This window comes from Spermophilus citellus, assembly GCF_964194105.1.
Source record: "Spermophilus citellus genome assembly, contig: SCAFFOLD_264, whole genome shotgun sequence".
Lineage (NCBI taxonomy): Eukaryota > Metazoa > Chordata > Mammalia > Rodentia > Sciuridae > Spermophilus > Spermophilus citellus.
This window is the reverse complement of record NW_027673160.1, coordinates 1-144,179: the sequence shown is the minus strand read 5'-3', so window position 1 is coordinate 144,179 and position 144,179 is coordinate 1. Positions and strand designations below refer to the sequence as shown.

General features: G+C 36.8%; 1 protein-coding gene and 1 pseudogene across 2 annotated transcripts; both read left to right on the top strand.

Annotated features, from left to right (window-relative positions):
- The first annotated feature begins 35,989 nt into the window (after positions 1-35,989).
- Positions 35,990-37,639, top strand: LOC308640051 (prostaglandin E synthase 3). The gene has a single exon (XM_081312112.1). It carries the CDS (start codon positions 36,269-36,271, stop codon positions 36,749-36,751), a length of 483 nt encoding a protein of 160 aa, XP_081168238.1. The 5' UTR covers positions 35,990-36,268; the 3' UTR covers positions 36,752-37,639.
- Positions 37,640-89,677: 52,038 nt separating this feature from the next.
- On the top strand, positions 89,678-139,351 carry LOC308640046 (mitochondrial 10-formyltetrahydrofolate dehydrogenase-like; annotated as a pseudogene). The gene is made up of 23 exons: positions 89,678-89,691; positions 98,178-98,323; positions 101,804-102,038; positions 103,808-103,977; positions 106,290-106,387; positions 106,569-106,658; positions 107,923-108,057; positions 109,320-109,445; positions 110,107-110,198; positions 112,638-112,785; positions 115,218-115,330; positions 116,013-116,140; positions 118,105-118,255; positions 120,965-121,035; positions 121,116-121,221; positions 123,523-123,610; positions 124,339-124,432; positions 126,045-126,144; positions 128,577-128,675; positions 130,934-131,099; positions 133,407-133,512; positions 136,969-137,168; positions 139,296-139,351. The product of its transcript is annotated as a mitochondrial 10-formyltetrahydrofolate dehydrogenase-like (transcript).
- The last annotated feature ends 4,828 nt before the right edge of the window (positions 139,352-144,179 follow it).

Genomic DNA, 144,179 nt, shown 5'->3' with positions numbered 1-144,179 from the left:
ACCCCGATGGGCCTGGATTCCTGTGACCTTTCGCCACTCCTTGAAAAGCCTTGCCTACATGCGATCTCCAGAGCTTTTACTGAAAGGAGATTCCTCAACACTTAATCGCTCCTGAATGAATCAAAACCCACAGTGCCAACTTCTTCATTCTTGAAATATGGCTAGGCCAATACCATGAAGGTTTTGAGAATCCCATGTGCTGGCTCGGATTCCCCCTGGCCCCCGGGGCTTGGTACCGGCCCTGGTTTCTTGTGTGCACGCCAAAGAGGCCAGCTCCCAAGGCCTTGAAAGATTTGTGGTGTCTGCTTTCATATTCAGCCTATAACAGTCATGTGGGAACGTCCTGACCTGCTTGGGTCCGATAAGGTTCCTGGTTGAGGGCTTAGTATGAGTCGACAAGAACCACTGTTCCCCCTCCGTTCTTGCCCCCACCTACCAGTAACTTTCCATTCTATCTGCAAGAAATATATAACCATGAGCTGAGATAATAAAGTCAGTCTCTCCTGGATGAAGAACCTTGGACTCCTGTGTCTTTTTTAATCCCGACGTCTCCCGCCGGACTCGGTCCATTTTTGCCGGACGCGGCACCATGACCAGAAATCCCTGGAGAATCTTTAGATTTCCTGTTGCTCATCGTGACTGAACCAGCCAGTGCCATTTTTGACTGAGTGGAATTCATGACCATGGTGAAGAACAGAGATGCCAGTGAGTAGGAGCCAGCAGGGAACTGGGCCTGGAGCAATGGAGTGCAGTTGTGTGATCAAACATCTGTGGTGGGCCCCTTTGGTTCTGTCATTGGATTCCAAATGTCATGTGACTGACAAGGTGCAGCCAGCAGACCCTAAAATATAAAGGCATGTTGTTGTGGGAAGAGGATTTGGTGCGATGCTCAGAATCAAGTTGCTACGCTCAAGTGGGAAAGATATATGGGATTGCAGCCCAGTTTGTGTTATTTCCTTCAGACCCTGACTCACCCACGTGACAGAGCTCCCTCCAGCAATGTGTCCCAGTTGAACTTTTTGTATTTCAAAAACAAACACCAATTTTCCAGGGAAGCTGCAAGAAATGCCATTAAAACTGGAGGGTGAGCCTAAGGCTTCACAATCCACCCAGGGAGACATTCATACCGCAATGGCCACAGTTACCTACAAAGAGAGGATTCAGCTCTGCTGCCTCCTGTTTGTATTGGAAAGTATGAAACCGTGTCCTCTTGTTCACATAGACTGAGACCAAGCTTTCATGGTCTCACTGCAAAGGAAGCTAAAGCACAAAGTTATATTTCTAGTGCACAAATGTCAGAGGCAGATAGTCAAGAAGTCATTAGGCAAGCACAGCTCTATGCTTGTGGAATGTTTACCCTGTCCCCTACTTTTGGGATCTCTTCTGCCACACCCAAGTTTGTGAGCTCCTCAGAATTTCCCAATCCAGATATGTATTCAAAGATTATTTTCCTCTTCTCCTCTCATTGTGTCTTATTTGGGGTAATAGTAATGTAAAGGCATTGTGGTGGATGACAGTGGAAGATTTTTATGTGGCACATGTTTGCATACATATTAGACTCATTTTCCGTTTTGCCATTTGAAATATTGAATCTCTGACACTAACCCATAACCTATTAGACTCTACTTATCCTAACATGCATAAAAATAATCCTAAAATAATAAAAGTACAGGCATTTCATAGGATGCATGGTGGATACTTGGACTTGCCATTTGCTTCATCAGGAATACGTATTATAAAACCTTTCACACATTTTTCTCGCATTAATTCTCCATGAATTTTCAAATTTAACAAATATGTAACTTCCTGACTCCCTGTCTCTATCGCCTGGGTCACAATATATATTTTTATATACATATATAGAATCCTACTGCCATCAGAGGTATAATCGTGAGAGTACTCTGACTTTGGAAATTACAAATTTCATGAAGAGATCACTCCCCCCATCCACTGAGGGAACTGAAAATTCAACCTATAGTGAGCTTTATACTTCAACAAGTTTATACATGAAACACTGTAGAGGAAAATGAATCTTTTGAGTACATATGTGAAGGATATATATCCCCTTATAAATTTTGATTGGCATATGTACTATTACATCTTAATGTATTAAATATATATATATATATACACACACACACACACACACACACACACACACACACACACACATTGTTGGACCTGGATGCACGAAAAGACCACTGACTCCAATTAAACTCAAATTAAAGCAAGCTTATTATTTCGACCAGCTGGGCTGCCTTTTCCTCCCAAGATGGCAGGATCAAGACACCACCCCAGCTTTCCTGCAGCCCAGCTTTATCCAAGAAAGTTACACAAAGTGGGGTTACAGATAACAGAAATCTGACAAGCATCACACTAATGGTATTTTACATTTTTTGCTGGCCCAAACATCAGAATTTATGAGGACCCTTAGAGCCTCAGAGAGGGTCGTTGTCTGGCCAGGGAAGGCCAATATTTATGAGGTGTCACTAAAGTTTCAGAGAGGGCTGCTATCTGGTCAGAGAGCCAGGCATGGGTGAGTTCAAGTCACAGGCAGGCATTCCAAGCAGATTCAGAATTTGAAGTAATTTATAGTAAAGCCGAAATTATCTTTTTCATGGCTTTGTGGCGAGATTGCTCACCATTTTAAGAAAAGATCAGGTTGGGTCTATCATTCTCCCCTTTTCTTTTGTGCACTATTTGAAACAAAGGCTTCTCCTTCATTTTCTCCTAAGATATATACTATTAATATGGAATATGAAAAAAACATAAAAAAGATAAACAAACTGTATTATTTTATTAGGTAAAAATACCATTTTCTTCTGAAGTTTGTCTTGATATTTCAGCTAACACCATAATTTTCTTCTGCAACTTCACTTTCCTTTTCTAGCACAAGATCTAGCCCAAGAACTTTACCATTGGTGTCTTGGCCCTAATACATCTAGGGATGCTGATAATTATGGGGTTCATAGTTACAGATGTTTTTGTCTCAGAATTGTGGAGATGACATCAAATAAAAATTAATAATATACTTTCACAAGTTTTTTGGGGGTGCTTCTCCATTTGTACCACCTGCCCACTGAGTGTTCTCTATGACATCACCTTCAGCCCCAGAAGCTCCTGCTTGGCAAAGTTCAACCATCAATTATCACAGCAGAGCCTGTGATTCCTTGTTCCTTGTGGGTATTCTACATGTTCTTTAATGCTTGATTCTTATTCTCTTCTACTTCCATCATCAATGTGACCTAACATGATCTTATATTTATTACTGTATGCTGAACAATTGTACCAATGTGTTAATTTCTAAGACATTTATTTTCAGTATTGGGGATGTTCAAGGAAGTCTTTTTTCTAAGGCTCATGTCCTCAGGTCTTCATAAAAGTCAATAAATAGATAAAACTCTAACTAAAAAATAAATGATGTTATCACTGTTAATAAATGAACATTAAAATAAATAAACAATATTTAAAACTCTCAACCTATAGGTATAAGGACTTAGATTACATATAATAATTTGTTGGAAGACACAAACTACAAAAATGTATTGTATCCTTGGTGATTTTTTTTACTGGGAAGAAATTATTGGTTTCAGCATTGGACTCTCACCAAGCCATGGGTTTATTAGAGTAGGACACTGCTGTTTTCTTCTGTAACCATGACATGGTATCAATCATACACAAAAATAAAAAAAATAGGAAATGGTTCTCTCAGCCAAAAAAAAAATGAAATTACAAGCACATTGTGATGGTGCACAGAATATCCAAAATGTGGCCTCTGTATACGGGGCATCTACAGAAAGCATGAACTCATATACCTGCTGGGAGAAATAAAAATTTTGCAACCCTCCAGCGAATTGGGCCTTATTATTTGAAAGTACAAAAAAAGCCATTGATAAAGCAATAATTCTTGCAGGACTGAACATTGAATGTACATTTGCAATAATATAAAATAGATTCCCAGAGCTATTCAATACAGAAATATTGTTAAAAAATGAAATTCAGAAATAGCCCAAATGTCCATCATTTGTTTAGTTCCAACTTTGGTCTATCAATACCATGGAAAATTAAGATTATTTCATATGTGGAAGGTTTTCCAGGTTGTTTAACTGAGTGAAAAATAAGGGGCAGACAGGATATACAGGAGTGCTCCCTTTTGGATAAGAAAGAAATTTACATAATAACATATTATTGTTATTGCCTCCTACCAGAACAAGAAACTGTAAGAATATATATTAGAAACAATTAAATCAGTTGTTAATGAGGGCCAATGGTTAAAGATTAGTGAGGACAGAATATAGGTGAGTCTTCAGTGTATTTTAACATGGGTTTATATTTGAGCCACATAAACAAAAACAATGTTCAAAACATAGAGTTAAATCAAAGGACAAAAATGAAGCCCAACGCACAGTTAAGAGTCTGACAACACAAAAATTAACCATACTATTCTGTGACTAATTAATTTCTTAAGCTTGCATGATTTCCAGGATCTTTTCTTCAACATGAGCACAATGTTTACCTAAAGTAGCAATGCTTGCTGTGATGTAACATTTACTGATCAGTAATTGGCAATAAAGGATCACAGGATTCATATGCAATGTTTAGTGTCACACAGCAAGGGACAACATGGGTTTTATGCTTTCTCCATTAGACTGGAGTTTACAAGGGCAGGGGCCACTTCTTATCTAGTGTGAGAAGCCTGGTGAATACACAGATATGACTATTAATATACACTGAAGAATTCTTTGAAAGTTTAATGCCAAGAACACAGAGAGGACTTGACAGTTACTTTCAGGTCCAGGTTTCAGAAGCTTGGTTATACACACTTGGGGAAAACTGACCAGTCCTAGACCCTGTGTGAGTATGTATTTTAATTTTGTGGTAGTTTTTCATGAGCCTAGGCAGACAAAGGTGGGGTCTTGCAGGTTATTAAGTCATGGAATAGGATTATTGTCATTTATTTAAAAAAAGCTGCAAAGAAACTTCTAAATTTATCCTGTGAGGACAAAGATGGTGTACTTCCTTACTCTCATCAAGCTGCTATAATAATCTATGGCAGACTGGATGGTTTATAAGCCACAGACACTCATTTTTCACAGTGTGTAAGATCAAGGCACAAGACAATTCAATGTTTGGAAAGGACATTTCTAATGGGTAGAAGCTTCTGGCTGTGTCATCATGTGGTGAAAGAAGCCAGCTAGCCTGTAGCACTGTTCATTAGAGCATTAATTCCACTGATGAAATCTTCAGCCTCAGGACCTCAACACCTCCCCAAAGACTCACCTTCTAATACCATCACCTTAATGGAGAGGAGTTCAACCAAGGTACCGAAGGGGACACAAACCTTTAAATTAGAGCTGTCTATGAAAAAGCAAGTTCTCAATAGTCAATAAACCTGTTGGAAACTTGATCTTGGACATCTAAGCATTCAGAAATCCACAATTGATTTTTTTTTGTTGTTGTTGCTTATAAGGTATATGTTTCTAGTACTCCCTTAGAGCAGTCCAAACAGACTAAAACAGATTTAAAGTGATAATTCTGTCTTTTCAATTTTTCCTTCAATATGAACTCTTCCCTGAATTTTACACAGGTTATCAACTCTCTGGACATCCCTCTATGTATGTGTCTATGTACATGCACATACAACAGCAAGGAGCTTGGGGCTTTCCACCAAGACCAATCCTCATATTCTGCATTTCTACATGTCAAATTTGGGAACCACCCACTTGGCCCCATCCCTGCAAGGCAGGTGCAGGCCTCCTGTGGTGTTACTCTCTGAGCTACCTCTTTAAGATAGGAGTGAAGCCTCCTTCTACCCTGCACTCCGGACTCTGCTCTCACCTCCTCAGGGGCCCTGTCTGTATCCTGGTTAGAGCCAGGCCTTCCATTGCACCTTTACAACATTTTTCTGCTCTATGATCTGATCATTATGTGACAACACTTTACCATGCTCATCTGTGCATTTTTTTCCTCTGTTCCCACACCAACAATGAAGCTGCCATTTGCTAGCTGTGTCACCTTAAGCAAGTTAACTCGACACAGCTGAGCAATCCTGTGCAACATGGGTGTAAACATGGCTTCAACGCATGGAGTTCTTATTGCCAGTGAAGAGGTCAGGGATAAAATTCTCAAAAACAATAGTCCAGTACATGGTCATCAATTGCTCCTGATGTCAGTAAGTTTCACCCATACTAGCTGTCAATCCTACTTCACAACATGGGAAAAATTAATCCTTGAATAGTAAAAAATAAAATAATTAAGTTCATGTGGCCAGTGGGCCCAAGTATGCTCTGACTCTAGATTCCCTACCCCCAACCAGAGCTCAGGGCCGAATGAATACAAAGGTGCCACATGAGGAGAGGACTAATGTAAAGCAGATAAAGGCAGTTTCATGAATTGACAAAAGGGAAATAATTGAGGGAAGGAGACAAATCCTACATCTGACACTTGGAGAATCAGGAGATTTTACCTTCACATTGACTCTCTCCTCTTGAGAACAAAACTGTACTGAAAACAGACCACTGAGACAGGTTAGTCATCAATGCAGACAATAAAGGACACTCTGGAAGTTACCAGGTTGGTTGGTGCATGTACAAGTAGTCAGAGCCACAGATTGGAAGACCTCAAATGGTTCACATGAGACCTTTTGCTTCCTGAATCTTCATTCCCTGGTTCACACAATGTCAGGCTGAGCTTGGACACTGAAGGTCCTGTGTGCTGGCAGGTGACATCACCAGAAAAAAGCATCCACACATATTTTCACAAGTTTACTCATTTTACTCAGCCATAAACAAGAATGGAATTATATCATTTGTGGGAAATGAATGAATCTGGAGAACATAAAATTAAATGAAATAAATCAAATGCAGAAGTCAATTTCAAGTCTTGTCTCTCATATGTGAAAGGTAAAAGATAAATGGAGTTGAAAAAAGAAGTGGATCTCAAAAAAATTAGAGAAAGAATAGTTGAGTTTAGACTGATGGAAGAGAGGGTAAGAGAGATGATTCAGGCACTGAGAAATGAGACTGGTCAATGATGTTATGCCCATATATGTATAGGTCACAAATGAACATACCAATAAAATAATTACAATGTCCTAAATTAAATGACATTTTTGGTACCAGTGACTGAAATTCAGCATTCTTCACCATAGAGCAACATCCCCATCACCAGTCCTATTTTTGTATTTTTTTAAACGGGGTTTTGCTAAGTTTTTCAAGGCTTTGCCAAAAGAGCTAAAGCTGGGTGCCCACAAAGCAAATATACAAAGGCCTGTCATCCCCCTAGCTTATGGAGCACTCACTAGGCACTAAGTGCTAACTATCTATGACTTAATTTAATTCTCACTATAGTCTTGGGAAGCAAGTGGCATTATCCCCATCTTGAAGATAAATAAATAGAAGAGAAATTAAAGATCTATTCAAGCTGAGTGAGGTGGCACATGTCTGCCATCCCAGCAGATTGGGAGCCTAAGGCAGAAGGATTGTGAGTTCAAAATCAACCTCAGCAAAATTGAGGTGCTAAGCAACTCACTGAGACACTGTCTATAAAGAAAATACAAAATAGGATTGGGGATATGACTCAATGGTTATGTGCCCCTGAGTTCAATCCCAACTACCAAAGAAAAAAAGAAACTATTCAAGCCTCTATAAATCTATAAAAGCCAGAATACAAATGTATGATATATACTCAAGACCTTGCTCCATTAACATTTATTTTATACTAGTCATAACATCTAGGAACCACCCTGCAAGCTTTATAAATCTAATGCTTGAGAGTAATCCCCAGAGAGTTTGTTTCACTGACTGGAGCTAAAGTTCAGGTATCAGGGTTATTGACACTAATGCTCACAATTAGGGATGCAATAATATTTCTATTAAAAATCATGGAAACTTAGACAAAGAGATTGGATTCACCTGCTCAATGTTGTGTGTCACGTCCACAGGAAAACCAGGTATGTGTCTGTACTTCTGTAGTTCTCCAAAGGGCTCTCTGTGGCTCCAAACAAAAGAGGACTCCATGAAGCTGGGGGGACACAACCCAACCCCTCTGCCACAACTCACCCCACAATACTCCCAGGGAATAAGTGTACATAGAGGAGAAAATTCCAGGTGGTACTTTGGTGATCAATGGACAATGCCATGCAAGGTAATAGGGCACAACCCACTTCAGCAAAGGCAGAGGAGTGGGTGGGCCAGGATGGGGACTGGCCTAGAGGATAAACTTTTCCATGGCACATGAAGCCCGGGGCTTCCTCCTCCCCAAATGAGCCTTGCCTTATCACACATATGCTTGTTCAACTATTTATGCCCTTCTCCTATTTTATATTTCTCTTGCATATGGCTTTGGAGGTCTCATGCTTTGGAATTTCTTAATTCAACCATGTGGAAAATTGCCTGTAGATGTTACAGTTTTTATTTTATTTTATTGCCATTTAATTCAAGTTTCCAAATCTCTCTCAAAACACCTTTTTTTCATTTTTATGATATTTTTATTAACTCTTCACAAATTGACAATGATTGTGGTAAAGCAGTATTTTCTTATTCCAACACTGGAATTTCAGTGACCTGCTTGAAATGACTATACTTTCTTTTGATTCTACATCACAAGTCTCCATTTTATTTTTTATGCTTTATATAACTTTATATATAGTACAGACAAGACTAAGCTAATATTACATGGTTTGGCTCAGAAAAATGGCAGGCCTCCTTAGAGTTGCCTTTCAGCATGGGTTCTGACTCAGCTCCATGTTCAAACTTCCTGTGATCTCCTCAGCCTGTGGCCTTCAGTTCTTCTCCTTCTCCTTCTCCTTCTCCTTCTCCTTCTCCTTCTCCTTCTCCTTTTCCTTCTCTTCTCCTTCCCCTTCTCCTTCTCCTGCAAAGAACTTCTGGAAAACAGAAAGTCTGGAAGTAGATGAAGGATGCATTTGAGTTCTAATTAGGGATTCCCAGGAGGTGGATTAAGACCATGACTAGGCATTTTGGAAGTCCATAAGTTAGTGTGCTTCAGATCAGCACAATGGAAATAAAGGGAAGGAAGCACATCTGGGCACACAGAATCTGGGGTTGCAGTCTAATCTCAAAGGAGGCTTCTGCTTACTCAAAGTGAAATTATGGATCTTTCTTGCACTCTCATATTTTTCCTACTTGAGACATGGAGTGTGATTTACATGAATCTCAAACAGTCTTGAGTTTAGGAAGCCTTAAATGGTAATAGCCAGAAAAACGATCTTCTACTAATGAAAATATTTTGAAAAGACCACTTTCAGCAATTATCTGGGAAATGAATCCTTCATTTCTAATGGTGCCATGAAGCATAGTTCCCTATAGTGACACCACAAAAACTCACTTTTCAGTCTAAGTTCTGTACTTAGTTTATGGTACTGGTGAGACTCTATTCCTGAAGAAAACTTATAAGAATGGAAAACAGTGCAATTAATTATAGTTTTGACAGCTGTGTAGACTGAATGTCAAATTAATAGACATCTTATGTCTCTTCTGCTGTTCATTATAGATCCACTAAACATACTTTTTTTGGTCTCTATACTCATTCCCAAATCATTTGAGGCTCCTCACTATAATTGTCTCAAGACACAACTAATGCACTGATCCTTTTACAATTCCTGTATGGACAGTGAATACTAAAAAGTAGAGAATTGGATCATCTGTTTTCAAATTGAATCATCTGATTTTTATCTTCAAATAAAAAATAGACTTTTATATTTGGATACAGAGGATACCATGGTCATAGACAAGTAGTAATATTTTTATTTTTGTTAAGTGTGGTCTGATTCCATTTTAGGCATTATGTATTGGCACTTTATTAGTGACACTTGCTTAGCATTGCAACATGGAATCAATGTCCTTCTGGTGAGGAGAGTGAATTGACCTAGCTAGGATTGTAATTTCTCCTCTTGCTTTGTGTTTTCTTAGTACATGGAATTTAGAGTCCTCAGGTGCAGTTTAAATTTTAGTTGGAATTTTGTTAGACATCCTGTTGGAAAAGTGTCCTCTTAAATAATTAGGATTTCTAAAAGTGGAGGATGCAGAGGCATGGAGTAAGAAAATATAATTGCCAAGTGCATTAATAGGAGTGATGGTGAGTTAAGACACTCTGGCACTCTGGTTCCTGGGTCTATGTAGTGTGTCTCTTGGTAGCACATCCTGATATAAAAATGTGAAATTTAAGAAGTGTTAGCAACACCATCATCTGTTCCAGAATTCTGCCAAGCCAGCAGCTTTTTGTTTCTATTTTTAGATGATAATACAGTGGATACCATGGTCATAGACCAATAGTAATATCTTTATTTTGTTAAGTGTGGTCAGATTCAATTTTAGCCATGATATATGGACACTTTATTAGTGGTACTTGCTTAGCATTTATTGTCTGTAAAAGCAAAATTAACAAAAAATGTTTGGGTTTTTCTGGTTAAAATTATTTATGGGTTAAAAGACATCCACTTGTTAATTTATTATGAGAGAATAATGAAAAGAATGATGCTGTAACAAGAACCTAGAGATAGACCTCTCCTCCTAGCTGGCTAGATATTTGGAAGAAGCATTTGACAGATAAAATACAGTGACTGGAAACCACTATGGTACTCAGTCCTCATTTATCCTGTGCAGAATCAGAGGCTTGATAAAAACAACTAGCCAAGTCCAGTTGTCAACTTGGTTGTTTTGTACAATGTCCATGATGTGTGTGTTTTGGTATGTGATAGCATGAAATCCCATTATATTTACACAGCATTGTCTCTCTCAGAGATCCATACTTATTACTGTACCCCCCAAATTTTATAGTCTTCAAAAGTTCTTCTAAATCCTTGACCAATCTTGATTTCTTCCTATTATTTTATGTACCTTCTTATGTACCTTCTTACCTAAGGTAACTTCTTTTTCCACATGAAATTAAGGATAAAGTGTGCTGCTAAGTATTCTGCTCTTTAGAAAGAGTTTTTTCATTTTTTATTTTTCAAGGGTAATCCTTAAAGATACTGTACAATGGTGTTATTTTATTTCACTTTACTTCTAAATGAAGATAACTAATATTTATTTCTAGTAATTTTTTGATAGAGGTTGGCTGATTTCCTCTTCTATCTGATTCCAAAAAGGTACCTTTTCTTAAAGAAGGACATGAATAAAAAAGGGAGCAGAGTTTTTGGACAGAAACTGCCGCAGTCTTGGCTGGGCACAGAATCACGAGCCACCACACAGCTTTGTAGATTCAAACAGCAAATCTTTATTCCCGAACTCACACCGGCCTCCACACACGTTCTGGGGCAATCCCAGTTCTCCTGCCACCCAAATCACCTACTCCATGAGGCTCTCTTTCCCAAAATCCCTCTGAATCTCACGAGAACTCAATGAGAGCTCAGGCAGCAGGAACGCCCTAATTCCAGCAGCAATAATCCTCAACATCGAACTTCCCTAAAATCCAAGGTCTTAAACTGGGAACACCCTTAATCCAAGGACGGGGATACTTCCTCAAACCTGATCAGCTCTAAACCCGGATCCGCCCAGCTCTAAACCCGGATCCGCCTTGGTCTTTGAGCAAGGTCACCTTACATGCAATGTCAACAGCGAAATCATTAACATGGGGTACGCTAGCAAGGAAATTTTGATGCGTCATTTCTACTTGGTAATGGCCCTCAGCAGAAACAGTGGTTTTAACTGCAGAGTTCAAGAAAGTTATGCTGATTTTGCAGTAGACCTTCAAAACAGTTTCGTTAGCATACCTCAGTCCTACCTTTAAAATGATCATTTAATACAAATATTAGCTAGTGAAGAGTCAAGTGATTGAATGTAGCAAAAGTAATCTATTTTTCTCACCACAAAAAAATGAATATTAGAAAATACAGGAAAAACAAAGTGATTAAAAAAGAAAGTAAAAACGCACTAAACACAAATAATGGAAAGCCAAGTTTTGCATATGAAACACAGTAAAATGTGCACTTTTTGTAAAATTTAATGTGATAGAAGAAAGTAGTATTGATTGTTCTTGATGGTAAGAACATCCCTCCATGAGCAGCATTCATGTCCTGATATTGGATGTCAGAAAGGCTTATAAATTAGAGAAAGAAATCATTCTCATTTTTGGTGTTTGTTTTGTGATGAAATGTATCTTAAAGTCAAATTTGTGAAAATGCTTATGGGTTTTTAACTTTCATAAATTTTCTGTAGACAAAGAATGCAACACATAATTTTTTTAAAGAGAATAACTAACTGAGGAAGCATGAACACAGGGACTTGTAACTATGAAAAATAGAGTGGGGTATGGTGGCCTGTACAGATGCTGATACTCAGAAATAATAAAGTGTCCAATGTAGATTAAGCAAGAAATCACAGAACACATACCATAAATGATAATCAATTAAATGCTAAATCCTTTTAATATTTGATTGATTAGGCCTGAAGAAAAAGAAGTGGCCCCATAAGTTAAATTGGTTTTCCTCCCTCTCATTGCATTTAGAAAAAATAATGGGAACACCTAAAACATTGTGTAGGGTCTTCTATTTATATTTCAAAATTATGGTCAATATAATCAGACAACTAGTAGTAGGTGTGGCTAAATTTAGTTTCCTTTTAGAACTTTACATAGTTACAGATATACTGGAGGCTGCTGATTTGGGTGTAAATTTTGGAAACTACTGTTTTATATAGTCCTGGGGATTGAACCCAGGGGTGCTTTATCATTTATCTGTATTCACAATTCTTTGATATTTTATTCTTAGACCTGGTCTAAGTTACCAAGGTGGCCTTGAAGTTGTGATCCTTCTGCTCATACTCTATGATTTTTGAGGTTACAGGTATGTACCAACACATCAGGCCTGGATACTACCTTTTAATTTTTTTACATGAATCTAATAATCAAAACTATTTTAAATATTGCTTCCTTTTCTTTGAAATAAAATATTCAATACCACTTTTCCAAATTTGTTTTCACCATCACATTCATTTTTTCAAAAGGCCAGTCTTCATGTTGTGTAGTTATACATTTTTGGCCATCAAAAAATATACTCAATAGATTTTATTTTGAGTTAGCAAGTCAATTTTATATATGTTTTAGTAAAACAAATTTCCATAATTTTTTCTGGTCATGCTCTTAATAGAAGTACCTTCCTCTTAGTCATCATCAAAAGAAAATAGGAGGAAATTTAGAAAAGTCAAAAGCTAAGATCCAACAGTTGGCTAGTTGATTCAACCAGATGTTTATAATTTTATTGTTTTCTTTTAAATTTCTTATTCTGATTGCTCTGATGGCTTTTCCTATGATACTTAATAGTCAGCTCAATTTAAAAGCACTAGTTTATGTGAAAAGTGGATACTAAGGGAAATAAATATCTGGAACAAATTCATAGTACTCAATATGTTTCTCATGATTATATACAGTTTCCTCCCACCATCCTGGGATTGCAATTTATAGAGCTTTAAATGACTTCCATTCCTCACTATATTTCACTATCAGCACATGCAGAAATAATTTTTCAACAAATTTATATTAAATAAGTAGCAATTTAGAGAAAACCAGATATAATTTACACCTGTGAAATTAAAACAATATATGTGGAAGTTTGCCAAAGAATACTTGGCATATTCAAAGAATAAAATGAAAAAAATTACAAGAATTTTTGCTTTCCTTTATGTGATAGGGCACAGTTTATTTACATGTTTTTTCAAAAAGACATTAATATTTTCCTTATGAAAAAAGTTTTATTATTTAACATAAATTTTACTTCATTTTTTTAAAAATTTTACCCATTTATCTTGCACACTGAGAAGGTATTTGCTGGGGAAAAATACAGTGAGATACTGATTAATCAATTGTATTTTCAACTAATGTTGTAAAATGCATCTCTGACACATTTGCTTGTTTTCATTTTATATAATAGCATCATGCACAATCAGCATGAGAAGAGTTTGCTCATTAATTGTGGTATCAATAGTGGGTTAGGTATATTGAAAAGATGTTGAGAAAATTACATCTATAATGGTGGAATCTCCCAATTCTTTGTTTTCATCTTTCCTGTGGTGCTTCTGCTCTTGATATTAGTATGTTAACTTTAATTTGCTTTGTCCATACAGTTTCTTAAAACATAAGACACTTAGAATTGAGGAGATCACACATAGTAAGTTTATTTCATAAAATGATATAAGACTCAATGAAAGACTTCAGCATTATTAATGTACATGTGATCAAAATTCCATTATATCACAATGGTACATACAGTATTAAAATTTTATATAGCTAAAGGTTTTTTAACAATGAATGATAGGCACCCTAAGCAAGTATATAGTTCCAATTATTCATTTACTGAGCTTCATTCATTCATAATATAATAGTTGACAAAAAACACACATCAGAGTGTTTTTGAAAAAAAAAATTGTTTGGTGAATTACTAACAATGCAGCATGAAATTTTTATTTATTATTGGTTCATCATACCCACATCTTACTCACATAGTAAGATTGTTATAATATTCAATAAGTTGTAGCTAAAATCATGAAATACCACATACCATATTGTACAGATTATATAAATGCTCTTATTATCTCTTCATTCTTTTTCACAAATATTTATCAGGCAGTTACTATATGCTAATTAGAAACAAGTTCAGATATTTAAAAAAAATGCAATACCTCATTTGAAAAGAGCAATATAGATTTCAGAAGTAACTACTTCTTCTCCAGTGAATAATGTGTATAGAAATCTGCTAAGGTCTTGGGGTATGCAAATATATTTGAGATGCATCAGAGAGTACATATGAAAAAAACAGTACTATTTATTATGTTATTTATTTATTTATTTTTAAAGAGAGAGTGAGAGAGGAGAGAGAGAGAGAGAGAGAGAGAGAGAGAGAGAGAATTTTTAATATTTATTTTTTTTTTAGTTCTCGGCGGACACAACATCTTTGTTGGTATATGGTGCTGAGGATCGAACCCGGGCCGCACGTATACCAGGCGAGCACGCTACCGCTTGAGCCACATCCCCAGCCCTTATTATGTTATTTAAATAAAGTGAAATATCATAACAAAGGTTAAAAATATTAACATTTGGGAAAAAAAGCAAAAGGGTGCACTAGTATTTGAAATAAGGAAATAATAATTTTTACTGTAATTAGTTGTTTCTGAGTCTCATTTCACTCTTTACTTTAATTATCTATCCATTGTCTTAAGAACCCCCATAGGTGTTAAAACTATATAAGGTATATGTATTGTGGTGTGAGGTGTTATTGGAAAATATTAGCATTTAGTGACTAATGCCATCAATTTTCTGTTTTGCATTATTAAAGAACTATTTGAGATTTATTGCAATGGATAGTTTTGTTTATAGGTAACAGTAATTTTTCAATGTAGAAATTACTAAGAAAAATTTAGGTGTTCTCCAAAAATCTGTAACAACCATATTTGATAAACTTTGTGTCATAATGTATAAGAAAAGTTGCTTCCCTACCCCAAACCAAACATCATTGGAATAACCTTGTGTAGTATCAGCACATACAAGTTTAGATGTGGACTTTTGCTTCTTTTCCCCTTTTACTTACCACCTACAACATGGCTTATTTTTTATAAGCAAATTTCTATGCTTGCTCAACCTCTCACACATCTCAGAATTCACTAGGAGGGATCCCTGACAATCTAGAAACAAACATACCTGAGATAGTGTATAGATTAATATATGAAAAAGTTCAAGAAAATATTGATCTGGCCATGAGATGGTGTGGTAACTATATAGAAAGCTAAAAATTGAAATTGAAAGAAATATAATTCTGCTGAGAATTATTGTGAATCATGTAGTCTTTGAAAGCAGATATTTTAATTAGGAAGCTCTTGAGACTGATGTCCACTGCACGTTTTATATGAATATTTGCTCTGGTTTTGAGGGCCACCAGATTTTTCCAGTAAACATTTGGCTTGATATAGCATAATCAGAAAGCCCAGCATTCTGTTTTTATACCTAGGCATGGTTTATTAAACATTCATTGGGTTTTTGCACAGACTTTTCCCTTATTTTAATATACCTAGCCCATTAGTCTTGTCACATTCAAATTCATTCATTCTTCAAAAAATAAGTTAAATTCCCCATTGTCTTAAAAAAGTATCAACCTAAAATAATTTCTATACTCTAAAGCATTTTATTATAGTATCTACAATCTTTATAACTACTAAGAAATGACATTTTTAAAGAGATTTTTAACATTGTCTCTCTCATATTACTTTCATTATTATTTATGTCCCCCAAATGCTCATGTGTTTGGAACTTAGTTTCAAAGGGAGAGAGTTGGAAAATAGTGGAATGTTTAAGAAGTGAGATCTAGTAAATTGTGGTTAGATCATAGCGGGAGATGTTCTTGGAGAGGGTTAATGTAACTTTCATGGGGCACAACATAGTTTTTATTAAAGCTGGGTGTTACAAAAGAGCAAGTCTTTTTTCTGAATTTCTCTGACTTACTGTCTCATCATTCTCTCTACCTCTCAAATGAGCCCTCACCATAATGCCACCTCATGTGTAATGCATGTGAAGGAGGTGTCACAGGAGCTGAGAAGATTCTAGTACAGTGCACTTAAATCTTCAGAACTATGTAATCAAAAATATTTTTATTTTTTATAAGTTGTAGTTGGACACAATACATTTATTTTATTTATTTATTCATTTTTATGTGATGCTGAGAATTGAACCCAGCTTCTTGCATGTGACAGGTGAGCACTCTACCACTGAGCCACAACCCCAACCTCTCAGAAAATATTTTTATGCATTTATATCTCTTTTTATACATTAGCCTGTTTCTGAAGACAGGTGAGACTTTGCAATGTATTATCAAAAAATTCTGTAAAAGCTTTAGAATAAGAACTGTTATGCATTAACTGAGTGACCTTTAGTGAGTGATTATATATCTTTGAGTCTAAGGCATCTTACTATTACGGTGAGTAGAACATCTAAAATTACATTTTAAAAGTTCTGGTGCAGTTTAGATGGTAATGGCTTAGCATTTCTGATTCTTATTTGTTTTTATATTTCAAAGGTGATATCTTGCATTTCTTATATTCCTCATGGTCCTTAGGTTAATGTATTGCCATTTACTTTGGGACTCAAATATGTGGAATTTATTTTGTTTAGTAAAGCAAAAGCAAGAGTGGTTCCTTAGAATATAGTAAACACTATGAGAATTTTTTTTATTTTTAATGGGAAGAATTGTCTCATTGCTAATGATTATAGAGGGAATTACATCTTGATGATACCCATTAATCAGATATGGTCTGAACTGACTAGATCAAAACCATTAGAAAACCATGAATAAAGAAGAAGATTTAAAAAATCAGTTTGACTAGCACCAGTTTGAGTCTCCTATTAGAGTACAAATATATATATATATATTACCAGTGAAAGGACTCAAATACATGTAGTTGCATTTTAAGCCTCCTGTAATCACACAAGTCACCATCAATCATAATACCATTGGAGGAAGAGAAATGTAGTTTGTCACAGGCAGAAAAATCAAATACAAAACGTGCAATTTGCCTTATGCAAAAAAAGACCTCATTATTTATTTCATTCTGTTTGTTAGCTCCCAGGTTCCATATCTTTGAGCTCAAGATATTCAAACAGAAGAAAGTGGATTTGTTTTGTGCTAGATGAGTTAAGAACTGACATAATTAGAATGTAGAGTAAACATATTTTGAATTGGGGTTCAGTTGTTTCAAGTATAATGGCTTGCCCAGGAAAAAAATGCAGGAGATTTTGTCCTCCACTTCACCCAAATTGTATGGAAAAATTATTATATTTTTTTAAATTAAAAGTGGAAGCCACAGGCAATCTACAGCAGGTATTGAAATGTCATGATGAGACATCAAACTGCAGTTGTTTTTCTCATATTTTTGTATCATTGATTGCTGTGGAATTTGAATATTTGAAATATAAAAACTATATTTAAAATGAACATTAATATTCTTTTGTATTTTAAGGTAATTTTAAGGCTCATAGCCTAAGGTCATAATACACAGTATAAACCTCATATTTTTCTAATGTAATCCCAAGAAAAAGGAGTTGGGATATATTTTTCATGAAATAAATTATTTTTTTAAGTAAAATTATGTTGTTCCATGTATCACACTTTTCTATGCAGTACATGTTTGGCCTTAAAACTAATAGAAGTGAATGCCTTAATGGGACTGCCAAAAGGGTTATATTATCTTGTCCTGGTGAATATTGTGGCAGAATATATGGAGGATGAAACAGAAGATTACTGAAATTGTGTATTTTTGTGGCTGGAAACTGTTGAAAGGTACATCATTGTTATTAATGAAAAAAAATGACTAAAAACAGCAATTTTCTTTAAACATATATACGTGAACAAATTCTTTGTTAAGCAAAAATGCCCTGTGCAGCCATGGATGGCTGAAATACATTATACTTAGACTTTAGTAATCTCATTTCTTTTTTTTTAAACTCTAACTAGTGAATTTTTCTATCTCAATAAATCTCTCTCTATTCCTTTTCTTGATTTTAAAACCAGAGGAGCAATACTTGTCGTTCTTAACTTTCTGGATTGTTTCCCAATTTGACTTCAATAAAATATGCAAAAAACTTTTGGAAAATATTACAAAGCATACAAATGGAAGTGAATATCTTTGCTTACTTTGTGACTCTTTTTCTTTCAAATGCTGTTGTAGCTCAAGGTGGGTATCTTATCTTTCTTCAATTATCTTTAACTGATTATATGTCAATTTTTCCCCTAGCATTTGGAAACCACACTTCATCCACTATTGGTATCATGCTTAAGTCTTTACAAGTTTTTATTTCTATATTGTTTTGTGTTGATCCAATTGATTTTTCTTCTCATTTAGTGTAGTTTCATGTATAATTAAATTGGTATAAATATGCCTATATTGGAGAGTGTACAATGTCCCCAGACCTTGTTCTTAGGCATATGTTGCTGTAAACTCAGGTCTTCATGAATTATATGTAATGTTAATAAAATTATGAATGATATTCAATATGATTTTTTATGGATTCTGTGTATAAGAAGCTTTTACTCTATTGTACCTGAAAAGCCAACATTTTATGATAAGAAACTTAATCTTTACATACAACATTCTCAGTTTACCTCTTACTACTTGGTCCTCAGAAAATGAGAATATAAAACATAGCTCATTGATTATTTTTTCATAAGTAGAAGGCCTCACTCAACCTTGACTCCTCATCCATTTCTCCAATTCCTTCCCTGAAATAACACTACCTATAGAATAACAAGGATGTCAGAATTTACTAATGTATATGAAAACACTGATCATTGACCTCATTCACAGAAAAATGAAATGTCTCCAATGATGATGAAAACTAGAAGGCCATTATGCACACAAGATAAAGTTCTTCTCTCCTGTAAGAGCTGCCCTTAAGATTTATAAATCAAGATATGAAAACCTGTGGTATATATATCTATATATATATATATATCCTTCTTATAACTTTTAATTTCACCATAAACACAAACAAAAAAGTAATCATCTGACTTATGCAAATTGTATTCCACATTATGTTTGATTAAAATATGTAAAAGTACTAACAGATGCTAGAGTATTATTCACTCAACAGTATGTTTTACTGTTACATAGAACATTTATTCAAGTGGAACACTATGATGTCTGTCATTTAACAACTGGGTGAAATACATGAGTGATAACATATAATCAGATATTCAGTTATAAAGACATATTGCATACATAAGGTAAATATAGGTTAAAAAACGCACTGTAAACCTGACATGATGGTCCATGCTTGTAATCCAAGCAATTTGGTGTAATCCAAGCAATTTGGGAAGCTGAGTAATTTCAGAAGTTTAAATTCAGCCTCAGAAACACAGTGTGGTTTCAAGCAACTTAGCAAGACAGTCTCAAAATTTGAAAAATTGGAGAGAGGGCTTAGGAATGTGGCTCAGTATATAAAAATACCAAAACTTAAACTGAAATACAAATAAAATAAAGTTTAAAATATTACACTTCAGTGTTAAACATCAAAAATAGATTTCATATAATTATTTTCTCAGTATTCAAAAGGGAAAATAGTAATTTTTGATTTTTTTTTCTTTTTTTTATTGGTTGTTCACAACATTACAAAGCTCTTGACATATCATATTTCATGCATTAGATTGAAGTGGGTTATGAACCCCCAATTTTACCCCAAATGCAGATTGCAGAATCACGTCGGTTACACATCCACAGTTTTACATAATGCCCTATTAGTAGTTGTTGTATTCTGCTACCTTTCTTATCCCCTACTATCCCCACTCCCCTCCCCTCCCATCTTCTCTCTCTACCCCATCTACTGTAATTCATTTCTCTCCTTGTTTATTTTCAAATTCCCCTCACAACCTCTTATATGTAATTTTGTATAGCAATGAGGGTCTCCCTTCATTTCCATGCAATTTCCCTTTTCACTCCCTTGCCATCCCATCTCATGTTTCTGTTTAATGTTACTCTTTTCTTCCTACCCTTCCTCCCTGCTCTGTTCATAGTTGCTCTCATTATATCAAAGAAGACATTTGGTATTTGTTTTTTTAGGGATTGGCTAGCTTCACTCAGCATAATCTGCTCTAATGCCATCCATTTCCCTGCAAATTCTATGATTTTGTCATTTTTTATTGCTGCATAGTACTCCATTGTGTATAGATGCCACATTTTTTTATCCATTCATCTATTGAAGGGCATCTGGGTTGGTTCCACAGTCTAGCTATTGTGAATTGTGCTGCTATGAACATCGATGTGGCAGTATCCCTGTAGTACGCTGTTTTAAGGTCTTCAGGGAATAGTCCGAGAAGGGCAATAGCTGGGTCAAATGGTGGTTCCATTCCCAGCTTTCCCAGGAATCTCCAAACTGCTTTCCAAATTGGCCACAACAATTTGCAGTCCCACCAGCAATGTACAAGTGTACCCTTTTCTCCACATCCTCGCCAGCACTTATTGTTGTTTGACTTCATAGTGGCTGCCAATCTTACTGGAGTGAGATGGTATCTTAGGGTGGTTTTGATTTGCATTTCTCTGGCTGCTAGAGATGGTGAGCATTTTTTCATCTACTTGTTGATTGATTGTATATCCTCCTCTGAGAAGTGTCTGTTCAGGTCCTTGGCCCATTTGTTGATTGGGTTATTTGTTATCTTATTGTCTAATTTTTTGAGTTCTTTGTATACTCTGGATATTAGGGCTCTATCTGAAGTGTGAGGAGTAAAAATTTGTTCCCAGGATGTAGGCTCCCTATTTACCTCTCTTATTGTTTCTCTTGCTGAGAAAAAACTTTTAAGTTTAATTAAGTCCCATTTGTTGATTCTTGTTATTAACTCTTGTGCTATGGGTGTCCTATTAAGGAATTTGGAGCCCGACCCCACGATCTGTAGATCGGAGCCAACTTTTTCTTCTATCAGACGCAGAGTCTCTGATTTGATATCAAGCTCCTTGATCCATTTTGAGTTAACTTTTGTGCATGGCTAGAGAAAGGGATTCAGTTTCATTTTGTTGCATATGGATTTCCAGTTTTTCCAACACCATTTGTTGAAGATGCTGTCTTTCCTCCATTGCATGCTTTTAGCCCCTTTATCAAATATAAGATAGTTGTAACTTTATGGATTATTCTCCGTGTCCTCTATTCTATACCATTGGTCCACCCGCCTGTTTTGGTACCAGTACCATGCTGTTTTTGTCACTATTGCTCTGTAATATAGTTTGAAATCTGGTATCGCTATAACGCCTGATTCACACTTCCTGCTTAGAATTGCTTTTGCTATTCTGGGTCTTTTATTTTTCCATATGAATTTCATGATTGCTTTATCTATTTCTACAAGAAATGCTGTTGGGATTTTGATTGGCATTGCATTAAACCTATAGAGAACTTTTGGTAATATCACCATTTTGATGATGTTAGTTCTGCCTATCCATGAACAGGGTATATTTTTCCATCTTCTAAGATCTTCTTCTACTTCTCTCTTTAGGGTTCTGTAGTTTTCATTGTATAAATCTTTCACCTCTTTTGTTAGGTTGATTCCCAAGTATTTTTTTTTTTTGAGGATATTGTGAATGGAGTGTTTTTCCTCATTTCCTTTTCAGAAGTTTTGTCTCTGATATACAGAAATGCCTTTGATTTATGCGTGTTGATTTTATATCCTGCCACTTTGCTGAGCGGGCGAGTCTCCAATCCTGAGTGTCTAGGGCCTCCTCTTGTGTCTAGTCACTTCCCACTTTTCCTCTAGCCAGGACCCTCTCACCATAATACTGGCTACACGCCAGGTCTGCTGCTCCCGGGAGCCCTGTTTTCATGAACGACTGGGCACACTCTTCCAGTTTGCCATTCCCTCAGACCCTAAGTTTGTAGAGCTTGGGGCTGAGAATCCTCAGTGGATTTTACTTGCCCTCCGGTAGCCACTCCCCCGTAGCTGGTGCAAGAGACCTCAGCAGTCAGCCCTGGTGGGAGCGGTAGTCCAGCGCCGCGGGTCCCGCACCAACTCTGATTCCCTCGGGCTGGCTGTAGCACTCACGGGAGAGCTGGGAGGGGCCCTTACGGGAGAGCTGGGAGGGGCCCTTAAGGTTTCCCCAATATGTGGAGATGGAAGACTAGGGGATCACACTCCTGTAGCTGCAGGTTTCAATGAAGTTATCTCCTCCGCCGCAGTCTGATGACGTCAGTTCTCTGCCATAGTGGTATCTCTTGCAAATGGCGACAGTTCGTTTCCCTTTGCCGGGTGACCAATGCAACGGGTGGGTCCTTACTGTCTCTCCCAAGCCCCGTTTCAAACCTGTGGCCACTACTTATGAAGGCTCGGTAGGCATTTACCTCCATAGGATGAGAAGGGCTGACCAGTTGTTTCAGCCAGATGGATTAATGCTGAGTCATAGCTGTTTGTCTGCGGGAAGCAGGTGAACAGGAGCTTGAATTCCGCCGATCAGAGCTCAGTGTGTGTTCTCGGATCACTTAGATTTTAAATTGTCACTCATCAGCTGTTTCATTTAACTTGGCAGCTCACTCACGCCGTGAAGAGTCTGCTCTATGGTGCTCCGCGGGAGGCAGCGGCGGCGGCCTTCCGGACCCCCGGGGAGGGGGTGTGGGCTGAGGAGTAATTTTTGATTTAGAAAAACAATTATATTCTTTCAAAGATGAGGTGTCTTCACTATCCATGTATGATATTTATGACTGATATTTCTATAAAATAACTTGATAATGCTTAATGAATTTAAGCAAAAGTTAAAGACAACTACTTATATTCTAAACTTAAATGAGTTCTGTATTTTACTGATCCTCATATACATCAAGGTGTAAAATATAGGTAATAACATTACTATACTCTCACATTTATTATAAATGTTTCATTGTTATATAAGGCATACATTTTGGACAAAATCTGTTCAATGTTCACTACTTGTATGAGTTTTCAGATATTCAATGAATTTAAAATTTAAATATATTTTGGAAATATTATTTAACTTTTTAAGAGTTTCTTGGCACAATGAATTCTCCCAAACTAAGCAGTGTTTAAGAAACATGTAGCTACAATTTTTTTTCCATTTGTATTTTCTCTAACCAGTATGTATCCACAGGTGCTGAGTATTGGCGAATAAATTTTGGAGGCATTGTTACATTGTCAATTTTCACATTTCAAAACTTTCTCTATGCTATGGTTATTGTGGTGAGGATTAAATGTTGTCCCTTTCTTAGAGTAATTGTACAATGGTCTCATTTGTAGAGCTTCTCTCCAGTGTGTTTTCTCTGATATCTAGTAATACATGATGTATAATTTAAAATGTTTATACATTCTCTACATTTAGATGTCTTCTTTCCAGAATAAGTAGCCTAGTGGTGAAAAGAATTGATTTCTTATTAAAAGCTTTGCTGCATTGTTTCAAATTGTAGGGGTTCTTTTCTTTATAAATTCTGTTATTAATAAGGTTTAGTCTTTCTTTTTTAATGTTTATTTTTTAATTGTAGTTGGACATAATACCTTTATTTCATTTATTTATGTGGTGCTGAGGATAGAACCCAGGATCTCACACATGCGAGGCTAGCACTTTACCACTGAACCACAACCCCAGCCCCAAGGTTTAGTCTTTCTTTAAAAGTATTATCACTTTATTCACATTTTACATTCACCAGGATGTCTTCTGCTGTGGTGAATAAAGTTTTATTTTTTATTAAAATCTTTTCCACATTATTCACATTTGTAGGGCTATTCTCCAGTGTGAGTTCTGTTGTGGTGAATAAGGCCTGTTGTATTGCTAAAAGCTTTGGCACATTCCTTATATTTGTAAGGCTTCTCTCCAGTGTAAATTCTTCTGTGGCAAATAAGGGGTAAAATTTGAGTAAAAAACTTTGTCAAGTTCTTTGCATTTGTGAGGCTTCTCTCCAGTGTGAGTTCTGTTGTGGCAAATAAGGTGTGATTTTTGACTGAACAGTTTGCCAAATTCTTTACATTCAAAAGGCTTCTCTCTCGTGTGAGTTCTTCTGTGGGAAATAAAGCCTATTTTTTTTAGTAAAAGCTTTGCCACATTCCTTACATTTCTAGGGCTTCTCTCCAGTGAGTTCTGCTGTGGTGAATAAGGTCTATTATTTGACCAAAAGCTTTGCCACATTCTTTATATTTGTAGGGCTTCTCTCCACTGTGATTTGTGTTGTGGCGAATAAGGTTTGATTTGTGACCAAAAGCTTTGCCACATTGTGTACATTTGAAGGGCTTCTCTCCAGTGTGAGTTCCTCTGGGGCAAATAAGGACTGATTTTTGACCAAAAGCTTTGCCACAATCTTTACATTTGTAGGGCTTCTCTCCAGTGTGAGTTCTGATGTGGCGAATAAGGTCTGATTTTTTACCAAAAGCTTTGCCACATTCTGTACATTTGTAGGGCTTCTCTCCAGTGTGAGTTCTTCTGTGGTAAATAAGGTATGATTTGCGACCAAAAGCTTTGCCACAATCTTTACATTTGTAGGGCTTCTCTGCAGTGTGAGTTCTGATGTGGTGAATAAGGTTTGATTTTTGACCAAAAGCTTTGCCACATTCTTTACATTTGTAGGGCTTCTTTCCAGTGTGATTTCTGCTATGGTACATAAGGTGTGATTTTTGACAAAAAGCTTTGCCACAATCATTACATTTGTAGGGCTTCTCTCCAGTGTGTGTTCTGATGTGTTGAATAAGGTATGATTTTTGACTGAAAGATTTGCCACATTCTGTACAATTGTAGGGCTTCTCTCCAGTGTGAGTTCTGATGTGGCTAATAAGGTATGATTTGCGACCAAAAGCTTTGTCACAATCTTTACATTTGTAGGGCTTCTCTCCAGTGTGAGTTCTGATGTGGCGAATAAGGTTTGATTTTTTACCAAAAGCTTTGCCACATTCTTTACATTTGTAGGGCTTCTCTCCAGTGTGTGTTCTGATGTGTCGAATAAGGTATGATTTTTGACTGAAAGATTTGCCACATTCTGTACATTTGTAGGGCTTCTCTCCAGTGTGTGTTCTGATGTGTCGAATAAGGTCTGATTTTCGACCAAAAGCTTTGTCACAATCTTTACATTTGTAGGGCTTCTCTCCAGTGTGAGTTCTACTGTGGTAAACAAGGTGTGATTTTTTACCAAAAGCTTTGTCACAATCTTTACATTTGTAGGGATTCCCTCCATTGTGGGTTCCTCTGTGGTAAATAAGACCTTTTTTTTTACTAAAAGCTTTGCAACATTCTTTATATTTGTAGGGCTTCTCTCCAGTATAAATTCTCTGGTGATGAACAAGGCCTGATTTTTTATATATTTTCTGGTGTTCACTCTCACTTGTAGTTTTCCATATTTTCTTTTGTGGTAAATAGTCAAGATCACAACTTGTATATTTTGCACTTATCACTTCATAAAATATGTGTTTTAGGCCATTTTCTGGTGAATATTCTTGGATATGATTAGGAGTCATGGCTGAAATAAACAAAAATTAAAAAAGCAATACCTATTAGACTGGGATAAATATATTTTGCATACATAACATGAAATTAAGGTAAAATAAGTACATCAGGAGTGCAGCAGATTAGTAAGTCCAAAGTCACCATAAATCAAAAATATATATATTAGTTCAAAAAAAAGGAAAGAAAAAATTACCTTAAGAATATTATTCAAATTCTTGTAGAGACCACAGTATCCAAGAGGAGGACATCATTAAGAAGAGTAATGTAATAAAGTGTAGAAAAGCATCATTAACAGCCTTTTATTCTTCATAAGATAGTAATGTGTATTTAGGAAATACCTACCAGCTACCTTCACTGTCAGTAGAATAAGAGAAATGTAAAACATATACAAACATTTCTGGCTTTTCCAAAGAGTGTCCAAAAATGGTCTTTGTCTACCATTACATAGAAACATGAAAATAACTAGTAGATTTTGGGTGATAATACCATAAATATTCAACAAAGTTAAAGAGGCAATGGACTCTTAAAAAGAAATATGAACAAAAAATTTACTAAAAAATATACACATATATGGGCCATAATATTTGGATGAATTCAACACATGGCAATCAAGTAAAATAAATTGATTTTTATATTTTTACATTCCTGTGATATGAGAATTTCCTTTATTGACAAATACAACTTTGTTTATTTGTAAATATCTCATGGTATTTTATACTATATATACAAGGTAAAATGACTAAATAGAATGAATTAACAAAATAATTATTTCATATAATTTTCAATTTTGTTCTTACACGGTATTGTATTCCTTCTACTAATATTTATGAAGAACATAATACACTCACTATGTGGTAAAATAAAACTCTTGACCCTATTATGCTCAATAAAATAAAAATATGGAGACTTTTACTATAATATCAACCCTACACAAAACACAGTACCCGGTGAGAAAAAATTTGCTCACTAAATTTCTGCCTTCCACACGTGAATCAAATGCTCCTACAACTTAATATCTTCCTGCCACCTTTCACTTAATTCAAAGACCCGAATATATTTCTTATAACACTTTAAGAGACAAAATATTTTATAACTAAATAATAATAGTATATAATTACATATTTTTAAACATTTGACATTGATGGGCACACACATTGAGTCCCTAGCTTTAATACTGAGAAAAAGGTTGGCACTAAACAAAAAAGCAGAGGTAAATCTTCAATTTTCTGATTTAATTGTTCATGGATACATATTTAGTACTGGCAATTCTGGATCTTTAGGTCATCCAACTTTTAATGTTTCATGTATAATGCTTGAGATTACCCCCAAAATTCTATATCACGAACTACAACACAAGTCTTTTTAAAATTGATTGAGCCATGCTGTTTCTAAATTTATGTGACTTCTCTGAAACATGAAGTACTTTTGCATGGCCTCCCAATTAGCAAATATTACAAGGATGCAGCACTGTTCTTGCCTATTTTTATTTATTTAAATGTTTTTTTTTTATCTTTTTCCCAAAAATGGACTATATAATCTACTGATGGCTCCTTTAATGAACAAATAAAAAATAGTACAGCAAATATAAACAAAGAGAAGCATGGCTAAATCCAAGTGACAAAAAAGAAAAATAAAACATTAAGAATTTAACATTAGGATACTGACAGTTATGAATTACTCAAAGAACACTAAATAACTATTTTAAAAAGTTTAGAGACTGAAATTGAAAAATATTAACATCAATGAGCACAATGTTTATGTGAATAATTCTTTATGAAAAAAATGAGAGGGGCATTCCTAGTGTGCAAATCTGAAATTCTATAAATATTGGAGAGGCTTATCAAGCAGTTCCAAGTTTAAGACAAGTCTAAGCAACTTGTGAAATACTGTAAAAATTAAAAATCTATAGGATATATAAAGAGAAGTTGGATATATATACACATATACACACACACACACACTGTGTTTTGTGTAGGGTTGATATTATAGTCAAAGACATGCCACAATAAAAAAACAATGATCCAGAAATTAAATCACTAATCAAAATTTAAAAAAAAATTAAAAATATAAAAAATTACAAAGTAGAAGTATAATGATTTATTCACTTCAAAATATTTATGATTACTAATGCATTATGGCGAAACACAAAACAAAAGAAAAAAATTACTAACAGATTTGAATCTAAAAAAGAAAATGTCAAGTCAGTTCCAGCAGAGAGCATGGAAAGAAACCAAGCATGATCTGCTCCTAGAGGCCCTATTTGTTTAAAGATGGATTATGCTCCTGCCTTTACATCTCATTCTTTTGCACAATTTTTAATCAATTATATATAGTTTTAAATCACGAAATTTCTTATAATTCTTTTGGATTAGCTTTTGTTAAGTGATCAAATTGTATCCTAACACTTGCCTTTTAAAACAGAAACAAAGATCTAGCCTCTATTATGTTAAATGCATTAAATATTGTTTTATTTACAGTTAATGTGCTCAATATACAACATAAATTTAATACTCAAAATTGGTCATCTGCATTGAATAGACATTTTATTCTCAAACAGCTATTACCAAAAAATTATGTAATATATGAGGTTCCACCTGACCAGCATGACAAGATCCTATGCCTTAGATCATGTGGGGAAAAGCATAGACTGCTACACTTATGCCAACATGTCCTGTTTGGACTCTAGCTTCATGCATGAAAAATAGCAATTATAAATGTACATCAGGAACTTCACAAGCTGATTTCTAAGTTTCATTTAACCTTGGAAGATAAGAGTTCATCCAAACAAGAGAATAATCATTCTCCTCAAAAGAGGAGAAGCATTAAAAGAGGATCCCAAGGTACTTTAATTCTAGTTACTTGGGGGGATATAAAACCATTAGCAGCCTCAGCTCAACAGTATTGGCTAAAATGAGGTTAGAATGTACTCTAGATAACTTTGTTACTGCTTTGATTGCTAAACTCACATAAAACTCTGTAAATGCTTTGGTCTTAATAACAATTTTGCTCTGTTTTTGTACACCAGCTCTGGGAAATTCAGTCCTGTCAGATCCTGGATTTCTAGAAACCATTTCAGTATCTTGACTCACTTGCATAAAATTGTTATATACCTGCAAAAATGTCTCATGGTATTCATTGTTGTCTTAGCAGAATAATGTGTCCTTACCATCCACATAGTATTTAATAGGTCACCATCCTGTGCAATTTATTCATAAAAGATATATTCCTCTTGATAAAAACTGTGATGATTCAGTGAAGCTTCTCTCTAAGGCAGAAATTAACGCTTTGACATTCTCCTTGGTGGGTTTACCTGGAATAGCTCTACCGGCTTATAAAACTACTAAGAAACTCGCCTATGCTATCATAAACAGTATTAGTCATGCCTCCATGGATGTAAATATGCTTAATGAAGAACAAAAACAACATTGTCAAGCCATACTTGACAATCATGCTGCAACTAATTGCCTGTTATTGTTGCATCATAAAGAATATCAGAAGTTTAATACCATATGTTCCTTCAATTTAAGTTATAATAGTAATTTTATTTCAGAAGACTTAGATTACCTTAAAGATATCATTAATAAGGTTCAACAAGATGATGTATTTTGGACTTGTTGGATTGGTTAACTTCACGTATACTCAATTTCATCTGGGTAAAAAATATTCATAGGTGGATGTTTACTGATGTTGGAACTTGCTGTTGTCTATGCCTGCCCTATTTTTCCCCCACCAGCATTAAGGAGATAAGTAATATTATTTATTCAAAAGGCCTTAAAAAAGAGGAGAGGTATTAGGTATTCTGACCTTAGAATAGACAGGAAGGTGTGGGGGTTATTGTAACTGGCACCCTGAGTCACACAATTGTAATGCCCAGCAGTTTCTCCCTGAAGCTATTAAGACAACTCTACAGGTGCACTATCTAGTTTCTGTGGTAATGTCCTTGGGGAGAAGGGGCTCTGTATTTGTATTAACTGTACCTTTTCTTGGTTATCTAGCACTTGGGGTTAAAGAAACACTGGGTTAGAATATAGTCATGGTATTAGAAGCTATGTAATTTTGGGGTATTATATGTGCAGGTGTCAAGAGGGGTGGCCAGTTTTTTTTTCCTTTTTTCCTTTTCACTGTGTGTGTGTCTCTCTCTTCTGTTTGCTCCTTTAAAGTTTTCCTCACAAGAAGATTTGAAACAGATCATGCTGGCCCTCAAAACAAAAGGTAAGTTTTGATGGTTAATCTGAATAAACTGGGACATCACTAAAGAAGAAAACAGAGAACAACAAGGAATTTGAAAATGTGATAAATATAGGGCAGTATGTGTTCAATGATTACAATCAAAATAAATAAACCTAAGCTTCTGAAAATTTCTTCTACTGGATAAATACTCTTTCAACATTTTTTTAGTTTGGTTTTCTCCTTGACATTTGAATGACTGAACTTTGTAGTCTACAATAGTTTACATCACTAAATTATACTAGGTACTTACTTATGTAAAGTGAAGGATGTGCAATACACAAAGAAAGAGACAGATTAAGGAGTAAAATTATATATATATATATATATATATATATATATATATATATATATAGAGAGAGAGAGAGAGAGAGAGAGAGTAAAATAGCTGTACTAAAAATTCCCTTTTTCTTTGAAACTTAAATCTGAAACTCATTTTTATAGAGAAGTTCCCAGAAGATACTCTGCAACAGAAGTAAATTAAATAATAATTAGTAATTAATAATTTTAAAGGGAAATTAAACTTACCCAGGAAGGCAAAGTTTCTATAGTTCTCTAGCATCACATTTCTATATAAATTTTTCTGAGCAGGCTGAAGGCATTCCCACTCCTCTTCAGTAAAATCAATGGCTATATCCATAAATGTTAACAATTCCTAAAATAAGAATAGGTAAATAAATAACACATTGACCACATGAATATTTGCACAGTCTGTAATGTAATTACAGTTGAAATTAGAGTTAGTAGACTATCATATAGGTGGTGTTTTGGAACAGAATGATACTATTATCTACTTCTGCAAAAAAAGTGATTTAAGTTCAAAAAAGTATACATACTCCACATTTATGAAACATAATATAAAACTCAGGCATTATCACAAAAATATATATTTTGTAATTTTTTATATCTTGATCTAAATTATACATATTTTTCAGATGAGAAAATCATGGTAATTAAGAAAGGGAATCCTCAAATTTTAATTGTACAACCACTAATCAGAGATTTACTAATGTGTAGAATCTTATTTGTTATTTCTCTGATTTCTCTGATAGAGCTGGCTATTCTAAATGTGTAGTGAGATCTCTAGTAATTGCAATATCAATGGTATAAGAGAAATTTTGAAATTTAACAGGGTAGACAGACCACTTAATGGAAATATTGAATAGTTTATTTAAGTTCAAATATTTTATGGTTTTTATGCATGTTATTAATATAAAAAAGCAACAACAATCCTGTTTAAATTTTCTTTTTTATAATTTTAACATTTTTTAACATTCAAATATATATATATATATATATATATATATATTCAAATATATATATATATATGTATATATATATATATATATATACACACATACATATATACAAACTTTGATCGGTGTTTATATTGTATGATATTTATAATAGAATATACATATAGCTCTTCAAACAAATATAATTTTTTTTTTATTTTGTTGGTTATTTCTAGTTCTACTTGACAGTAAAATTGATTTTATGGTATTATGCAAGCATGGGATATATCTTATCCTAATTAAAATCCTGTTCTTTTTGGTGGATATGATGGTAGGATTCACTTACAGATATATATCTTTTATATTTCTATCCTCATATTATTTATTTATTTATTTTTGTTTACCATTGTGCAATGTACTGATCTTCTTTTCTTACCCTTCCCCACTTTATCAGCTTTAGATTTCACATATGAACATTAACTTTCAACTTTTGGTTTTAAAGAAATGGTTTGTTTTACTTAGCATAAAATCTCCAGATTCATCCATTTCATGGCAAATGTCAAAAAGTAATTCTTCTTTATGGCCAATTCATAGTTTATTGTGTACATAAGCAACAGTTTTTTATCCTGTCATCATTGAATGGACCCATTCATCATTGAATGGTTGGTTTTATAGCTTAGCTATTGTGAATTGTGCTGCTATAAACATTAATGTGGCTGTGTCAATGTAGTATGCTGATTTTATGTCCTTTGGGCATATACAGTGCAGTAAAAAAACTGGGTAAAATTGTGGTTCCATTTCTTTAACAATATCCATAGAAGTTATTATGTTTCACTTAGCCCTCCATACGGCTGGAAAAATTGGAATTCATCTATACCTGAGGTGAAAATAAAACACTCCAAAAAAATTAGTAAGCAATAAAATGACTAGAATTTATTATCAAATCATCCATCCAATTAAAAGTAAAATTTAAAAACTAAAAGTAAAGAAAGTCTTAAGCAAAAGAGCAAAATTAGAAGCTATTAAAGATAAACATAACACAGAGTTAACAGTATCAATGTTGGTGCTTTTAAAAAGCAAATAAGCCCAGTATAGTGATGGACAACTTTAGTTCCAGTGACTGAGGAGGATAAGAAAAAAGGATCATAAATTCTAAGACAATATTATACATAATATTGTCATATTGAGCAACTTAGTGAGGCACTTAGCAACTCAACAATACTCTGTCTCTAAATAAAATATAAAAAAGGACTGAGGATGTGGCTTTATTGTTAAGCACCCCTGGGTTCAATCTTCAGTACAAATTTTTAAAAAGCAGATACCATTAAAAAAGCACTAGCAAATTTGAAAATTCAACAAATAAAAATTGTATCAATTATACAGTATATAATTTCAAATATATGCATATATAATGATTTCTCACTTTATGGAAATACACTCTTGAAAATTTATCCTAAGAATCTTCTGCAATTTTCCAATTCTCTGAGTGCAATGACAGAATCTAGACAGTATAGACTAGTACATGGCTAAGATATTTGCTAGATCCATGGTTGTACATAAAGTCTACTGCTGACCAAAATACCATGATGCCACATGATTGATGTTATGAAGTAAAATCAATCATAGTAAACCTCATAATAAAATAAATGGTGGAACTACAGAAAACACCAACAACAAAACTCTTAAAACATGCTAGGATATTGGGAAAAGAGTGTGATAATAAAATGCTATTTTATCCCTTCACTCATAAAACATAACAGCATATTTTGACACATTAAATGCTGAATATAAGTTATTAATAAATAATACTGAAATATATAAGAAAGTACAAAGCTCAAAAGTTTACATACAAAAGATAGGGTTCATGTGGTGGTGCACAACTGAAATATCTACTATTCTGGAGTCTAAGGCATGAAGTTCAAAACTTAAGGCCAACTGAAGAAATTGAGCAAGCCCCATCTGGAAATAAAATTTAAAACAGAGCTGTTAATATGCTCAGCATTAAGACACTTTGGTTGAATACCTAATATCACAAAAAATAGGGTTTTCTTTTGTTTTCAAAATTATACAATATAATAGACTTAAACTAAAGAATTACAAAATATTAATACAAAAAAATCTATTCATCAAATGATTACATTAAAAGCTGCTAAACTGACAAGGTTAAAAAAAAACCCTAATTTCCTCACATATAATCAAACACTTATAAGAAGAAGAAATACAACAGAATGCAAAAGAAAAACAAAGAATTCTTGAAGAGTCACTTTAAAAATATATCTAAGTGTTCAATAATCATAAAAACTCAAAATCTTTAGAAATTAAGTAACATTGAATAAAATCACATCATATAGATGAATTAAATAGTATTGATGAATATGTGGAATAAATGCATTCAAAAAAAGGAAAATAATAATTTAAGTTTTTATTATCCATTTGTAGAAACTGTTTTGTAATCATATGTATATGATACACCCATACAGGAAACAGAGACTAAAATTACAGCAACTGTACATGAGAATACAGCCACATTTTTCCAGAGTTGAAACCAAGGGGCATGGCTAAAGAGGAAAAAAAATTACTAAATTTTGTAAAATGTAAATTCTAGGAGCTAGAATTTTTGTTAATGTATTATATCCAGTTTGACATATACTATAAAATACCATGTATGTCTTATGCTGATGTCTCATGAATGTTGCATTTCATATGCAAGTATATTTATGAAAGGAATATGCATTATTTGAGAAAATAAAAATACAGAAAAGAACATAAAAGACTCAAATATTCAACAGATTTTCAAAGGATAAACTATTATAAAACTGATCATTTTTCCCAAGGTACCCTTTAATAATAACTGGCCATAATTTTACCATTCTTTACTTTTTGTTAAAGAAGAAATAAAGGAAAAATTTCTAAAATTTTCCTGGAGGGGCTGGGGATGTGGCTGAAGCGGTAGCGCGCCCGTCTGGCATGCAGCGCGGCCCGGGTTCGATCCTCAGCACCACATACAAACAAAGATGTTGTGTCCGCCGATAACTAAAAAATAAATATTAAAATTCTCTCTCTCCCCTCACTAAATAAATAAATAAATAAATAAATAAATAAATAAATAAATAAAATTTCCTGGAAAGTTGAATGTATATAAAATTAGACAAGAAGTCTCTCATATATAAGAGCAAATGTACTAGTGATCATTACCTGACACTAATGCATGTTATAATATTACAACAGTGTAGTAATTTTAGATAAATAAATCACAATACAGAAAACTACTTAGGGCAATTCATATGTACACAAATAATTTTATTGTTAATTATTATAAATATATAAATCAAAACATATCAATAAAATATTTAATGTGAGTGAATGCTGCAATCCAAACTCAAGGTAGATGTTAGAATAAAAGGCATAGATTACAAAAGCAACTTGTGTGCAGAATGTGTGTGACACTGGAATTATACACAAGCATCCACCAAAGAGCAGATATAAAGAGAGTTAATTTTAAAAAATAAAATAAAAATAAATAAAAGCAGAATATAAGCCTCCCTCCATTTATGGATACACCAAATAAATATATACTCCTGTTTTGTGTCCTTCTAAAAACTGTAAAGGAATTAGATGCACACAAGTTAGAAAACTGAAAAACAAATTAATCGATTAAGAGATAAGTAGAATGCACTTGAAGATTTTTCTGATTTGAGCAATATGCAAAATTACCGGAACAAAATGCCCAAATCCAGTGTTAATATAAATAAAAGAAGATTGATTTGGGTTTGAAATATATTATTTAACTCTAAATTTCCTGTAGTTTAAATGCTAATTTATCTGTACACACAGAAGAGGGAACAAGATATACATGAGTATTTACTCCAGGGGGAAAAATAAGTGGTTTTCTATGGCCATGCAAGATCCATGGGCTTTATCCCATTAGACCAGAGTGAAAGAGGTGTTAAACATTAAGGTAACCCTTTAATCCCTTAGAAGGATTTGCCAACATTCTCTAAGAATGCAAATAGCTGTTGCTGACAGTTGAACCTTTATCTAGACAGTACTAAAAAATTAACAGGGAATTACAGACCACCACTGAAAGCCAAAGTGGCAGTTTAGTACTTCCTGAGCTTTCTCACCCAGTTTACTTTACTAATAACACCAGACCTAATTAATTCTTTCTGAAAGTAATTTGTCCTGATATTAACATTTCCATTCAATGGACTACATCAGAAACCTCAAAGCATTGAAAGCACTAGTAACTTTGCAGGTGCAAATCTCCCTAGAACAAAAAGTAGTGTTTTCACATTGGTGTGCAAACATTTTAATAGGCTAAAATCTCGAATATTAGTGAAGAAAAATGGTTACAATCACAGAACCCTCCTTATTTCTAAAATAGATGCACATCAATTTTTTTTCCAGTGAGCATAAGGCACCCTGGAATTTAAAAAGCTTGCATCAGAATTTTAGTGGACCATCCAACTATAAGATCTTCTACATGAGCACAGCTGTTAGAATGGCTACTCTCATAAAGTGGAATAGTAAGTAGTACTCCAATTATATGAATATGGAAGAAAGAAAACTGTGCTAGAGTATAAAATTAGTGAAGACATTTAAAAAAATGGAAGTTGAGGCCTCACCACCCCTCGCTCGCATGCACGCACGTTCATTCTCCGTCCTCGCGCCCCTTTTCCTACACTTTCCTCTTCTCCCCGGTCGAAGAGCCGCTCTCTTCGCGCGGTGCATTCTGGGGATCTAGGTCGAGCCCGCTGCCGCCGTCGCCTAAGGAGAGCGACTAGAGGCCGCGATTGGGGAGAAAACGCCGGAGTCGCCATCGGAGAGGAGCCGATTCCCCAGCCGCCGCCGCCAGAGAGGCCCGCCCACCCGTTCGCCCGTCCCCCTGCCCCGTTCACAATGCAGCCTGCTTCTGCAAAGTGGTACGATCGAAGGGACTATGTCTTCATTGAATTTTGTGTTGAAGACAGTAAAGATGTTAATGTAAATTTTGAAAAATCCAAACTTACTTTCAGTTGTCTTGGAGGAAGTGATAATTTTAAACATTTAAATGAAATTGATCTTTTTCACTGTATTGATCCAAATGATTCCAAGCATAAAAGAACGGACAGATCAATTTTATGTTGTTTACGAAAAGGAGAGTCTGGCCAATCATGGCCTAGGTTAACAAAAGAAAGGGCAAAGCTTAATTGGCTTAGTGTGGACCTCAATAATTGGAAAGATTGGGAAGATGATTCAGATGAAGACATGTCTAATTTTGATCGTTTCTCTGAGATGATGAACAACATGGGTGGTGATGAGGATGTAGATTTACCAGAAGTAGATGGAGCAGATGATGATTCACAAGACAGTGATGATGAAAAAATGCCAGATCTGGAGTAAGGAATATTGTCGTCGCCTGGATTTTGAGAAAGAAAATTACTTCTTCACAAGATTTCATAATTGAGAAAATTCCTGAGTTATAGCTCTAAAGGCAGATGCTGTATTTGCCTCCTTTAACCCATTTTTCAACCTGTTTTTCCCCCCTTTTTTAAAGGCTTCACTAAGGGTTGATAATGTACCATTGTATGGGGCAAATTTAAGTCAGCTAAGGCACTATCCTTATGCATGAACATTTCCCAGACTTCCATGAAGCTGTTGAGGTCCTAGGCAATTGATAACAGCAGTTGTGATAAGTAAAAACATTTCACCTGTCTCCTTTACTTTATAATATAATTACTGACATGATAGGAAGCTCTCAGCTTAGGGAAAGATAACTAAATTTTAGGTTTTAGGATATGGACTCAAGAGTGGCTGAAACAAATTGGCTGACATCTTAAACTGATAACCTGCCTTTTCTCTGGTGTACCCTACAGGATTGTTACACTAAAGTTTATTTTTCAGAAAATTTACTGCATATTATTGTATGTAAGTGATTACTTGTCAGTGTTCCAGATGTATCTTAGCTAAAACTAGTGAATGCCCTTAACTTAGATGGTTTTTGAAGCCTATACATTTGGTATTGTTTGGCCCTTAAGCTTTTACATCTCTTAGCATGGAGGACGAAGAAAGCTGTACATTGTTGCTTGAGAGTCTGTACATTTAGACCAGATTTGTATTTGCACTGTCAGTATGGCAAATGAGTGAAAAAATGTTAATACACTATTGGATTTTTTTTATTTCTTTTTTTTTTTAAATTCAGCTTATCTGGCTGAAAACCTCGATTTATGTTCATGACAGTGGGGATTTTTTTAAATGTCTACATTCTTTCTAATAAACTGTTGGAAGACTTCAAAAAAAAATGGAAGTTGAGTGTTCTCTCAGTTATTTCTTTGAGAAACTAAGCTCTCTGCATTTATACTGCTCTTGAAGAAGAAAAGCCCCAAGTACTGGTCTGGACTTATGAGAGGCATTAGATGTGCCAGCTGTGGGATCCTTATATTACATAGTTCTGAAACACAGTTAGAGGAAAATACCAGAGTAGGGAATGAGAATGCTCTCATATACATTCCACAAAAGGAAATCTGAGCATAAAGACAATCTGACAGGTTGTCTGCCTTTGGAGACACAAAGGAAGAATAGAAACACATGATTTTTCCAAGATCAAGTGATTCTTCTTTACTTTTCAATCATGTAAAATGCTTATAAACAACAAGAACAAAAATTTTGCTTTTGATTTTTTTCTATGGTACTGGGGATTTGAAACAGCAGCATGTTAATTCTGGGCTACATAACCAGCCATGTTTTAAAATTTTGAGACAGGTTTTTCTAATTGTCTAATTAGTCTACCTAAGTTCCTGATGTTTACCTTGAAATTGCAATCTTACTGACTTATCCACTTGAGTCTCTGGAATTAATATGCATATATCATTGCACCCGGAGAGAAAAAAAATACTTTAAAGTCTCATCCAGTTTTTGGTATAACAATTGAAAATACCATGTTCATTTGAAATATACTATGAGTAAAGTAACTGATAATACTGCAAAAATGTAACTGATAATACTGGGAAAGCAGGAAGTTGTCAATGAACAGGAAGCTAAAATTTTATATATAAATACAACTCACAATACTGGGGCATAAATTTAAAATCACACTCAGCAACTGTTTGAAGATAAAAAAATTTAAAAGTACCAGGTATGTAGCTAAGTGGTACAGTACCTCTGGCCCAATCCACAATACCACAATCTCCAAAAAGAAGGAGAATGAATTCAGGAGGAAAGAAAAACTGAGATACCTATAGAGTATCTTACCCCACTCCTGGAGGAAAAAATACATGGAGTTGTGATTGGGATGATCTCCTCCCTCCAGAATCCACAACACAATCTGAGAAGATTTGGAAATATTGCCAAAAATGTTCTCACATAGAATTTAAGGTAGGGGCTGAAGATATTCTATAGGATACTATAAGACTTCCAGTGTCTACTGTTAATATATGGTCCAGTTGACTGGCCAGTGGAAATTCATGACTGACCTTTCTCAGAAGAAGACACAGGACTGCAGAAACCAAGGATTATACCAGGGATTCTAGCCAACCATTGCCAGTTCCCACCATAGTCAGTACAGCCAGTTTCAACCAGACTCACCATCCAGTCTCAGGATTTCACTGCACACTCATCATTTACTGTATTTTTAGGAACCACATGTCCTCTCTATAAATCACAAAGTATCTATACAGGAGAAAAAATCAGGTTCATTGAACATAAGTAAGGAAGCCTAGAAATGGATACCCACTCTGGCAGACTTCACAGCAGATGGTCAAAACTTCTCTTTACTGAATATGTGAAGATTGGACAATGCTTATATAAGGGGTCCTGATTATACACAACTTATGTCTTCATATGCTCAATCTGAGCCTAGTTAGTTTTTTGACAGTAAGGAGATAACCTCAAATCCAGAAATAAATGATGTCACAATTGTAGAGTCTTGTCTGTACATTTATTTATTTATTTATTCATTTTTCTATTGAGGCTCTGGGAATTGAAATCCAGATCCTCAGACACAGCGAATTTAAGGCAAGGTATCCTTGGAGAAGTAAAATCCAGCCAACCCAGAAAAGCATTTGCATTTAAACTTGCATATGAGGCCTTTTGAATTTGTAGATTATATATGTAAACATAATATTAATTGATGGAAATAATACAGTGACAATCCTGTATAATTTCAGTTAACTTCCCTTGTATGGAAACAGATTAAACATTAAAATTATATGAGGTGGAAAGATAATTATTTTTTTAGAATTTATATAAAATAGTAAAAATTGAATTTTATAGTACAATGCATAATTTCAACTATGTGAAAATTACCATTATGATTTTTTTTAATATTACTAATAAAGTATATGTATTTTTGGAACAGCACCCTCAAAATTATGTCAAGACTCTAGAAAATTTCAGTTCACAGAACGATATTTGAGAGTTATGTTTGTCCTGAGTTCAGGAAGATGAAGGACATGATCACTTCTTTTTATGCTACAGGTGAAAGATACATTTTTTACCAATATTTTTCCTTAGATATAAAAAAAAATTGAGAGAAACTGCCCTGAGTGAGGGCAAGGAGATTTAACCAGAAAGTGTATGGTGTGTGTGTGTGTGTGTGTGTGTGTGTGTGTGTGTGTGTATGTTTTTCCCCAGATCCAAAGATTTGAGTCTATTATTTAATTGATTAATGGTATATTCCTTATTTTATGCCATGGCTTTAGATCCAATGGCCTGTCTAAAACATTTTATTTCCTTCCTAGGATGAAAGCCCAATAAGTATGTGGACTTGAAATGAAGATAAATTGTGTTGCTATCATAATGTCATACACCTGTAATCCCAGGTAGGGGATTTGAAATTTTGCTTCTTTAAGAATATTACTAAAGCACAAGAAATAGAAACAAGAGTCACTAGATGGGATGAATTCAAACTGAAAAGATTCTTCTCAGCAAAAGAACCAATCAGTGAGGTGAAAAGTGATACCAGAGAATAGGAGCAAATTTTTACCACATGCACATCAAATAGAAACCTAATTTCCAGGATATATAAAGAACTTAAAAAACTTAATACCAAAAAACAAATTTCCCAATCATTAAATGAAATGGGCTAAGGAACTGAAGAGACAGACTTCTTAGAAGATAAACAATCAATCAATCAATAAAAAAATGTTCAACATCTCCAGCAATTAAAGAATTGCCAATCAAAACTACTCCAAAATTTAATCTTACTCCAATCAGAATGGCAATTATTAAGAATACAAGCAAAAATATAAGTTGGTGAGGATGTGAGGAGAAAGGCCCACTGGTACACTGTTGTTAAGACTCTAAATTGGTGAAACCAATCTGGAAAAGAATAAGGAGATTTCTTAGAAAACTTGGAAAGAAACCAAAATTTACCCAGCTATCCCTCTCCTCAGTTTAGACCAACAAGAGCTAAAAACAGCATAATAAAGAGGCATATCCCCATTAATGTTCATACCAAAACAATTCACAATAGGTAAACTATAGAACCAATCTATATGCTCTTCAATAGATGAATGGAAAAAGAAAATATAGTCTGTTTACACAGTGGAATATTACTGAGCATTAAAAGAGAATAAAATTATGGAATTGGGAAGTAAATGGATGGAGTTGGAAAATATCATGTTAAGGCAAGTAAGCCAATCCTCCTAAACCAAAGACCTAATGTTTACTCTGCTAAGTGGATGGTGATCCACAACAAGGAAAGTGGGAGGTACCATGGAAGAAATGAAGAAATTTTGAATACACAAAGTGGAGGGAGGTGATGGGAGATGGTATAGAGGTAGGTTAAATGGTGGAATGAGATGAAAATCTTGTTGTACACAAAGTAGAGTTACATGGGTTTCATAACTATACTTTCTGTACAACAAGAGAAGTAAAATTTTGTGCTCCATTTGTGTGCTATGAAGTAAAATGCATTCTGCTCTATTACCAAGTTAGAACAATTTAACAAATTAATTGGGACCGATCTACATATTGTGGGGTCGGGCTCCAAATTCCTTAATAGGACACCCATAGCACAAGAGTTAATAACAAGAATCAACAAATGGGACTTACTTAAACTAAAAAGTTTTTTCTCAGCAATAAAAAAACAATAAGAGAGGTAAATAGGGAGCCTACATCATGGGAACGAATTTTTACTTCTCACACTTCAGATAGAGCCCTAATATCTAGAGTATATAAAGAACACAAACAATTAAACAATAAGAAAACAAATAACCCAATCAACAAATGGGCCAAGGACCTGAACAGACACTTCTCAGAGGAGGACATACAATCAATCAACAAGTAGATGAAAAAATGCTCACCATCTCTAGCAGTCAGAGAAATGCAAATCAAAACCACCCTAAGATACTATCTCACTCCAGTAAGATTGGCAGCCATTCTGAAGTCACAACAAGTGCTGGCAAGGATGTGGGGAAAAGGGTACTCTTGTACATTGCTGGTGAGACTGCAAATTGGTGCAGCCAATTTGGAAAGCAGTATGGAGATTCCTGGGAAAGCTGGGAATGGAACCACCATTTGACCCAGCTATTGCCCTTCTCAAACTATTCCCTGAAGACCTTAAAACAGCGTACTACAGGGATACTGCCACATAGATGTCCATAGCAGCACAATTCACAATAGCTAGACTGTGGAACCAATCCAGATGCCCTTCAATAGATGAATGGATAAAAAAAAATATGTGGCATTGATACACAATGGAGTACTACACAGCACTAAAAATGACAAAATCATGGAATTTGCAGGGAAATGGATGGCATTAGAGCAGATTATGCTGAGTGAAGCTAGCCAATTCTTAAAAAACTAATGCCAAATATCTTCTTTGATATAATGAGAGCAACTAAGAACAGAGCAGGGAGGAAGAGCAGGAGGAAAAGATTAACATTAAACAGAGAGACATGAGGTGGGAGGGAAAGGGATAGAAAAGGGAAATTGCATGGAAATGGAAGGAGACCCTCATTGTAATACAAAATTACATATAAGGGGTTGTGAGGGGAATGGAAAAAAAAAACAAGGAGAGAAATGAATTACAGTAGATGGGGTAGAGATAGAAGATGTTTTAAGGGATGGGAGGGGAGATAGTAGAGGATAGGAAATGTAGCAGAATACAACAGTTACTAATATGACATTATGTAAAAATGTGGATGTGTAACCAATGTGATTCTGCAATCTGTATTTGTGGTAAAAATCAGAGTTCATAACCCACTTGAATCTAATGTATGAAATATGATATGTCAAGAGCTTTGTAATGTTTTGACCAACCAATTAAAAAGAAGAAAAATAAATAAAATAAAATTATTCCCATAGTACAGATGAAAAATTATGGGAATCTGGATAGTAAATGGCAATTCAGCAGCCCACAGAAAACTACCCAGAGACAGAACTGTATGAAATTTCTTCAAAGACCATTAATGTATTGTTAGCTCCTGACACAGGGATGTCAGTCTGGGGAAACATTATTTTTTCTCCATTTTAAACAGAATGCATTGAGAATACATTTTAGAGGAAACATAAATACTTTTTATTTCTTTCATGATAAGAAACTCTTCAGAAACAGAGCTCACAAGACAGATTTCTTAGAAGGGTAAATACCTGGAGATTACAAAAACAAAACAACAAAAACAACAACAACAAAAAATCAGTGGCCCTGAGTGACTCAGTAAGGAAATAAATCTAAAAGGCTTATTAGAAACTGAAAAGCCAAAAAGTAACTTTTTCTAAAACTCAATATGTTCATTAGTTGCTATCTCCACAACATGTCATTAAGTAAACAACAAATTATATATGAATATTTCTAGGATTGGCCAAATTTTATTCCATATCATTTTATATTAAATCCCCAAATCCAGATAATAGAATTCATGATTCACTGCCAAAAATTTACAGAAATTTTTTTTAAGGAGTGGATGTTTAGTAAGTATGTCATTTAACAATTTTATTACCATATGATTTTAAAGAAATTTATTAATTTTCCTGCAGCCATTGTGTAGAGAAATTTCTTATTTCTTTTTCCTGTAGTAATTAACAAAGATAAGCCCTAAAATCCACTTTAAATAACCTACCCTTACAATCATACAAGAAGCCTATAATAAATGATGAGAAAAGAAAAAAGTCAATTTAAAAAAAAATAATTTAAACCTTTTTTTTTTTTGAAATCAATCTCTAGCTGCATTTTTGGATCCTTTTTTCATCTTTTCAGCCAAAAGTATATAAAAGCCAGAAGTTTCAACTTCAAATTTATACATGAGATATGTTTATTAACAATAAAAATTCAAAATCTTTAGAAATTTAAGAAACAGAAAACAAAAACCCATCATGGGAAAAATTAAGTAATATTGATGAACATTTAAAACAAATTAATAATCATTAACTCAAAAGGTGTTTAAATTAGTATCTATTTGTGGAAACTATTTTGCTATTGAATATACATGATACTCCCCATCACAGAGACTTACTGAAATTAGAGCATAGGTGGTCATGATAACATGTAAGTATGCAATGGTACTCATCCAAACACTTGAAGCCCAAGGGCTGGCTTAATACAATATACATCTTGGAAGAGATAAATAATAGTCTGTAGGAAAAAATGGTCACTGGAGCCAGTCACATTTCATAATATATCCAGTTTAAAAAAGAGCATAAAACATTATGTATAAATTTTACATAGGTGCCTTATGCAAGTGGTATTTCATATGTGTACATTTTTAGAAACAAAATATGTAGATCTTATGAGAAAATAAAAGTCACAAAAAGCACATAAAAGACTGAATTATACATCCCATGTAAATAATAAAACTCATCATTACAAAGGTGATAATTTTCCCCCAAATTAACCAACAATGTATCTCACCAAAACTGCTATGTACAAATATGACTATATCACAATGAAGTCTACGTTTATGTGTATTCTATAAAGCAATAATTTAAAAAAGCTATAAATAAATATACGATAGAAGAAAGTAGGAGAATAGGGAAAGGGGAACTACTGGATACTGAAGGGGAGCAAAGTATATTTCATGTTTTATGGTTATGTCAAAATAAACCTGACTATTAAATACAACAATAATGCAATAATAAAAAAATCATCAAGCTTTACTTTAAATGAATTAAGAAACCAAAGCATAATTTTTTAATATTCATCTACAAAGTTATATTTAACTTTAGCCCCAAACCTTTTCAATTATAAAAGCAAAAGAAGAACTTATCATTGCATATTATTCATATATATTGTGAAAATATAATATTACAATAATAAAGAATCACAATATAAATAAGATCCCCATATGAATACATATGTATGTAAAAACAGTATGCTTTACTGCAATAGCAAATTATAGATAAATCAAACCACAACAAAAATAATCTCATCAACTTAGCTAAGGCCTTTCTCAAAATAAATTTAAACCTGTTAGGGCTGTTTACTGGTGAAGATTCCTTGCTTCCACAATGCTGAAGTATAACACCAGAAAAGTGCGCCAAGGCAAGTTTAGAGTGGAAAGTAGAAGCTTTATTAAATGACAGTAGAAAAGACTTCTCCCCAGAAGAAAAAGGGGACCAAAGAGGTAGAATCCATGAAAGGGATTTTTTTTAAACTAAGGTCTTTTTAGATTTTTTTATAGCTAAGGTCTTCCTTCAGCTATCCCACATTCCTGTCACATTGCTGTTCTTTGTTCTGTTATCTTGCAGTGTTGGAATATAGGTGGGAAGACCCAAATTGTGGAGGACAGGTGGACTGAAGGAGTATTCTGGGCAAGAAGGGCTTTTGGATTAGCATCTCCAAGTTTGCTGTGAGCTGCTTCATTAAAATTTCCTTGGGATGGGCTCAGGGCCTTGGGGACATTTTCAATTCCCCTTATCCTGGACTCCATCATCAATATGGTGTTAATTCTTGATTTTACTGGATATTAGACCCAATTTACCTAACTACACTAACTACCTGTCTGTAAATCTGGCTCCACTACCAAGGATATGGCTAAGTAGTATAGTATCCCTGAGTTCACCTAACTTTAACAAAATAATAATAATGAAGAAAGTAAAAATAAAAGAATGTCAAAATGTAAATTAGCTAGCTAAAAAGGAAATTAGGTACCCCAAAATGACAACTCCTTTCCTGCAGGAAAATGGACCTTGGAGATTTGATTTTGATAATTATTCCACCTGTCAGTCTCCAGCATCTGGTAAGACACTGTGCTGCAGGAACACACCTGCCACATAGTATTTTATGCAGATTCTGAGGATGCCCTTTGAGCATAAGGAAGGCAGCAAAGAGTCTCTGCCACTGACAGGTTCCCCACCTGGTTGGCCAGTAGGACTGAGGACATAGTGTCCCAGTGGAAGAGTTAAGCCTGCAGACTCCAGAGATTGCCCACAGTTCCAATCTGCTAGCTCCTGTTTTAAACACAGCCAGTCTTGTGGTCCCAATAGTCTTCCTCCCCAGCCTCCCTTGCTAGGCCAATGCACACTCACCATTTCCTGGTTCTTAGGATTAGGGCTACTTGGGATCCTCAGTTCCTGCACAGAAGAACACCTGTAACTGTGAAGTGTGAGACTACAGATGGCAAAAATGGAGGACTCAGGAGATAAAAAGTGAAAGCCTCATGGTCTAAGGCAATCTGTTCAAATTAATCCTATTCTTGTACTAACCAATCAAGCTTACCCAACTTGTTCCCACCGTTTTAGAGTTGTTTATGATTTTCCCAAGGTGTGTGATGATTTGCTCAGAGATGCTATGATATATGTGGGGTTCCTGCCTTCCCCAAAGAGTTATAAAACTGCTCCAAACCCCGGGATCAGGGCCTCTAAGCCACCAGTTTCTGTGTGTGTGTAGGACTGAGCTAGCTTGCAATAAATACCTCTTTGGTGCTTACATCGATATTGATCTATGGTGGTCTTTTGGGGGTCCCGCATTTGAGCATAACAGTCTCTCCTGAAACCCATGGGAAAAGAATTCAGCACGCCACTTCTCTAGGACTGTAGATTTATAGCACAAAAAGTTACAAAAGTGGGGTGACTTGAGAACTTACACGAATAACAGGATTTTCACAAGCATAATACAAAGACATGTAGTAGGTTAATGGTCTAAATTGTTTGGCACTTAGGGAGTAAATTTAGATCACAACATCAGAATTTATGATGCACCACTAAAGTTTCAGAGTGAGTTGTTATTTGGTCAGGGAAAGCCAGAATTTATGAGTCATCACTAAAATTTCAGGGAGGGTTGTTATCTCATCAGGGAAACGAAGATATGGGTGAGTTCAAGGCACTGGTAGGCATTTCAAGCAAGTTTACAAATCACAGTAATTTTTAATGAAGCAGAAATTAACTTTTCATGTCTTTGTGATGAGATGGCTCCAAATCTTAAAAGGAAATTTGGCTAGATTTTTCACTTGCTATAGCCATAGCTTTTAAAGTATATTTCATACTTTAACAAGTATGAGAATTAAATTATTAATATTAATGACTACTAATTTTTAAAAGACTGAATAAAATAGGAAATTAGATATTTGTTATTAAATGCATAAAAATTTTGATTACTATATTGATAATATGAACGTGGAAAATTTTGACAATGATAAAAAGACATTTAATATAAGGGATTCAATATTATAAGTCCCTCATATTCAGTAGGTCAGTCCTTCAATGATTTTTTTCTTTTCTTTTCTTTTCTTTTTTTTTTTTTTTTTGTTTAGGTCATTTTGAATTACACTTCTGCAAATCTTTGTTAAGTATACAAATTTAAGATTTTGTATTTTGTAAAGTAGAAAAATGGCAGATTTGAGCTCCTTTCAGGATTTTAAAACTTATAAGCCATGTGGGGCAACTTAGCACTTTTTTTACATATTTGCACACAGTCCAATTCTAGAGAAGAATGAGTTGGACATATATTCTAATGTTCTCAGCAAAAGAGAAATTGCCTCAGGTTATTTCTAAAGCTTTCAACTTTTCTAACTTTTCAGAATTTTTGGTGATTTGAAAAAAATATTCATTTTAAGAAATGAATTGTTTGAAATTAATTATTTATCTTTCCTGCATTATTTTTCACTTTCATTGTTTTTTGTAAAAGAGCTAACAGAACCGAATTCCAAAAGTGTTCCATGTAAATTTAAAGGTATGTTTCTAATAATCAAGATAGAAACCAGAAGCAAAACATCATCTGGTTTGGTGGTTCTGCCTCAAAATAAAGAAATACTTATTTATTTCTGCTATTATTCACTAGGTTCTTGAGGTTGCCGAAATCACCAACCAACAAAGAGAAAAGTCTTTTTAGTCTGTTTCTCACAACCAATTCAAGCTAAAATACACTAGTATCACTGTAGTTTCAGACCAAAGGGTGTTTCTAAATAGTACAAATATGTATGCATAAATATATAAATAAATATAAAATAAAATATAATATTAGATAGTTTTATTTCCAGGATAATCATTTTGTAGATATTTCCCTTTAGACACAGTTCTGGGAACAAAGTGTCACAAATAAGACATAAATCCTACATTGCTACACAGAGAAATTAAGGCACATACTAAGAGCTTGGTATAAAACTTGGCATAGAGACATAAATAACTAGAGAACACCATAAAAATTATACCTAAGTGCTAAGTAGCAAATTCATAGTCTTTAAGTACATGAAGAGACAAGTTACCATAGCAAATTAAATAACTCAGTTGCTGCTAATATACAGAGATACAGATATTTATTAAGAGATGGTTTTATGCTGATTTTTGGTTTTAAAAGGGAAATATCAAATGATGGAGGTGATTTAAACATGAGCAATAATATTTTTCTGCATTCAGTACCTTTTTCGAAGATATATGAATTATAATTAATTCCAACCAGTAAAATGCAGAAATTGTGTAAAGATTATTCACTAGGAGTAAAACTACTTAAAAAGAAAACCAAAACTTCCATTCCTGTCAAAATGTTTATTCCTGACAAAAAGACTGCTTCTTTTGAACCATTTCTGTATATATGATTTTTTTTTGTAATAAATATTTTGGTGATTTTTTTTGCATATTACTTAATATATTTATGCTTCACATTTTCTCTTTTGTCCTATTTTACTACCTATATTCTGAAAGAAAAAAATTTCTAACTCCTAAACTCCCTTGATATTTAAGATATATTTTAATTTTTAAGCTTATATCATTTCTATAATGAATACCGTGCTTTCAGTAAAGAATGAATATTTTTATGCACCTGGATCATTTTCAGGAGTTTTGTTGTGTTCTTTGTTTTATTTACAGTAAACTTTAAAAAAAAGGTTAATGTTAAACCAAAACACAAAGAAAAGACCACCAACTCAAATTTTAAATCAAGATTGCATTGTGTATACAAAAGCTAGCCAGGACTGTCTCTTAGAAGATTACATGCTAGAGATCATCCCTCTGATATTAAGGAAAAAATTTTTACAGAAGAAAGAGTTACAAAGGAGGTGAGTGTCTAAGGTACTTACAGCTATCAAGATTTTGACAATCATAATACAAAGGCAAATAGCAGGTTAAGGATCTACATGGCTAACATTTCAAGGTAGAAAATAAACTCAGCTCCAGACATTATAATTAATGAGCTGCCACTGAGATTTAGAGAGAATTGGTATTTGGTCAACAGGAGCCAGAATTTATGAGGCACAAGTAAGGTTTTAGAGAGGGTTGTTATCTGGTAAGGGATAGCCAGGCATAGGTGATTTCAAAACACATGTAGAAATTATAAGCAAGTTTAAAACATTAAAATATTGTCAGGCCAAAAAGAAATTTTAGTTTACTTACACAAAACAGAAATAAACTTTTACCGCTAAAACCTCTAAGAGAAGATATCATTTATTTAATTTTTGTATTTTCTCATATCTAATGGCTTCTTTCATTCCTTTGTTTGTGACCATAAATGCTTCTCTTCTGTGTTTATGGGGCTTCCAAAACAAATGTGTATATATATATGCCCTTCTCATAGGGAATATTTTTCAAACATAGCAAGTAACTACCCTTTAGTTATGAAAGACCCTCCAATATGCTTGTTCCTCCAACCATTGTTTGCAAAGATTGACAAAAGTCAATTCATTGCACAGAATGAGTGAGGTGAGTCTCTTCTCTGCAGTCCAGAACAGGAGGTAAAAGAGCCCCCAAAGTGAGTTTAAGACAGGGCGTTGGCCAGCAAATCCAGACCAGAGGAGGAAGCCCGGTGCCAGCCAAGCCAGACCAGAGGAGGAAGCATGGCGCCATCCAGACTAGAGGAGGAAGCCCGGCCCCGCCCCGTGTGCTAGTCCAGAGGAAGCCCATCAACCCTTAAAACCCATCAAAGGGGGTGTGGCTACCAGCACGGTTCTTCAGCTGATCCAGGTACCTGGTTTTGAACTTCCCCACCCTTAGCTGCGATAACTCAAAATATTTCCCACAAGCTTTTGGGGGTTGTAGCTATCAACGCAAAACAACAAGTATACAGGCACCTGGTTTCTACCTCAGAGACTAGAGTAGGGAAGATACAGGTGGAAGCTCATTTACTTTCACACTGGCTAAACCCACCACCCTGAATACACAGGCTCAAGCTAGGAATAGACAACGACACCTACTGGAAGCAAGAAAAATAGTGTTCTGAGATACTTTTTTTTCTCTTTCTTTCTCTTTTCTTCTCTCTCTTCTGCAACTTCAACATATGTGAAACCAAAAACTGTGCATGAACAACCAAATTACCAAAGTAATGTAATATAGAGGAATTGCATATACCCCACCTAACCCCCATATTTTTTCTTTATTTCTGTCTTACTTTCCTTTTCCTTCTCTCTTATTTTTCTTTTCTTTCTTGTTATTTTTTTTTCTTTTTTTCATTCGTATTCCCTCTATCCCACTTTCAATCTCCTAACTTTTGCTATCTATACATAGGGTAACTATCTAAATACAGATAGGAGGTTGAGTCTATACATTCTTCCATAAATTACCAGTCTATTGGTTAGAGTTCTCCAAAGGTGCTAAGTTAGTTTAACCTCATACCCTCACTCCTTTCCCTCTAAGAATAACAACCTTCGTCTGAAATTAAGTTTTCTATATGACACCAGATATGGTATGCCTTTTATGAAACTAATGACTATATTCTTAAGTAATAATTAAAACCAATATCTATAGACTTAGAATCTAACTATAAATTTATTAATAATGAAAATTTGTGCATAGATGATGTACTATTGATATTGGGAACTGTTAACACTGTCTTTCTCCGCAAAAGAGGGATTTTGGAGCAATACAAGAACAATACAAATATATAAGGGGAAAAACATTAACACAACAGTTTCACAAAGCTAGAAAGAATCATGAGCAGTATGAAAAGACAAGGAAAGAAAGGACCACAAACAATACAGGTCAATTCAACATTAGATGCGGTAATATCCACAGCTGATGGAATGTCAGACAAAGAGTTCAGGATATATATGCTTCAGATAATCTGGAGACTCAAGGAAAACATTATAAAGCAAATTCAGAAAATGAAAGATAACTTTGACAATGAATTACATAAACAAATCCAAGAAGCAAAAGATCAAATCTATAAGGAGATGGAGGATATAAAAAGAAACAAATAGAAATCCTCGAAATGCAGGAAACAATAAATCAAATTAAAAACTCAAATGAGAGTATTACCAGCAGAATAGAACACTTAGAAGATAGAACTTCAGACAATGAAGACAAAGTTTTTCAACTTGAAAAGAACATAGACAGCTCAGCAAGAATGTTAAGAAATCATGAGCAGAACATCCGAGAATCATGGGATAACATAAAGAAACCAAACCTAAGAGTTATTGGGATACAAGAGGGTATAGACGTGCAAATCAAGGGAATGAGCAATATATTCAATGACATAATACTAGAAAACTTACCAGACTTAAAGAATGAAAAAGAAATCCAAATACTCAAAGGCTACAGGACACCAAATGTACAAAATCATAAGAGATCCACACCAAGACAAATAATAATGAAGATGCCCAACATACAGAATAAGGAGAGAATCTTAAAAGCCACAAGAGAGAGGAAGCAGATTACATTTAGGGGTAAACCAATCGGGATAACTGCTGATCTTTCAGCACAGACTCTGAAAGCTAGAAGATCTTGGAACAACATATTTCAAATCTTCCACGATAAACAAAAGTTTAAAAAAAATTGCAGCTAGAAAACCAGCTCTTCAAAACATCCTTGGCAAAACATTACAGGAAGAGGAAATGAAAAATAACAATGAAAACCAACAGTGGGATGTAGTACAGTAAAGGAAAAACTAATCATAGAAAAAAAACAAATCATGTCAAGTAACATATATAATCAAATATGACTGGAAATACAAACCATATCTCAATAGTAACCCTAAATGTTAATGGCTTCAATGCATCAATCAAAAGATATAGGCTAGTAGAATGGATTAAAAAAAAAGATCCAACAATATGCTGCCTACTGGAGACTCAACTGATAGCAGACTGAAGGTGAAAGGTTGGGAAAAATCATATCACTAATATGGACCCCAGAACAAGCAGGGGTGTCCTTACTTGTATCAAATAAAATAGACTTCAAGCAAATGTAAATCAAAAGGAATAAACAAGGACACTACATACTGCTCAAGGGAACCATACACCAACAAAGACTTGATGATCATTAATATATATGCTGCAAACAATGGTGCAGCTATGTTCATCAAACAAATTCTTCTCAAGTTCAAGAGTCAAATAGACCACAACACAATAATCATGGGAGATTTTAAAACACCTCTCTCACCACTGTACAGATGTTCCAAACAGAAGTTGAATAAAGAAACCATAGAGCTCAATAATACAATTAATAATTTAGACTTAATTGATATATACAGAATACACCACCCAACATCAAGCGGATACACTTTCTTCTCAGCAGCACATGGATCCTTCTCAAAAATAGACCATATATTATGTCACAGGGCAAATCTTAGCAATTACAAAGGAGTAGAGATACTACCATGCATTTTATCTGATCATAATGGAATGAAATTGGAAATAAATAATAAAATGAGAAAGGAAAAATCCTACATCACATGAAGATTAAACAATATGCTACTGAATGAGTTACAGAAGACATCAAAGAGAAAATTAAAAAATTTATAGAGGTAAATGAAAACTCACACACAACATATCGAAATCTCTGGGACACTATGAATGCAGTACTAAGAGGAAAATTCATTTCATGGAGTTAATTCCTTAAAAGAAGGAAAAGCCAACAAATAAATGACCTCACACTACACCTGGAAGCCTTAGAAAAAGAAGAACACATTAGCAGCAAATGCAGTAGAAGGCAAAAAATAATTAAAATTAGAGCTGAAATCAATGAAATCAAAACAAAAGAAACAATTGATAAAATTGAAAAAACTAAAAGTTGGTTCTTTGAAAAAATAAATAAGATTTATAGACCACTAGCAATGCTAACAAAGAGAAGAAAAGAGAGAACCCAAATTACTAGCTTATGGGATGAAAAAGGCAACATCACAGCAGACAACTCAGAAATACAGAAAATAATTAGAAATTATTTTGAAACCCTATACTCTAATAAAATAGAAGATAGTGAAGGCATCGATAAATTCCTTAAGACATATGAACTACCCAGATTGAGTCAGGAAGATATAAACAACCTAAACAGACCAATATCAAGTGAGGAAATAGAAGAAGACATCAAAAGACTACCAACCAAGAAAAGCCCATGACTGGATGAATATACAGCAGAGTTTTACAAAAACTTTGAAGAAAAACTAATACCAATACTCCACAATCTATTTCAGTAAATAGAAAGAGGGAGAACAAATTCATTCTATGAGGCCAATATCACCCTGATTCCCAAACCAGATAAAGACACCTCAAAGAAAGAAAACTACAGACCAATATCCCTAATGAATTTAGATGCAAAAAATCCTCCATAAAATTCTGGCAAATCGGATACAAAATCATATCAAAAATATCGTGCACCATGATCAAGTAGGATTCATCCCTGGGATGCATGGCTGGTTCAATATATGGAAATCAATAAACGTTATTCACCACATCAATAGACTTAAGGATAAGAACCATATGATCATCTCAATAGAAGCAGAAAAAGAATTCGACAAAGTATAGCATTCCTTTATGTTCAAAACACTAGAAAAACTAGGGATAACAGGAACGTACCTCAACATTGTAAAAGCTATATATGCTAAGCCTCAGGCTAGCATCATTCTATATGGGGAAAAACTGAAGGCATTCCCTCTAAAGTCTGGAACAAGACAGGGTTGCCCTCTCTCAACACTTCTATTCAATATAGTTCTCAAAATACTGGCCAGAGCAATTAGACAGACAAAAGAAATTAAAGGCATTAAGAAAGGAAAAAGAAGAACTTAAATTGTCACTCTTTGCAGATGATAGAATCCTATAACTAGAAGAGAGAAAAGGGTCTACAAAGAAACTACTAGAGCAAATAAATAAATTCAGAAAAGTGGCAGGATATACAATCAACACACATAAATCAAAGTCATTCCTGTATATCAGCGACAAATCTTCTGAAATGGAAATGAGAAAAACCACCCCATTCTCAATATCCTGAAAAAAATAAAATACTTGGGAATCAACCTAACAAAAGAGGTTAAAGATTTATGCAATAAAAACTACAGAACCATAAAGAGAGAAATAGAAGAAGATCTTAGAGAATGGAAAAATATACCCTGTTCATGAATAGGCAGAACTAACATCATCAAAATGGAGATATTACCAAAAGTTCTCTATAGGATCAATGCAATGCCAATCAAAATACCAATGGCATTTCTTGTAGAAATGCATAATGCAACCATGAAATTCATATGGAAAAATAAAAGACCCAGAATAGCAAAAGCAATTCTAAGCAGGAAGTGTGCATCAGGAGATATAGCAATACCAGACTTCAAACTATACTACAGAGCAATAGTAACAAAAAAAACATAGTACTGGTACTAAAACAGGCAGGAGGACCAATGGTACAGAATAGAGGACACAGAAACCAATCAACAAAATTACAACTATCTTATATTCAATAAAGGGGCTAAAAGCATGCAATGGAGGAAGGATAGCATCTTCAACAAATGGTGCTGGAAAAACTGGATATCCATATGCAACAAAATGAAACTGAATCCCTTTCTCTCACCATGCACAAAAATTAACTCAAAATGGATCAAGGAGTTGATATCAGAGACTCTGCATCTGATAGAAGAAAAAGTTGGTTCTGATCTACATATTGTGGGGTTTTGCTCCAAATTCCTTAATAGGACACCCATAGCACAAGAGTTAAAAACAAGAATCAACAAATGGGACTTACTCAAACTAAAAAGTTTTTTCTCAGCAAGAGAAACAATAAGAGAGGTAAATAGGGACTCTACATCCTGGGAACAAATTTTTACTCCTCACACTTGAGATAGAGCCCTAATATCCAGAGTATACAAAGAACTCAAAAAATTAAACAATAAGAAAACAAATAACCCAATCAACAAATGGGCCAAGGACTTGAACAGACACTTCTCAGAGGAGGAGATACAATCAATTAACAAGTACATGAAAAAATGATCATCATCTCTAGCAGTCAGAGAAATGCAAATCAAAACCACCCTAAGATACTATCTCACTCCAGTAAGAACAGCAGCCATTATGAAATGAAACAACAACAAGTGCTGGTGAGGATGTGGGGAAAAGGGTACACTTGTACATTGCTGGTGGGACTGCAAATTGGTGCGGCCAATTTGGAAAGCAGTATGGAGATTCCTGAGAAAGCTGGGAATGAAACCACCATTTGACCCAGCTATTGCCCTTCTCGGATTATTTTCTGAAGAACTTAATAGAGCATACTATAGGGATACTGCTACATTGATGTTCATAGCAGCACAATTCACAATAGCTAGACTGTGGAACCAACTTAGATGACCTTCAATAGATGAATGGATTAAAAATGTGGCATTTATACACAATGGAGTACTACGCAGCACTAAAAATGACAAAATCATGGAATTTGCAGGGAAATGGATGGCATTAGAGCAGATTATGCTGAGTGAAGCTAGCCAATCCTTAAAAAACAAATGCCAAATGTCTTCTTTGATATAATGAGAGCAACTAAGAACAGAGCAGGGAGGAAGAGCAGGAGGAAAAGATTAACATTAAACAGAGAGACTTGAGGTGGGAGGGAAACAGATAGAAAAGGGAAATTGCATGGAAATGGAAGGAGACCCTTATTGATATACAAAATTACATGTAAGAGGATGTGAGGGGAAAGGGGAAAATACAAAAAACAAGGGAGAGAAATGAATTACAGTAGATGGGGTAGAGAGAGAAGATGTGAGGTGAGAGGAGGGGGGATAGTAGAGGATAGGAAAGATAGCAGAATATAACAGTCACTAGTATGGCATTAGGTAAAACGTGGATGTGTAACCGATGTGATTCTGCAGTCTGTATATTGGTAAAAGTGGGAGTTCATAACACACTTGAATCAAATGTATGGAATATGATATGTCAAGAGCTTTGTAATGTTTTGAACAACCAATAAAATAAAGACAGGGCTTTACATGACATAGCTGACAAAATCCTAAAAACAAAAGAAAACATAAATTCATAGAGAACCATACCCACATAATCTCATTTGACAGAAGCAAATTCATAAGAGGAACAGAGGATAGAGGTAAATCTAAAGGAATTTAACTATATTTTCTTTTTCTAAATTGCTATTAATGTCTCCCAGGATTATAGTTCTGCATCTCCTCAGTTACTGCTTTATCATTACCTTCAACCTACAATGCATGAGGCACACTGAATTTATCCTCATATCATGTACTTATCACTTAGGTTTTTCTACAGAAATGCATATGTATATATGAATATATTGTCCCACATTTCCAATATTCTACCCTGAAAATTTCTGTGATATCACTTCCCTGAAATGCATTTTCATTATTTCATGTCAGTTCATCTAAGTATTCCATATCATGTGTTAGAAAAGTTGAGACAACTCTAAGGCACTTATTTGACTATTTATAAACTATAATTCAAGGTCAACCTCAGTACCTCCAAATAACTTAAGTCTCATTCACCATTCTCATTCAAGGTGATTTATTTTTTTAAGTAGGTAGCAGAAATTTTATTTTGAAGAAGAGTAAGTGATTTAAAGCCATTCAGTGTACTTTAGAGGATCCCAAAAACCTATGGTTGTGGTTTTTAAACAACCTTACCACTGAAAGATCTGGATTACACTCCAGGTTGGACATTGATACTATGCTTCCATGGAAAATGGTTTGTTGGTTATGAATATTGTCTTTCCCTTTCCCCTATAGTCTTGGAAATGTGTGGATTGTGTGAAGTTTTAGAATCACTATTTTCAACACAGTTATCATGGACTCATTTGATAATAGAAGACATCTATATTCGGAAAAAAAAAGCCCCTTCACCAAGCCCTAAAGAAGTGATAAAATAATATCTAGAAAAAATAACAGTCTTCCATTAGATTATTCTTTAAAAATACTAAGAATAAGTTTAGTTAGTAATACATTACTGTACTAGGAAAAGTGATATAAATGCAATTTTAAATTTTAAAGTTGTTTCTGATTACTACAAAGAGAGTATAAAAAGCTGGGTACATGGGCTGGAGTTGTGTCTCAGTTGTAGACTACTTTGCTAGAATGTGCAAAGCACTGAGTTTGATTCTCAGCAATACATACGAAGGTTTTTGTTTCTTTGTTTTATTTTTAAAACACATGACACTGGAATGCATCGCAATTCTTATTACACATATAGAACATTTTTTCATACCTCTGTTTGTATATAAAGAATGTTCACATCTATTCCTGTCTTCATATATGTACTTTATTTTTGAGAGAGAGAGAGAGAGAGAGAGAGAGAGAGAGAGAGAGAATTTTAATACTTTTATTTTTTAGTGTTCGGCAGACACAACATCTTTGTTTGTATGTGGTGCTGAGGATCAAACCCCAGCCACATGCATGCCAGGTGAGCGTATTACCACTTGAGCCACATCCCCAGCCCAATATATGTACTTTAGATAATAATGTCTATCACATTCCACAATCCTTGCTAATCTTTACACGACACTCCTACACTGGCTACTTCACATAAACTTACCTCAGAGATTTAATGCTTTAATCAAATAGATTTTATTCAGCCTATTCAGTGCTGTTGGAATGGCTATTATAAAAATCTAAATTGTCATTTGTGGTGGCATATGCCTGAAATTCTACAAGCTATGGAAAATGACACAGGAGAAGTTTTAGTACAAAGACAGCCTCAGTAACATAACAAGGCTACAATCAACTTAATGAGAGCCTGTCTCAAAATATAACATAAAAAAGAATGTGGATGTATCTCAGTGGTATGCACCTCTGGGTTCAAGACTCAGCACCAAACCATACAAAAGCAAGCAAATATCTCATAATTAATAGGGATTCAAGGGTACACAAATTTGTAAAAATGTTGGTGACAATATAAATTTAAAAAATATATTTTTATAAAATTGTTAAGGTTCTTTAAAAGCCAAAAATAAAAATGCCACATAATCCACTAGTAATAATTTGGGGTAGCAGTGCAAAACCGTACATGCCTGTACTCCCAGTGGCTTAGAAAAATAAGAGGTAGAAAACTAGGGATTTATTCTCAAGTTAAAGACCAGCCTCAAGAATTTGGCAAGGTCCTAAGAAACTCAGTAAAACCCTCTCTCAAAAATAAGTAAATAAATAAAAATGTTGGAGACTGGGTATGTAGCACACTGGTAAAGTGCCCTCGGGTTAATCTCCATTATTTAAATACATTTTAAAAATATAAATAATAATTCTCGCTAAAAAAATGCCATACAATCCAGTAATAATATCTCTGGGTATATATGTAAAAAAATTTGGAATCCTTTCGCTAAATATATTGCCACACATCTATTTTTATTGTACCTTTATTCACAGTATCTAATAAAAGGAAACAAATGAAGTACCTTTTAGATAGAAACTATATCAGAAAATGCCTTCCAGCTGCAAAGCATCCAATTAGTCCATCCCTTCAGAAGCTACACACTTAAAATTCAAACTGGTCCCTAGAAGACAAGACTCAGAGAGTGTGTTTTCTAAATACTCCAAAAAAATTGAATCTCTGGGAACCTTGTTTCAGATATTCTAAAACTCAGAATTAGGTCATATGGGAGGTCAGAATGAGAACACAAGACAGTAAATTATTTAATGGGGAATCTTAACTCAGACACTGACATAAACAAAAGCAGTGTTGGAGATAAAAATAGATTCTGTTTCACTGATTTCTGGGTTATGGATTCAAATCAAATATATATTAGAACAAAAGTTAAGGCTACTGGCTAAATCTACGTAAAACAGGTATTAAAAATGTACCAGGGGCTGGGTGTGTTGGTTCAAGCCTGTAATCCCAGTTGCTGAAGAGGCTGAGGAAGAATTGTCAAAATTTCAAAGCCAGCCTTAGCAGAAGCAAGGTGCTAAGAAACTCAGTGATATCCTGTCTCTAAATAAAGTAAAAAAAAATCCTGGAGATTTGTCTTAGTAGTCAAGTGTTCATGAGTTCAATTTCCAATATCCCCCATAAAAAATGTACCAGGGGGCTGGGGCTGGGGCTCAGTAGAGCTCACTTGTCTGGCACATGTGAGGCACTGGAATATAAGGTCTATCAACAACTTTATATATATAGTACCAATATATTTACATGGACTTTGATCTAATTTACGTCTACTTTACCCCTTAAGATTGAAGTTGGTTGGGGCTGGGGATGTGGATCAAGCGGTGATGCACTCACCTGGCATGCATGCAGCCTGGGTTCCATCCTGAGCACCACATACAAACAAAGATGTTGTATCTGCCCAAAACTGAAAAATAAATATTAAAAAAAAAATCTCTCTCTCTCTCTCTCACACACTCTCTCTTTAAAAAAAAAAAAAAGATCGAAGTTGGCCAGGCATGGTGGTGCATGCCTCTAATATCAGCTGTTTACAAGACTGAGACAGAAGGATCATGAATTCAAAACCAGTCTCATCAATGGTGAGGCACTAAGCAACTCAGTGAAACCCTGTCTCTAAGTAAAATACAAAATAGGGGTAGGGATGTGGCTCAGTGGTAGAGTGCCCCTGACTTCAATTCCTGGTCTCCCCTCCAAAAAAATGAGGCTGAGTAAATAGCTCAGCTTGTAAGATTGTAGAGTGCTTGCCTTCTAAGCATGAGGCCCTTCGGGGTCAATCCCCAGTAGAGAGAGAAAGAGAGAGAGAGAGAGAGAGAGAGAGAGAGAGAGAGAGAGAGATTGAAATTGCATGTAATTTAAATTCAAGTTAGTCCCACTTTTATTTTTTCCTGCCATACCAGAATACAAGAGTTTTCTGAAATATTTGGAATGTTTCTGTGGGTTATTTATTTATTTATTTTTAAATGTACTTATTTTTATGTGGTGCTGAGGATCGAACCCGGAACCTTGCAAGTGCTAGGTGACTGCTCTATCACTGAGCCACAACCCTAGATTGTCTGACCATAAATAAATAAACAAACAAACAAATTAATAAATAAATAAACCCTCAATTGATGACCCATTACAGTTTTTAAAAATCCTTAATTAGGACACATATCTCATTTAGGAGAGATTCACTGTTTTTAATGTCACCTAATTTTATTCTGCTTTCTTCTCATGTGAAAATCTCATAATGATAAATTAAAATGTTTTAAAAGTTCTTGAAGAAAAACATTATAAATGATGCATACATTTGAAATAAAACATGGAAAAATGATTAATAATGCTGAAAGTGGAGTTTTGAGATGAACCAAAATTTCTCAGTTTGCAAATTGAATCTGGGAGCTTGTCTCATAAATTTTGAAGAAAAAAAATCTACTTCAGCAAGAAGAAATAGAATGCCCACCATGTGGTATGAGGAATGATACCAGAAAAAAAAAAAAAAACTCATTTTTGTGTGCCATCTTAGAAGTTTCCTTGTGGTTTTGGGCAGAACACAAAGCATAATGCATTTAGTATAGGCTTTGGAAAAGGCATCCTGACTACTATATGGGTTCACTTTCATTCTTTCTGTTACCCATCCTTTTTTCTTCAAATTCAATCAGGAATCACCCCTGGGACAAAGGACTTTGTTGAAGGTGTTCCCACAAGTTGGCTTCAAGGTCTTTTACATTTGAAATAGGCCTTAATGGTGCTAATTAACATATTTCAGTTAGCCACCAGGTGTGTTTCAGTGAGGCCCATAATCTGCATTACATGGTCATTATACTATCTATTCTATTTTATACTTATTCTCTGTGAACAGATAACCCTAGTTTTGGATATGTAAACAGAGAGCTAGAAAACTGGGGGTTTATTCTGAGACCTATGGAGAGCTAAACTGAAGTTCTAAATTTCAGATTTTTGTTTCAGATTTGAGATACTACTTCTGCTACATTTAAAAATCTCAGGACTCATGAAGAGAATAAGTTAAAAGCCAGCATCATCAAATTTCTGAGGCCCTAAGAAATTCAAAGGGACCCTGTCTCTAACTAAAAATATTAAAAAAGGGTGGGAATGTGAATCAGTGGATGAACACCTCAGGGTTGAATTTCTGGTACCAAAAAGAAAACAACACACAGACACACAAATAATAAATAAATAAATAAACAAACAAACAAACCCTCATGAGTAACAAGCCCTAAAATTAACAATTAACGCCTCTCTCATGCATGAATACAATAAATGGATTTGGAGTTCTCTCCTGGTAGTTATCTCAGTCTTCACTATGCAATCTGGAGACATGCTGGACTCATGGCACATGGAAGCCCACAAAGGGCTTTAGAAAGAAGCTGAAAACACCATATAATTATGGAACAAAATGCCCAAGTTTTCAACTGCTGATCTAAGCCTCACTAGACTAGTCAGAGGGAGGTGAAGGCTAAGATACCACAGAGAGACCCTCTGGCCACAAGACTCTGGAGAGGACCACGAGGAGTCTCTATCCATGACTGCCAGTTTCCACCATTTCCACTCCTGTCAGCTTTAAGCCACCTTCCTATGCAGTCTCAATATAACAAGGCACACTTACCATTTCTTGGCTCTCAGGGTTCTCAGCTTTCTCCCTGTGGTTTGTTTTCAGATTCTGCATAGCACAGACACCTGGGCTCCGGATCCAGGACAGAAGCCTACAAAAAGATTGAAAAAATGGCGGGCTCCAGATGCCAAGGGAACAGAAGGTTGTGGAAGCCCTCCCCCTCATCACTGGCTGCATAAGGATTGGACAGTTCTCACCTAAGAGACTGATTGGTCAAGGCTTCAGGCACTGCCTCCAACCTGAGCCAAGTAGGCACAGAATCAAAGTCGAGTGACAGGCTGCTCCATTATCATTGGTAAACGACTACAGATCAGGGCTGAAAATATAGCTGAGTCAGTAGAGTGCTTGTGTTGCTGATATAAGGCCATGGATTCAATCCCTGCTCTACATGAACACACTTCCCCCGCCCCCCCTCAAAAAAAGATTCAGTAAAGGACTTTGGGGCGTAGGGTTATGGATAAGTGGTAGAGAACATCCCTAGCATGCATGAGGTACTGGGTTGAACACCCAGCACCGCATTAAAAAGCCACCCAAGGGGGGATGTTGCGCACTCGCCTGGAATGCGGGTGGCCCAGGTTTGATCCTCAGCACCACATACAAACAAAGATGTTGTGTCCACCAAAAACTAAAAATAAATATTAAAAAAAGTTAACAAACAAACTACTAATGGTACTGTGTCCATCTACAACAAAAAAAAATCCAAGAAAAAAAAGACTGTGTATTGGACTTGTGCACCCTCACTACTGAACTCATAAATACTTTTTATAAATAATATATACATATATGTCTTCAGACAGTGTATAAAATTCTACTGTAATGTCTTTTCAAGTAACTTGTATTACAGGTATTCTTCACAACACTGAAATCCTCCCCACCTCACTTATTATTATTATTATTATTATTATTATTATTATTATTATTATTATTATTATTTGAGGCCTGTTAATAACATTAAATGCCTCTATATAGGGTTATTTTAAGGCAAAGTTTTCTTTCAATAATAGGACCTAGCCCAGAGAGAAATGTATTGACACTTATAACTGTTTATAAGTTTAAAACAATTTGTGAAAAAAAAATTATATATATATATATATATATATATATATATATATATATATATATAATGAAAATGATATCACAATTACTTTAATATATTTTTAAAATTTTTCTATTGTCTCATAAAAAAGCAGTTTGAGCTTTAAACTCATTAGCAATGTCCTTATATCCCTTCCCCCAAAAAAGTGAATCACAAGTAAGTATAATTCAAATTATTGAGACTCATAAATTTTTGATCCCCTATTTTAACTAGTGAAGTCTAAAGATTTTCTATTTTTACCTTTAAATGAAGCCCACTTTTTATAGCTTTCTTGTTGTGCAACTGACCCTTAATATTCTGCAAATTTTACCCCCATTCTGATCACTTTGGACTATAGATGTTTTGATGGAGGGGCTCTCAAAGTGGTCATGTACAAGGTAGGTAATGGATATAGTAAGATATAAGACTGGTGATTGCTGAGTATGTAGATTTTGCTATACAAAATAAGTATTGGTGGATGATATGGGGGTAGGGAGAAAAAGAGCAATGAAAAAAAAAAGAAAAACTTGAACAGTACAGGGGTTCACATGCTACAAGTCTACAATGATAGCGTGAATATAGAGGGTAGTGTTCTTGGAAGCAGCAATAAAATTTGAGGGAAAGAAAAAGGTAATTTTTTCACAGTTCCCAAGTGAGAGAGCCAGGTGAATGGATTCTGTGTTCAACTCTTCCCACCTAGGAGTGGAATTGATAGTTCATAGGGTATGTCTCAGTAAGTAGTAAAACACCATTTCTGTGTACCTTTACACTTCTTCATGACTACAAGCTGACTTTGACAATTCCAGTCACATTACATCTTTGCACTTGTTAGCTACTCATTAATTACTTAATTCAGTACATTATTTATTTGTTTTTTATTAATTCACTTTTTCTTTAGTTGTCATTGTTTTTACATTACTGGTGATTACATAATTGCATAAATATTCTGAATGTTGACTTTTGGTTAAATATTGTTTTATGTGTTTATTCATACATTTAATTTTCATTGAATTGTTTTTCCTTTGCCAGGCCTGATTTATATTAGACCTCAATCTTCATTTATGAAGACTAGATAAAATCACATTATTCCAAATAACTCAAGGATTTATCATCTTTGCAGAACCCTAATCACCCGCTAAAATTGACCCAGTCTGGGTCAACTAAAAGCTGTGTCAAAAGTCCTCTTTTTTCTTATATAGACTTTAATAAAGAATTCCTCTCTCACTTTTATATTTTGGAGAGTAGACTAATTTCCCAAGCAGTAGTTAATAACCTAGATGAATTTTCCAACTAGCTCACTATTACTTTTAAATTATTTACATCCTTGAAACTAAGAGTGTCACTGCTTACTTTTTTTATTTTTTCAAGAGCTCTCTCTCTCTCTCTCTCTCTCTCTCTCTCTCTCTCTCTCTCATATGACAAATTGAAATCAGATATGCTTTTTTACTAAGAAACACTCTCAGCCTTTAATAAAATATTCTATAAAGAAAAAGGGTTTTACTGCTTTTCTTAGAGCCTCACTAAGGTGCTGAGGCTGGCTGACTTTAATCTAATGTTATAGAAGTATGCATTATTTATATATATATATATATATATATATATATATATATATATATATATATATATATATATATATATATATAATATATATGCATCATATATATACCGTGAATATAGAGGGTAGTGTTCATTTGATTCTTTCTCTTGGGGACTGTGCCAGAGTTACTTTCTTCTTTCACTTCTACCTTATTTCTGCCTCCAAAGAAACTACCCTTTACCCTCATACTACCATTGATCCACCATTAGACTTTTTAAATCTGAACTCTTGAGCTGATCATTCTTTCCCTCTTTCCTTCACAGAACTTTTTTCTCTACCCATACCTATTCTACCAATACTTTTTCAATAATACTCACTACTACATACTCAGTATCCACCAATCTCACATCCTGACCCATCCCTGCTCTGCCTTTTCCATGGATCACTTTGAGATCCCCTCCACCCAGATATCAATAATCCAGAGTAAGGTCAAGTAAGGGTGTTATATATGCAGGTTTTTAAAAGTTATTTACATAACAATAAGCCTATTAAAATTTGGATGTATTTTGTCTTAGGTTAAAAAAGAAAATCTACAGACTGCACTGTTAAACTAAATTGTTTAAAATTCATTAATTTCAATAATTTGGAAAAAGAAATTCTATGAAAATTAGAATAAAGAAAAGAACATAATACATAAAATTGACAAGTTTGAAGACACACCAAGTGTACATATCAAAGAGTGTCATATATTGGTGCTTTCAAAAGACAAATTAATTTGAAATAAATGTACTTAATGTGAGATGTAGTAATCACTTATTAATTATATATAATGGTAGTATACATGTATATGTACAAAATGCATCTCATATAATTATGAGTATACATTGCAAAAAATGAACTCTACAGTATTTTTTTTAATTTTGCTGATAACACTATAAATACCTACATCAAAGTTTATGTATTACCAAATATTCAGGATACATTATGTACTTTATAAACTTTAAAACTGACCAACAGACCTTTTTCTTTTCAATTTTGTAAAGGAGCAGTATATTTTCAGTTAGAACATAATGCCATCATTTATCTTTAATTTTTAAATATTTTTTAATTATATATGACAAGAGAATGCATTACAATTCTTATTACACATATAGAGCACAATTTTACATTTCTCTTGTTTTATACAAATTATATTTACATGAATTCACTTCTTTATACATGTGCTTTATATAACAATATACATCGTATTCCACCATCATTTCTAACCCCATGATCCCTCCTCTCACCTCCCAACCCCCAAAAGCTAATTTTGATACACAATTATGTATGCTATGAAGTTATAGAAAAGAGTATATACCTTATAATAATATGAACAGATAAAGTTCTGTAACTAATACATAGCATAATAATAATAATAATAATAATAATAATAATAATAAACTTGCCATTTAGACATTAATAAATTATACATTTAGAACTACTGACATCTTTTCCAAAAAAACTGACATCTTTTCCAAAAAAGAGGGGGTTATTTGTGGGGGAAAATGGTATTCTATGCTTTCTTAATATCAAGAATAAATTATTTTCAGAAGTAATATATATTCAATATAAAATAAAATAGAACCAGGTTCCATGGCACACACCTCTAATCCCATTGGATTGTAAGGCTAAGGCAAGATAATACTGGGTTTAAAGCCAGACTCAGAAACTTATCAAGGCCCTAAGCAACTATGTGTGACCCAGTCTCTTTGTGCCCCTGATTTAAATTTCCAGTAAGAAAAAACAACATCAAAAAGAATACAAAGTATTTATGAAGACACAGAACAAATCCTCATTAATTAAAGATGGAGTAGAAATTGCTGTTATTTCATCATGAAAACTGTTTATATATATATATAAGTTTTCATGATGAAATACTCCTCACCAAGCAGCTTAGACCTGTAGAAATTATAGTATGTGTGTACCATGACAGTGTACAAGTATGTGATAGCATAAGACTAGAGCTATACTTATCAATACAGTAGAAATCTGCAGCCTAGGAGAAAGAGGAGGTTATTCTAAAAAATAAAAATAATAAAGTTTGAGAAAAAATGGTTTCTGGAGCCCAGAAAGATTTTTTGGTTTAATTAGAGTATAAAATACCACATAAGTAATATACTGAAGTTACATTTGTTAAATACATCACATGTATAATGGATTCCAAGGAAAATACGTGGAACTTATCACAAACTAAATAAAAATTTACAAAATCACATAAAATAGCATGTGCATAAATAAAACTAATCATTACAAAGACAACTATTTTAACTCAATTTAATATATAATATTTTCCTATCAAAATTTTAGCATGTTTTTCTTTAAATACAAGAAGAGAGCTGGACTTGTTGGTGTACAATTGTAATCCCAGTACTATGGGAGGCTGAGACAGGTGTATTGTGAGCTCAAAGCCAGCATCAGCAAAAGTGAGGTCCTAAGCAACTCAGTGAGACACTGTCTCTAAATGTCATACAAAATAGGTTTGGGGATGTGGCTCAATTCCTCTGAATTTAATTACAAGTACCAAATAAAAGAAAAGAAGGGACCAAAAAAATTATCTTAGAAATAAAATATATGTAAAACACCCCAAAATCTTTAATAAAAAAAACAAATAATATAGTTATTGTTATGAGACACATTTAATGTATATTATGAAACTATATTGCAATAATACAGACCAATATATCATAATATGAATCAAATCTGAAACCATATGTAGATCAATAGTATTGTTAAGAGCAATAGAAAGGCATATGTAAAACTGACCATAAGAAAAATAACATTAGACTTGAATGAATGAATCTATCCAACCTAAAGTTAGAATTGGGACGTTGTGGCAAAGTTCACTGTTAGAGTGTGTGTGCAAAATGTGCCAGATAGTCAGTTCCAACATTACCAACACTATAAAAAACAAATATTAAATGAGACACTCTCCCTCCATCTATAGATACATTTAAGAGAAAAACTACTGTGAGTGTCTCTTTGGCAAAATCATGAATGAGTAGAGAGATTTAAATACACTGGATATTAGTCCAGTATTAAGAAATGTACCACATTTGGGACAAAATCCCCAATTACCATCATCACCTCTAGTGAACAGAAATGTGAGAGAGGGGCTGAGGATGTAGCTCAGTTTTTAGAGTGCTTGCCTTGTATTCACAAGGCCCTGGGTTTAATCTCTAGCACCATAAAAAAAGAAAGAAAGAAATATGAAAGAAATCCTTCACAAGTGTTTCATCAGCTGTGACCAAGACACAAAAATACCCAAATATCAAAGCTGTCAATTAATCTCAAAAAAAATCTGCCAGCATATTTTCCCAATTGCTGTTGCTAACAGATGAAGTTCACTCAAGCTTGTATTATAGTTGAAATAGGGAGGAATTCAATAAACTACTTTTAGCTTGAGTGAGATTTTAGCACTTCCTGAATCCTGCCCCAACCCTGATACACTAGTAATAAGGCCAGAACTACCAATTCCTCCTAGAAAAAGTTTTTGGTTTTTTATGTGGGTGTGTGTATGTGTGTATTGAATGTTTCAAATTTAACATATTTTGTTTATGTTACTATGTCCCTGATACACTAGTAATAATGCCAGAACTACCAATTGCTCCTAGAAAGGTTGTTTTTTTTTGGTGTGTGTGTGTGTGTGTGTGTGTGTGTGTGTGTGGATATGTGTGTCCATGTGTGTACAGAATATCTCAACTTTAACATATTTTATTTATGTTACTATTCCTGAAGTTCCAAACTCTAGAACAAAAGATGATTGAGTTTATGTAAATCTCTGTAGATTTCAAACAAATGAATTTACATTCTTTTCCCAGCACTTTTATGAACTATGATACTAAACAACAGTTCAGAAAGGAGGTTAAAAAACAATGATCCCTGTTTATTCCAACAAATCTTTACAGAATAGTCCTACATTGGCTACTTCATATAAACTTTCTACAGGGATAAAATGCATCAGTCAAAGAGATTTTCTGTAGCCTGGGCAGTGTTGTTGAAAAGGTTATTATAATAATCTGAAAGAGCTAGGTGTGGTGGCAAATATACTAGAGGCTGGAGAGGCGAGTCAGGAGGATTGTGATTTGAAAGGCAGCCTTAACAACATAGCGAGGCTATAAGCAACTTATTGAGATATTAGTGATATATCAACTGTCCCCCCCCAAAAAAAAGGACTGGGGACATAACTCAGTGGTAAGTACCCCCGGAGTTCAATTCCTAGCACCAAACCGCACAAAACCAAACAAATATCTGAAAGATAGTAGGGACTCCAGAGTATAGGTGTATATGTATAGATAAAAAATTTGGTTAAAATATAAAGTTAATAAAGATACTTTTGAAAAAAATCCATGGTTCTTTTTTTAATATAGAGAGAGAGGGGTTGGGGATGTGGCTCAAGCGGTAGCACGCTCGCCTGGCATGCGTGCGGCCCGGGTTCGATCCTCAGCACCACATACCAGCAAAGATGTTGTGTCTGCCGAGAACTAAAAAATAAATATTAAAAATTCTCTCTCTAGAGAGGGAGAATTTTAATATTTATTTATTCATTTTAGTTTTTGGCAGACACAACATCTTTATTTGTACATGGTGCTGAGGATAAAACCCAGCACCACACACATGCCAGGCAAGCGCACTACCGCTTGAGCCACATTCCAAGCCCCTATCATGGTTCTTAAGAGCTCAAAATAAAAATGCCATATAATCCACTAATAATAACTTTTGTGAAGAAGGATATTATTGTGAATGTCTGTACTCTCAGTGGATCGGGAGGATGAAACAGGAGGAACTTAAATGCAAGACCAGCCTCAGAAACTTGGCAATGGCTTAAGTGACTCAGTGATATCCTGTCTTATTAAAAAAATAGGGATGTAACACAGTGGTAAAGTGCCTAAATAAATAAAAATAAATAGAAATTCTTGGTTTAAAAAATGCCCTATAACCCAGCAATTATAATTCTGGATAAATATCTAGAGAAATTGGAACAGTTTTGTTAAGGAAATTACTTCACTTCCATTTTCATTGTAGGTTTATTCACAGTATCTAATAAAAGGAATCAAATGAAATGCCTTTTAGATGCAAGGTATTAATGAAAACATTCCTTCCAGTTGCAGATCATCCATCTACTTGCCTTAAAGTCTGCATACTTATAATTCAAACTGCTCCCAAAAAGGCAAGACTCAGATATGGATTTTTCTGAGTACTCTAAGAGATTTTGGTACTTCTGGACAAATTGTGTAAGACTTTTCTAAAACTAAGGAATAGGTAAATTTTGGAGTTTGGAATGTGGACAACATACAGTAAATTCCTCAAGGTGTAATCTTAATTCAGACACTGTAATAAGGTGTCTGAGTCTGGGGAAGAAAGAGGAACTAAAATCAGAGTTTGATATAAAACTAGACTTTGCTTCACTGATTTCTAGGTTATTGATTTAATTTAAACAGATATTGGAAAATGGTTAAAGCTACTAATTAAAATTTATGTAAAGCAGATATGTAAAAACTACCAGGAAAGAGCTGAAGGTGTGGCTCAGTGGTTCAGTGCTTGCCTAGCATATATGAGGCCCTGAGCTTAATTCTCAGCACCACATATAAATAAATAAAATATAAATAAATATTTTAAAAAAATACCAGGTAAGGGTTTAGGGTTGGTGCTCAGTAGTAGAGTGCTTGGCTAGTATGCATGAGGCAATCTGTTTGATACTGGACCCCCATTAATAATAATAATAATAATAATAATAATAATAATAATAATAATAAAGATAAGGATACTTTGTTCATCTACAACTAAAAAATTATTTTAAAAAAGTACAACAGTGCTATGGCCTGTAACCTTCTAATTATCTGTGTTCTAATTTTGAGAATTTAATTGAAAGAGTCAACTTCATGCTTTTTCTTTGTAGGCTGAATTTAATTACCAACAGAATTTTAAAAATAACTATGAGATTATTAAAGATTTCAGGGATTTTTTTTTGTTTGTTTATTTCTTGGTCATTGGTACTGATATCCTTTTAATACCATGTCATAAAAAGTTTAATACTTGCATTCAGTTAACAAGTACTGATAAGTCACCTAATATATAATAGGCAATGTTACTTAGGTATATCGTATATCAAAAAAAATTGTTCAGCATAGTTATATGATGACAGTGAGCAACATATAACATTATAAAACTTGAGTAGCATCTACTTAAAAAAGCATCTGTATGATTTGTGTAGTAGTATGTTTTTTTCAGAGGCACCTTTATTGCTGGGATTTTTTACTTGGTAGCAGTATTAATTGGCTTCAAAGTATCCATGATTTTTTTTTAATTGTACACAAATACACACACACACACACACACGCACACACACACACACACACACACACTTTTTGGTTTTAGGAAGAAGAGTACTCAATGGCTGTGGGCTCACTTGGCCCAGCCAAAGCCCACTGAAGAGCTGAGTAGGTTGTGGTGACAAAGTCAAAAAGAGGCTTCTGGTGACCAGTTTCACAGAAGTTGTTCCACATTATTATTGCATAGGGAAGCCTTTTATGCATAGTCTGTTACCTAGTAAATTTAGCTGAGGGCCATAATAATCCAGTGAGCAAGCAACACACTTACAAGTGGCATCCAATGGGCTGAAAGTTCACTGGCAAAAAGCAGAAAGAAAAGGAACACAATGTGCACGTGAGTGTGGCCAGGTTACCATGGTAATGGGGCTGGTTGTGGTTGGTGTTCCAAACCACAAATATACAGACCAGTGAGTGGAGCCCTATGATCCCGCGCAAAGGCAAGTAGGATTATTTCCAGCTTACATGCCCAACAAATGGCCTTTTCACATATTTTCAAAAGATCAAAAAAATATATGAAAAAATACACCCATTAGATAGACCTATGCCTGACACGTAGTTGAGATGATAGAAACTAAAGCAGATGTATATTAAGTGCTGAATAAATTTATGTCTTGATTTTCAAAGTTTTTAAAAATATTCTACACATTAGGAAATTCTTTTCTCTTTCTGCTGATACTAGTTGTTATCTTTGATGAGAGAGAGAGAGAGAGAGAGAGAGAGAGAGAGAGAGAGAGAGAGAGAGAGAGATGCCCCTAATATGAAGAGAGAAAATCAAAAGATCTTAAAAGTTTTCCAGCTATTTCTAATTCATTTTGGTAAGAATAACAGGAGACATTTTTATTCAATGGGGAAATAAAAGCATTCATACTGAAATGTAGGCTACTTTAAGTTCCTTTAGGAATTTGCTCTTTGGAAAATAGGAGATTTTTACCTTTATATATTTTTAAATGTTCAGTATAGTGACTCTGAAAATTTTGCATAAAGTATAGAAAAAAAGAATACCAAAGTGTTCAAAAGTACTTAGATAAATATTAAACCAACCAAGAAATGATGGGTGTTTAGGAGGGAGGCAGTTTATAGGATAAAGTTGACTTACCATAAATATAATCTTTTCATAAGAATAAAAATGAGACTTGGAAAAATCAATATGAAAGAGAAATTTGACTTAATGAAAAACTGCTTTCCTCAATTTTATTTACTTGTTTTGCAAAATGTGATAACTATATTTTTTATAGTTACTCATAATTTTAATTCTTCTTTGGAAGGTCTTAATTACAGAACATGGTGACCTGGGTAATAGCCAATTTTTAGATCCAAGAAACAAAATTTCCTTTAAGTTTGATCACTTATGGAAAGAAGCAAGTGACCCTTAACCAGAGAAAGTAGATGGAGGTTTGAAGTCTTGGAGAGAATCCTATGACAATGCTTTAAGAGCCTATGTGAAAGATCATTATTCCAATGGCTTCTGTACTGTTAAGTAACTGTCTGCCTATTTCATTATCAGAGTGTTATATTTCTTACATTTACCTTATCACTTGGGAACTTTAGCCAACCAAACATCACTTCTTTCTTAGATATGGTCTCTGTACTTTATTCCCTAAATCTTTTTTTTTTAAATATTTTTAGTTGTCAGTGGGCATTTATTTATTTATTTATTTGTGTTGCTGAGAATTGAACCCAGTGCCTCACACATACTGCAAGCGTTCTACCACTGAGCCACAACCGCAGCCCCCTAAACCATTTTTGAAAGGAGAATAAATACATGAAAAATTTCTTTATAAAATCACAATGCATAATAATTTTAAATTTCTATATGTTCTATTTCATATTTATCTTATTTACTTATGAAAAAATATTGCCTTCCTTCAAAAATTAAGTTTTTAAATACTTTAACTTAGACTTAGGAAAAAATGTTAAAATTGTTGGGAGATCTATTGTCCACATTTGTGTCTTTTTGGCATAGGCATTTATACAAAAAATTACTTCTGCATAGTTAAGATATTTTTCACTAGATAATCAAAACTGTTTTGAAATAAACACTTTTAGAAATCTAGAGTAATGTTATTTTTATTTTTTACTATCTCTTGGGATCTAACAGATAAATTTGGCTCTACATGATTTCCCCTTTATAATATTGTGACAAGAAAAATATGTATAGAATGTTTAATTTTTTATTTGTTTCTTTGTTTGTTTTGGTCGTGCTGTGAATTGAACCTAGGGTTTTGTGCATGTAAAACAAGAACTCTACCAGCTGAGCTGTAACACCAGCCTCAGAATGTTTAATAATTTTTTATTATTGTATTTTAAACTTATATCGATTAATAAAATCATGATGTTTTGAAATATGTATTCACTGTGGAATGGCTAAATTGAGCTAATTAACATGTATTACCTAACAGGTTTATTTTTTAATGAGAATTCTGAAAATCTAATCTCTAAGCAATTCTCAAAACAATACATTAACTTGAGTATTTTAAATATGTGATGATGATGAGTGAAATGGCAATATAGAACGTTAGTTAAGTGCACTTACATTTAAACTTTAATAAATGGTATGAGTCTTAGCCCTGCCACCTAACTAGCTGTGTGACCTTAGGTAAATGACTTAATAGTTTTATGTCTATTTTCTCATTTGAAATGGAAATAGTTCTTACCACATAGTATTGATGTGAAGATTAAATGAGTTAATGATGCATTTACAGTGCTCAAAACAGTGGCACAACATAAGCCCTGCCTAAATGGTAGATAACATTATTTTATTTATTTATTTGTTTGTTTGTTTGTTTGTTTGTTTAATAAAGGAGAAAACCCATCTTGGTGGATACCAGTACAGAATTCTTTTTGGAACCCAGTATTGCAGTGGGAGACTTGATACACTTCCTTTTAGAAATTGGCTTTTCGATCCTAAATATACTTTCAATTTGTCATTTGTTACCTATTCAAAGTTTGTCATTCCCCATTCTTAATTTGGAGAGTTTCAATGGCAAATAACCTCAGGGGTCTTTTTTCACTTCCCTTAGCTATCAAATGAGCAACACAGTGCTGGAATTTTTCTAATGGTGTCTACTGTACACTAGTTTTCTGTATTCTTAGCTGTCTTGCTTAGTAATCTATTTTAGTAATTTCAACTCATTATTACCTATCACATTTTCTATGTGGCATTTTTCAGAAAATTCTTATTTGTCCTAGATGAGCATCTAATCCCCAATGTTTTATTAGGTGTGAGTCTGACATAAAATCTTTTTCTCTTCCCTCCACACTGAAAAACTTTTCTGTTATACTTGAATTTGAGAAAGAAAGGTTCTTACTCTTGGTTTCATACTATCCTGTGTACTTTAAGACAATTTCATATGACTTTGTTTTTTCTTCTTATAAAGTTCTCATTACTTAGAAATGTTCTTATTTTTTCCTGTACTTAATGGAGATAAAACTTTAATCATGATAATTCCTCTGAGTTGTTTCTGTTCATCTTGCTGTTTCTCCTCTGTTTTCTTCCTTACCCTCCAAATCATTGGGCCTTCTTCCCCTACTAGTGCCATGTCCTCATTACTCATCCACTTATGAGCCTTTGAGTTTTACTTTAGTCTCCATCCTATAGAAAGTGCTCTCTGAGAGTATTAATGGTTCCTGAATCACTTGATCCAGTGAACATTTTTGTGGTCCTTGACTTCTGCGGCTGTTTCATACTGAGCCCAGAAAATAGAAATGATCTTTTGCTTAGACTTCCATTATCAATACCTATTAACTCTTTTTACTTTGTCTCTAATTTTCTAATATCCAAAAACTTTTAAAATACTCTTGAAAGTTCATAGCCCACTAAATATAGGGAAAGTAACACAGACTTAGTGTTAGAAAAACAATGTGTTTTGGTTTTATCTTCACCACTTATTCTCTTAAGAGACCTTGGACAGAAACACCTATGAACTAACTTCAGCTTTACCTTTTGTGGATGATAAACATGCCTTTTCTTTTATTTTGTTGTAGTTTTTCCAGTTTTATTAGAGCAAATAGAAAATAATATGGGAAAACATATTATGTGAACTCTAAAATTCGATGGCTTCTTTGCATTCCTCTAGTAATTGTTTCCATTTATTTCTACTGTAAGGAAGAGTTGGTGTTTCTGTAACTACTGGCTAGACATTTCCATCTAGATTTCCCAGTTTGTTACTGATACCACCATCTTCCAGTCATTCAGATGTACAAATACTTTGGCCCTTCCTTTTGTTTTTGTTTGTCCATTTGTTTGTTTAACCCTTCAGTTACAATATATTGCTAAACTTATGCATTTTGTCTGGAACCCTTCCTTTTCATTACCATTTGATACTACCCTAGATTATGACCTAAATTAATTTATGTGGTCTTCTAACCAGCCTCCAGCTTTTCTTCCCTTTTTTCCTGTATAGCAGTATTGGTCATTCTCCAAAAATAATAGTGCTGGTCATATTCTCCCAATATAATAGTTTTGGTCATGTTGTTTTACTCTCTTTCTGCTTCCTGTAGAATGAAATCTAAAGTTCTTACTTATATATACTACTGTATGGTCTAAATCTACCATTTTGTCTCCCACTAGTCTACTTTACACATACCCTCTAACATGATGACCTAATTGACATTCACTTAACAAACCCTTGATTTCATGCCTGAACTGTTTACTGGTCTTTATTCTCAGTCTCTGCTTATCAGAATCTTATCTGCTTTGTAAAGCTCAGCTTAAATGGCACCTCCATTAAACTCTAAGCCAGGAGCAATATTTTCCTCTATTCATTGTACCTCTGTCTCTGTTAGAATTTAACAGAATCTAGGGCTGGGGTTGTGGATCAGAGGTAGAGTGCTTGCCTAGCATGTGCAGAGCACTGGGTTTGATCTTCAGCACCACATAAAAAAAAATAAAATATGGGTTTTGTGTCCAATACAACTAAATATATACATATATAAAGAATTTAACAGGATCTGGTTGTGAGTGCTATGTTTTGCTTATTCTATCTGTCTCAAGGATTTAATACATTGCTTATGTGCATTGTTTGGCATTTAGATTAATTGTGTATTTCTAGTTTGATTTGTTTTCCCCAATAGGTTTATTCTAAAACTATAGATGTACAACAGACTATCATGGCATGTATTGAAAGCCACCAGTTTCAGCCTAAAAACTTTTGGTAAGAAATAGATATTCTCTTTTTTTGCATCTAATTATTTTGTAGAGAAATCAGCAATTTTTATCCATTTTGAGAATTTTTTTTTGCTGCAAACTGCACAGCACTTAATTCAGATACCAGACCAGGTGATAAGGAGATGCAGACAAGACAAATAGAGAAAAAGCTGGGGCCCCATGGTTCTCCATCCCCTGACGAGGGATGGACAACCCAGAGCCAGTTCACCATGTTTATTATATAGGTTTTAACCTCAAAAGGATTCGTTGTAAGAAAGTTTCTTAAAGATAAACAGAAACAAAGTGGAGGGTATAAACAGCTCAATTAGAACTATCAGCTTGTGCTCAAAATTCTCCACCTGTGGACAGCTGCCATTAGAACCCAAGGTTAAGTTATGATAAGTCCCTGGCTAGCATGTAATTCCCCTTTGAACAGGGCATCACCACAGCAGCTGGACAGTTTCAAATCTAGGCCTTTGCGCAGAGAGTTCCCAGGAGGGACAGCTCAACGATTATATAATTCATTCACTGCTCCCAACATTTATTAATTTACATACATCCTAGTCCTTTTTATTTTTGAGACAGGATTTCACTAGGTTGCTGAGGGTCTTGCTAAATTCTTGAGGCTAGCCTTGAACTTCTAATTCTCCTGCCTCAGCAAGGTAATTTTTTTTTACTTACAAGATTTTAGCTCTCCATCTATGAATTTAGACATTATTTAGATTCCTTCCAATTCTAATTTGGTTTGGTTTTTGTTTTGTTTTGTTTTGTTTTCTCTCCAATATGTGAGATTGAAACGAGGGGTGCTTTACCACTGAGATACATCCCTCGTTCTTGTTATTATTATTATTATTTTTTATTTTGAGACAGGGTCTCACAAAGATGCTGAGGCTGGTCTTGAACTTGCAATCTTTCTGTCTTAGTCTTGTGAGTCACTGAGATTACAAGAATGTGTCACCATACCCAGCTCCAATTCTAAGATTCTATAGCCATATCTTTTTAAAAAGTACTTTTATATTGAGTGAGAACAAATGATTAATATAAAGTGCCCAGTTGAAATTATTGAGTTTTACTTGGGTAAGGGTTAGTAATATTTGAGTTGATTATGTAACTCAGCAGCCTGTCCATTTTCAGAAGAGCATACCATGAACAGAATGGGCATGGTTCACTTCAACGCAAACTAAGGAAAAGTGGAAATCCAGATAATTTAGAAAACATTTATGGTCAGGCCACTTGGTTCCAGACTTAGGTTTGAGTATGCCTTGGGTTTATCAAATTGGGAATGACTGGTCCCCTCCTCCCCAACCCCTCAAAAATTTTTTTCAACTTTTTGGCCTCAGTGGTAAATCACCTCTTTCTTGTGCCTACTGCTAATTCTGCAGCACTGTATGTGTATGTTTTAATAGGAATGGTCGTTGGAGATCAGAGTGGAAGTTCACTATTACACCACCTACAGCCCAGGTGCTTGGAGTACTCAGGTTTCAGGTAAGATTCAAACATGTTCATTTATCATGGTAGAAACGTTTACATTTTTGGTTTGGGAGTATGACTCAGTGCTTGCCAAATATGCATAAGACCCTGGGTTCAATCTCCAGCACTGCCTAAATAAATAAAACTTCACATTTTAAAATAAACATGCAAGTTGGTCATTGTTGTAGAATTAAAATAAGTACTAACTTATATGCAGATGCAAAGAGAGGTGGATGGAAGTGAGTAGAAATAAAAGCTTTCCTGGGGAGGGAGTTAAACAGAGATCTATTTTGGGTTGATAAAGAAAATTATGTAGACAATACTGTTTGCTGGTTATTTTTTTTATGTGGTGCTGAAGAGCGAACTCAGTGCCTCACATGAGCGAGGCAAGCTCTCAATTGCTGAGCCACAACCCCAGCCCTGTTTTATACTTGTGTGTGTGTTCAGAGGGGGGGGTGCTGGGGATTGAACCCAGGGTCTTATACATGCAAGGCAAGCACTCTACCAACTAAGCTATATCCCCAGCCCTATACATATACACTTTTTAATACAGAATTTCTGGTCACACTTTGGGAGAAGGCTTACTTCATTTTTATTATCTTTTAAAAGTCACAATGAAAATTATTTGAAAGAGACATTAAGATATTTAGGCCTAGCAAGACACAGTGGCACACACCTGTAATCCCAGTGGCTCAGGAGACTGAGATAGGAGGATCTAGAGTTCAAAGCCAGCCTCAGCAAAATGAAGGCTCTAAGAAATTCAGTGATTTATTTTATTAGCTACAGGGTTGGGCTGAGTTTCTTAGGGCCTTGCTAAATTGCTGAGTCTGACTTTGAACTCAAGATCCTTCTGCCTCACATTCCAGAGTTCCTGGGATTACAAGCATGTGCCACTGCATCTGGCCTATGTCACACTTATTTTTATAGTGTAATTTTCCATCAAATATTTGGTTTTCAGTGATTTTCTTTTAACTCCCAATTAGGTTTTTCCTGCCAGTCAGATCTATGTACCTCCTGCATATTGATGATATTTGTATGGCCTTGTCTCACATATTAAGTATTAGGATCCATTAAAACTCCTTGGTTTTCAAAAAGAAACTAATTTTCCATGCTTTTTATTATTTTTAATATTTCTAAAGTGGGATCTTATTTATCTTTGTAGTCATAATGTCTGGCCCAGTGCCTGGAATCAAAAACACAAATGTTTTTTGTTGTTTGGGTTTTTGTTTGTTTTTAATTTTTTTTAGTTGTTCATGGACTTTGTTGGGAAAAGTATAAACCGCAGCCGTACCCCAGAGAAAAAAACCCAACATGTTGCCTAAGGACTTCTCCTTCCTACCTTCTTCTTCTCTGCAGTGGCGCGAAAAGTTCCCACCCTTGTGAACTCTCCCACCAGCGCCAATTTCAAACCTTGCTGGCGGGGAACCTTAGCCCCAATGAGAACTAATGCCTGGGCACGGGAACTCATATCTGAAAGAACTTGCCAATAAACGGGTGGCCTGCCATTTATCTAAGCCCTACCATCTCCCCTTTAGTTCTATATAAGCACACAGCTTTTTTGCAATAAAATTGGAATTCTCCCAGTGAAGTGTCTTTGCGTGGGGAATTCTTTCATTCTGGTGCCCCGTGTGAGGACTCGGGTGAGCTCTTTCCAACAAGAGCCCCGTCCCCTGCCCCGCCGAAGACTCTCTGCCCAAGTCCGCTGTTCTCAGACGCCAGCTCCCCTGCACTCACCGCTGATTCGGCCGTAGGTAAGGAGAAAGGAGGGGCTCAGCACCTAAACTGAAAAAGTGATTCATAGAGTTCAGTAGAGGATGTATCAGAAAATAAAAATTTTCAAGACTTCAGTTGTAGTTTGACATTCAAAGGGCTTAAATTGTCCCTCACATCCTTGCCAAAGAAAAAGCATAAACTAAAAATCTACAACTTTTCTGTACCTGCCAGAAAACGGAGGTGTAGAGCAAACTGCCACTTGAGAATGTTGAGAGACAGATGTGTCCAAAGAGTCACAGCCAACCTGTGCACACCCCAGGTAGAAGCCTCCAGGGCTATGCACTGCAGGAACAGAAACATGGCGGCTCGGTGATGCGCATTAGGCTGTGTGGCCTAGGACGAGAGGAGGAAAGGCCTGGGTCTGCAGTCTTGAGGAGCCCTGCCACTCTGTGGGGTTCAGCATCACCAACTCCACCTGGTCCTCACTGGGATGACTCTAGACAGACTGCCCCGCCTCTGGCATAGCCAGGAGAGGTGTTCCGGATTCTACCCTGTAAGACAGGCTTCTCTCAGGGACATGTCATTCTGGAAGCTAATTAGGGGACAAAGTGTCTTCCCTGGAAGACTCCTTAGATTTCCTGCCTCACTAATGGAAAAGTCAGATCAATAGGTGTCAGGGCTTCAAGGAAGCAGGGTGGGAACACTCTGAATAGGAAAGTAGTTGGAGGAAGGATGGAAAAAGAGCTGTATTGATGGGGGGTAGGGAAGACCTCAGGTCACAGACCCATGACACACATTTGGTATAAGGTCAACATAAATAAAGATTATGAAACTCTCTGTCACTCCTTGCCACCACTCCAACAGGGCTCCCGTGTATAGGAGTGAGTCCTTATCTGACAGCTGAGAAAGCTCTCTGAGAGGGAATCAGAGCTCGGATACCTACTGTCATAGCAGACATCAAACACAGCCCAATCTCGAGCCAGATAAAGGGAAATTTTTTATACTAATTTCTTTTATTCTAATGTCCTTTATACTAATGTCCTACTTACCTCAGCTACTTTTTATCAACATATTTCAGGCTAGATGCTGAAGGCAAAAATTAATAATAATAATAATAAAAGAAATCAAAAGAGACAAAAAGATATGACCGAGATTGGACGGCAATGTTGGCATGAAGAAGCAGGGAATTTAAAATGATTATGATTTACTGGAGACAATATTTGAAATAATTCTGATTAATATTCCAAGAGTATTAGTGGGAAAAGTAGAGAAGATGCAAGAGCAGATGAGCTATGTAAGCAGAAAGATGCAGACTCTCAGAATCAAAAGGAAAAAGTGCTAGAAATCAAAAATACTGTGAACAAGATGAAAAATGTGTTTGATGGGCTCATCAGCAGACCAGACACAGCTGAGCTAAGAATGAGCTAAAAAACTGCTTAATAGAAACTCCTCAGGCTGAAATAAAAGATGAAAGAAAAAGAAAAACCAGAATAGAGCCCTCCATGAATTGTGGGAAGTTTTCAAAAAGGAGGAGTCATTGAAAAAATAAAGAAGGAGAGGACTGAGCAGAGTAAATAGATGAGAGATTGCTGAGATCTTTCTAGAATTAGAGATAGACATCAAACTATAGAACCAAGAAGCCCAGAGAACACCAAATAAGATGACATAAAAAAATCTACAGTAAACAGCATTAAAGTAGAGACGAAGGGAGAACCTTGAAACCAGAGTAAGGAGGAGACACTGTACCCACGGAGGAGCAAGCAAGAAAAGAATGGAGTGAAAGATTTAAGAAAAACCTCCTTGAAGAAACAAAACCTGCCTGATAGGATTCATCCCTGCAGACCTGCCACAAGGGAGCTAAGAGAAGTTCTTTAGAGAGAAGGAACAAACAGGAACCTACCAAAAGAGAACAGGACAGCAGCAGGGAGGAATGAACAGAAAGCAAGACCTCCTCACTTCTTCCTCTTGATTTAATAGGATAATGGTAACAATGTATTTGTTGCCTATAGATGTGGATGATTAAAATGCATGGCAGGAATGCCACAACAGACAGTGAACTGGGAAATCCTACTGTAAGGCGTCTGAGCTATTTAGAATATTATCTGAAGATGGACTTAGTTTGCATAAAATAGATAATCTATATTCTCTGGCTGCCATTTAAATGATTTTAAAGGAATTATAAGTAAAGAATACTGAAGGCAAAAATGAATTACTTCATCGGAGACAGTAGAAAAATAGGAAAAAGAAAAAATGCTATAAGGAATAGACAGCAATTACATATATGGTAGCTGTTGTATCCATAACCCAAAAATCAGTGAAACAGATCTATTTTTATCTCCAACATTGCTTTCAGTTATGACAGGGTCTGAATTAAAATTCCCCTTTAAAGAATTTACTATGTGTTGTGTTCTCATTCTAACCTCCCATATGACCTAGTTTTGACTTTTAGAATATCTAAAACAAGGTTCCCAGAGATTCCAAATTTTTTGGAGTATTTAGAAAACACTACTATCTGACTCTTGCCTTCTAGGGACCAGTTTGAATTTTAAGGGTGTAGCTTCTGAAGGGATGGACTAATTGGATGCTTTGAAACTGAAAGGAATTTTCTGATATACTTTCTATCTAAAAGGTACTTCATTTGTTTCATTTTATTAGATACTGTGAATAAAGATACAATAAAAAATAGACGTTTGGCAATATATTTAGCAAAAGGATTCCAATTCCTTTACATATATACCCAGAGTTATTATTAGAGGATTGTATGATATTTTTAACCAAGAATTATTACTTATATCTTTTTATTTATTTAAATACTGGAGATTAATCCCAGGGCACTTTACCAGTGTGCTACATTCCCAGTCTCCAACACTTTTATTTATTCATTTATTTTTGAGAGAGGGTTTTACTGAGTTTCTTAGGACCTTGCAAAGTTCTTGAGGCTGGTCTTTAACTTTAGAATAAATCCCTAGTTTTCTACCTTTTACCTTCCTAAGCCACTGGGAGTACAAGCATGTACAACCTTGCACTGCAATCCCAAATTATTACTAGTGGATTATGTGGCATTTTTATTTTGGGCTTTTAAAGATCCTTAAGACTTTTATAAAAAATATATTTATTAAATTTATATTGTCACCAATATTTTTACATATTTGTGTAACCTGGACTCCCTATTAATTATGAGATATTTGCTTGGTTTTATTTGGTTTGGTGATGAGTATTGATTCCAGGGGTGCACACCACTGAGACACATCCACATTCCTTTTTGTGTTATATTTTGAGACAGGCTACCACTAAGTTGATTGTAGCCTTGTTTTGTCCGTGAGGCTGTATTTGAATTAACAATTCTCCTGCATCATTTTTCAGAGCTTCTAGTATTTCAGGCATATGCCACCATACATGACCATTTTAGATTTTTATAATAGTCATTCCAACAGCACTGCATAGAATGCAGAAAATCTATTTGATTAATGCATTAAATCCCAGAGGCAATTTTATATGAAGTAGCCAGTGTAGGATTGTTGTGTAAAGATTAACAAGGATTGTGGAATGTGATAGACATTATTATCTAAAGTACATATATGAAGACAGGAATTGATGTGAACATACTTTATATACAAAACAAGGTATGAAAAATTGTTCTATATTTGTAATAAGAATTGTGATGCAATATGCTTCATGTATTTAAAAAATAAAACCAAACATATTTCTTTATATATATATTGCTGAGAAGCAAACTCAGTGCTTTGCACATGCTAGGAAAGTAGTCTACCACTGAGACACAATTCCAACCCATGTACCCAGCTTTTTATGCTCTCTTTGTAGTAATCAGAAACAACTTTAAAAATTAAAATTCCATTTATATCACTTTTCCTAGTACAGTAATGTATTACTTACTAAACTTATTCTTAGTATTTTTAAAAAATAATCTAATGGATAATTGTTATTTTTCCCAGAGATAATTTTATCACTTCTTTAGGGCTTGGTGAAGGGTCTTCTTTTTTTTCAGAATATGGATGTCTCCTATTATCAAAATGTCCATTCTAAGTGTGTTAAAAATAATGATTCTAAAAGTTCACACAATCCACACATTTCCAAGACTATAGGGAAAAGGGAAAGGACAATATTCACAACCAAGAAATCATTTCCCATGGAAGCATAGTATCAGTGTCCAACTTGGAGTGTAATCCAGATCTTTCAGTGATAAAGTTGTTTAAAAACCAAAACCATAGGTTGTTGTGATCCTCTAAAGTACCCTGAATCGCTTTAAGTCATTTACTATTCTTGAAAATAAAATTTCTGCTACCTACTTAAAAAATAAAGCACATTGAATGAGAAAGGTGAATGAGACTTAAGTTCTGTGGAGGTACTGAGGTTGACCTTTAATTATAGTTTATAAATAGTCAAATATGAAGGGCCTTAGAGTAGTCTCATCTTTTCCAACACATGATAGGGAATACTTAGATGAACTGACATGAAATAATGAAAATGCATTTCAGGGAAGTGATATCACAGAAATTTTTAGGGTAGAATCTTAGAAATGTGGGAAAAATATATTCATATACATATGCATTTCTATAGAAAAAATAAGTGATAAGTACATGAGTATAAGGGTAAATTCAGTGTGCATCATGCATTGTAGGTTGAAGGTAATGATAAAATATTAACTGAGGAGATCCAAAACTTTATAATTGCAGGAGACATTAATAGCAATTTAGAAAAAGAAAATATAGTTAAATCCCTTTAGATTTGCCTCTGTCCTCTGTTCTTCTTATGAATTTGATTCTGTCAAATGAGATTATGTGGGTATGGTTCTCTCTGAATTTATGTTTTCTTTTGTTTTTAGGATTTTGTCAGATATGTCATGTAAAGACCTGTCCTAAACTCACTTTGGGGGCTCTTTTACCACCTGTTCTGGACTGCAGAGCAGAGACTCACCTCACTCATTCTGTGCAATGAATTGACTTTTGTCAATCTTTGCCAACAATTGTTGGAAGAACAAGCATATTGGAGGGTCCTTCATATGCTATAATAAGACTGTCAGACCCTGTGAGGTTAAAGGTTTCTACTTGCTATGTTAGAAACATCTTCCCTATGAGAAGGGCTTATCTATATGTATATATATTTTGTTTTGGAAGCCCCGTGAACACAGAAGAAATGCATTTATGGTCACAAACAAAGGAATGCCAAAAGCCATTAGATATGAGAAAATACAAAAAATACAATTTTCTCTTAGAGCTTTTAGAGGTAAAAAGTTTATTCATCTTTTCTGTAAGAAAACTAAAATTTCTCTTTGGCCTGCCAAATTTGGTGTTTTAAACTTGCTTGGAATTTCTACCTGTGTTTTCAATTCACCTATGCCTGGCTATCCCTTACCAGATAACAACCCTCTAAAACCTTACTGGTGCCTCATAAATTCTGGCTCCCACTTTCCAAATAAAACTTCTATCTAAATCTCAGTGGCTGCTCATATATTCTAAAGTCTGGAGCTGAATTTATTTCCTAACTTGGAATGTTAGCCATGCAGATCCCTATTCTGCTATCTGCCTTTGCATTATGATTGTCAAAATCTTGTTAGTAGTACATACCCTAGACACTCACCTCCTTTGTAACTTTTTGTGCTGTAAAAATTGTTTCCTGAAGATCAGGGGGATGATCTCTAGCATGATATCTTGTAAGAGACAGTCCTGGCCAGCTTTTGTGTACACAATACAATCTTGATTTAATTTGATTTAAAATTGGAGTTGGTGGTGTTTTCTTTGTGTTTTGGTTCAAAATTAACTTTTTTTTAAACTTCACTGTAAATAAAATCAAGGAACACAACAAAACTCCTGTAAATAAGCTAGGTGCATAATAACAGTAATTCTTTACTGAAAGCACATTATTCATTATAGAAATGATTTAAGCTTAAAACTTAAAAGATAGCTCAAATATCAAGGGAGTTTAGGAGTTAGAAATATTTGCTTTCAGAATATAGGTGGTAAAATAAGACAAAAGAGAAAATGTGAAGCATAAATACATTAAGTAATATGCAAAAAATATCACCAAAATATTTATTACAAAAAATCATAGCTACATAAATGGTTCAAAAGAAGTAGTCATTTTGTCAGGAATAATCATTTGGACAAGAATGGAAGTTTTGGTTCTCTTTTTAAGTAGTTTTCCTCATAGTGAATAATCTTTACACTATGTCTGCATTTTACTGGTTGTATTTAATTATAATTCATATATCTGCAAAAAAGGTACTGAATGCAGAAAAATATTATTGCTCATGTTTAAATCACCTACATTATTTGATCTTTCCCTTTTTAAACCAAAAATCTGCATAAAACCATTTCTTAATAAATATCTCTATCTCTGTATATTAGCAACTACTGAGTTATAAAATTTGCTATGATAACTTATCTCTTCATGTACTTAAAGACTATGAATTTGCTTCTTTGCATTTAGGTATAATTTTCTATGGTGTTCGCTAGTTATTTATGTCTCTTTGCCAAGTTTTATACCAAGCTCTTAGTATGTGCCTTAATTACTCTGTGTAGCAATGTAAGATTTTTGTCTTATTTATGACACTTTGTTCCCAGAACTGTGTCTAAAGGGAAATATTTACAAAATGATTATCCAGGAAAAAATCTATCTAATATTATATTTTCATAGTATTTATTTATATATTTATGTATACATATTTTTATTATTTAGAAACACACTTTGGTCCGAAACTACAGTGATACTAGTGTATTTTAGCTTGAATTAGTTGTGAGAAACAAACTAAAAAGACATTTCTCTTTGTTGGCTGGTGATTTCTGCAACCTCAGGAACATAATAAATAATGGCAGAAATAAATAAGTGACTCTGTAGTTTGAGGCAGAACCATCAAACTAGATGATGTTTTGCTTCTGCTTTCTATCTTGATCATTAGAAACATACCTTTAAATTTACATGGAACACTATTGGAATTCTGTTCTGTTAGTTCTTCTAAAAAAATCAATGAAAATTAAAAATAATGTAGGAAAGATAAATAATTAATTTCAAACAAATCATTTCTTAAAATAAATAATGTTTTTTCCATATTACCAAAAATTCTGAAAAGTTAGAAAAGTTAAAAGCTTTAGAAATAGCCTAAGGAAATTTCTCTTCTGCTCAGGACAGTAGACTATATCTCCAACTCATTCCTCTCTAGAATTGGACTGTGTGCAAATATGAAAAAAAAATGCTAAGATTCCTCACATAGCTTATAATTTTTAAAATCCTGACAGGAGGTCAATCTGCCATTTTTCTACTTTCCAAAATACAAAATCATAAATTTGTATACTTAACAAATATTTGTAGAAGTGTAATTCAAAATGACCTAAGAAAATGAAAAAAAAAATATTGAAGGACTGACCCACTGAACATGAGGGACTTATAATATTGAAGCCCTTATATTAAAAGTCTTTTTATCATTGTCAAAATTTTCCATGTTTATATTATCAATATATTAATCAAAATTTTATGCATTTAATAACAAATATCTTAGTTTCTATTTTACTCAGTCTTTTAAAAATTAGTAGTAATTAATATTAATAATTTAATGCTCATACTTGTTAAAATATGAAACATATACTTTAAAAGCTATGGCCATAGCAAGTGAAAAATACAGCCTAATTTCCTTTTAAGATTGGGAGCCATCTCGTCACAGAGGCATAAAAAGTTAATTCCTGCTTCATTATAAATTACTGTGATTTGTAAACTTGCTTGAAATGCGTGCCAGTGCCTTGAACTCACCCATGTCTGGTTTTCCCGGATGAGATAACAGCCCTCCCTGAAACTTTAGTGATGACTCATAAATTCTGGCTTTTCGTGACCAAATAACATCTCACTTGAAACTTTAGTGGTGCATCCTAAATTCTGATGTTGTGATCTAAGCTTACTCCCTAAGTGCTGAACCAATTAGACCATTAACCTACTACCTGCCTTTGTATTACGCCTGTCAAAATCCTCTTATCTGTTCAAATTTCTCAAGATATTCCCCTTTTGCAACTTTTTGTGCTATAAAGCTGCAGTCCTAGAGAACTGGAGTGCTGTCTTCTTTTCCCATGGCTTTCAGGAGAGACTGTTATGCTCAAATGCGGGACTCCCAAAAGACCATCAGAGAAGAAGACTGATGTAAGCAACAAAGAGGTGTTTATTGCGAGCTAGCTCAGTCCTCCACACACAAAGCAACTTGTGGTTTGGAGTTCCTGAGCCCAGTGTTTGCTGCAGTTTTGTACACTCTTTGGGGAAGGCAGGTACCCCACATACATCATAGCATCTCTTAGCAAATCATCACACACCTTGGGAAAATCATAAACAATTCTAAAACATCATTAGCGCATTCACTAGTGGGAACAAGTTGGGTAAGGGTGATTGGTTACTACAAGATGGGGATTTATTTGAACTAATTGACTTAGGCCACTAGGGGAGTATTTGCTGAACTATATGGTTTCCCAAAATGTTATCAACCACCATAAACTACTGGAAGGGTCATCTGGCATCCCAGGAATTTTCCCTGTCTCATGCTGATTGGTGGTTTCTAGGGGGTTGTTATGGGTCCCCACCTAGCCTGAATGAGTCAGGGACACCAGGTAAAGCAGATTTATCCTGTTATTTGTAGATAAACAGCTCAGCAGGATGGGTATGTGCCTAGGAGTGCTCTGTGTGTCTTTCCAAGGACAAGGGTCATGCCCCCTTCCTTGGACAGTCTTTGCTCTGAGGTAGAGATGGTTTCTGACCTTGTAACTTATTTTTTAAGTATTTTTTATCTGTAGCTGGACACAATGCCTTTATTTCACTTACTTATTTTTATGTGGCACTGAGGATTGAACCCAGGTTATGGCACATGGGAGGTGAACACTTTACTGCTGAGTCAAAATTCCACCTAAACTTGCCTTGGTGCACTTCTCTGGTGTTATACTTCAGCACTGGGGAAGCAAGGACTCTTCACCAGTAAACAGCCCTAACAGGTTTAAATTTATTTTGAGAAAGGCCCTATCTAAATTGCTGAAATTATTTTTGTTATGGTTTGATTTATCCAGAATTTGTTATTGCAATAAAGTATACTGTTTTTGCATACATATGTATTCATATGGGAATCTTATTTATATTGTGATTCTGTAAGGGTCCAGTGAAAAGTCGGAGGAAGAGACCACCAAGAGACTGACTCATGCAATTGCAGAAGTGGATTTATTGAGGATCCAATTCAGTGCGCTGAGGCTCTAGGCTCACTCAAGAAGCGAGAGCAGCCCAGAGCAGAGGCTAAGCAGTGCTTAAGTACACTTTTTGGGGAGGGCAGGGGCTTTGCATACATCAGAACAAATCAGCATGAGGCGCTGGAAAATTGAACAACAAATTTCATACATGATTAGCACATTCATTGGCGGGAACAGGTCGGGCAGGGGTGATTGGTCACTCCTAAGCAGGTACACATTCAAACTGATTGGTTCGGGCCTTGTATGCCTACATGACAAGCTGCACAGGGCCCTAGGCTAAATGGCCAGTAGGGAATTGTCTTAACTATCTCAGGAATTTCAGGTTCTGGGTGTAGCAGAGGAACTTAACAATACCTGGTCTTTCACTTTTTAATTCAGGCTTTGCAGCTTAGACATTTACAATGCCCGGTCTTTTACATTTTAATTCAGGCTTTGCAGCTTAGAAATTTTACCCTTTCAATTCTTTGATGATTATTGTAATATTATAATTTCACAATATATATGAATAGTAGATCATAATAAGTTCTTTTGATGCTCTTATAATTGAAAAGGTTTTTGGATAAAGTTACATATAACTTTGTAGATGAATTTTAAAAATTTATGCTTTGGTTTCTTCATTTAAAGTAAAGCTTGTTGATTTTTTTAAAATTTTTATTGCATTATTGTTGTATTTAATAATCATGTTTAGTTTAACATTACCAAAAAACATGAAATATAATTTTCTCTACCTCAAGTATCCAGTACTTCCCCTTTTTCTATTCTCATATTTTCTTCTATCGTATATTTATTTATAGATTTTTAAATTATTGCTTTATAGAATATACATAAAAATAGACTTCACTGTCATATATTCATATTTATATATAGCAATTTTCGTGAGAAATATTGTGGGTTAATTTTGGGGAAAATTATCACCTTTATAATGATAAGTTTTATTATCTGTACATGGGATGTATAATTTAGTCTTTTATGTGCTTTTTCTGATTTTTATTGTCTCATAAGTTCTACATATTTTTTCTAAAAATGTACACATGTGAAATACCACTTGCATAAGGCACCTATGTAAAATTTATACATAGTGTTTTATGCTGTGGTTTAGACTGGATATATCATGAAATGTGACTGGCCCTAGTGACCATTTTTTCTACAGATTATTATTTATCTCTTCCAAGATGTGTATTGTATTGAGCAATGCCCTTTGGCTTCAAGGGTTTGTATGAGTACCATTGCATACTTATATATTATGGTCACATATGCTCTAATCTCAGTAAGTCTCTGTGATGGGGAGTATCATGTATATTCAATAGCAAAATAGTATCCACAAATAGATACAAATTTAATCTTCTTTTGAGTTAATGATTATTCATTTGTTTTAAATGTTCACCAATATTACTTAATTTTTACCATGATGGGTTTTTATTTTGCATTTCTTTAATTTCTAAAGATCTTGAATTTTTATAGTTAATAAACATATCTCAGGTATAAATTTACAGTTCAAACTTCTGGATTTTATATATTTTTTGCTTAAAAGATGATAAATGGATCAAAAAATGCAGCTAAAGTTTGATTTCAAGAAAAAGAAAAAAGTTTAAATTATTTTTAAAAATTGCCTTTTTTCTTTCCTCATCATGTATTATAGGTTTCTTGTGTGATTGCAAGTGTAGGTAATTTAAAGTGGATTCTAGGGCTTATCTTTGGAAATTACTACAGGAACAATAAAGAAGAAATATCTCTATACTATGGCTGCAGGAAAGTGAGTAAATTTCCTAAAATCATATGGTATTCAAGTTGTTAAATGACAGATTTACTAAATATCCACTCCTTAAAGAATTTTCTTCTGGAATATTTTTGGCAGTGAATAATGAATTCTATTATCTGGATTTTGGGGTTTAATATAAAATCATATGGAATGAAATTTGGCCAAATCCTAAAAAGATTCATACATAATTTGTTGTTTACTTAATGATATGTTGTGGAGATAGCAACTAATGAATATATTTATTTTTAGAAATAGTTACTTGTTTTTCTTTTCAGTTTCTAATAACCTTTAAATTTATTTCTTTACTGAGTAACTCAGGGCCACTGATGTGTTTTTTTTTTCCATTTTGTAGTCTCCAGGCATTTGCTCTTCTAAGAAATCTGTCTTGAGAATTCTTTTTCTGAAGAGTATCTTAACATGAAAAAAATAAAAAGTATATGTGTTGCCCCTGAAATGTATTCTCAATGCACTCTCTTTAAACTGGAGAGTAAATAATATTTCCCCAGACTGACATCCCTGTGTTACGTGCTAATAATACATTGATGGCCTTTAAAGAAATTTCATACAGTTATGTCTATGGGTAGTTTTCTGTGGGCTGCTGAATTGCCATTTAGTATCCAGATACCCAAGTTTTTTTTTTTTTTTTGTTTTGTTTTTACAATGGGAATAATTTTAGAGGGCACAGATGAATAATGCTCTTCATGGAGGCTATAAATACCTGTATGTTCTGTAGTGCATAGCTGACAAAGCCCCTGTAAGACACTGTGCAGATACTAATTGGTTAACAATTATCTGGCACTCACATAAATTTTCTTTCAAAAGCTTGTAATAACTTTTTCACTTTAGGCATCTATGTCATCCACATTCCCAAGTATAAAAGTTTAAATCTTTCTTTTCTGAATTCCAGGTTCCATTTCTCTTATGGTTCAAGGTGGTGCAAATAAGTATGTTTTTTCTATCTTTCTTTTACACTGTGTTTCTAATAAAAAATGTTCTCTGCTCCAAGCCTATATTTCCCATGTCCAACTATGTTTATAAAATGACATAGAAAATTGTATTTCATAATTTATTTATTTGTTTTTTTTAAGAGAGAGAGAGAGAGAGAGAGAGAGAGAGAGTTTTTAATATTTATTTTTTAGTTCTTGGCAGACACAACATCTTTGTTGGTTTGTGGTGCTGAGGATCGAACCAGGGCCGCACACATGCCAAGCGAGCGCGCTACCGCTTGAGCCACATCCCCAGCCCGTATTTCATAATTTATAAAGGAGAGTTGAGAATACTTTTGGCTCATGTCTCCCTTACTTAGAAACTGAACCAGAACTGTGCTTGGTCCTGAAAAGGGAGCACCATAACCAATCAGATATATAAAAAAAATGTTGATTGATTGTATATTCTCTTCTAAGAACTCTCTGTTCAGATCCTTGGCCCATTTCTTGATTGGGTTGTTGTTGTTGTTGTTGTTATTATTATTTGCTTAGCTTTTTGAGTTCTGTATGTATTCTAGAAATTAATGATGTGTGAGGGGTAAAAAATTCCTCCTAAAATGTAGGCTCTGTCTTCACCATACAGATTGTCTCTTTTGCTGAGAATAAACTTTTTAGTTTCATTCTATCCCATTTATTCATTTTATTTATTTTAATTCTTGTGTTATCAGTGTCTTATTAAAGAAATTGGGGCCTAACCCCACATGATGAAGATTAGAGCCTGTGTTTTATTCTATTAGACACAGAGTCTCTGGTTTAATTCCTAGGTTCTTGATAAACTTGGAGTTGAGTTTTGTGCATGGTGAGAGATTGTGGTTTGTTGAAGAAGCTATCGTTTCTTCAGTGCATGTTTTTGACACCTTTGTCTAATATATGATAATTGTAATTTTGTGGGTTAGTTTCTGTTACCTCTATTCTGTAGCATTCTTTAGCAGTCTGTTTTTGAGGGGTTTTTTTGTTTGTTTGTTTTGTTGTTGTTGTTGTTTTGAAATGCAATGCTGTTTTTGTTACCATTGCTCTGTGGTATAATTTAAGGTCTGGTATATTGATGCCACCTGCTTCATTCTTCCTGCTAAGGATTGCTTAACTATTTTTGGTCTCTTATTTTTCCAGATAAATTTCATGGTTTCTTTTTCTATTTCTATGAGGAATGCCATTGGGATTTTGATCAGAATTGCTGTAAATCTGTATAGTGCTTTTGGTAGCATGACCATTTTGATAATATTAATTGTGCCTATTCATGAGCAAAGTAGATCTTTCCATTTTCTAAGGTCTTTTTGATTTTTTTCTTTAGGGTTCTGTAGTTTTTCTTGTATAGATCCTTCACCTCTTTCATTAAGTTGATTCCCAAATATCTTTTTTTTTTTTTGAAGTTTGCTGAGGGCCATGGCCAGGTAGAAATGACGCATCGATATTTCCTTGCCAGCGTACCCCATGTTAAATTTGCTGTGACCTTGCATGTGTGTTTGAGTAGGTGACCCTGCTCAATGACCAGGGTGGATCCAGGATTAGGGTGTATCCTGCAGTTTGAGGAAGTATCCCGGTCCTTGGGTTTAGGGCGTTCCCGGTTTAAGACAAGTTTAAGGCGTTCCCAGTGGAAGACAATAGGGGTTTTAGGGAAGTTGGAGGTTGAAGATTATTGCTGCCGGGATTAGGGCGTTCCTGCTGCCTGAGCTCCCGTTGAGCTCTCGTGAGATTCTGAAAATATATGGGAAGAAAAACCCTCGTGGGGTAGGTGATTTGGGAGGCAGGAGAACGGGATCGCCCGAGAATGTGTGTAGAGGCCGGTGTGAGTTCGGGAATAAAGAATTGCTGTTTGAATCTACAAGGTGTGTGGTGGCTCGTGATTCTGTGCCCAGCCAAGACTGTGGCAGAAGTTATTGTAAATGGAGTAGTTTTTTTCATTTCTTTCTCAGAAGATTTTTCACTGATATACAGAAATGCCTTTCATTTATGGGTGTTGATTTTATATCCTGCTACTTTGCTAAATTTATTTATTAATCATATCTGGCATTTGCAGGTAAATGGATAGCATTGGAGAAGATAATACTAAGTGATGTTAGCCAATTCCAAAAACAAACAAAAAAAAAACCCAAATGTTTCCTCTGATATATGGAGGCTGACTCATAATGGGGTAGGGAGGGGAAGCATGAAAGAAATAGATGGATTCTCAATAAAGAAGAGTGGTGGGAGGAAAAGAAATGGGGAAGTGGATTAGCAAGAATAGTGATGTAGACCATCATCAAAAGTACATGTATGAAGACACAAATTTGTATCGCCATACTTTATTTACAATCAGAGATATTAAAAACCGTGTTCTATACATAGAATAAGAATTATAATGCTTCTGTTGTCATTTATTTAAAAAAAATCAATAAAAATATGAAAAAAGTTCATAAATTATATACCTTCTATGTGTGCATGTTATATACAGAATATATGTATGTATGTGTATATATATAGACACACATATGTTTATATATATATCTAGGGAAAGGCAAGTTTCTTTCCTAAATTTCTAAAAATCAATTAATTTATTAATTTGTTCTAACTTGCTAATAGAGCAGAATGCATTTCACTTCATATTGCACAAATAGAGCACAAAATTTTATTTCTCTTTTTTACAGAAAGTATAGTTAAAAAACCCATGTAACTCTACTTTGTGTACAACAAGATTTTCATCTCATTCCACCATCTTACCTACCTCTATACCGTCTCCCATCACCTCCCTGACCTTTTTCTTATTCAAAGTTTCTTCATTTCTTCCATGGTACCTCCCACTTTATTCATTGTGGATCACCATCCACTGAGCATTGAAAACATTAGGTCTTAGGTTTAGGGGGACTGGCTTACTTGCCTTAATATAATATTCTCCAACTCCATCCATTTACTTCCCAATTCCATAATTTTATTCCCTTTAATGCTCAGCAATATTTCACTGTGTATATAGACCATATTTTTTTATTCATTCATCTATTGAAGAGTATATAGATTGGTTCTATAGCTTACCTATTGTGAATTGTTTTGCTATGAACACTGATGTGGATATGCCACTGTATTATACTGTTTTTAGCTGTTGGTCTAAACTGAGGAGTGGGATAGCTGGGTGAATTTTGGTTTCTTTCCAAGTTTTCTAAGGAATCTCCTTATTCTTTTCCAGATTGGTATCACCAATTTAGAGTCCTACCAACAGTGGGCCTTTTTCCCCACATCCTCACCAACATATATTTTTGCTTGTATTTTTAGTAACTGCCATTCTGATTGGCTTAAGATTAAATTTTGGAGTAGTTTTGATTGGCAATTCTTTAATTGCTGGAGATGTTGAACATTTTTTAATCGATTGATTGATTGTTTATCTTCTAAGAAGTGTGTCTCTTCAGTTCCTCAGCCCATTTCATTTACTGTTTAGGAAATTTGTTTTTTGGCATTAAGTTTTTAAAGTTCTTTGTATATCCTGGAAATTAGGTTTCTATCTGATGTGCATGTGGTAAAAATTTGCTCCTATTCTCTGGTATCATTTTCTGCCTCACTGATTGTTTTTTTTTTTTTTTTTTTTTTTTGCTGAGAGGAATCTTTTCAGATCGAATTCATCCCACCTAGTGACGCTTGTTTCTATTTCTTGTTCTTTAGTAGTATTCTTAAAGAAGCAAAATTTCAAATCCTCTACCTGAGATTACAGGTGTGTGACATCAAAATAGCAACACAATTCATCTTCATTTCAAGCCCACTTTCTTAAGGGGCTTTCATCCTAGGAAGGAAAAGAAAATGTTATATACAGGCCATTGGGTCTAAGGACATATCATAAAATAAGGAATATACCGTTAATTAATTTAAATAATAGACTCAAATCTTTGGATCTGCAGAAACATACACACACACACACACACACACACACACACACACACACCATATACTTTCTGGTTAAATCTCCCTGCCCTCACTCAGGGCTGTTTCTCTCTAGTTTTTTATATCTCTTAGAAATATTGGTATAAAAATGTATCTTTTACCTGTAGCATAAAAAGAAGTGATCATGTCCTTCATCTTCCTTAACACAGGACAAGCATAACTCTCAAATATGGTTCTATGAACTGAGATTTTCTGGAGTCTTGAAATAGTTTTGAGGGTGCTGTTCCAAAAATACATATACTTCATTAGTAATATTTTAGTAACATAATGGTAATTTTCACATAGTGGAAATGTTGGGTTATAGTATAAAATTCAATTTTTACTATTTTTATATTAATTGTAAAAAAAATTATCTTTCCACCTCATATAATTTTAATGTTCAAGCTGTTTCCATACAAGAGAAGTCAACTGAAATTTTATGGGATTGTCACTGTATTATTTTCATCCATAAATATTATATTTACATATGTAATCTACAAATTCAAAAGGCCTCTTATGCAAATTTAAATGCAAATGCTTTTCTGGGTTGGCTGGATTTTACTTATCCAAGAACACCTTGCCTTAAATTAGCTGCAGCCTGAGGATCTGGATTTCAATTCCCAGTGCTTCAAACGAAAATAAATAAATAAATGTACAGACAAGACCCTACTATTGTGACATCATTTACTTCTTGATTTGAGGTTGTCTCCTGTCATTCAAAAATTAACTAGGCTCAGATATAGTATATGAAGACATAAGCTGGGTCCAATCAGGAGCCCTTATGTAAGCATTGTCCAATCTACACATATTCAGTAAAGAGAAGCATGTTTTGACCATCTGGTGTGAAGTCTGCCAGTGTGGGTATCCATTTCTAGGCTCCCTCACTTATGTTCAGTGAACCTGATTTTTTCTCCTGTATAGGTACTTTGTGATTTATAGAGAGGACACTTGGTTGCTAAAATTACACTATATGATTAGTGTGCAGTGAACTCCTGAGACTGGATGGTGAGTCTGGTTGACACTGGCTGCACTGACTGTGGTGGGAACTAGCAATGGTTGGCTAGAATCCCTGGTGTAATCTTCCTAAGGTGTAGTCCTGGGGAGCTTGGCCCTGTGCCAAGAAGGGAAGCGCTCAGAAGGTCATGGTGCTCTGATCACCATCTCCACACCCAGGACCCTGCATCTAGCCTCCCTCACCTGAGGGTGCTCATTGGGGCCATAGAATGGTATAAAATGAGGAATAATGAAACAGCATAGTCCTCATGTCAATGTGTGGCCTTAAGCATAGCAGAAAGCCTCCACTTTGGGAGACGTCTCAGAAGGTGTAATTGCTCAGAAAGATTCTTCCAAAGTCCACCCTCCAGCGTCACTCTTATCTATGTGGTGTACATACTTCCTGATAACCACTGCATTTGTGCGTGTCAGTTTTTATCACAAAGAGCATGGAAGAGATGGGTAGTAATATTTCATTGTAATGATTTTATTTTTTAAGAGATTTTTCTCATTTTTATTTTATTTATTTTATGTGGTGCTGAGGCTCGAACCCAGGGCCTCACATATGCGAGGCAAGCACTCTACCACTGAGCAACAACCCCAGCCCTTAATGGTTTTATTTTTAAGTGCATATGTGTGACCATGGGATGCACTTGACATTTCTTTCTTTCTTTCTTTTCTTCCTTTCTTTCTTTCTTTCTTTCTTTCTTTTTTTTTTTTTTGGTACCAGGAATTGAACCTAGGGGTGCTTTACCACTAAGTCACATCCCCAGCCTTTTTTTTTTTGTTTTGTTTTAATTTTTTAAAAATGTGGATGGACTTTTCTTACTTTCTTTCTTTCTTTCTTTTTTTCTTCCTGTCTTTCTTTCTTTTTCTCTTTCTTTCTTTTTTTGGTGCTGGGGATTGAACCCAGGGCCTTGTGATTGTGAGGCAAGCACTCTACCAACTGAGCCATATCCCCAGCCCTTATTCACTTATTGATATGTGGTGGTGAGAATCTAACCCAGTGCTTCATACATGCTAGGCAAGTGCTCTATCACTGAGCCACAACCTCAGCCACCTCCAGCCCTTTTTTAAATATTTCATTAGAGACATGATCTTGCTGAATTGCTTAGGGTCTTGCTAAGTTGCTGAGGCTGGCTTTGAACTCAGGATCCTCCTGACTGAGCCTCCCTACCACTGGGATTACAGGCATGTGCCACCTCACTTGGCCTGCACTTGACATTTCTAAGCCTCAGTTTCTTCATTCATAAAATGGTACAAAATGAGGAATAATGAAATAGCATAGATGTAAAGATTAAATAAAATGAAATGATATGGAGGCCTCTGTCCCTTTTCTGAAAACTTTGGGGCCAACTGTGATGAGAGTTCAGGATTATTCATATTTGGAAAGTTACTATAATATATAGATCATACCTTACATAAAATTCCCAGCAGGCTCTGGGGTGTTACCTGCAACATCAGTTTTTTTCTTGTGGCAAACATATGACTATTTCTATAGTCTTTATAAATGTTATTAATGACTATAAATGGTGTATGTCAATTCAGGTCTGATTTGAAGTCAAATGAGTTTGTGCCAAACTTAGAAGAAACTTATAAGGACTATAAAGAGAACTGCATTAGATCAAACCAGGTTGTAAGGCCAAATGGGTTTGGGGCACTTACCAAGAAAAAATATGGAACACATTTTATGAACATCACAGTTTGTGGATATTTTATTGTATCTCTCAACTCCCCAAATGCTTTGAATTCTAGACTATTTGAAAAAATATAGAACACAGTCTGAAATAGAACAAGAGCTTTAAAAAGTTAGAAATCTTTGACTTAAACATTAGGAAATCTGTGCCACACAGTGCAATAGGTTTATTGCATATTACATCCTTTACTTCAATCAAGATTGTACGAGGTTGGTATTATTACACTTGAGAGGAGAAAGGTAGTTACTTGAATACAGCCAAGGGGTGGCACTGAGTTTTGACCTCAAGAACCCTAGCTCTAGGGCTATGCTTCTTTTTTTAAATTTTTTTATTGATTATTTAAAGCATTACATAGCTCATGATATATCATCTTTCATACATTTGACTCAAATTGTGTTTTGAACTCCCATTTTCACCCCAAATACAGATTGCAGAATCACATCTGTTACATATTCACATTTTTACATAATGCCATATTAGTGACTGTTGTATTCTGCTACCCTATGTTCTACTAGATATTGGCCTTTTTGAGAGGTCAGAGGTGAGTCCAGTTCTTATTCCTACATTTTAGGGACACCTTTCCCAGAGTTAAATTCCTTTTAACTATGACAAACTTATTTGTTTACACCTGGTTCATTTCACTAAGAAGCTGAGGTTGCTTATAAGAATACATGCAATCCCAGTGATTAAAATGAATAATCATGGGAATTGGAACAAGAGAAAATGGGCGAGATTTAGGTGTGGAAGTATTTTTACTCTCATATACATGTATGGTAGTCTGGGTTCAATGTTAGACATCAATAAAAATTTTACTTTATAGACCTTGGAGTCTTTCACAGTTCCCAGGTCATCTTGCAAGACTGCAGATATCCAATATCCCCTATCCACATTGACATCTGCCATCACTGAATTTGCTTCACAGGTTTTTTTCAAAAAACAAGCTGAAGTTGGCACTTATTGGCCAGAGCCTTTTTGGACAGGAAGTCTACAGTCACCTCCGCAAAGAGGGCCACCGAGTAGTGGGGGTGTTCACAGTTCCAGACAAGGATGGCAAAGCTGATCCACTGGGTGAGTGCTCTTGGGGTGCATGGATCAAGAACTCTCCAATCCGGGCTGGCGATCAGAGCTCTTACAGCAGCTCTGCATTACTCACAATGTGCATGCCCTCTACTTGTTATTTAGCCATGACCTTGGCAGGGCTCTGATATCATGGGCCAAGGAAGCTGCCTCAGCCCCAAGTAAGTTTGCATTCCAGCAAGCAAGAAGGACAAGAGGGGAAGTTGAGGTTAAACTTTTATTATGGACATAATTCAGAGGTTGCATTTGAATTTATTTGCAGAGGAGACAGAGAAACAGAGATGTTATTGGGGGGTGTATATATGTTCAAGTCAGCTAAGGGAATCCATTGCTAAAGGATGAATGGGGGACTAGCACTCTCTGTCGTGTACATGGGTTTCAGAATAGCAAGATGTGACTTTCAGACCTCATTTTAGAAGGGGTCCTGGGAAATGAACTCTCCTTGGTGACTGGACCCAGGGTGACTAGCCCATTTTCTGTTGGCCATGACCATTTGAACTCAGCACATAACTCAGAAGAAGGAAAAATAGCAATCTGGTTTTTATAGGGTACCCTGGGAGATGGTACAGCCTGTGTTTTATCAGCATATGTTCTAGAGTCAGGGGATTAATGCAAACTCTGCCACTTACTCTATGACCTCAGGCAAGTTGCTTAGTCTTCTTTCAGTTCAATGGTACAAACCTCAGGTGGCTGCTGTGGGGGTTAAAAGAGATAATGTACATCAAGTGCTCAATAGTACATCAGGATCCTAATAAGCAATCAATAATGACAGTAGCTAATCATTCTTGTCAGGTTAGTTGATTGGGGAAGCCCAAAACAGATCTGGGACAGCCAGAAACCAAAATAGGAGATGGACACCTTGGTGCCTCAATCCGGTCTCTGGAGTGCATTATTTACAATGCACATTCACAATGAAGATCTCTCTCCTCTACCCCATTTCTCTTTCTCATATAATCTTTCACATTTTTCTTCCATTATCATACTTCTAACCACCATCTGTCCATTTTACTGTCATCTGACATGTAAATTATGTTCTTGAACATTTTATGAACATCACAGTTTGTGGATATTTTATTGTATCTCTCAACTCCCCAGATGCATTGAGGAAGGCCTCACCGTAGTGGCCAGAGTCCTTCAGGACCTCCTTAGGTTTTAGAACTTGAGTTTTGTGCTAGAGTCATCATCTTCCCCCATCAATCTATCCTAGTCAATGAATTTAAATGATTGGATAGGGAAAAAGGGAAAAAGCACACAAAAATGCAGACAAAAAGATTTAGTTAAGGTTTCTGGAAAGATTTGGAACATATATACACACATATGTATATACACACTTACATATACTCTATTATAGAATATGTAATAGTATATATAAAATATGTATTTTATCTGTTTATATATATATTATCAACTGTGGATGCATAAAAATATATAGTTGTATATTAATGTACCATAATATACTAACACATTAATGTATTAGTAGATAGTATATTATATAATATGTCAAAGTATTTATTAATAGGTAATAGTATTACTATAAAATATTTATATGTGATATTTAGGTGAATATACATACTTAAATCAATATGTACACTTAAGAGGTATGATACTTGGTAAAAATGACATTTTATTGTGAAAAAAAAACAGGCTTGCCTTGTCTGTCCTTTGGAGGGCAAATTCATTTTCACAGGGAGTTAGGATGAGTCATTGTCTGGGAAGGGACAATGCTTGGATGGAGACTTTGATCTGTTCAGTCTTGGCTAGATCCTTACCAAGTGCTGAGTGTGTCCTCTCCATTTTTAGCCCCTCTCCTTTTTGCAATGGGCAAAGGTGAAACATATGCAGCCAAGGAGAGAAATGAAGAATGTCCACATGCTTCTGCTCTTTTCAATGCTTATTCACTCAAATCACTCCATACAATTTCACTTGATTGGTTATTAATCAAGAAATTGACAATCCTTAATGCTGGGCACTGCAATAGACATAATCAATTAAAGCAAAGAATTCTAAGTTAACTCTAAGCACTGAAAACACATTAATCATGACAGACCTATTACAGACATCCCCTCTGCATGCTAAGCTCAAGTGCCAGATCTAAAGTCTTAAGGCTTAGGTCTTAAGTCCAGCAGATGCACACTCACTCAGACTGCAGCGATCACATCAGCAACCAGTGGAGGCTTCTCCTGGTGTGGAGTTGACGGCTGGCTGAGGAGATGGTCATGAGGAGATGTCGCCGATCTCACTAGAGTCAAGAGGCTGCTGTAGAATTTGAGAGCAGTCAGGACGATGCAGAGGATCAGACAGGTGATGAGAAGAGTTGGGATGTCAGTCCAGGTCCTCATCAGGCTCTCCAGCAAGTGGGCATCAGTGTCAGCTGGCTGAATGTCTGTCCTTTTGCTCTATCATTTATACTAAATTTTGGAGGTTCTGCTCACCCTTTGAGTCCCTATCAACTGTTACCAAGTTTCTTAGAGATGTTTTACATTTCAGAGCCAAGCCATTTGGTTTGGTGGTTTCCACCCTGATTTTACACTCTGATCCTTTTCAGGGTTAAAGCAAGTGATGTGTTTATATTAAGTGACTTCACTCACTATGACTCATGTCAGGGTTGTGGAAAGTGACTTGTTTATACTAAGAGGTTTGTTTATGATGTGTTTACCAGGCTATGCCTGATGATGTATTGGAGGGCTCTATAGGCTTGTGCCTGGGGAGGATGCAGGTTTTTAAAATGGAGTTGCTTAGGCTAAGGCCTAAGGCCATCCCTACACTCCTCCACTCTCTTATCCATTTGGTGAACCCGGGAGAAGGAACTAGACTAGTGCAGCTCACCAGCTGTAACCCTTCATCTATTGGTGTCTACCTGTTCAGCAGGGAGAATATGTTGGGCTCTACAGTTTGTCCTGTATGGGGAGGGGGAGACCCAGGTTTTTCCAATGTTCCAAAATTCGAGCATGTTTAATTTGGGAGTGACATACTGGCATGTGGCTCCAAATCTAACACTATTGCATTTGTTCTGGAGTCAGGGGATTAACGCAGACTCTTCTACTTACTGTGTATGACTTTTCTAAAAAGAAAAAAAACTTCCTTTAAAATTTCAAAATATTATCTAATCACAAGCTCTTTTTTTGAACTATGTTTGTATTATATTATTATATTATTTTATTTATTATGTGATGCTGAGGATTGAACCCACTGCCTCACAAGTTCTAGGCAAATGCTCTACCACTGAGCCACAACCCCCAGGCTCAAGCTTTTGGGTTCAAACATATTATGCCTTCAATAGATAAATGTCACTCTAGAAAAATAAATGATGCTATGATAGTATGTCAAATTCTGATCACTGTTTAAATGGTTGTTCACTATGGTTTATTTGTACATGTTTCATGAAATGTAAAATTGCAATGTATGTATTGAGAGCAATATAAAACTTGGCTAACTTTTAAAAAATGAAAATATTTTCTTTTTTATGCTCAGCTTTGGCTGCAGAGAAAGATGGGACCCCTGTGTTCAAGTTTCCTAGATGGAGGGTCAAGGGCAAGACCATCAAGGAGGTGGCAGAGGCCTACAGATCTGTGGGTGCCGAGCTGAACGTGCTTCCCTTTTGCACGCAGTTCATCCCCATGGATGTCATTGATCACCCCAAGCACAGTTCCATCATTTACCACCCGTCCATCCTGCCAAGGCACAGAGGAGCTTCTGCCATCAACTGGTGAGGTTTTTAAAAATAACAGACGCTGGGCCTATTTCCACTGCCTACGGTCTGTTTTTTGTTTTTTTTTTAACCTAGGTGATCAATAAACCAGGTATGCTTGAACAATTGTGAGGTCCTGAGCAGTTGCTTCTAGTACATGAACTCCCTCTGAGATCTTGACATACTGCACGAACCAGGACAGCATATCCTACAAGAATAGTCAGTGGGAACTATTCCAATGACTGTAACTAGGCAAACAGAAGTTCTGTGGTCAGATCAGGTTGGTTTATGCTGGACTGTTTTGTTTTGTTTTGTTTTTGTTTTTGTTTTTTTGTCATACTGGGAATTGAACCCAGGGCCTCACATATGTTAGGCAAGTGCTTTCCCACTGAGCTACATTCCTGGACCGTATGCTAGAATTCTTTATCAAAGGGCTTCCTTGAGTTTTCACTGTGAACTTTAATTGAGCATTATACTCTCTGAGAGGGAATCTGAGTATAATGTTCCACCAAAAAAACTTGACCACAATTTTTTTTGCATAGAATGCTAAACACATTCCAGAAAATGCTGTATTACCTAAAATTATCTTCTTCATTGTCCATCTTCACCCATTTGACTCTAAGCTTCTTGAGGGAAGGACTTTGTGTAATGTTTTTATGGCTATTTTAAGAACAGTGCCTGATGCACTATAAGTACTCAATACCACAGTTCCATGGAGCTGTGGGTTGATGGGCTTTTCCCACATTTTTTTGGCCTTCTTTCCTTTGCCTGCACATCTTCTTGATATCTCTCAGTGTCAAAATTATTGAATAGGTAGAAAATCTACACTTGGTTTAACTGTGATGAAAAAAATTTCATTGTATTTAAAGTTTAATTATGTGAATTGATTTATTTTTTGCTTTTATAAATAATCCTGTCATTGCATTTAAGTTTGCACTTTTTAAATTTCACATTGTTTCCACATGCAGAATCATTGAGTCAAAGCATATAAGTATTTTCAAAACTCTTAATAACATAATACCAATTAATTCCTCAATAATTCTGAAAAGAATGATTTATTGGTGAAAGTCTTGAACAGTAGATCAGGGAAGTAAAAACAATTTAGACTGTAGGCTTTGCTTACTTACTACTTCATTCTCTCTCTGTGTTAATCTATTCTCTGATGTGTAATTATAGGTATTTGTCCACATATCCAGCCTATTGTTTATGTTTTAAGCTCCTCTAAGACCAAGCAAAGCTTTTCTCTTAGGGTAAATTTTACAGAGCACAAAATACCAAGAGTTGTATTAATCAACTGACCTTTACTACAATTTATGTAGACAATCAAGAGCTAATTCTAATCCTAAGTGACATTTATACCTCAATTATAGAACCCAAATTAATAGCTCTCCTGTCCACATTGCACGGAGTATTTTTTCCCCCTTCCATTTCTTTTCTAGGACAAGGTCAAGTGCAATGTAGTAATTGGACCTCAGTGTACAAGTGACTTAGTCCTAAAGTAGAAAACTGACACTTGGGAGTCAATGAGTGGTAGTAATGGTGGACTTGGAAGCCTTTTGAATTTATTACAAGTCATTACCATATATCGACAAGAAGATGCATAAAATGGCAGTACCATCAGTGTCACTTTTTATAAGCTCTGACATCTCCCATCTCTACTGTTAATTTCTTAAGGTCACTTCATTCACTGTCTGCTTTTCCATTGTAACTACCTTGTCCTTTAATATCACTAAATCTTTAATGTTATAGTCAAGCAACATTTTAAGTTGAAACTCTTCTTTTCACAGGACTCTAATTATGGGAGATAAAAAAGCTGGGTTTTCTGTTTTCTGGGCTGATGATGGTTTAGATACAGGACCCATCCTCCTTCAGAGATCATGTTACGTTGAACCCAATGACACAGTGGATGCACTTTACAATCGATTCCTCTTTCCTGAAGGCATCAAGGCCATGGTCAGTATGTCTGTGCCATCAAGAAGAATTTAGGAAACCTTTAAGTTTTGGAGAACTTTTTTTCTTGTATTAAGAATTTGCCATGTGATTTTCACTAAAAATATGAAACCTAAAAACAAAATTATATTTCATATTTATAGTGGAAATTTGAATTTAATTTTTTTTGTCTATGATGCTGACTTGTTCCTGAAAGCAGTGATTACATGAATGAAACAGCAATTAAACTGCTCCACTATTTTTTGACAAATAATACTTGAATTTCCAATCCTGATTATAACGACTAATTGTAAAGAAGCATATAGAATCTTAAAAGTTTTGCTGTATAATTTGGATTTCAGTGTTAGTCAGTTTTCCATTTCTGTGACAAAATATCTGAGATAAACAACTTATGAGAAGAAAATATTTATTTTCAATCACAGTTTTGGAGGTTTCAATTCATGGTGGTTTGGCAGAACATCATGGTGGGGAGCTTGGTGGAACAAAGCAGCTGCTTCGGGTAGCCAGGAAGCAGAAAGAGGAAGGAAGCAGTGTCCCAATATATCCTACAAGGACACATCCCCAATTGTCCATTTCCTCCCACTAAACCATGCCTCCTAAAATGTCCATCACCTCCCAACAGTGCCATCAGCAGGGGACTGAGCCTTCAACACAGGAGCCTTTGGGGGATATTTAAGATCCAAGGCATAACAACCTCCTTTAAATGTATTTTGAGTTAGTCTGTATAAAAGGGGGAATTTAGGGTTACTTTATTTATTCAGATGTTCTCTGGGTAAAAACCCAATACCTGTATATCATGAAATAAAAATATGAGCTGGCAAAACCATTGAGAGAATGAGCAAATAATTTTCATTTCATTTAATTTTTCCAGAGTTTCGTAGTAGAAGTAGCAAGATTATATAAAGTAGTAGCCACTGATTTAGGAGGAAGGGGAGCAATGCTTCATTTGTATCACCTAATGATTTAGAGTAGGTCTTTGTCATCAGAAAGACCTGTTTTCAAATTCACATTCTACCACTGTTGTGTGACAATAAGCAAGTCACTATAACCTCTTTAGTCTTGATCCCCTCATTTATGAAATGTGGATAACACTGCCTGACTCATAGGATTGATGTGAAAATTAAATAACATTATCTGTGTAAAGTACCTGGCACATAGCAGGTGTTCAGAGGTGATAATTACGATCAAATAATATTATGTGTGTTCAGGTGACATTTGCACAAGCCCAGATACTATATCTGAGGTGCCATAAACTTGGCTCTGTTCCCAGATGGCTTCCTCCATGTATTCTTGGGCAGGTTGTTCAGCAGCTGTGAATTCTTAGAGAGAGAGAGATCTGAGAACATGGGCATATATAGGTCTCGAGTGAAGGGGCGCGCTCTCAACTCAAGGCAAATATAAAAATGCCAAAGGGAGAATGCAAGACACATTCCAAAGGCAATCAAACTCATGGACAGATTTAACTTTTTAAATTCCAGGTATAGTAAGCTAGAAAGCAAGTTGAATTCATGGATTACATGAATTCATTTATTACATTTTCTAGAATCATCCTGATGAGTACAATAACCCACAATGACTTACTCCATAATTATATTCCTGAAATACATTGAATCACCAAGGAGGGAACTGAAGCTTGTTTAAACAAGGAGTCTTTGTGTGTGTGTGTGTGTGTGTGTGTGTGTGTGTGTGTGTGTGAGAGAGAGAGAGAGAGAGAGAGAGAGAGAGAGAGAGAGAGAGTTGGGACTTGAACCCAGGACTTTCCATGGCTATACCTTCAGCTCCAGACAGGAGTAATTTTTTTATTAATTATTTTTAGTTGTCAATGGACCTTTATTTTTATTTATTGAAATGTGGTGCTGAGAATCAAAACCACTGCCTCACACATGCTAGGCAAGCTCTCTACCACTGAGCCACAACCCAGCCCCGGGAGTCATTTTTGAGTGCAGGCTTGGTAACTGGCAATGGACACACCTGAATGCAAATCCCATTTCTGACACCTAGAAGCCATCTCTGTGCTGTTTAGCTAGTTATTCAGCTCTGCCTTGAACCACAATTTCCTCACCCATAAAACAGGAATAACAATATCCATTTTGTGGAATTTTTGTGATGTTTGCAAGGGATATTTTACATGCAGTCATGCCCATTTGATGTGCTTGGCACAATAGATGAATCTGAAGAAATAGCAGTTATCATCACAGCCTGACTCTCTCTGAACAGATACATATGTAGTGTTCTGTTCTGCACAGACTTCAGTTAAACAGACCACGCTGTTGTGGATCACTGGACTGTAACACAGCTGATGTTTCTGGCTTTAGGTAGAAGCTGTCCAACTCATAGCAGATGGAAAAGCGCCTCGAGTTCCTCAGCCAAAGGAGGGAGCAACATATGAAGGCATCCAAAAAAAGGAAAATGCTGAGGTATTTAGATCAGCTTGAGAATCCATCTCAAAGTTCCTGGCCCTCTCCCTTTGGAAGTTCCCAGGGTACTATTTCCTGGCAAAAAGGTAGACCTTGGAGCCAGCCCATCCCAATCTTACCAATGATGGGGAGAAATGTTTCTGTTGCCTGTGAGACTCAGGCTGTGTTTGTGCTTCCTCAGATTTCTTGGGATCAGTCTGCTGAAGTTTTACATAACTGGATTCGAGGTCATGATAAAGTCCCTGGAGCCTGGTCAGAGATAAATGGACAGGTATGTTCTGGACTCTATTGTCCCTCATAACCTTCATCAGAGGTACTACGAAGAAGTCCAGGCTTCCTCTGGTTCTTCCCTTGGGCATGAGCCCATCCGTGATTTCTCTTCTCTTTATTCAGTGTGTAGTTGGCATTTATTGTAGGCAGAGCCCCTGCTCCTCGGAAGTCTGCAGCTTTGTGGAGAAAGCAGAGAAGTGAATAAACACTGATGCTGCTGTCAGATAAATGCTGTAGCTAAGACTCAAACTCCAGTATGTTGGGAAGCGCTTCCTTGAAAAGCTGGTTGCTTTGCTAGAACTTGGAGATGAGTTAACCAGGGAGAGAGCAAGACAAAGAGGTGAGGTCCCAGAGGCCGAGGAGTCCACCTCCTTTAACAGGAAGATCTGTACAATGGGGTGAATAAAACTGCCTCCCTGTAGGTTATGAGGTTTTGTGAAGATTACACGAGTCAATACATGTTAGTTCCTGTAAGCACTCAGTCCCTGGTACAGAGTAGTCAGTCAATGTTATTTTAGCTCAGGAAATGCCAGCCAATAGTCACAGACTCAAATAACCAATCAGTTAGTGTCAGTTGCTCTTGGCTGCAGTCTGGATCTAGCCTTATTTCCATGAACTGACCCCAAAGCACCAGGTACTTCCCATCACTTCCTGCCCTGCATTGTGGGAGTCTGTCAGTCCCCTCCCTGATACCCTCCCCCAGCACTTCCATCTGCAATCCCTACCTTCAGGCTACAGAGGCTCATCTTTGTATCAATTTCAATACATGGTGAATGCTTACTTGTGTCACCTGGATGTGGGGCAAGTTTTAAACTGTTCAACTGTGGTGTGTGTGTGTGTGTGTGTGTGTGTGTGTGTGTGTGTGTGTATGTGTGTGTGTGTGTTAGTTACCCTGGGATAGAACCCAGAGGTGTTCTACCACTGGGCTACATCCCCAGCCCTTTTTATTTTATTTTGAGACAGGCCCTGGCCTCGAACTTGCAATCTTCCTGCCTCAGCCTCCCATGTCTCTGGAATTACAGGCCTGTGCCCCCACACCTAGTTTATGCAGAATGTTTTCTTGCTTGGTGCCAATTTATACTGATGCTTGATACAATCTCTCACATATTATTACAGATACAAAATATATAATGTAATTATGTCTCACTTTTATTATAGATGATAATTCAAACTCCAGCATTTCTGCAAAGAGCAATGCTTGCACACACCCCTATGAATGCCTTTTACTTCCTGATTTTACAGTCTGCTTTTGATCTCTTTCTTAGATGGTCACTTTCTATGGCTCATCATTACTGAGTAGCTCTGTGCCTCCCGGAGAACCGCTGGAAATTAAAGGTGCCAAGAAGCCTGGCCTTGTTACCAAAAATGGACTTGTTCTTTTTGGTAATGATGGAAAAGCTGTGAGTGTTCAGCATGGTCACCTGTGAAATATCAGTTTCCTTCTCTAACCCTAGCTGTAAAGGGAATAGCTTTTATAGGGTCGTCTGGCTTTGCACTGGGTGTGGGAAGCTCAGGATATCTGAACCATTCTCCTCTGGTGAGGAGCTGCCTCTCTGTGCCCCCATGAAGACAGGATCTTCAGGATGAACCTGCCCCAGAACCTGCAGTCTGTTTTGTGATACAGGAGAAGACCTTGGACCCTAAGAGTCAGGGGTTTGAACTCCTGTTCTACCACTCTCTGGTCTTGGGCGAGATGGGTCACCCCTCCACAACTCATGTTCTTTTTCTAGAAAGCAGAGGGGAATCCACCTGTTTGCCTCCCACTACCCACATCCGGGAAGATCCATCAAGATGCATGTGGCCCTCTTCTGATGTGCACTGCCATTGCTCACTAGCCAGGCACCACCCACCTTGCCGTGCTCAGAAGTGTGGCTCTGGGCCTCAGTGTGCTCTTGGGCAGCTTCCCAATGAACAGTGTGAAAGCGAATTTGTAGTGTAAAGACGTTTCCCAGTTACTGGGGACAAATCACTTGTTAAGATGATAGACTTTAGGGCTGGGATTGTGGCTCAGTGGTAGAGTGCTTGCATAGCACAAGCGAGGCCCTGGGTTCGATCCTCAGCACACATAAAAATAAAATAAAGATATTGTGTCCAACTACGACTAAAAAATTTTTTTTATAAAGACGGTAGACTTTAGCATCTAGCTAGTTCCAGGTCCTAATGTCAGCTCTGTTACTTACTATCTGAGTGGCACTGGGCAAATGAATCAACCATATTGAGCCTCCATTTCTGCATCATAATAATAGCATCTGCCTCCATTAGGATTTCTGAGATTAAATAAGATATTTCAGCTCATATACACTGTGCAAGAAAACAGAGCGAGGGTTCACACGAGGATAGCAGCAGACTTGTAGTTACTGGCAGTGTCCCTTGTTGCTATAGTAGATTCAGTCCAATACCTACAGCTAAATGTCCATTTTTCCTGGTCTTCCTATCCATTTTGAGATGTATCTGCTCTAGACTTGAGTTTATCCTTCCTGATGCAACCATTAAAGTGCCTTATCAATTCTTTTGCACATGTGGAGAGTATTGTTTTTATCTACATTTTTGTTTTTTCCAAACAGACTGGTCTTTATTACCATATAATAAATTAGATTCCACCACGCTCACTTTTGGACCATCTCAATCCTCAATTTTTATGCTTGCTTTGCTGCTATTTTAGCTGATGGTGAAAAGCTTGCAGTTTGAAGATGGAAAAATGATTCCTGCCTCCCCGTACTTTTCAATGGGTGAGACATCAGTGGTAGAACTTACGGCTGAAGAGATGAAGGTGGCAGAGACCATCAAGGTGAGCATGTGATGTCCTTCTGATTACTCTTTTTTTTAAAATATTTTTAAATTGTTGACAGACCTTTTATTTTATTCATTTATTTGTATGTGGTGCTGAGAATCGAACCCAGTGCCTCACACATGCGAGGCAACTGCTCTGCCACTGAGCCACAACCCCAGCCCCTGATTACTCTTACCTTGGAAAGATGCAGCATATTCATAACTGGTATCATTGTCCTCCAAGTTGTGGGGTTGAACGTTTATTTCCTATTTTTATATAAGTTGCAATAGGAAATTGACTCCAAAATTAATATGCTTGAATGTAGTGTATGCAAATTTTCAAGGCAGTTTTAGGTTGGCTTGGAGGGCAGGGGTGAAGCTGGGGCAAAGGCGGGGAGTGGAGCCCCAGCCCCCAGAGATTTTTCAAGGTCATTTCTATTCCCTGCAGCCAGAAGGGTGATAAAGCACAGTCCTGCATGGAGCAGGTTTTCCATGGCCAAGACCAGGGTGTGTGGGTCACTTGCACTCACATTCCATGGCTGCATCTCACTGAAGGGATGCTGGGAAATGTCATCGAGCTGTAATGCAAGATGAAGAGGAGACAGGCTATAAGAGCTGGCCTGTCTCTGCTACGTGGTTCTACATGTGTCCCACTGGCAAAGGTTTCCCTTTCTGTGCAGGTCATCTGGGCTGGAATTTTAAGCAACATCCCTGTTATTGAAAACTCCACGGACTTCTTTAAATCTGGAGCAAGATCAATGGACGTTGTGAGGTAGAACCACCCCTGCTAACACACAGGCCTCCATGAGGGATTCTGACTTTGTCTTTGAAAATCGAGTCCCAGTCCTTAGTTCTGGATGTCATCACCCTTTTCAGATCTGTCAATTGCATATCTCTTCATTTTCTTGTCGTGGTTTCCAGGACAGACACATATATCTATATCTACTTCTCTTTGTGGCTAACCAGAGTTGTTTTCTTTTTTTTTTAATATTTATTTTTTAGTTTTAGGTGGACACCATATCTTTATTTTTATGTGGTGCTGAGGATCGAACCCAGTGCCTCATGCATGCTAGGCGAGCGCCCTACCACTGAGCCCCAGCCCCAGCCCCCAGAGTTGTTTTCATCCCTCCTTTGTACCTAGACAACCAATCCTTCTAATTGTTTGCTACTTCTAAGTCGTCTCTGCACTCCTCAGCTGATTTTCCTCCAGCATGACATTGCAGTTGAGCTCTGGGTGAGAATGCTAAGCGGGGGTTTTTCTATGCAGCCTGACCCAGAAGGACACCCGACATTGATTACACTTGCCCCCAAATCATTTTCTCACATCCCCCAAATTACCCAAGTAGAAAGATCTAGAATGAGGGTTATCGGGCTGCCATTAGTCAGAGTGTCTCTACACAGGTTTACAGTGAGCTAAAGGGCTGGAGTCACAGCCTCGCTGTGGTAATGCAAGTGCCAGGATCCTCGTGGTCTTAGCAGAGGCTTTTCTTCCCTGAGTAACTGGGATAATGAGAAGCTGCTAACTGACCAGGGGCCGGGCAGTCCTTTGATGGTGGGAGCAGAGAACAGAAGCTAAGGGTGTTTTGATCCCAGGCACACTGTGGTCATTCACTAACTAAACAGGTAAAGAACTGTCCTCCTCATGATGTGGTCCTTTGTATCCACAAAGCGTTATTCTACCGTCCCATCCCCCAGCTCTGGTACCGGAGCAGAACCCAGGAGGCTTAACTGCTGAGCCATATCCCCAGCATCCCCACCTTTGTGTGTGTGTGTGTGTGTGTGTGTGTGTGTGTGTGTGTGTGTGTATGACAGGGTTTCCCTAAATTGCTGAGGCTGGCTTTGAACTTGTGATCCTCCTGCCTCAGCCTCCCAGGTGCGGGGATTATAGGTATGCACCTCTGTGCCCAGCATTTATTCTTGAATATTCTATTTATTAATGTATTCCCTTATTAATTTATTCCCTTATTAATTTAACAAAACTGATTGAATACTTACTACATATCAGGACAGTTGGGGATAAAGGTGCAAACTAGACCAAGTCCCTTCATTCATGGAGCGTTGATTCCTGAAACCAAAAATAATCATTTCAAGAGCATAAAGCATTATCAAAAGTCAAGAGTTTTGGTTCCTCAAATTATAGATTTCTCAGCAATGATTTATAAATTTCTAGAAACTTCTAACTAGCTTAATAAAGATTTCAATAGTGTATTCTTAATACTAATTTGTTTTTACTATCTAGATGCCTGCAGGAATTATTCATTTCCTGTTTGAGTGCCTGACTTACCATAATGATCTGATATTAACATCTTGATAACACCATCTGATATCATTACATTGAAAGCCAAGGCACCTCATTTCTTAGAGAATCAATAATTGAACAAGAACTCTGCTGGCTTTCTACACTTAACCCAGTACACCGTTACCATCCAAGAGCTGTTAGGGAACAGCTGTGATTCAACAAATTAGCCAGAAATCAAAGCATCGAAGAGGGGCTTCAACAAAAATATATTGACCTACCATGTGGTTCTAAGCTAGTCCCTATGTTAAACATGTAATACGAATAAATGACTGTTTTGCTCTTGTACATAGTCTAGATAAAATATTCTATAATATTGATTTTCATTTCTCATGATCTTTATAGTTGGAGAATTGCCTTTTTTTCTTACTTATTCTTTGAATTCATTTGAAAGGAAAGTTAACGGACTTTAAGGGAGTAAAATATTTTTGCCTTCATTTATTTTCAATCATGGGTAAAGTTAAAAAAAATGTCACTGTCCTTTAAGACAAATTTTTAATTTTCTTGCCCCTAGTCTTAGCAACCTCTGTGATTATTATCACAAAAGATCTCCTAGGACAGGAGTAGACATGTGACAGAAGTGTCACTTCAAAACAAGGCCAGGTGTGGTAAAGAATGCCTGTTATCCCAGCAGCTCAGGAGGCTGAGGCAGGAGGAGTGCAAGTTCAAGGCCAGCTCAGCAACTTAGTGAGGCCCTAAGCAACTTAGCAGGACCCTGTCTCAAAAAATAAAATATGAAAAGGGCTGGGAATGTAGCTCAGTGGTTAATCACCCCTGGGTTCAATCTCCAGTACCCAAAATAATAATCATAAAATAAAAAATAAAGAAAAAAATCAACTTGACAGATGTGAGGAATACATTTCCCCAAAACTCTTTTGAAAATGTGAGTAACATGAGCTGCTTCTTAACCTTCAGGCTGGTTGAAGAAATCAGACAGAAATGCCGTGGCCTTCAGTTACAGAACGAAGATGTCTACATGGCCACCAGGTTTGAAGACTTCATCCAGAAGGTTGTGAGGAAGTTACGAGGAGAAGACCAAGAGGAGGAGCTTGTGGTGGATTATGTAAGCTTTCCCTCCATGATTCCATTCTACCTCATTAAGATGCGTATGCTATAAAAGAATGCAGGAGCCAGGTGCAGTGGCCCACGCCTGTAATTTCAAAGGCTTGGGAGGCTGAAGCAGGAGGATCATGAGTTCAAAGCCAGCCTCAGCAACAGCAAGGCACTAAGCAACTCAGTGAGACGCTGTCTCTAAATAAAATACAAAATAGGGCTGGAGATGTGATTCTGTGGTTGAGTGCCCCTGAGTTCAATCCCTGGTACAAAAAAAAAAAAAAAGACTGCTGGGCTTTTCATCCATTTGCTTTATATATATAACCTTTAAAAATGGCTTTATTGAGATATGCAGATACCATAACATTTCATCACTTTGAAATATACATTTCAGTGTTCTCTAGAACATTCTCATCAGACTTGTTCAATCCTCAACCACCATCTAATTTCAGAGTATTTTCATCACCCCCAAAAGAAAGAACATACCCATTAGCAGTAGTCTACTCCCTTCCCCTCACCTCCTTCCTCCAGCCCAGGAAACCACTAATTTACTGTCTCTGGATTTGCCTGTTTAAAGCATTTCATATAAATAGAATCAGGCCATTTGTGGCCTTTGTGTCTGGCTTCTGTCACTGAGCATAATGTATTCAGAGTCCATCCACATTGTAGCAAGCATCATTACTTCTATCCTCTTTCTGACCAAATAATATTCCACTGCATGAATAGACTACAATTTGTTTATCCATTCACCAATTGAAGTACATTTGGGTCCCTTCCCTTTTTTGCTATGATGAATATGCTATAAAAAAATTCATGTATAAGTTGTTGTGTCCATGTTTTCAAATCTTCTGGTTATATACCTAAGAGTAGAATCAATGAGTCATATGGTTGTCCTACGTTTAACTATTTGAGAAACTGCTCAATTGTCTTCCTAAGCAACTACACCACTTCGTGATTTCTCTAGCAAAGGACAAGAATTCCAATTCTCCATATCTTCACATTTGCTGTTACTGTCTTCTCTTGTAGCTGTCCTAGTGGGGGGCAGAGTGGTGAGGATCTCATTGCAATTTGGATTTGCCTTCCCTGTGACTAATGATCTTGAGCATCTTTTTGTGTACTTACTGGGCATTTGTGTATTTTCTTGGATAAATGTTTATTTGAATCCTTTGTGAATTTTTAGATTGGATTATCTTCTTGTTGTTAAGTTGTGAGAGTGCTCTGTGTATTTTTGATCCTAGATCTTCATCAGATATGGATTTGCAAATATTTTTTTCTTGCTCTATGGATTTTCTTTTTTTACTTTCTTGACAGCACACACAGCAGGTTTCCATTTTGATAAAGTCTGATTTATCTGTTTGTTTGTTGCTACTTCTGGTACCGTCTTTTATTCCTTTATTCTTCCTTTACTTTGGCCTTTTGTGTTAAGCAGATTTTGCCTTCCATGCCATTTTAATCCCTGTTGTCTCTTTCACTGTGTCTTTTAGGTATTTCCTTAGTGGTTGTCCTGAGGATTACAATTAGAGTTTTTGCTAAAAGCAATCCCATTCAGATTCACACCAATGTAATACCAATAGTGCAGGAAAACTCAGCCACAGTATGGCTAGTCCCCGTGCCTAATCTGTAGTGACATTTGCATACAAATTCCATCTTCAGGCGTTGTAAGATCACCAACACAGTTTTATAATTATCGCTTCCTACAGTAGTCTTTTTTAAATCAACAAGAAGAGTAAAAACAAAAATATATGTAAGCCGACTTCTGTATTTACTCATGTAGCTACATTTACTGATGATCTTTGTTTCTTCATGTGGATCCCAGTTACTGCCCAGAGTTTTTTCATTTCCACCTGGAGGACACCTTGGGACAGCAATGAATGTTCTGTTTTTCTTCATTTGGAAACATTGTAATTCTTTTTCATTTTTGAAAGACAGTTTAGCCAGGTGACTCGGCTATCATTATCCCCATTTTATTTTGAAAAAACCGAGCTTCATACAAGTTAACTGAGTAACCCCAATTCACTTGTCAGCCAGGGGCAGGGAGTAGAGTTTAGGGAGTACAGGGAGGAATTTAGAAAACGGAACTTATAGTGACACCACGCAGAGGGGAAACCTTAACACAAAGGCGCGAGCAACGACCTGGGAAAGCAGCGACTGCGCGTCACGGATGTTCCACTAGATGGCGGTGTTGCTGCAGGCGGGACCACTCCCGAGTTCTTCCTTCCTTAGGAGACCGGTGAAGCTCTTCCTGACTCAGAGGCCACGCCGAGCATCTTGAGGCCCAAATCTTACCTATTCTTGTCTCTTCTAGACAGTTGGCAATAGAAACTAGAATCCCACTGATCACTTCTCCCGCAGCATTAGTGAATTATCTTCTTTACTGACATTCAATATCAAATGGTAAGCACAAAAACCCATCAGATCTATTAATATGATACTCTCTCTTAGGTTGCAAAGGAGGTCAATGAAATGACAGTAAAAATGTCATATCAGTGTTTGGACAGTTCGCCGATGCAGATGATGGAAAGACTTACGACACCATCAACCCAACAGATGGGTCGGTGAGTAATCACTGTGGTGTGTGCAGGGACAGGCAGCCATGGATTTGGCTCCCGCAGAGCTGCAGAAAGGCAGTCTCGAGACATCCCTTCATCTGCCACGCTGCCTCCAGGCACCTCACGCAATACACTTCTGCGTTTCTTTCAATGAGTCAACTCTGATAGCGGCTGCTGTTAACCAGAGTAACCTTTTTAATAGGGTGGATGTTTGTTATGAATTTAGACAAAGGGCATGTCAAAGGCACCTCTCTGCATAAAGCTATATATGGGAAATTTTTTTTCAGACTTTGAAAACTTGTGGTAAGAAATCCAGCTTCCCTAAGGCAGGAGGATAAATATATAGTATTTCTAAATGTGTTCTTCCATAATGAGGTGCGACAGGAGAAGCGCCGAGTTTCAGGCTCACAGTTCTCACGTCCAAATGATCCTTTTTTTTTTTTTTTTTACCATATTTGTAGAGGTATTCATTTTCCATCAATTTGAATTTTATAAGTGATACTTTGCTTTTTCCTAGTAACAGAATGTCAATTCCAAGAATCCATATATACAAATATCTATCTCTATCTATCTATCTCTCTCTATCTATATATATATATATATATATATATATATATATATATATATATATACACACACACACACACACACACACATATACCTTTTTTTTTTGCTTTCCTTGAAACAGACAATATGCAAAGTAGCCTATGCCTCTTTGGTGGATGTTGACAAAGCAGTGGCCGCGGCAAAAGATGCCTTTGAAAACGGCGAATGGGGAAGAATGAACGCCAGAGAAAGAGGAAGGTTGATGTACAGGTGTGTTTTTTAGAAAAGTGAGTCTGTCACCTTTGGATATTGGTTAGCATTGCCAAAAATTTGTAAATTCCTGCAAAACATTCTGGTAGGCACCTGCTATACACTGTCTTCTGTTACTCAAATCCTATCAGTCCTGAATCTGGAAGTTCCTGATGTTTGAGTCATTGCTTGCGTCAGCCTGAGTCCTGGTAGGAAAAGAAGTTGAATGAAGGACTTTTTACAAAGATGTGGGCAAGGTCAAGGGACTCCCACAGAGGATAATGGCGCACCCAGGCAGAGGTGGAAGCAGGGGAAGCTGCTACTCCTCCAAGGTCAGAAGGGACAGAGGAAGGAGCTGTTTCTAGACTCTGGCAAGATCTTTGTCTTTGGGAAGCCACACTGCAGAGATCTTAGGTGGGGAGACAGAGCAACTGCTGAACCACAGCCAGTCAAGAGAGGGAGCTGAAAATGTAATCCCCAACCACATTCTCCTCCAGCGTGCCAGCCTCCGCAGGTGTCTCCAGGAGCCAGGTGATAGAGTCGATAAAGGTCATCCTCCAAGGTCATGGAACAGGGTGGAGAATGGACAGAGAGCAGCAGATGGAGATACCCAGCACCCCGTTGTCTTCAAGGATGCAATTTCATTCTCTTTGCTATGTAGGGATTAGGAGCACCGAGGAGTACCAGGGCCGGGAGAGAACATTACAGATGAGTAACTGAGCAGGCCAGCAGGAATCAGGCTATCATCAACTCTGTTTTCTGCTCACCTAAAGCTAAATATTTGATCTTAATTAAGTGATCTCTTAGGAGCCAGTCATGGGAGAAACGTTAGGGAGGGAACACCTCAGGCCTGACCCTAGGGTGGCCCCAAAGGAGCAGCTCGGAGAACCACTCCAGGAAGGAGGGGAAACACGCAGCGGAGGTGGACACAGAAGATGGCCTTGGACTCTGTGTTGGTGATTGTAGTCCCTCCATGTCTCTCCAGTTAGTTTAGAAAACATCTCTGTAGCGGCGGGCGCTGGGCAGGTGTGGGGTTCTCGAGCGCGTGGGCTGCGCTCTGAGGTCTGCCTCCTCATCCCCTCTGTCTCCTGTCCTTGAGCTCTTCCGTGGCTGCGGTGCTTGGTCACTCAGGCCAGTTGTGTGCACTAGCCTCTGTATCTCCTTTGTCACTCTTGCACAAATCACATATGAGATCATCTAAGATCTGCCTTCCCTACTGGACCCTGATCTCCTAAGGGCAGAGACCTGGTCCATTTGTGTTCACCTCAGAAATCTCAGTCCTAGAATTGTAATATTACCTTCTCGGGTATTTTGATAGCTCCCTTTCCATCAATATTAATTTTTGTGATTTTTGCTTTTTTCTTGAATACACTTGTTTGGTTTTTATCAACTTTTAGCTGTATTATTTCTTCTCTATTTCATGAATTTCTGCTCCTCCTCTTATTTCTTCCTTCCTACTTTGTAATTTGAAAATAACTTGTTGGCTATTTTAGCTTCTTTCTGATACAAGTACCTTAAGTTATAAATGTTCATCTGAGTACTATTTCATCCCAGATATTCTGATATTTTAAGCTTTTATTATCTATTAAGTCAAAGCATTTTTATTTACTTTTCTTGTGCTCTCTTCCTTGACCTCTGAGATATTTGTAAGTGTGCCATTTAATTTTGAAGTAGTTGACATGTGGGGTGGGGTTCTATATATCTTAAGGCGATTGATTTCTAATGTAATAAAAAGTGCAGGAAACACAGTCTGCATGATTTCAAATTTAAAAAAATAATAGAAATGGTTTTTATATTGATTGTATTGGTTACATACAAGTCAAAGCTGATCAAATCGCATACTTCAAATAGGTACATTTTATTGTACTTCAGTTTTACCTCAATAAAGCTATGGGAGGAAAAAGAAATCTCAGTCTTAGGATATCATATTTATAATAAGGATGCAATCAATAATCACTGATTGACTGTTTTCACTGGCCATGCAGACTTGCAGACCTACTGGAAGAAAACCAAGAAGAGCTAATAACCATTGAAGCCCTTGACTCCGGGGCTGTCTACACCTTGGCTCTGAAGACTCACATTGGAATGTCTGTGCAAACATTCAGATACTTTGCCGGCTGGTGTGACAAAATTCAGGTAAACATGAATGGTCTTTGTTCTCAAAGGAAGAGAGACTAACATCCATGAGTTGTCACCAGGTACTGGGTCAGACCTGTTTTTTCCATAGGTTTTCTCACCTATGTGGCATGGCTGTCTTAGTCAGTTTTGTGCTACTATACCAGCTTACCTGGGACTGGGCCATTTATAAAGCACAAAGATTTATTCTGTCATAGTTCTAGGAACTGGGAAATGAGTTCAGGTTGCCAGCAGGTCTGGTCTCTGGTTCCAAGATGGCACCTGGTAGCTGCATCCTATGGAGAGGTGGAACAGTGTCTTCACATGGCAGAAGAGCAGGAGAGAGAGACTCCCCTCCCATCAGCCCTTTTTACAGCAGCATTAATCCTCGAATGAGGACCGAGCCCCCGTGATATAAGCACCTCACATGAGACCCCACCTCACAACACTTGGTTTTTGGATTAAGTTGCTAATACAGGAATTATGGGGGGCACAGTCAGACCATAGCAGTGGTTATAATAGCTGTGAGGTCAGTGGACAGCTGTTGTCCCTTACTGTGGACAAGGAAACGGGCTGGAGGGATGAGTGCCTTCCTGTGACCCACAGCAAGTCAACTGCAGGGCCAGGTTCCACCGCAGGCTTTTCCGAATCTGCAGCCACCACAGTCTTCCTTGGGCTTTGCCATAACGCATCGAGTCGTCATCTAGATGTCTAGAGAGAACCCTAGGGTCAGGCGGGGGTTGCCAACGCAGACGTCTACAGAGGCCAAAGTTGCAAACGTAGGTGGTGGAGGTCGACTGAGCGCAAGAACATTTTGGTAAAAACAAGGGTATAATAAATATTTAATTTTCCTTTTATTCTATGGTAAGAAACAGGGCATGCTTGGTGGTGAATGTCAACTACACTTGGCCTCAGCACTGGGGACAGATACAAAGGAAAAAGGGAGGCCACCACCAAGAGCAGCATGCGACCACCCTTGGCAGGGATGCACAGAACCTCCCGCAGGAGCTTCTCCTGCAGCCGCATCCCAGCAGGGAGGAAGGGGGAGGGGGAAGGGAAAGGGGCTTTAGAAAGCATGCCCCCCTACCCCACCCCCATGCCTTGTGCTTATGTCACCCATGGGCCATCTCTGTCTCTAAGGAGACTGAGAAACACCTTATCTGTGAGCATCGCTGCCACCAACATTAGCATAGAGTCAGAGAGGCCCGGGTCCAGTCTCAACTCTGCCATTTACCAAGTGTAAAAGCTATTTTAGCACCAGTACAGTGTGCACACCTGTATCCCAGCTACTCTGGAGGCTGAGGCAGGAGGACCCCAAGGTCAAGGCCAGCTTAGACAACTCAGCGAGACCCTGTCTCAAAATAAAAAATAAAAGGAGCTGGGGATGTGGCTCAGTGGTAGAGCATCCCTGGGTTCAATCCCAGTTCTTTAATAATAATTTTAAAAAGTTATTTTACCTCTCAGCACCTTACTTTCCTCGTCTGTAAAATGGCTGCAGTTGATACATCCATTGAAAGTTAAAAGGATAGGAAATAAGTGCTTCTACAGGACAAGATAAGCCTGAAGCATAGGAAGTTACACCTAAAGGAAGTGTTGATGGTGGTTCAGCCACAGGGTCGTGCACCTGCAGACATTCAGTGCTTCAGGGCCACCTCTTCTCCTCAAATGTGAAATCCAAATAGCTCTGGAACCTGAAAATTGATTGGATTGGTTCAGACCCCAGGGCTGCCAGACACTGACCTGAGTGAGGATCAGTCTATTTATAATCTTTATTTGTATCACTTCGAGTCAAGATTCCTATGCTTCACTGAGGAATATGAACATGTTTGATTATGGAGGGTTTTGTAGATCTTATGATGGGTAGTAGATAGGATATGTGCACTATGTTGTTTCTAGAGGCCAAAAAATTCTGAATTCCGAAGTAGACCTGGCTGCAAGGGGCTCAGGTAAGAGATGGTTCCCTGGCATCCATGAGAGCAATGATCTTACCTGACAAAGCAAGTGAATAGCTCCAGTTAAAGACTAAGATTGTGAACTCCTTCGGATTAAGTTTGGCTGTGTATAACAGAAATCCCAAATAAGAAGCTTCTTTTTCTCTCATTTTGAGAAGTCCAAAGGCAGGCAGGCAGGCAGGCAGAACTAGTACGTGAGATGCAGGCTCCTTCCATCTCTGCCAGGCCATCCTTACTGCCATGTGCCCTCTACCCTCAAGGCTGTCTCAAGGCACTCAGGATAACCACTGCAGTGCCAGCCATTTCAGCAACATTCTAAAGTAGGAAGGAGGAGGAAGTGGGAGTAAAGGGTAGGGTGAAAGAGTATTTGTTGTAACTGAGTCAGTCTACGTTAAAGCTTTGGGCTTATATTTTCCACTGACCAGGAGACACTATTTTTTTCTGGGCACAGTGCTGTCGCCATTGTTAACTGGGGGTCCTACTAGGAAGGAGAGAGAGGAGAGTGGATATTGGGTGGGCAGTTAACATTCTCTACCATGCTTTGAGGTTGGAAATGGAGGAGACTTAATCAGAATCCTTTATTCTCTTGTCTCCTAGTTCTTTGAGAAATGAACAGCCGTCCCTCTTGGGTGGGTGGGGATGTATTTCTTATGTGTTTGACAATGCCTTTTCACATCACCTCAGAAAAATGAGAGAGGAGGGCAGAAGATGGATTCTTTGAGATGAAATTCACTACTTTACCTTGGTAAAGGAAGCGTCCACTTGTTCTGTTCTTCAGGGCTCCACGATCCCCATCAAGCAGGCCCGTCCAAGTCGCAACCTGTCCTTCACCAAGAAGGAGCCGCTGGGGTAAGACTCAGAGCGCCTCTGAGTGACTCTCCCGCGAGTGAGTCTGAGGCAGCTGAGGATGTCGCATCTCCCCGCTGCAGGGTCTGTGTCATCATCATCCCCTGGAATTACCCGCTCATGATGCTGGCCTGGAAGAGCGCCGCCTGCCTGGCCGCCGGCAACACCTTAGTGCTCAAGCCCGCGCAGGTGAGCAGGCCAGCGGACAGTCGCCCTCTGTGTGCTCAGCCACACACATCTGTGCACGGTGCCTCGCGATCCAATACCACGATGCCTTTTCCTGTGTCATGGGTGCCTTCATTTAAAATGTTCATTTTTAACAGCCACCTAATCATCCTATGGAGATTCTATAATTTAGAACTTCCAAGGTGGTGTAGCTCAATGAAACCCATTGCCCTGTTACAAACCAGTTCAAAACTTGCAAAATGCCAAGTGCCCAAATAGTGGAGAATTATGTCAAGTAACTATGAGACATCAAAATAAAAATATGCAGGCATGCAAACATGATCATACTAAATGTTGTAAAGATGTGGAAAATGAAGGAAGAACATGTAAAAAAACCCTATAATCGTGGCAATTTCATAAGAATATTTATGTGTGGATAGCAAGGAAATACTTTTAAAATAGATCAGGTAAACCAGGCACATTATCGTAATCCCAGGAGCGCAGGAGGCTGAGGCAGGAGGATCACAAATTTGAGACCAGCTTGGGCAACTTTGCAAGACCCTTTCTTAAAATTAAAAATAAAGGAGCTGGGGATGTGGTTCAGTGATAGAGTACCACAGAGTTCAATCCTTCATACAAAAACAAACAAAACCAAACAAAATTAGGTAATTCTCAAATACATCCATTACTGCCCCATACAGTAGCTCTTCAAGAAAAATGTAGTAGCCAATTTAACAGAGAGCATGTACTAAGTACAGTTCTTACAGACAGTGCTACAGTTCCAAGGTGCATAAGTCAGGGAGAAAACTTGGAGTCTGTTCTGGAAGAGTTTACAATTAGTTACTTATCAACTAATTTCTTCTTTTAACATGTAGCTATGCCAAATCTCATTTGGCATAGCTACATGGTAATTCAAACACAGCCACCTTTTCAAAATTCCTAAGTTATAGAAGTAAATAATGAATTCTCCCTCCTATCACTCTTCCCCAGTGAACCAGTTTCCCTCCTTAGTGGCAATCAAATGTTATCAATGGCTATTTATTTGTTTCTTAGGCATTCCAGAGATAGATACCTGTACATAAAAACACAGATTTTTTTAAACAAAATACATATATGTGCATATGTATATATGTATGTGTATATATGTATGTATTTGTAAAATACACAAAAATACACATATTGTGTGTTTGTGTATGTGTGTGTGTATATGTTTGTTTATATATTTGTATATTTTACACATTGGTTTAATCCTTGATGTGTTCCTATAACAAAATACCTGAGATTGGGTAACTTATAAAGTATAGAGTTTTATTTGGTTCATGATTCTGGTAGATGAAGGGTCCAAAGAACATAATGCCAGCATCCTGGAGACACACACACACACACACACACACACACAAACACACACACACACACACACACACTGATGGCTGCATCACAAATTGGTGGAGAGGTGGAAAGGGAACTGGCCACATGCAGAAGGAACCAAGCACATGGGATAGACTTACTTTCTACAGCCTCCTCTCAGCCAGGTGCAGTGGCATATGCCGGTAATCCCAGCTACTCAGGAGTCTAACGTAGAAGGGCAGGGGCTCATAGTGGAAGGACTACTAGTACACGTAGAGAGATTGGGAAGTACCACTCCAGTGTATTGTTGCCAAAAGTACATAACTTGAACCTAGTTGTGAGAAATTCAGGCCAAGGGGACAGTGCATGAAATAACTGGTCTGTGTTCTTCAAAAATATTAGTTCAATGAAATATAAAGGAAAACTCAAACTCTCCCAGATGAACTGAGACAATATGTATAACTAAATGTAAAACAAAACAAAACAAAAAGATAAACAGAAACAACCCATGCTCTTGGGTTTTCTTTTGCAATAATAGACATTGTTGAAAAAACTGGCTAAATCTAAAGTGTGATAGGTGTTCTATCAGTTGTGATTCCCCCAATTTTGAAAATTGTACTGTTTGTATGTAAGAGAATTTCTTGCTTTTAGTAAATGTGTATAGAAACATTGAGAGGCAAACAGTGCATACTATACATCTTACCTCTAAAGTAGTGTGGGGAGAAAATATATGTATATATAAAGAGGGTAAAGCAAATATAGAAACAGGTTAACATTTGAGGGATGAGGGTGAAGAATATGGAATTCTTTGCACTATTACTTTGGTAACTTTGCTGTAAGTCTGAAATTACATCAAAATATAAAAATAATAGAACAATGTAAAATGAAATGAGCTCTCTCATAACCATCAAAGGGAGAACCAGGTACAGGTGCAAAGGACAGGAGAGTGTGAGAAGGTAACTGCTGTCTGCCTGTCAGGTCACGCCCTTGACTGCCCTGTAGTTTGCAGAGCTCTCGGTGAAGGCAGGCTTTCCCAGGGGGGTCATCAACATCATTCCAGGCTCAGGTAAGCCCTCAGGGACCCACTTTGCTATGACCAGGGAGTGGCATGGGATGGGAGTGGCATGGGGTAGCCCAGTGGCTGTTTTCCCACTGGAGTCTTACCCTGAGTTGTATTAAAACTAAATACAGTTTACCAAGTTTAATGTACCTCACCATGTGCTGAAATCTTAAAGTAGAAATATAGTGTCCAGTGAGCAGAGGAAGGTAATGGGGGGCAGTGTACAACATCATTAAACTGACCCCGAGGTGGTCAGGTTTCTGAAAACTGCTAATAATGTAAATGTTCAAAATAAGTCAGTAAAGTGTGTTAACATAATAGAATTCAGTAGTCACGGTTATGGAGAATTTTAATAACATCAAAAATCATTGTTAAAATGACAATCAGGAGCCAGGCACCATCGTGCAGCCTGTAATCCCAGCTACTGGGGAGGCTGAGGTAGGAGGATCTCAAGTTCAAGGTCAGTCTGGGAAACTCAGTTAAATCCATTTTAATTTTTCAGTAACTACTTTGGAGGATAACAAGCAAGGCTTACCCACCAGTTTTTCTAGGTGAGGGGGTGACAGTCACTTAGAGGATATTACTTTAGATTTTTGTCTGTTAGTAATTAATACAAAAAAATATAAAACTATCATGTAATAAAAGCTTAGAAATTCTAATTCCATGAATTCACACCTCTCTCATGCAAGACCTGAGTAATGTTTTAACAACTGTTTTATCTCCTAATTCTACAGGTGGGGTAGCAGGACAACGTCTTTCTGAGCACCCTGATATCCGCAAACTTGGATTCACTGGCTCCACCTCTATTGGCAAACAGATCATGAAGAGGTATAGACTTTACTGTGTCAACGCTAAAGACACGTTAATCCAGGGTTCTGTTTTTGTTTAAACAGAGCACTTCTGGGGTTAGAAAAACACATCAGATGTAGAAGAGAAATCTACTTATCACTGCTGCACATTGAACTATTTGAATAAAAGACTTTCCAAAGCTTTAAAGTCCACAGCAAATAAAGCCAGAGCTGTGTTGAAATCTACCCTGTTGGTAACTTTCAACAACTCAGCACAAAAAGTTTCTGAACTAACACTGTGGCCCAGATTGTGTGGGGAGCATAAGTAAGAAACTGAAAAGATGTTTGTGATAGATTTATATATTCTAAATGACATGGATTCTCAAAATATAGTAATGTTGGTTTTTAAAAAACTGCTAATAACGTAAATGTTCAAAATAAGGCAGTAAAGTGTGATAACGTAATAGAATACAGTAGTCATGGTTCTGGAGAATTTTAATAACATCAAAAATTATTGTGAAAATGGTAATCAGGAGCCAGGGACCATGGTGCAGCCTGTAATCCCAGCTTCTGGGGAGGCTGAGGTAGCAGGATCTCAAGTTCAAGGCCAGTCTGGGAAACTCAGTAAGACCCTGACACAAACTCAAAAATAGAAAGGGCTGGGGATGTAACTCCAAGATAGAGCGCTTGCTTAGCATGAGGCCCAGAGTTCAATCCCCAGCCGCAAAAAAAAAAAAAAAAAAAACACCACCACTAAAAAAAGATAATAGGGTGACTCAAATGCATAAGGCCCTGGGTTTAATCCCTGCCACACACACACACAGATAATTAGGGAGAAAAACAGGATATAAAATTGTATCTATCCAGTGATTGTAACCATTTTTAAAAACATAAGAGCTCCGATAGGACACAGATCAGAAATAAGTAGGTGGAAATGGTAAAAACAAAGGTCATGGAGCCATAGAATGGATTTTTTTCCCAATCTGTCTACATTTCTGTCTGCATGTCTTAAATAAGAACACTTACATAAGACAGGAATGAAACAGCCAGCTTCTAAAATTGATACTCCCTGCCCCAGTGTTCCACTAGTCTAGTTAAAGATTGGATTTTCTTGGCAAGTGTTTATATAACCCAAATTCCTAGAGAATGGGAATTTACCTGCAAGGATCTCTGATCATTTGACCACACAAAAAATTTAAGACTTTTTATCATGAAAAATTCCTAATACTACGCCAAACACACGGAAACATACAATGACTGACGCCCATGTGCCCAGCACCCAGCTTCCCCGCCAGCCACTGCTCTGCACCCACATTTTGTCTTTGGATGAGTTTCTTACTGTTTCTGAGCTTCAGCTTTGCTTTCCAGGCCAACTGTGAGTAGCCTATGATTAAAAAAGCAAGGGCAGGGGGAGGCTGAGGCAGGAGGATCGTGAGTTCAAAGCCAACCTCAGCAAAAATGAGACGCTAAGCAACTCAGTGAGGCCCTGTCTCTAAATAAAATACAAAATAGGGCTGGGGTGTGTGGCTCAGTAGTCGAGCATCCCTGAGTTCAATCCCAAATATGAAATAAATAAATAAGTAAATAAAGCCACAGTGGAGGTGTAGCGGGGACACTGACAAAATGCTCATTTCCCGTCTATCTTCCTGTAGCTGTGCGGTAAGCAACCTGAAGAAAGTGTCCCTTGAGCTCGGCGGCAAGTCACCACTTATAATCTTCAATGACTGTGAACTTGACAAGGCCGTGCGAATGGTGAGAGCGGTTCAAAGGCGGGTGAACAGCCCGCTTCTGAAACACATTCCCCTGCTTCTTTATTGGAGGTCTTAAATGAGATTTAGTCTTCTCTAGTTATAAACAGGTACCATCTTTTTCATACTAAGAGCACTTAACATTTTTAAAAAGTAGTATTCATATAATTTCTCCAATTAAAATGTTTTCAAAAATGGAACATAAGTCACAGTAGTCATGTCAAAAAACTTCCAAAGACATTCTGATGTTGCTCCTGGCTTCTCCCTCCTTTCCCCTAACACCTCGCCCCTTCCAAGGTCACTACTTTTATTTGTTATACAAATCAAGACACAGAAAAGGGTCTTCTATTAAAAAATCATTGGCAGCCAGACACAGTGGCACGTCTATAGTCCCGGAGGCTGAGGCAGGAAGATCTTGAGCCCAGGAGTTCAGGGGCAGCCTGGGCAACATAACCAGACCCTGCCTCTTAAAAAAAAAGTAATTGGCAGTGTCACTCTCCTGGTTTTAGCAATGTGGCTATATAAGGTATTACTAGGGAGGAAGCTGGGTGGGGGTACATAGGGCTTCCTACTATTTTTGCAATACCACTGAGTCTTAAGCTATATCAAAGTATAAAAACTTACTTTAAGTAAAACTTGAAGGTTAAAAAAAAGAGTTGGGGCTGGGCGCAGTGGTGCACACCTATAATCCCAGCAGCTCAGGAGGCTGAGACAGGAGGATCACAGGTTTAAAGCCAGCCTCAGCAAAAAGAGAGCAGCTAAACAACTCAGTGAGACCCTGTCTCTAAATAAAATACCAAATAGGGATGGGGTGTGACTCAGTGGCCACATGCCCCTGAGTTCAATCCCCAGTGCCAAAAAAAAAAGGTGGGCTAGTCCTCATTCTTCACTTCTGAGATTCAGGCCTGCAGAGAGCTACCACTGGCACGGTTGTGCTGAGCCTCCTGGAAATTCTGGGGGAAGTCAGGGTTTCCTGTTCTGTGCTGTCTCCCAGCCTGTGCACTGAGAAGCCTTTCACATCCCCCTCTCTGTGATCTTAATGCACACCCACAGCCAAGCCTCATTGTGCAAGGGCCCATAAGAGAAAGAGGGGTCTGGGAGTGAAGGAGACCCGACTCCTGCGTGCGTATGAGGTGGCCCTTCACTGGCAGGCAGTGGCTGGGGATACGCAGGTCAACATCAGGGTCAGGACTCCCCTGGACGTCTAGATTTCTGCAAAAGACTGAGGAGTAGAAAAAGGGAGGAGGGACTTTTTCCTATACCATACTGTTAATTTTTTTTAAGTATCAATTCACTAAGTTTCTCATGCTCTTGTTCATATAACATGAATTAACAGGAACAACCAAAGAGTGCTGAGGGTGAAATAATGTGGAGAAAATCACATATAATGATTAGAGAGGGCCATTCCTTCTTTTTTCCTATCATCAGATATTCACAAATAGTTTGCTATCGGCCACCATTAGCCTCTACAGCATAGGAATGTGTGCCTTTACATAGAATTCTGGTTCCACCATAAGAACTTGTGAGTACAGGAAATACTATGCTATTTCATATATATATATATATATATATATATATATATATATATATATATATATATATATTATTTATTTATTTTACCCAGTTTAGGGAGGTTCCAAGGGGTGAATTATCCCCTAAATTTAGAAAAAGAAGATGCAACAAAACCCTGCAAATTAGGGCTCAGTGGGAGAGTGCTTGCCTAGCATGCACAAGGCCCTGGGTTTGATCCCTAGCAACACACACACACACACACACACACACACACACACACACAATGAATCTTCTTAAGCACTCGTTTTTTGAGCGCCTTCATTTAAAATATTTTGCAAACTTCTTGAAAAATGGATCTTCCTTTCCATGAGGGGCATGATAAGGAAGGCTTTCTAAAGCTGTGATTTCTATGAACCGACATACAGATTTTAAAAGCAAAACTTATTATACAAGTATTATATTTAAATGTATACAGAATAATCGAGATTTTTCTTGCAGTATACAATTTGTTCTTAGTGGTATAGACTTACTGTTATAAACATTTTGGAAAGTGCTCATGGACCAAAAACAGCTAAGTCAAGACTAAACATCTCGGGCTGGGGATGTGGCTCAAGCGTAGCGCGCTCGCCTGGCATGCGTGCGGCCTGGGTTCGATCCTCAGCACCACATACCAACAAAGATGTTGTGTCCGCCGAAAACTAAAAAATAAATATTAAAAATTCTCTCTCTCTCCTCTCTCACTGTCTCTTAAAAAAAAAAAGACTAAACATCTCCCAGCAGTTCTCACCACTGAGACTTCCAGAAGTCTCAGTGACTCTGTGTGTTGCCTGCTGTCTTCCAGTGACACCTAGTTCTCTCTGTAAAATTATACGTCAGTGTTGACTTTTTGGCGGTGCAGTCACTGTTTTGCCTTCTGTGTTGAAGGGCATGAGCGCCGTGTTCTTCAACAAAGGAGAGAACTGTATTGCCGCTGGGCGACTATTTGTGGAAGAATCCATCCACGATGAATTTGTGACCAAAGTGGTAAGGCATCTTCAGATTTGCTTTCAGTTGCATAGAAATTGCTTTTGTTTGAGCTGAGTGTGGTGGTGCACATGGCTCGAGAGGCTGAGGCAGGAGAATCCCAAGTTCAAGACCAACCTGGGCAATTTGATGAGACCCCATCTCAAAATTTTTGAAAAGGGCTGGGGTGTAGCTCAGTGGTAGAGCACTTACCTAGCATGCCCAAAGCCCTGGGTTCAATCTCTAATACCCCCCTCCCCCCACACACACACAAAGAAATTGCTTTTGCTTGGAAAGTACTTCTGGGATTTTTCATGAATTTTTAGGTTGATAACAATATTGTTATTATTTTTTTTTTAATTAGCCTTGGCTGGGGGTGTGGCTCAGTGGCAGAGCATGTGCTTACAATGCAGGAGGTCCTGGATTCAATCCGTGTTTTCTTTGTGTGCTTTTAGGTTTGGGTTTTTTTTTCTTCTTCATTATTGGGGATGAAACCCAGGTCCTTGTATATACTGGGCAAGCACTCTAACGCTGAGCTACAGCCCCAGGCCCCCAGTCCATTATGTTTTTATAAAATAAAAAAATGACCAACAGTCCTTTATTTTGTCTAGCAGTGTACTGACATATTTACAGTTACAGTATATGACATCTAGAATTTGCTTCAAAATAAACCAGGAAAAGCAGAGGTGAGGAGGGGAATCAATGGGCCAGAGTTGGTAGTTTCTGACGCTGTGTGAGGAGTACTTGTGGATTCATTTTATGATCTCTCTGCTTTTATATGTGTTTCTAATTTTTCATAGTCACAAGTTACAAGTCTGTGTGAAAACCTTAAATCTACTTGAGAGCTGTCAGTACCTATACCTTGCCCTGCATTTGTGGCCCATTAGATCCTTGACACTTCAGAGAGCTATACTCCTGGATTTTTATGAATCCCTGAATTATCTGTGAGAGGTGCATCACTAGATCCTTACAAGACTCTATTTTGCACTTAACATGACAGGATATCATTTCTTCCACTAGCATAACTAACTCCACAAATAGCTCCTGTTGGCTGGTTATGAATCCATAGACATGGAACTAACAGTCATTAATAGGACTGTTAAGGTAAATTCTGTGGCTAAAATAAACTCTAAATTATGCCATGTTGTATCATTATAAAGGTAATATTAATTATGAACTTGCTTATATTTGCAAAACTACCACCTAGCTTTTTTATTTCTCCCCAGAACCAATTTCCTACATCCCATCCTGCCCCCAGAGCAAAGGAATCCTCTGCATGAGAGCAGATTCTAAGAAGTCAGAGAGTGGCAGGCGGGGCAGGCAGTGGGCAGGGGCTGCCTCCTGAACTCTGCAATTTAGTTTGTGTCTCAGTAAAATGCAGCGTGCAGAACTAAATGCCACAGGCTTTCAGGGTCAGCAATAACTGGATGAAATTTCAATGCTGAGACCAGAAAGTTCAAGGATGTGCTCTCTCTGCCCATCAGCAAGCACCTTTTGCACATGAGCTTTGTGTGCTCATTCAACACCTGTTTCTTGAGCACCTGCTTAATACCACTTAATACCACACACTGTGCTGGGTGCTAGAAACATCAAGGTGAACAAGGTAGACATGTTCCCTACCAACTCAGAGCGTCTCCCCAAGCCCAGGACTCCATTCAAGCCCCTGAGAGAGGATTGCCACACCTGGAGTCAAACTCATGGCCCTTCGTGGTCACGGTGACCGCCACGGTTTCTTCTTATTAGAATTAGACTTAGCATCAGAAAACGCAGGAAAAGATCAAAACAAGCAAGCAGCTTGTGCCATTGGTTTTCCTCAGAATATTCTAGCAATTCATCTGGCTACACAATGAGAATTTCACAAAGGCAGTCTGCCATGTTTGAGCAAGGGGAAAAAAACAACAAGGTGGTCATTCAGAAATTCTTTTGCCATGAAGAGTGTGTGTATGCTGTATTTATGAAAATTCCAGAACATCAGTTGGCTATTTTAGTGGACTAACCTTCTGGATAATTTAAAGCCTAGGTATCTTACATCCTGTTAGCTGGTTGAGAACTTGGGCTTTCGACTCATAGTACGTAGTGGTTTGTGCACTTGGGCAAGTCACTTAACCTGTTTAGGCCCTGGGCTCTTCTTCTGTAAGGCAGAAATCATAAATACCTGCTTGCTCTGGAGCCATCTATTGACAGCTTCAAACAACACCCACCGCATGGTCAGAACCAGGTCAAGGATATCCATTCTTAACATTGAATTAATTGTCTTTTGTGGCCTGGGTGCTATTCAGGTGGAAGAAATTAAAAAGATGAAAATTGGTGACCCACTTGACAGATCTACTGATCATGGGCCCCAAAATCATAAGGCCCACTTGGAAAAGCTGCTGCAATACTGTGAAGCTGGAGTGAAGGAGGGGGCCACCTTGGTGTACGGGGGAAGACAAGTCCAAAGGCCAGGTAAGGTCCCCTCTCTAGAGGGCTTCAGGGTGCGGTGCCTGACTTCTTAAATTGGAGTAGATGGTGACAGTTTTCATATCAGCATCACCTTACTGCAAAAGTAAACACTTGCAGGTGTAATATGGGTCTGAATTAATTTCTACACCCTGCTTGAGCAATTAGCTGGGATATCTTCACAACACTATTTCCTTTATTCTTTCTTCTTCTTTTTTTTTTTCTTAACTGGTATTGGGGATGGAACCCAGGGACACTTTATCACTGAGCCACATCTCCAGCCCTTCCTTTTTATTTTTAATTTTGAGACAAGGTCTTGCTAAGTTGCCTAGGGCCTCCCTAAATTGCTGAGGCTGGCCTTGAACTTGCCTCAGCCTCCTGAGCCACTGGGATTATAGCACCCAGCTCCACAACACAATTTTCCTGAGTCTCATTTTTCTCCTATGAAAATAAGATGAAATGTGCACACCCTACAATACAAAGTTATGAAAATGACAGGCCCTTTGTTATAAACAAGTGTAATGAATAGCTGTTATCAGAAACCAGTGGTCTTGATTCCTGGCACTGAGATTTGATCTCAGCCAGCGTAGCCTGGGAGGGATTTGTTCCTCTGCCTAAAGTAAGACCTGGTACTGAAGTATGTGAACGGCTTAATGTTATGACTCTTGAAAGAAGGAACTAACAACCAACCACAAAAACTGCCTTTTCACCGGGCACAGTGGCCCATGTCAGGATTGGAAACTGTGGAGGCTGAGGCAGGAGGAGACCACAGGTTCAAGGCCAGCACAGACAATTTAGCAACACCCTGTCTCAGAACAAAATTAATAATAGGGAAGAGGAGATAGCTCAAAAGTACCATACTCACGGATTCAGTCTCCAGTAGCGCGCGCACGCACACATACACACACACACACACAGCAAATAACAAAACCTTCCGTTCCACTGTTACAGGTAGATTGTACAGCAATACCTTACTCTGAAAATTGGTAATTACAAGAAAAAAATTGAATATGTATCTTATGTTTCCTATATGAACTGAATTTTTAGGTAACTGAGTAGCTGATAAAAGAGACTCTTTTTTTTTTTTTCTAATGATGGCATCCCGGCTAATTCATGTAAAAAAAAATTAAAGAGTAGGAAAAAATCATCAGTTTGCATTTTTCTGATAGATGATACCATTGGTTCAGGAAATGAGTCAGGGTAGGCTGAAGTTGTTAGGAAAAAGGTGGGTGGGGAAAAACACAGCTCTACAATGGTGGGATCCATGGACACCATCTGGAGCCCCTGGTCAACTTGAGCACTTAAAGAAGGACAACTGGATATTATGCATCTTCTCATGAAATACAATGTGTGATGCCCAGGGTCACCTATGGCATGTTCTAAAAAACCTAAACACAGTGGTGCCATTAGGTCCAACTTTCAATTTGTAAGGGTTGGGGGGTGAGGTGGGAAGTTATTGTTTAATGGATTCAGACAGATGGTGATGAAGGTTACCTAACACTATGAATGTATTTAATAACACTGAACTATGTGCTTAAAAATGGTTAAGATGGTAAATTTTGTGTTACATGTATTTTATCACAATTAAAAAAAAAAAACATGAACTAAAGAAACAAATTTCACTCCAAGGAAGCAATAACAAGTTTAAAATATAAGATCTTCTACGGAACAACCGACCCAGTATCTCCAACAAGTCACCTGCCTGAAAACACAAGGAGAGGGCAAAAGCATCCAAAGTATTGAGATAAAAAGACCATTGAGAAATCTAGCAAGCAAATGCTATATGTAGAACTTATTTGAATCCTAAATTGAACAAATTGATTGGAAAATTAATTTAACTAAATTTAAAATTAATTAAGTTAATTGGAAAAAGTTACTTTCTGAACAATGAGAGAAAGTGAAATATAAATTACAAATAAAGAATGAGCATTAATTTTGTTAGGTGTGATGCTGTGTTGTGGTTATATTTTTTTTTAAAAAAGTCCTTATTTTTTACTGATTTGCCACGAAGTACTTGGGAGTTAAAATTATATCCTTGCTTTAAGATATTTCAGCAAAGGAAAAAAAAACAGCAAAAAAAAAAGAGAATATTTTACTGTCCATTGTATTATTGTCTCTACTTTTAATATATATTTGAAATTTTCAAATAAAAACATTAAAAAACAAGAACCTAGGAATACTAACACTGAGTAGAGACATCCTCTTGGTTTTCCCAAGGCAGAGAGGGGAAATTGTAATGTAATTGAGACAACTGTTAACTGAAGTATGGCCTCACCTAGAATTGACATTCTTTTCTTCTTTTTTTCCAAACAGGTTTTTTTATGGAACCAACTGTGTTCACAGACGTGGAAGACCACATGTACCTTGCCAAAGAGGAATCCTTTGGGCCTATAATGGTCATTTCTAAATTCCAAAATGGGTATGTTCTTTGGGCACAATTAGGTTTCAATTTGGTAATTTTTCCCCTCTGCAGTTATACTATTTACAGAGCATGACATCAACAAACATGCAGTTTTACCCTAAGAGTAATTAACTCACTAAATAATTAGAAGGATATGCCTTTGCTAACCATTGTGGATGGTAATTTATATTTGCTTCTCAGCTTACTTTAAGGGAAGGCGTGATGGGATTTTAGCTGGTTAAATTTGTTTTTGTACAGTTGGCATGTGAAATCTCTGTGGAATATGTTGATACCTGAGAAATAACAACCAGTTTTCACATTTACATTCTCAGGGAAGGAATTCCAAAAGGAAAGCATTTGGGAAATCTAATTTTGCCAAAGAAAGGGGGCTGTAATTATTTGGTTTCTGCATGGCCCATAAGCCAAATACTGAGTTTTTTTTTTCTTTTTAATGTTTTTTTTAGTTGTATATGGACACCATACCTTTATTTCATTTATTTTTATGTGGTGCCAAGATGGAACCCAGTGCCTCACGCATGCTTGGCAAGCACTCTACCACTGAGCCACAACCCCGGCCCCAAATACTCAGCTTTTTTTTTTAATATTTATTTTTTAGTTTTAGGTGGAAATAATATCTTTATTTTATTTTTATGTGGTGTTGAGGATCGAACCCAGTGCCAGGCGAGTGCGCCACCGCTTGAGCCACATCCCCAGCCCCAATACTCAGCTTTTTATAGCTATGCCCCCAGTTGCCATATATTCAACTGCAAATGGCATGCTGGTTGTCATCCTACATGAAACTTCCAAGATGTTCCACATACCAAGGAGGACCACATGGTAACTGGGTTTGTAAAACCACACTGCATATGATGGGATTCTCCCAGTGCACCTGACAAAATTCTTCAGAGTGGCTTTAGGTTTACCTCAACCAATGGGAAACTGGGAAACAAATGCCTACTTTGGGAAGACTTCTTGGTCATCAGCAGGACATTGTAAGAGGTCTTTGAGCACAGGAGGCTGTGGTGAGGGGTCATTTGCATGTGGATCCGAGGATGCTTGTTCCCCTTTTCTCTCTCAGTTCCCCCAAAGGAGAGTACAGGAGTTGTAGGAGAGTCTTAGCTCCCTTCAAGTTAGTTTAAAGGCAGTGCAAGTTTGAAATTGGAAAGAGTCAAGATGATCTTTGAAAATCCCTCTGGAAGGTACTATGTTGAAACCTGTGCTGTCTCTCAGTAAATGCAGCACAACTTATTTTTCCTGTGGTTCTGGAACAAATCCTGTTACTTTTCTGGAGCATCAGATGAAATTCTTGCTTCATCTACTGGCCGTGTTATAGAAAATGCATGCATTTTTAACCGTTAGGACCACACTGAATAAGGGGAGATACACCATGGAAGGCATGATAGAACTGGGCTCTTAGAGCAGGTTCATATCTCCTCTTATCGGGGGTGTACACAGAGTTGGCCCTCCATATGCAACGATTCTATATCTGCAATTCAGACAACCTCAGATCGAAAATAAATTGTATTTATTTATTTACTGGATATCGGGTATTGAACTCGGGGCCACTGAGCCACATCCTGAGCCCTTTTTTTTTTTTGTATTTTATCTGCAGACAGGGTCTCACCGAGTTTCTTAGGACCTCACTTGCTAAGGCTGGCTTTGAACTTGCAATCCTCCTGCCTCAGCCTCGAAAGCCGCTGGGATTACGGGCATGTGCCACTGTGCCCGGCTGAAATTTCTTTTTAAACTGCTTCTGGCCAAGTGTGGTGGTGGACACCTCTACTTCCAACTACTTTGGAGGCTGAGGCAAGAAAATCACAAGTTCAAGGCCAGGCAGGGCAACTTAGCCAGACCCTGCCTCAAAATAAGAATTTTTAAAGTGCTGAGGAAGTAACTCAGTGGTAGAGCACTTGCCCAGCATGAACTAGGGCCTGGGTTCAATCCCTAGCATCACAGAGGGAAAAATCTGCATCTGACATGAACACGTACAGACTTTTGTCATTATTCCACAAAAAATAACAGATATTTATACAGCATTTATGTTCTATTAGATATTGTAAGTAATTTAAAGATGATTCAAAGTATATGGGAGGAGGTTTGGGGTGTAGGTCAGTGGTAGAGCACTTGTCTGGCATGCGTGAGGCCCTAGGTTCAATTCTTAGCACCGCAAAACAAACAAACAAAGAACTTCCATAAACTTCTATATAGTATATGGGATGAATGGAATAATGTGCATGGGTTAGGTGCAAATACTACACTATTTTGTAAAGGACTTGAGCTTCCGCAGATTTTGGTACCTGCAGGGGTCCTGAAACTAATGCCCCTCAGACACAAAGATCACTGTATACAGAGTGGAAAGACAGGAAAATAACCAGACGTCTTAACACTCTCCTTTGACACCCTAGAAGTTTTCCTCTCTATGTAGAAACGGGAACACGTCACTGCCACCTGCCTACATTTTATAGATGAAATATTCCATGCTTTTTGGTGTTTTGCTTTTCAGTGTTTTGCTTCCTGTCTTCCTCTTTTACTAAATAAGCATATGACATGGAGTTCATCCGTTCAGTTGTTTGTTTTTTGCTACCGGGGATTAAACCCCAGGGTGCTTAAACACTGAGCTACATCCAAAGTCCTTTTTTTTATTTTGAGACAGGGCCTCACTAAATTGCTGAGGCTGGCTTTGAACTTGAAATCTTGCCTCCGCCTCCAGAGGTGCTGAGATTCCAGGGGCGTGCCTGGAATTGAGGCAGAGTTCACTCTCACATGATGTGGCATCACAGTATAAAGAAATGTAAGGCATAGTTATCCTTGCCCTTGGGGAGCTTCTGTCTTCCAGTTTTCAAATGGCAAACACACGGGTTAAACCAGCCACGCGGTTTGGGCTTCCATAATGCTGGTTGGGAGGAGTAGCGCTCCCTGGTCATAGCTGATTTCCACTGGCCACGTAGTGTGCTCTGGGCACTCTTAGCTCATTTCATCCCATGACACTGAGACAACTGCTTTTGCCATTTCATCACATTGCCCCAGGCGGGTTGTCACAGAGCCTGCACACTGAGCCACCACCCTGCTGCCTGTGTGGGATTCCGAAAGGCCTCGGGGAGGCATGATGGGGACTTCAGCTGTGTGTGCAGATTCTGAAGAGATGGAAGGAAAGGGGGTTACTCAGAAAATCTGGACACGGGGCTCAAGGAGAGGGGAGGCCAAGGGGGTCAGGGATGACACCATTGTCACAAAGTCACAAAGATGACTTCAGGTCAGATTTTAGATATGGATGCAAAGCCCAATTAAACTAGAGTTGTCATATTTCATTGAGGCTCAATTTCCACGTGAGCTTGAACATTTCATCTGTAATGTAAGCAGACGGCAGACACGGATCCCCATTTCTCCTCAGAGAGGAAAACTTCTAGGGTGTCAAAGGAGAGTGTTTTGCTTCTCATGTAATGAAGCTTCCTGTCTTCCTGACAACCCTCGCAGGGACATCGACGGTGTGCTGCAGAGAGCCAACAACACAGAGTACAGCTTGGCCTCCAGGGTTTTCACAAGAGACATCAACAAAGCCATGTACGTGAGTGACAAACTCGAGGCGGGGACCGTGTTTATCAACACGTACAACAAGACAGATGTGGCAGCCCCGTTTGGTGAAGTGAAACAGTCCGGCTTCGGAAAAGACTTAGGTGTGTCTGGCTCTATTTTTTTCTTTTAATATTTTTTTTAGAATTGTAGATGGACACGGTATCTTTATTTTATTTACTTACTTTTATGTGATGCCGGGGATCAGACCGAATGCCTCACCTGTGCGAGGCCAGCGCCCATGGCTGAGCCACAGCCACAGCCCCGTGGCTTTACTTTTATCCTACACAGTCCTGTGTTGCTGAATCACAGAAAACCCTGCCCTGTGTTTTATGCAACTCTTGAATGTGGTTTTGAAGGGTGTCTCCCTCATGGCAGTTAGATCTGGGTTTATAAAGGTACTGATTTATTTATTTTTTTAATGTTCAGCATGTTTTATGAACATAATACACTTATAGAAAAAAAAGACACAAACTGTGAGGGAAAGTAATCTTTTTTTTCCCCAAAGGAATATATTTTAGCTAAAATATGTTAATTTTTAAAAATCTGACATTCACCATGATCTTGGTTGGGCTTTTGTGGGGCTCAACAGAACCAAGAAAGGAAAATGGGTGGAGGGTGATAATAGCTAGCTAGCTCCAAAAATAAAGCCTGTCTCAGAGCTGGCTGGCAGTCTTTCAGAGTCAACACTGTAACTGGCAGGTTCGCTGGAAGTCCAAGAGCTCAGATTTTGAGTTTGTAAAAAGCCTAAAATGTAATTCACCTTTCAAGCAGTAGATTGGGAGCTAAGTTTGTGACAGGTCCTATTCTAAGTACTTTACCTCTTGTGTATAAGCAATTGTCACAGCAGCTCAGGAGATAGGTACTATTATGGTAACATTGTACAGTTTAGGGAAATGGGGCTCAGAGAAGATGGGTGAGTTGTCAAAAGTCACACAGCCAGGCAACAGCAGAGAGAATTAAAAGGCAGGTAGTTTGGCTGTGGATTCCACCTCTCAAATCTCCAGTCAGACATGTTTCAGAATATGAAACATTTGTGATTTAGTAAAATCACCATCTTAAATAAGTTTGGTTCATTTGGGGTATTTTTTACATTTTCTCTTTCCTGATGATTTTCAGCAATGTTATTTGTAACCATAAAAGTGGGAAATTTTTATTGTGAAATGAGGCAACTCTTCTCACTTGTCTTTTGATGGGATAATTGACAGCTTTTAACTATAAAGCATTCCAGTTTGCCTAACAGTTTCTTCCTCTCCACAATTTAAAACCCCTTAGCTCACTGCTTCTCAACCTTAGCTGCACATTGGATTAGATGCCTCTGAAAGCCTTAAAAAAATACAGAGATACTGATCCAATTGCTGTGGTATGTGACCTGAGATAAGAGTTTTCAAAAGCCCTCATTTTAGCTCAGCTTCCAGAATCACATGCTCATTAGTTTTACCATGGTATCCATTGCCCTTAGCCACTGTAGGTACCAGTGATTATATAGCTCAAAAACAGAAACAGGTGAAGAAAGGTAGAAGGATCTGTTTGTTTTCTTCCTCTTCTTCTTCTTGTTCTTCTTTTTTTTTTTTTGCTTAAATGTGCTCTTTTGTGTTTCTGATATGATATAAATTGCATTTTCCTTACCCTTAAAATCAGATTAAACAAATGATTCCCAACTCTTTCTGGCCAGTTCCCACCCATCACTGTCCGTTTCCCTCTTGTTCTGGTCTGCCCTGATGTTCCTCAAACACAATAAACATGCTTCCATCTCGGAGCCTTTGGACTTCCTGTTCCCTTCTTCCCAACTCTTTCCTGTGCTCCAGTCTGCTTCATTTATGTAATCTAGAACACAGAATCCTGGTCACTTCTGTGTATCTCATATGAACAAAGGAAAAAGATGTAACTCATCACTATGCAGGGAAATGAAGCAGGAAGGTTGACCAGCCAACACTGATTCTGAGCAGGCCTGGCAGCTGACCTAAGCCCTCACTACACAAAGTGTGGTCCGTGGACCACCAGCAGCATCAATGGAGAACAGTTAGGATGTCTAACCTTCTCCCAAAGTAGCTGAATCAGAACCTACAGTTTACGAAAGTCCTCAGCTGATTCACATGAACCTGAAAGTTTGAGAAGCGCTGGTCTGGGTGACATTCCTTTTACTTTGTGACCTATGCCCATGTCTGGAAGGCCAGTAGTACCACATCCAACTTTGAACTTGGTCCATCAACTGCTTTTCTCTTCCGTAGGTGAGGAAGCTCTAAACGAATACCTCAAAACCAAAACGGTGACTCTGGAGTATTAGAACAACGCCATCATCATCAGGAAACCCGGGACAGGCAGCCCCACTTCTCAATCCCATATGCTGGAGAAGCCTGGTGTGCTGAAGAAGGCAGACCAGCCGGCAGCCAAAACCTGTGCACATGGACCATGAGAGGGTCAGGCCACTTGTCTGGGCAGTTACACACATGCCTGAGTATTTTCTAATACACCTTTTATACCTTAAAATGACTGGCAAGTGTTGGGTTTTGACAATGTTATGTAACATACATATTTCTAAAATATCAAGGTCATTTTCTCTTCTAAAACTAATCTATCCGTGGCTGTCCATCTTGAAAACATCAATATCAAGCAGCTGTAAGATATAAGGTGCATTTATTAGAATTTGTGTGTACAGGTTTTAACTCCTGAAGCAAACCTATGGGATACTAAAAAGATTTTCTATAATTTTGCTTTCAAGGAACAGTAGATCCTATAAAGAATGTGAAGGGAATTTCTTTTCTTTTCATATTTGGAGTGAGATCCTTCTTTGTGTCTTTGATGTTCTCTTTTTCAATCCACTGTGAGGGTGATCAGCCCAAAACATTTCCTGGGGATCCACCTAGTAGATACGACATGGGATTACAACTCTATTATGTTCTGAGGCATACACAAAATTTAATAATGTGGTCTTTGACCTCACGTGGCTTAAATTTTACTCAATAGCCTACAAAGTGACTTTTATAATAAGACAGAGTGGAAAGTAACAGGCTTTGAAGGCCGATCTTGATTCATATCACACCACCTTACTATCTTTAGGAAACCGACACAACTTCTCTGAGCCTCAGTTTCCTTATGTGTGAAACAGGGATAGCAATACCTTCTGCAGGGCCCCTATTTTGAGGATTTGATTCGACAATATAAGAAAAGCACAGCTGGGCATGGTGGACACACCTGTCATCCCAGCTGCCCGGGAGGCTGAGGCAGGGGCATCACAAATTCCAGAGCAGCCTCAGCAACGTAGTGAGACCCTGACTCAAAATGTTAGGCTTGTGGAGGCTGCTGGGGGAGAAGACCAGTCCCATGTGTGAGGCCCTGCTCAATCCCTGCACTGGGGGGAGGAGAGGAGCACCTTGTGTTGTGTGCTGCTCAGAGTAAATACTAAGGTCAGCTGTTGCCCTCTACCACTGTTTTAGGATGACACTGAGAGAGGTTAATTAACTAGAGGTTAATTAATTGGTTCCCCACAACCTTTTCCAGTAATCATCAATTATTTGACTACTTTTCTCATCTATTATCCTAACAAGTGCCTGATACAGCAGAACAGTGGCAATGCTACCAGGGAAAGTCACTTTCCTTCCAGTGGCTTCCTTGTCTGTCACAGGACACCTTCCTTTCCACTTTTCTACTGACTAGTTCTGCTGCTCGCTGGCTGTGTGCCCCTGAGAAAGTCAGCTATCAACCTGCCCCAGTCTAGGTCTGGTATCTAAAAGAGGAGATCAATCCCTATCTCCCGGGGTATGGCAAAGATTCAGTTACGTATACAACACGCTGAACAAGTAGTGTGCCACAGTGCTCAAGAAACGGCAGCCGCCATGGCCCACAATGTACTCACATAATTTCCCATTTCAGTCAAAAGTTGTCGCGTTATGACCTAACGGGTCAAGAGGGGACCTCCTGAATCACAGAAGTCTCCAGAAGATGACCAAGCAATTAACTTCTATTAATCCTCCTTCTGAATTACAATTTCAGTGAACATGCCTATCTCTTAGGCTTTGAAGAAGCCATTACTTATTACTTAGGAGACTAGACGAAGGAAATGTAAGGCATCCATAAACAGCAACAAAATCAGAGGCAGAAACACTTTCAAAGGGAAGGATACCCGTTTGATGCTGCCATGATCAACAGAGCAACTGTGGCCTGTAGGTATTTTAAATTATACTAGAGTCCATTTGCCATCAGAAATTCTGTCAGAATGAACATTGGGCCCAAAATTACAGTGCAAATTTGAATAAAATGACAAAGGCATTATGATAAGCAACCACTTTTATTGTCTGTTTCCTTTGCTGAGACAGGGACTCCCGAAGTTGTCCAGACTGGCCTTGAACTCCAGATCCTCTTGCCTCTGCCTCCTGAGTAGCCAGGATTACAAGCATGCACCACCACACCTGAAAAGTGACCACTTCTCTATGAAGTGTTTTAACCGATTTCAAGTGATATGGAGTATCACTTTTTCAAATTATTTTAATAACAGAATGGTAGACAAAAATATACCTATTCTTCTGAACAGATTTTATTTTCTAATTAGCATTAATCTCAGTAGCAGTGTTATTGATCCCAAGCTTCTCTGAGAATCTGATAAAGCTAGATCCCTCTGTCCCACTTCTACCCTCAAATTCATGTGCGCACACATCATTCTGCAAGTATCTTCAAGGGATTCACAGATCTCCCAGAGGCTACAAATGGGCCCCAGATTAAGAGCTTCTGTCTTCGTAACAAGTTCTATAAAGTTCTTATGAGCTTGAGTTTCTATATCTGAGTGCTTATCATAGTCACAGGCTCCAATAAAATTAGTAAATGAATTTAAATTAAACACAATGATCTCCAGTGAGTTAGGAGGCTTAATTAACACAATGGGTAATTAAATCATCATTGTTCCTTCAAGTCACCAATTATCTGGATAAGCCAGAGGATAAAGCTATGATCTGATTAACTCCTGAACTTCGAGGGTGGACACCAAGCCCTTCTATTTTCCTCTGACCCCCGTCCTCAGGTCTTTGTGAAGGCGGCTCCCTTGGCTAACTCCCTTCTAGGCCTTTCCTCCCCGCTGCCCAACTCGCTAGGCTCCCACTTAAACTCAGCATTCATCACCTGGTACCGGAGGTGTGTGCCTGCCCACTAGATGTTCGGCATCCCAGGGTTGGCATTCTGTCACCTGCCAAGGGCCTGCTGTGTGTCTGACATCATGCCAAGCTCTCTGGAGACCTCTCTTAACCATCGCACTATCTGAAGAAATAAACTGAGGTGCTCTTCTCACGACCTCCACCATCACCAACTGCCACCCTCTCACACCCAGACCATTGTCAAAGTCTCCCAGCGGCTCCTCCTAAAGCTTAAGTCGGATGGTGTTGCCCCTCTGCCCGCGTTTTGCTTACAATAACTTAGTCCAGCGTATTCATCATGGCCGATCTACCTCGATTCTGGCCAGTTCCCACCCATCGCTGTCCGTTTCCCTCTTGTTCTGGTCTGCCCTGATGTTCCTCAAACACAATAAACATGCTTCCATCTCAGGGCCTTTGGACTTCCTGTTCCCTTCTCCCATCTAACAGACGTCTTTCTGGGCTGGGGCAGGAACCCTGATTTGTAGCATTTGCAGGCATCTTTAGGGCGGATTTCAAGTTACCAATCGGACTTCTCTGAACATGGAGTCGGGAAGAGATCCACTTGGTCAACAACTGAGCGTGGGCACCAGCAGAGCATCACCTCTTCCTCCAACCCTCCCACACAGCCTCATGGCTCCCTGACTTCTTTCAGGTCTCTCCTCAAATATCGTCCTATTCCGGACACATTCCCAGACTACTCTTCCTTAAATAGCACATGACTTTCCACTCATACCTTCTTTATTCTAACGTTGTGTTTTCATAGTACTTATCGCTGTCTGGCATGTATTTACCATTGATATGTTCCCATTAGAGTATAAGCTTTGTGTTTTGTTCAATACTGTTTCTCCTAATATGTAGGAGACACTCAATAAATATTTGCTTTCAAATGGAGAAGTTAGTAATCTGCCCAAATCACACAGCTCTTGAGTGTTCCAGCAACGAGGCTGGTGGTCTTAATGAAGCTGAGATAATTTTTATTCCCGATGCCTAAATCAGGACCTGGGTAGGAAATAGTTGGTACACACTAAGCATTTATCAATTAAAAAAATAAAAATTAAAAAAAGCACAATGGCTATTGTCTGCCCCAGCCCAGGGTAAGGAACCAAACTTGGTTTTCCTCACTTGCTCTCCAAGAAAACAAAGCAGAGGGAAACCTGGGCTAGAAGGAAGCTATGAAAGGTGGTGGACAGACATCAGATATGATGGGTGGGTTATTTTACAACTTCTGTATGAATAATGCCTAAGTGGATTTTTTTAGTGGTTAAATAACATAAAAAAATATGTAAAACAGGAAGGTAAGAACCATCTCTTCATACAGCAATAAACAACAGGTGATATTTGACACTGTCCCAAACTTTTGCAATGAACAAGTTTTTTTTGTTTGTTTTGTTGTACTTGTAGCCGGACAGAATGCTTTTATTTTATTTTTATGTGGTGCCGAGGATTGAACCCAGTGCCTTACACATGCAAGGCAAGTGCTCTGCCACTGAGCTACAGCCCCAGCCCATGAACAGGTTTTTTAAACTGTATTTAGTATAAATTGAACATAATTTTGTTACTTGCTTTTAAAATTAACAATATATCATAAGCATCTATGCCAATAAATACACTTCTGTCTATTTTGATGGCTTTAACTCAGCTTCTTTGCCATTCTTGAACATTTAGATTCGCTTTTTTGCTATTTTAAATGTCACACTAAATCTTACATAAAAATCTGTGACCAAAGTCATACTTATTTAATTGCTATAAATTCCAAAAGTGGAATTCCTGAGTCAAACAATGCAGTGATCTATCTATAATCTGTTTCCCCAAATCTCTGTCCACTGGGGAGTTTTCTTATAGCATCCTAACACCTCACCCTTACTGAGCACTGTTCTAGGAATGCAATGTGTATCAACTCATTAATCTCTTCCAGCATCATATTAAGGAAATCCCATTATCTTTACTTTACAACAGATGGAGAACTGAAATAAGTGGCTGGGCTGGGACTTG

Excerpts from the sequence above, each read along its gene's own strand:
- LOC308640051 (XM_081312112.1), top strand. The coding sequence starts at position 36,269 with ATGCAGCCTGCTTCTGCAAAGTGGTACGATCGAAGGGACTATGTCTTC.